Source organism: Bombina bombina, chromosome 3 (assembly GCF_027579735.1).
Source record: "Bombina bombina isolate aBomBom1 chromosome 3, aBomBom1.pri, whole genome shotgun sequence".
Classification (NCBI taxonomy): domain Eukaryota; kingdom Metazoa; phylum Chordata; class Amphibia; order Anura; family Bombinatoridae; genus Bombina; species Bombina bombina.
In genome coordinates, this window is record NC_069501.1 from 1,051,605,854 (window position 1) to 1,051,750,032 (window position 144,179).

The 144,179-nt window shown below is 38.0% G+C and overlaps 1 long non-coding RNA gene across 1 annotated transcript; it reads right to left on the reverse strand.

The window, feature by feature from the left end:
* Positions 1-52,844: 52,844 nt before the first annotated feature.
* Positions 52,845-117,202, reverse strand: LOC128654384 (uncharacterized). Its single transcript, XR_008401447.1, has 3 exons — positions 116,954-117,202; positions 61,034-61,231; positions 52,845-57,074 (listed from the first exon to the last, which is right to left on the reverse strand). It is a non-coding gene; the product is annotated as an uncharacterized LOC128654384 (long non-coding RNA).
* Between the last annotated feature and the right edge of the window lie 26,977 nt (positions 117,203-144,179).

The window sequence follows — 144,179 nt, forward strand, 5'->3', positions numbered from 1 at the left end:
TAGAACAGATTAAGAGGCCTAGGAGAGGTGGAGACAGGCAATCTATTCTCAAAAGCAGAGAGACATTTTGGATTTATACATTACAAACTCTTGCCCCTCTAGGAATGAATAAGGAAATAGATTGGCAAGTAACACTGTGAATATACTACATTAAGGTGTTATCTGGATATATTGTTATAAGTGTGGTAACTATGTACATATTTTGTTTTTGTAATATTTGCTTTTAGAGAAGTCAGAATATCTTAAATTGATATTTGTATAATATATATATATTTATATCTTGTCTTATAGGTCATTATAGAAGCTTAAAATGAAGTACCTCTATCCACTAGTGGGAGCTTGAGAACAATACTATGTTTGATGTATGAAAGTGTTAACTATATGGGTTCACACCCACACAGGTATCTGTGACCCCTCCCCATATAGCTATTTAAGTAGTGTGTTTAGTTACTTTTGTATACAACATGATTAAGGTCAGTTGATGACCGAAACGTCGTTGCTTTCCTGTATGTTTCATCATTAAAAGCAGTTAAAAGTTCATAAAGTGTGGTGCTGCTGCTCTTTTCTACAATTTGGAAAGGTGTCTAACACAGTGCCTGACGTTAAAAAACGTTCCCCAAGTTTATAAGTGTGAATAACAAGCATAAACATGTATAAAATGCCCAAATAAAGCAATCGATTTTGCCCATAAAAGTGTCTACCAGTTTTATAGCCCATATTAAGCCCTTTATTCTGTTTGAGACTAAGAAAATGGCTTACCGGTCCCCATGAGGGGAAATGACAGCCTTCCAGCATTACACAGTCTTGTTAGAAATATGTCTAGTCATACCTTAAGCAGAAAAGTCTGCTAACTGTTTCCCCGAACTGAAGTTACTTCATCTCAACAGTCCTATGTCGAAACAGCAAACGATTTTAGTTACTGTCTGCTAAAATCATCTTCCTCTCAAACAGAACTCTTCATCTTTTTCTGTTCAGAGTAAATAGTACATACCAGCACTATTTTAAAATAACAAACTCTTGATAGTAGAATAAAAAACTACAACTAAACACCACATACTCTTAACCATCTCAGTTTCCCCCAACTGAAGTTACTTCATCTCAACAGTCCTATGTGGAAACAGCAATCGATTTTAGTTACTGTCTGCTAAAATCATCTTCCTCTCACAAACAGAAATCTTCATCCTTTTCTGTTTCAGAGTAAATAGTACATACCAGCACTATTTTAAAATAACAAACACTTGATAGAAGAATAAAAACTACATTTAAACACCAAAAAACTCTTAACCATCTCCGTGGAGATGTTGCCTGTGCAACGGCAAAGAGAATGACTGGGGTGGGCGGAGCCTAGGAGGGACTATATGGCCAGCTTTGCTGGGACTCTTTGCCATTTCCTGTTGGGGAAGAGATATTCCCACAAGTAAGGATGACGCCGTGGACCGGACACACCAATGTTGGAGAAATAACAGTTAGTGTGTCACTCATAATCTGGCCCATAATTGGTTGTGGTTTCATAGAGAAAAATAAGGTGCTTTATTCAATATAGTTAATACCATGTAGAAGGTATAACAAGTAATTAGGAAAACATTCATGGAAATATTTAAGTACATGGATTAGAAAATAATAAAACCATGGATATTAGAACCTTTGCAGAAGGTGATGGAAATTAAAAAAAATATTTCAGTCTAATTTAGTGTTTATCATGCACATTTACTTTACAGCAATGAACATATATGTTCTCTAAAGTTTTAAGACACAGCCATGGCAAAGCAAGAACTCTATTAATACAATAAGGTAAAAATATATGGTGAATTTAGAGGCATATATGAGCAATATTTCACATTCTATGTCCCTAAAAATCTTTCCGCATTAAGAAGTAATGCTCACGGAAAGTTGTAATATATATTAGCAGTGCAGTATATGTGTGCCAAGTGTAATACAAAATAATTCATCCCCTCATAGGTTATCAGATGCTATTATCTCTAACACACTAAGCAGTTGGCCCGGCAGCTCAAGGTGTCCCAAAAGCTTGGATGAGAACCACTCGTCTAATTTACTCTTTTGCAAAGAGTTTATAATTATTCTGGACCTTTTTTAGATTATATGAATTGCACTTTATCTTTGGAATAAAAGTCTGAACCATTCTCTTAATTTACCCTCTTCCCCCTCTATATGTATTATGAACCTACATATTTAAAAAAAATAAAGGAACAGTACAGGGAGTGCAGAATTATTAGGCAAGTTGTATTTTTGAGGATTAATTTTATTATTGAACAACAACCATGTTCTCAATGAACCCAAAAAACTCATTAATATCAAAGCTGAATAGTTTTGGAAGTAGTTTTTAGTTTGTTTTTAGTTATAGCTATTTTAGGGGGATATCTGTGTGTGCAGGTGACTATTACTGTGCATAATTATTAGGCAACTTAACAAAAAACAAATATATACCCATTTCAATTATTTATTTTTTACCAGTGAAACCAATATAACATCTCAACATTCACAAATATACATTTCTGACATTCAAAAACAAAACAAAAACAAATCAGTGACCAATATAGCCACCTTTCTTTGCAAGGACACTTAAAAGCCTGCCATCCATGGATTCTGTCAGTGTTTTGATCTGTTCACCATCAACATTGCGTACAGCAGCAACCACAGCCTCCCAGACACTGTTCAGAGAGGTGTACTGTTTTCCCTCCTTGTAAATCTCACATTTGATGATGGACCACAGGTTCTCAATGGGGTTCAGATCAGGTGAACAAGGAGGCCATGTCATTAGATTTTCTTCTTTTATACCCTTTCTTGCCAGCCACGCTGTGGAGTACTTGGACGCGTGTGATGGAGCATTGTCCTGCATGAAAATCATGTTTTTCTTGAAGGATGCAGACTTCTTCCTGTACCACTGCTTGAAGAAGGTGTCTTCCAGAAACTGGCAGTAGGACTGGGAGTTGAGCTTGACTCCATCCTCAACCCGAAAAGGCCCCACAAGCTCATCTTTGATGATACCAGCCCAAACCAGTACTCCACCTCCACCTTGCTGGCGTCTGAGTCGGACTGGAGCTCTCTGCCCTTTACCAATCCAGCCACGGGCCCATCCATCTGGCCCATCAAGACTCTCTCTCATTTCATCAGTCCATAAAACCTTAGAAAAATCAGTCTTGAGATATTTCTTGGCCCAGTCTTGACGTTTCAGCTTGTGTGTTTTGTTCAGTGGTGGTCGTCTTTCAGCCTTTCTTACCTTGGCCATGTCTCTGAGTATTGCACACCTTGTGCTTTTGGGCACTCCAGTGATGTTGCAGCTCTGAAATATGGCCAAACTGGTGGCAACTGGCATTTTGGCAGCTGCACGCTTGACTTTTCTCAGTTCATGGGCAGTTATTTTGCGCCTTGGTTTTTCCACACGCTTCTTGCGACCCTGTTGACTATTTTGAATGAAACGCTTGATTGTTCGATGATCACGCTTCAGAAGCTTTGCAATTTTAAGAGTGCTGCATCCCTCTGCAAGATATCTCACTATTTTTTACTTTTCTGAGCCTGTCAAGTCCTTCTTTTGACCCATTTTGCCAAAGGAAAGGAAGTTGCCTAATAATTATGCACACCTGATATAGGGTGTTGATGTCATTAGACCACACCCCTTCTCATTACAGAGATGCACATCACCTAATATGCTTAATTGGTAGTAGGCCTATACAGCTTGGAGTAAGACAACATGCATAAAGAGGATGATGTGGTCAAAATACTCATTTGCCTAATAATTCTGCACTCCCTGTAAAGTCAAAATTAAACTTTCATTATTCAGATAGAGCATGCAATTTTAAACAACCTTCCACTTATTATAATTTTATTTAAAATTTTATTGGCATTCTTTGTTGAAGAATAAACCTAGGTAACATCGGGAGCAGCAATGCGCTACTGGGAGTTAGCTGAATACCTTAGGTGAGTCAATGACAAGATGCACATATTTGCAGCCATGAATCACCATCTCCCATTAGTACATTGCTGTTCCTGAGCCTACCTAAGTATGCTTTTCAAGAAATGATACCAGCAGAACAAAGCAAATTTGGAAAGTTCTTTGAAATTAAATGAGCAAACGCTTTTGTCCTACCAAATGCAGTGGTCTCTGATGACATGCATAAAACTGATCATGTTTGGAAAAATAATGTAGAGCCAAGATAGCTAGACACACTTATGTAATTAACATTTTGACCCAAAAGGATGTATATACAGTCATGGCCAAAATACTGGCACCCCTGCATTTCTGTCAAATAATGCACCACTTCGCTAAGAAAATTGTTAGAATTACAAATGTTTAGGCATTCTCGTGTTTATTTCTTTTGTTTGTATTGGTATGATGCAAAAATGTGGAGAAAAAAAAAGCCAAAATGAGCAGTTGACAACAGAAGAGTGGTTCTTAGATTCTTGCACCTGGGCCCTGTGGTTTCTAGTTACACGTCTGGATTTCAGTTATTCTTTCCAACCGGTTTGCTACCAAATATTAAATTGAGGGTGCCAATAATTTTGCCCAGTCCTTTTTTGGAGTTTTGCGTGAAATGTGTCAGGTTTGGGGGGGTTTTCTCCACCTTTTTTGTGTCATACCAATACAAACAAAAGAAATACACATGAGAATGCCTAAACATTTGTAATTGCGAAGTGGTGCATTATCTGACAGAAATGCAGGGGTGCCAATATTTTTGGCCATGACTGTATAGATGGAGGAAAGCAGGTGGGCCAGACAGCGGTGGAGGGAATGAGAGGAAGGGGTGGGACCCCACATGCAGAAAAATAATTGTGGATAGGAGAGGGAGGGAAGGAACTCTACACTACAGAAAAAAAAGATGAATTCTGGTGGAGGGACCTGCATTAGTGATTGGAGGGGGGTGGGTTGGACCGATACACTAGAGAAAAATATTTTAAAATAATTAATTAATACATTTAAAAAAACAAAATGTATCTATAAACCTAAGAGGGGGATGGTTAGAGAGCGGATTGGGAGGGAGGTGGGAGGGAGGGTAAAGGGGGATCCTACACAGCAGAAAAATAAATACATTAAAAAAAAAAAAAACGTATTTAAAAAAACAACAAGCAAACAGACCCAAAAACTTCATACTGTCAGACTGTCTACTAGTACTTAAAGGGACAGTCTAGCCCAAAATAAACTTTCATGATTCAGATAGCGCATGTAATTTTAAACAATTTTCCAATTTACTTTTATCACCAATTTTGCTTTGATCTCTTGGTATTCTTAGTTGAAAGCTTAACCTAGGAGGTTCATATGCTTATTTCTTAGACCTTGAAGGCCACCTCTTTTCAGAATGCATTTTAACAGTTTTTCACCACTAGAGGGTGTTAGTTCACGTATTTCATATAGATAACACTGTGCTCGTGCACGTGAAGTTATCTGGGAGCAGGCACTGATTGGCTAGACTGCAAGTCTGTCAAAAGAACTGAAATAAAGGGGCAGTTTGCAGAGGCTTAGATACAAGATAATCACAGAGGTAAAAAGTATATTATTATAACTGTGTTGGTTATGCAAAACTGGGGAATGGGTAATAAAGGGATTATCTATCTTTTAAAACAATAAAAATTCTGGTGTAGACTGTCCCTTTAAGATGGTAGTCAGGTGTGTAGAAGGGGGGAAAGAGCTGTTTGGGAGGGTTCAGGGAGGTGGGAAGTGTCTGGTGGGAGGGTAATCACTGTATTAAAACACTTTTCCCTTACCCCTTTACTGCCGGGAATTTCAAAAGTGTGGTGCACAGCTACAATTAGCTGACTTCTAATTTCTAAAAACTAATTGCAAAGTTGTGTGTAAATAATTAAATTGAAAAACCCAAAGTTTGTGAAAAAAGTACATTTTTTAAATTTGATCGCATTCGGCAGGGAAACATTGGCATGAAATATACCAAAATGGGCTTAGATCAATATCTTGGGTTGTCTACTAAAATAAAATATATAGTTTTGATAGGTAAATAAAAAACAAGGCTCTATTTCTGTTTTCTGTTTAGTCATAGCAAAAATGCTAAAAAACAAAATTTATGCTTACCTGATAAATTTATTTCTCTTGGGGTGTATCCAGTCCACGGGTTCATCCATTACTTGTGGGATATTCTCCTTCCCAACAGGAAGCTGCAAGAGGACACCCACAGCAGAGCTGTCTATATAGATCCTCCCCTAACTGCCACCCCCAGTCATTAGACCGAAGACAAGCAAGAAAAAAAGGAGAAACTATAGGGTTAAGTGGTGACTGTAGTTTAAAAATAAAAAACACCTGCCTTAAAATGACAGGGCGGGCCGTGGACTGGATACACCACAAGAGAATTACATTTATCAGGTAAGCATAAATTTTGTTTTCTCTTGTAAAGGTGTATCCAGTCCACGGGTTCATCCATTACTTGTGGAATACCAATACCAAAGCTTTAGGACACGGATGAAGGGAGGGATAAGGCAGGAAACTTAAACGGAAGGCACCACTGCCTGTAAGACCTTTCTCCCAAAAATAGCCTCCGAAGAAGCAAAAGTATCAAATTTGTAGAATTTAGAAAAGGTATGAAGTGAAGATCAAGTCGCCGCCTTACAAATCTGTTCAACAGAGGCCTCATGTTTAAAAGCCCATGTGGAAGCTACTGCTCTAGTAGAATGAGCTGTAATTCTTTCAAGAGGCTGCTGGCCAGCAGTCTCATAAGCTAAGCGAATTATGCTTCTTAGCCAAAAGGAAAGAGAAGTTGCCGAAGCCTTTTGGCCTCTCCTCTGTCCAGAGTAGACACAAACAAAGCAGATGTTTGACGAAAATCTTTCGTAGCTTGTAAATAAAACTTTAAAGCACGAACCACATCAAGATTGTGTAATAGACGTTCCTTCTTTGAAAAAGGATTAAGACATAGGGAAGGAACAACAATCTCCTGATTGAAATTCTTATTAGATACCACCTTAGGCAGAAACCCAGGTTTGGTACGTAACACTACCTTATCTGCATGGAAAATCAGATAAGGGGAATCACACTGTAAAGCAGGTAACTACGAAACTCTTTGAGTCGAGGAGATAGCTCTAAAAATAGAACTTTCCAAGATAAAAGCTTAATATCTATGGAATGCAAAGGTTCAAACGGAACCCCTTGAAGAACTTTAAGAACCAAATTTAAACTCCATGGCGGAGCAACAGGTTTAAACACAGGCTTTATTCGAACTAAAGCCTGACAAAACGCCTGAATGTCTGGAACCTCAGCCAGACATTTGTGCAAAAGAATAGACAGAGCAGAAATCTGTCCCTTTAAGGAACTAGCTGACAATCCCTTCTCCAATCCTTCTTGGAGAAAAGATAATATCCTAGGAATCCTGACCTTACTCCATGAGTAACCCTTGGATTCACACCAATGAAGATATTTACACCATATCTTATGATAGATTTTCCTGGTGACAGGATTTCGAGCCTGAATTAAGGTATCAATGACTGATTAGGAAAAACCACGCTTTGATATAATCAAGCGTTCAATCTCCAAGCAGTCAGACATAGAGAAATTAGATTTGGATGTTTGAAGGAACCTTGAAATAGAAGGTCCTGCCTTAGCGGCAGAGTCCATGGTGGAAAAGATGACATGTCCACCAGATCTGCATACCAAGTCCTGCGTGGCCACGCAGGGGCTATCAAGATCACCAAAGCTCTCTCCTGCTTAATCTTGGCAATCAGGCGAGGGAGCAGAGGAAACAGTGGAAACACATAAGCCAGGCTGAAGGACCAGGGCGCTGCTAGAGCATCTATCAGCGCTGCCTTGGGATCCCTGGACCTGGACCCGTAACAAGGAAGCTTGGCGTTCTGACGAGAGGCCATGAGATCCAGTTCTGGTTTGCCCCAAAGTTGAATCAACTGGGCAAATACCTCCGGATGGAGCTCCCACTCCCCCGGATGAAAAGTCTGCCGACTTAGAAAATCCGACTCCCAGTTTTCTACTCCTGGGATATGGATAGCTGAGAGATGGCAGGAGTGAACCTCTGCCCATAGAATTATCTTTGAAACCCCTGATGGTTCATATAGGCTACAGTCGTGATGTTGTCCGACTGAAATCTGATGAACCTGACTGCAGCTAGCTTAGGCCAAACCTGAAGAGCATTGAATATCGCTCTTAGTTCCAGAATGTTTATCGGAAGGAGGGCCTCCTCCTGAGTCCATGAACCCTGAGCCTTCAGGGAGTTCCAGACTGCACCCCAGCCCAGAAGGCTGGCATCTGTCGTTACTATAGTCCATTCTGGCCTGCGGAAACTCATTCCCTTGGACAGATGGACCCGAGATAGCCACCAGAGAAGAGAATCCCTGGTCTCTTGATCCAGATTTAGTAGAGGGGACAAATCTGTGTAATCCCCATTCCACTGATTGAGCATGCAAAGTTGCAGTGGTCTGAGATGTAGGGGGGCAAACGGAACTATGTCCATTGCCGCTACCATTAATCCGATTACCTCCATACACTGAGCCACTGACGGACAAGAAATAGAATAAAGAGCACGGCAGGAAGTTAGAAGTTTTGACAACCTGACCTCTGTCAGATAAATCTTCATTTCTACTGAATCTATCAGAGTTCCTAGGAAGGAAACTCTTGTGAGAGGTGAGAGAGAACTCTTTCCTTCGTTCACCTTCCACCCGTGAGACCTTAGGAATGCCAAAACAATGTCCGTATGGGACCTGGCGATATGAATAGTTGACGCCTGTATCAGGATGTCGTCTAGGTAAGGGGCTACTGCTATACCCCGCGGTCTTAGAACCGCCAGAAGGGACCCTAGAACCTTCATAAAGATTCTTTGCGCCATGGCTAACCCGAAGGGAAGAGCCACAAACTGGTAATGCCTGTCTAGGAAGGCGAACCTGAGAAACTGATGATGATCCCTGTGTATCGGAATATGTTAATAAGCATCCTTTAAATCCATGGTAGTCATATATTGACCCTCCTGGATCATAGGTAGGATGGTTCGAATAATCTCCATCTTGAAGGATAGGAGCCTGAGAAATTTGTTTAGGATCTTGAGATCCAAGATTGGTCTGAAAATTCCCTCTTTCTTGGGAACTATAAACAGATTTGAATAGAAGCCCTGCCCGTGTTCCTCCTTTGGAACTGGGTGGATCACTCCCATAACTAGTAGGTCTTGAACGCAATGTAAGAATGCCTCTCTCTTTATCTGGTTTGCAGATAATTGTGAGAGATGAAATCTCCCCTTTGGAGATGAAGCTTTGAAATCCATAAGATATCCCTGGGAAACAAATCTCCAGAGCCCAGAGATCCTGGACGTGTCTTGCCCAAGCCTGGGCGAAGAGAGAAAGTCTGTCCCCCACTAGATCCGGTCCCGGATCAGGGGCTACTCCTTCATGCTGTCTTAGAGGCAGCAGCAGGCTTTTTGGCCTGTTTCCCCTTGTTCCAAGCCTGGTTAGGTCTCCAGACTGGCTTGGACTGGGCAAAATTTCCCTCTTGTTTTGTAGAAGAAGAAGATGAAGCTGTGCCACTCTTGAAGTTTCGAAAGGAACGAAAATTAGTCTGTTTGGTCCTTACTTTTCCTCCAGTAATATCAGAAATGATCTCCTTCAGTCCAGGCCCAAATAGGGTCTGCCCTTTGAAGGGGATCTTGAGAAGTTTAGACTTTGAAGTGACATCAGCTGACCAGGATTTAAGCCATAGAGCCCTACGTGCCTGAATGGCAAAACCTGAATTTTTAGCCGTTAGCTTGGTTAAATGAAAAACGGCGTCAGAAATAAATGAATTGGCTAACTTAAGAGCTTTAAGCCTGTCAAGGATATCATCCAACGGGGTCTCTACCTGTAAAGCCTCCTCCAGAGACTCGAACCAGAAAGCCGCTGCAGCAGTGACTGGGGCAATGCATGCAAGAGGCTGGAGAATAAAACCTTATTGTATAAAGATTTTCTTAAGGAAACCCTCTAATTTCTTATCCATAGGATCTAGGAAAGCACAACTGTCCTTGACAGGAATAGTTGTACGCTTAGCTACGGTAGAGACTGCTCCCTCCACCAGGGGCCGTCTGCCACAAGTCCCGTGTAGCGGCATCTATAGGAAACATTTTCTTAAAAGCAGGAGGGGGAGAGAACGGCACACCTGGTCTATCCCATTCCTTAGTAATAATTTCTGAAAACCTCTTAGGGATTGGAAAAACATCAGTGTAAACAGGCACTGCAAAGTATTTGTCCATTTTACACAATTTCTCTGGGACTACAATGGTGTCCCAGTCATCCAGAGTCGCTAAAACCTCCCTGAGCAACACGCGGAGGTGTTCAAGCTTAAATTTAAATGCTGTCATTTCAGAGTCAGACTGAAGTAACGCCTTCCCTGAATCAGAGAAGTCACCCACAGATAGAAGCTCTCCTGCTTCAACTTCTGCACATTGTGAGGGTATATCAGACATAGCTACTAAAGTGTTAGAGAGCTCTGTATTTGTTCTAGCCATAGAGCTGTCCCGCTTTCCTTGTAACCCTGGCAGTTTGGACACTACCTCTGTGAGGGTATGATTCATAACTGCCGCCATGTCTTGTAAAGTAAACGCATTGGACGCGCTAGATGTACTTGGCGTCCCTTGAACGGGAGTTATAGGTTCTGACACATGGGGAGAGCTAGATGGCATAACCTCCCTTTTGTCAGTCTCAGAAACCTCAGGTGATAAATCTTTAAAAGCCATAATATGGTCTTTATAACTTATAGAAAGGTCAGTGCATTTGGTACACATTCTAAGAGGGGGTTCCACAATGGCTTCTAAACATAATGAACAAGGAGTTTCCTCTATGTCAGACATGTTTAACAGACTAGTAATGAGACCAGCAAGCTTGGAACACTTTAATAAATGTGAAAAAAGCAATAATAAAAACCGGTACTGTGCCTTTAAGAGAAAAAAACTACTACAAACTGCAAAACAGTGAAAAAAAGTAGTAAACTCTACAAAAGTTTTACAGTGTGTATAAGGGACTAAAGCAGCATTGCAACCACTTGCAAATGGATGATTAACCCCTCAGGCCCAAAAACGAATTAGAAAAACATCTGCTGTGCTGTGGCTCCTACCTGCCCTTAAAAACGATTTTTGCAGGAACAAAACCCTCTATAGAGGTCCTATAAGCCAGAGGACTCCTTCAGGGAAGCTGGATGTCTCAGACTGAAAACGAAAATAGGCCCCTCCCACCATGCACTCAAAGTCAGAGGGCCTTAAAAAAGTACTCCTAGGAGTAATCTAACTGTCGCGATCGCTCAGCTGCTGATCGCTTCTTTCTACTTCTGTCTCAGCGCGGTAGCGCTTTCATTGGTTGCCTAGCAGCCCTGTTCCTGTCGGCCCTTCCGATGACGTCAGGAGGCCTTCTTATTCCGGCGTCTCCTCTCATCGGTGCCTGTTTGTTTTACTCGTGGGCTTTTGTGAGTACAAATTTATTCCTGTGATATTCTGAATCTGTGCCTGTTTATTCTGAACCCTAAAACCCTACCTACCTGATATCGTTGCTGGACACTGCTTACCGGACTACTCTATTGGTTAACCCCTACCTGCCTGATAACACGTTGCTGGACACTGTTTACCTGACTACTCTATTGATTAACCCCTACCTGCCTGATAACACGTTGCTGGATACTGCTTACCTGACTACTCTATTGGTTAACCCCAACCTGCCTGATAACATGTTGCTGGACACTGTTTACCTGACTACTCTATTGGTTAACCCCAACCTGCCGGATAACACGTTGCTGGACACTGTTTACCTGACTACTCTATTGGTTAACCCCTACCTGCCTGATAACACGTTGCTGGACACTGCTTACCTGACTACTCTATTGGTTAACCCCTACCTGCCTGATAACACGTTGCTGGACACTGCTTACCTGACTACTCTATTGGTTAACCCCTACCTGCCTGATAACACGTTGCTGGACACTGCTTACCTGACTACTCTATTGGTTAACCCCTACCTGCCTGATAACACGTTGCTGGACACTGCTTACCTGACTACTCTATTGGTTAACCCCTATCTGCCTGATTACACGTTACTGGCTATTGCTTGCCTGACTATTCTATTGGTTAACCCTTACCTGCCTGATTACACGTTGCTGGACATTGCTTGCCTGATTACTCTATTGATTAACCCTTTCTATACAAAGTTTCTTCTCCTGACCCTGCTGTGTCATCTTCCAGTCTATTACTGTGAGTATATATTACACTACAGCTGTCGCAGGGTCAGGTCCTGGTATATACTCATTGTGCTAGGGTGTTATTAACCTCATTCTAGCATTTGGGTCTAACTCTGGACTTTACCTATCCTGACATTACAAACAGGCCATATAATGGACCCTGGTGAGTTATCCAGAGCTGTAGCTCTACAGGGACAGCTTCTTGGAACCCACTCTGCACACCTGCAATCCCTGGATTCTAAATTGGATCAAATAACTGCTCTTTTGCATAATCTTTCTCCTCCTTCTCAAGTCTCGGCAACACCTGTTGTTCCTGTGGCCAGCTCTAACCCTGCATTTAATCCGCCACAACCTGCAGAACAATTTATTCCTAGAATTCCACTACCGGATAAATATGACGGCAATCCTGAAGACTGTCGAGGATTTCTTAATCAGTGCCGCCTTCACTTCAGAAATAATCCTCAGATGTTTGGTTCCTCTTCCTCCAAGATCACCTTTTTAATTTCTCTTATGAAGGGTAAAGCCCTGGCTTGGGTTTCTCCACTGTTGGAAAAGGATGATCCTTTGCTCAAGGATATTGACACTTTTGTATCTATATTTTCTTCTGTGTTTGATAAACCTGGTAGATCAGCGGCGTCTGAAGCAGGAATTTTAGATTTAAGACAAGGATCTCTTTCTGTAGCACAATACGCTATAGAATTCCGGACTTTAGCTGCTGAAACTATGTGGAATCATGGGGCACTGCGTGCAGCATTTCGTAAAGGTCTTTGTGATCGTTTGAAAGACGAATTGGTTTATAGGGATCTTCCTGATTCTCTAGAAGATCTTATCAACCTATGTATCAAGCTTGATGCTCGTTACTCTGAGCGTCTCCATGAACGTGACCGTAACAGAAGATCCATTATCAGATCTTCCTTTCGTCCTATGCCTCATTCTACAAAACTTCCTACTCCAAATACTTCTATCTCTGAGTCAAGTGAACCCATGGAGGTTGGTGCTATTAAATTATCCGAAGCTGAACGTCTCAGAAGGCGTAATCTGGGACTATGTCTTTACTGCGGTGTTAAGGGGCATATGTTAAAAGATTGTCTAACTCGTCCAGTAAAAGCCAGGGCTTAACTCCAGGAAGAGGGGCTGAGTTAAGCCAAAGTTCTTTTTCTTCCCTCAATCCCAAGCTGTTTGTTCCGGTTACTGTCCGCTTTGGCAACACCAAATTTCAGGCTCAAGCACTCATCGACTCTGGAGCTGCAGGAATGTTTATGGATTCAGAGTTTGTCAATGCTTTTCGTATTCCTTTGCTTTCCAAGAGCCAAATAATTAAAGTCACTACTGTCAGTGGTCAACCTTTAGGTTCTGGTTTAATTCGATATTCTACCATTCCTCTTCTCATGTCTGTAGGAGTACTTCATTCCGAAACCATTTGCTTTGACATCATCTCTTCTCCACAGTTTCCCCTCATTTTGGGACTTCCTTGGCTTCAACTACATGATCCAGTTTTTTCCTGGTCCAAAGGAGAGCTTGTTGCTTGGGGATCTTCTTGTTTCACACAGTGTTTACGGAATGCTCCCAAAACTTCTAGTACTGTGGTGGCAGTTTTGGACGTTCCTGTTTCTTTGCCTGAACAATATCATTCTTTTTGTGATGTCTTTTCCAAAAAAGATGCTGAAATATTACCTCCTCACCGGACCTTTGATTGTCCCATAGACTTATTACCAGGAGCACCTCTACCTAAGGGTAAAACTTACCCACTTTCTCGTCAAGAAAATGTTTCACTTGAGGAATATATCAAGGATAATTTGGCCCGAGGTTTTATCCGCCCTTCTTCTTCTCCAGTAGGGGCAGGTTTTTTCTTTGTGGAAAAGAAAGATGGAGGTCTTCGTCCTTGCATTGATTATCGAGCTCTTAATCAAATTACAATCAAGAATTGTTATCAACTCCCTCTCATTCCCGAATTATTTGATCGTCTCCAGGGTGCTTCCATCTTTACCAAATTGGATCTTCGTGGGGCATATAATTTGGTCAGAATTCGTAAAGGGGACGAGTGGAAAACTGCCTTCAACACTAGGTTTGGACACTACGAATATTTAGTTATGCCTTTTGGGTTATGCAATGCCCCTGCAGTTTTCCAACATTTCATTAATGAAATTTTCAGAGACTATCTTAATCAATTTGTTATTATCTATCTTGATGTTATTCTGATTTATTCCCGGACTGTACAGGATCACATTCATCATGTTACATTAGTACTCCAGAGATTACATGAAAATTCTCTTTTTGCCAAGCTTGAAAAGTGTTCTTTTCATCAAGAATCTATTCCTTTCTTGGGTTACATTATTTCTCCGTCTGGATTCAAGATGGATTCTGACAAACTGTCGGCTATCCTAGACTGGCCTAGACCTACTTCCTTAAAATCTCTTCAAAGATTCCTGGAGTTTGCCAATTATTATCGTAAGTTCATAAAGGACTTTGCTAACATCTCAGCACCCCTTACTGCTCTTACTAAAAAGGGTCAGGATTGCAAGCATTGGTCTGATCTAGCCTTACAGGCATTTGAATCTCTAAAATCTGCATTTACTTCGGCTCCCATTATTTGCCATCCTGTTCCGACTCTTCAATTCATTCTTGAAGTGGATGCTTCTCTGATTGCTGCTGGGGCAGTACTATCTCAGCAAAATCCTGTTTCTAGCAAGATTCTTCCTGTGGGATTTTTCTCCAAGAAGTTCAATACCTCCGAACTGAATTATGACGTTGGAAACAAAGAACTGTTAGCTATTAAAATGGCTTTGGAAGAATGGAGACATCTGCTTGAAGGCACTGTTCAACCATTTCTTATACTCACAGACCATAAAAATCTTCTGTATCTTCATACTGCCAAACGCCTCAACTCACGTCAAGCCCGATGGGCTCTGTTCTTCTCCAGATTTAATTTTGTCCTCTCTTATATTCCTGGCTCTAAGAATACGAAAGCAGACGCTTTATCTAGACAATTTCTGGCTTCTGATTCTACATTTCTGGATTCTGAACCCATTCTTCGCCCTGCTAAAGTTCTGGCTCAGTTATCTACTTTCCCTCTACAAGCGTTACAGTCTGCTCAAGCTTCTGTTCCTTCATCTTATGACATACCTCCTGGGATCTTATTTGTACCTACTGAATTCCGCCTAAAACTTCTTCGTTGGGCTCATGATAATGTTCTGTCTGGACATCCAGGAGTACGTAATACTTTGTGGAGACTCAAACAACATGTCTGGTGGCCTTCCATGGGCAAAGATGTCAAAGATTATGTTGCAGCTTGTAATTCCTGTACCTTAAACAATCTTCATCATTACCTCTTGGTCTCTTACAACCTCTGCCTGTTCCGTACTATCCCTGGTCTCATGTTTCCATGGACTTTATTACAGATCTTCCTAATTCTGCCGGAAACAAGACCATATGGGTGGTGGTAGACAGGTTTTCCAAAGCAGCTCATTTTGTTCCATTAACTGGATTACCATCGGCCCAGAAACTCGCTGAATTGTTTATTCTCCATATCACCAGATTACATGGTTTTCCTTTGGACATAGTTTCTGATCGAGGAGTTCAATTAGTCTCAAGATTTTGGAAATCTCTGTGCAAACAGTTTGGAGTTACCATATCTCTTTCTACTGCGCATCATCCTCAGTCCAACGGGCAAACTGAGCGGGTAAATCAATCTCTTGAGTCCTATCTCAGGCACTATGTTAATCATCAACACTCCAATTGGTCTCAACTTCTTCCTTTAGCAGAACTTGCTTACAATTCCCGCTTCAACTCTTCTTTACAGACTTCTATCAAGGCAGCCTATGGATTCGAACCTAGAACTTTTCCTATGTCTTCGGGAGGTTCTGGAGTCCCTGGAGCAGATCGTACAGTGAGAAGTCTTTGTAAACACTGGAAAATCCTTCTTCTCTCTACTCAAAAGTATAAACGATTTGCTGATCGCAGATGCCGGAAGGCGCCCTCTTTTCGGACTGGAGACAAGGTTTGGATTTCCACCAGATTCATCCGACTCAAACAACCCTGTGCTAAATTGGGTCCCAAATACATCGGACCATTCAGGATTGTTTCCAAGGTATGTTCTACTGCCTACAGGGTGGCTTTACCAGACAACTTGAAGATTCACCCTGTCTTTCACGTATCTCTTCTTAAACCAGCAGTCTCTAACCGGTTTTCCACCAAATGTAGAGTTCCCTCTCCGTTCCTTGTGGATAGTACTTCAGAATTTGAGATCAGTCAAATTCTTGATTCCAGATTAAGGGGTAACCGTCTGTACTATTTGGTCCATTGGAAGGGATATCCCATCACTGAACGTTCTTGGGAACCTGCTTCTCATGTCCGTGCCTCTGCTTTGATCAAACGGTTCCATGCCCAGTATCCTTCGAAGCCTGTTCGTGTTTCCCGGAGGGGTCCTTGAGGTGGGGGCACTGTCGCGATCGCTCAGCTGCTGATCGCTTCTTTCTACTTCTGTCTCAGCGCGGTAGCGCTTTCATTGGTTGCCTAGCAACCCTGTTCCTGTCGGCCCTTCCGATGACGTCAGGAGGCCTTCTTATTCCGGCGTCTCCTCTCATCGGTGCCAGTTTGTTTTACTCGTGGGCTTTTGTGAGTACAAATTTATTCCTGTGATATTCTGAATCTGTGTCTGTTTATTCTGAACCCTAAAACCCTACCTACCTGATATCGTTGCTGGACACTGCTTACCGGACTACTCTATTGGTTAACCCCTACCTGCCTGATAACACGTTGCTGGACACTGTTTACCTGACTACTCTATTGATTAACCCCTACCTGCCTGATAACACGTTGCTGGACACTGCTTACCTGACTACTCTATTGGTTAACCCCAACCTGCCTGATAACACGTTGCTGGACACTGTTTACCTGACTACTCTATTGGTTAACCCCAACCTGCCGGATAACACGTTGCTGGACACTGTTTACCTGACTACTCTATTGGTTAACCCCTACCTGCCTGATAACACGTTGCTGGACACTGCTTACCTGACTACTCTATTGGTTAACCCCTACCTGCCTGATAACACGTTGCTGGACACTGCTTACCTGACTACTCTATTGGTTAACCCCTACCTGCTTGATAACACGTTGCTGGACACTGCTTACCTGACTACTCTATTGGTTAACCCCTACCTGCCTGATAACACGTTGCTGGACACTGCTTACCTGACTACTCTATTGGTTAACCCCTACCTGCCTGATAACACGTTGCTGGACACTGCTTACCTGACTACTCTATTGGTTAACCCCTATCTGCCTGATTACACGTTACTGGATATTGCTTGCCTGACTATTCTATTGGTTAACCCTTACCTGCCTGATTACACGTTGCTGGACATTGCTCGCCTGATTACTCTATTGATTAACCCTTTCTACACGAAGTTTCTTCTCCTGACCCTGCTGTGTCATCTTCCAGTCTATTACTGTGAGTATATATTACACTACAGCTGTCGCAGGGTCAGATCCTGGTATATACTCACTGTGCTAGGGTGTTATTAACCTCATTCTAGCATTTGGGTCTAACTCTGGACTTTACCTATCCTGACACTAACAAGCCATGTGGAAACTAGGCCCCAAATAAAGATTTATCACCCTCAGAGAAAAAATGTTTTTATTTATAAATCATGCAAACGTTTTTACACTAAGTAATATAGGTATTAACATGAATATTATCCCTTTTTGCAAGCATGATCCCAGTTGTTGTTAAATCACTGTATCAGGCTTACCTTAAATATACCAGGCACTGTCAGCATTTTCTAGACCTTATCATCTCTCTAGAAAAAAAATATACTGAACATACCTCAAAGCAGGCAATCTGCAGACCGTCCCCCCAACTGAAGTTTTCTTTCCATACTCTTCAGTTATGTGTGAGAACAGCAATGGACCTTAGTTACAAACCGCTAAGATCATCAAACCTCCAGGCAGAAGTCTTCTTCCAATTTCTGCCTGAGAGTAAAAACAGTACAACGCCGGTACCGTTTAAAAATAACAAACTTTTGATTGAAGGTAAAAACTACAGTAAGTCACCACATCTCTCTTGATACTTCCTTTCTTGTCAAGAGCTGCAAGAGAATGACTGGGGGTGGCAGTTAGGGGAGGAGCTATATAGACAGCTCTGCTGTGGGTGTCCTCTTGCAGCTTCCTGTTGGGAAGGAGAATATCCCACAAGTAATGGATGAACCCGTGGACTGGATACACCTTTACAAGAGAAATTCTTCTATATTTTTGGCAAGTTTTTCTCCTAAATTCCCGGTAGCGAAAGGGTTAAGCAAGTTTATTTTACTTTGCCAAATCAAACCTGCACATTATAATCCAAATAAAACTTTTTTACATTAAGGATACAGCGATGGAAGTGACGCATTAAAGGGACATAGAAATTTACAAAGAAAATGCTCTAATGTTTTTAAATCTGTTAAATACATAGTTAATGTCAGCTCCAGAGCAGCAATGCACTACTGGGAACTAGCGGAACACATCTGGTGAACCAATGGCAAGAGGCATAAATGCATAACCACCAATCACCAGCTAGCGCAGTAGTGCATTGCTGCTCCAGAGTCTATGTATGCTTTTCTACAAAGGATACAAAAAGAATGAAGTACATTTTATAATAAGTAAAGTAAATTGAAGTCTTTTAAAATATGCTCTATTTGAAACATGAAAGTATTATTCTGTCTTGTCTGTGCCTTTAATCTTAAAGCAACACTTCCGGAATTATATTTACAATAAATTGATATTGATAATATACTGTAAAGTTGATTGAATTAGAATTTGTAGTAAATGTGCATGATAATTTCAATTATGTTAAATACATGGAATTGATACAATATAGTTTATCAAAAAAAACATGGATAATGGGCACTATTATATGGTGGTTTTAGAGGAATGGGTATTGATTATTTTGAGGGATCTTTCTATTCTACTTATAAAAAAAAAAAAGAATCAATATAAAATAAAGAAAAACCTTTAAAAAAATGTAGATGTCTGTCTGCTAATAGTCTTTAAAAAAATATAAAGAAGATGATTCAATAAAAAATGAATAACCTGTTAGATTGTAGACCATTCACCTTCAAATCAATTAAAAAATAACTACTTCAATCACCTTTAGTAAATTAAATACGTTAATAACCACTCATTCATTTTCACATATTACTTTAATACAAATCTAAGAAGGCTCCAAAATAAATCACTGAATAGCTTATTTATTGGCTATGTATATCATGCAATCACTAAGTTTCTTCTGGTAGTTGTAGTTCTTGCTGCCACTTGACAGATATATTTTGTACTGATAGATACTAGACGAATAGATAAGCAATTTTCAAGCTAAAAGTTGTCTCCCGAAAATTCTTTGAGAGATCTCTCGGTACTGATGAGACTACTTAGATAATCCGCCTGAGCAGACAGCTTTATAGATATTTAGGCCTTTAGAGCCACGATAATGTTTCTGAATATAGATAAAATCAAAAATGTGTGGGCACTCCAATTCAGCTCAAAACACAAGTGTAAAGTCGTATATGTATTGGTGGCAGACGGGAGTGAAATAATTCTGAACACAAATAGTCTTGTAGAGCCTTTTTATCTCTTCGCTGCCAACGAAGAAAATATTGTCACACATAAGCCTGCCCTATTCAGGGCTCCTACCTTCAGCTTTGGGGTGTACTGTGTACTTGCCTAGATCAGTGTGCGGAGCAAGCTATGCACCCCAGTGTCCAGATAACCACCGGTCCCCAACTCCAGGCTACTCCCCCTATTTTGCCAGTACGGTAGTCTTTAAAGCTGTGTTGTTCCTCGTTATGGCAGCAAATTCAATGAACCGTGTCTGCTGTGGTGTATTGAGTGTTCAGACCGAAAACAACTCCCTCAGTGTTTGCCAGCTCACCTGACCGCTATGCACCTGTTTCCAAACGATTCCAGCCCAATTCAGCAAAAGAGGAAAGCGCCAGGTGTATAAGGATAGGTTGCAAACATAATCAAGGAATAAACCGGCTAGGATCCTCAATGCGGCCACTTGACCCACCTAGCTGACTATTTTAAATAGGTATAATAAAAGCTTAAAGGGACATGCCACCCACATTTTTTCTTTTATGATTTAGAAAGAGAATGCAATGTTAAACATCTTTCTAATTTACTTATATTATATAATTTTTTTTATTCTCTTGATATTCTTTGATGAAAAGCATATCTAGATATGCTCACTAGCTGCTGATTGGTTGCTGCACATAGAAGCATCATGTGATTGGCTCACCATGTGCATTGCTTTTTCTTCAAATAAGGATATTTAAAAAATGAAGCAAAATAAATTATGGAAGTATATTGGAATGTTGTTTAAATTTCTATTCTCTATCTGAATCATGAAAGAAAGATTTTGGGTTTAGTGGCCCTTTAATTTAACAAGCATTGAGGATCCTAGCCGGTTTATTCCTTGATTAAAGGGACAGTCAACACCAGAATTTTTATTGTTTTAAAAGATAGATAATCCCTTTATTACCCATTCCCCAGTTTTGCATAACCAACACAGTTATATTAATATACTTTTAACCTCTGTTATTATCTTGTATCTAAGCCTCTGCAAACTGCCCCTTTATTTCAGTTCTTTTGACAGATTTGCAGTTTAGCCAATCAGTGCCTGCTCCCAGATAACTTCACGTGCACGAGCACAGTGTTATTTATATGAGATACGTGAACTAACACCCTCTAGTGGTGAAAAACTCCTAAAATGCATTCTGAAAAGAGGTGGCCTTCAAGGTCTAAGAAATTAGCATATGAACCTCCTAGGTTAAGCTTTCAACTAAGAATACCAAGAGAACAAAGCAAAATTGGTGGTAAAAGTAAATTGGAAAATTGTTTAAAATTACATGCTCTATCTGAATGATGAAAGTTTATTTTGGCCTAGACTGTCCCTTTAAGTATATAGAATAATATATATACAAAATAATATGGTTTGAAATGTATATCTCTGGTAAACCATAATGATAAAAGAGCTAGATTTAAATAACAATAATATAATTATTATAAATAATAAGTACAATATTATAATTAATTTATGGAAAATCTCTCTCTCTCTCTATATATATATATATATATATATATATATATATATATATATATATATATATATATATATATATACACACACACACACACACACACAGGGTGTGTATTTATATATGTGTGTGTGTGTGTATATATAAATAAATATATATAAATATTTATATATACACATACACACATACACACACACACACATATTTACACAAACACACACAGACACACAGGTGCGGAACTACCATTGGTGCAGAAGGGGGGGCCCATAGTAGCCAGTCTATACATAGGTGTGCGCAGAATGTTTAAAATCCTAATTCAGGCAATCGTTTTATTTGTGCAGGTTGCAGGTGCATCCCTCGATCTAGCTAATCTATTTATCTATCTTTCTATCAATATCTATGCTCAAAATCATTATACAGAGCAGCATGTATATTATTACTATTACTTACAACTGAATTACCTTTGGGGGGGCCCCAAAACATTTTTTGTTCCAGGGCCCTCTGTTGAGTGAGTCCACTACTGCACACATATATATTACTTTGGCATTGGCATTTTTAATGGCTCTATATATGACTGTATGCCTCTGTTATATATGGTTCATGGACACCTCCTCTGACACACACACAAACTGGATCTTCAGATTCCTTTAGTCCCATTCCTTACACATGTATACAAATATTTTTAAGATTCATGCTACTTCATATGAACATACCTATGGGTCATGGATACATATATAATCTTCTTCATTATATTTTTTCATTGTATTGTTGTCAATTTGGGAATTTGATATTATTTTGGAATAAGTATACAAATCTAGTCTGGCTACAAAATTAGATACTAAAATGTTGGGAAATGCAATACATTACTATAAACAGAATGTTGTTATGTATTAAATACTCACAGCACTTAGCATATTATTATTATTATCATTATTACTATTTACTTCGTATAACGTTAAAAAATTCTGTAGCTCTGATTCGTTTATTTGATATGTATAGAATTTAATTGAATAGCAAAGGGTTCTAAGACCTTATTGGATTATTATGATAAAGTATATAAGGAGTCAAACTATAATATTAAAAAACAAAAACAAATAAAAAAATGGATCAATTACAAATCAGATGTGTCTGTACCAATTAAATTATACATAATCTGGCACAGTCTTGGAATAATACATTGAATTGAAGGAATTTGGATTTGTTTTTGTGAATCTGACATCAGCATCTGTAAATAAACTTGTGTTTGCATGAATTAAGGGGCTATAGGAATAGATATACAGATATAAAAAGAACATTGGAATCTTAAATATGCACTGTAAATATACTATAATATAATACTATAATTTTATAATACTATAAAAATATTGTAACTACAGAAAATAACATTAAAGGGACAGTACACTGTAAAATTGTTTTTCCATAAATGTATTTTAAATGGCTTGTTATACCAACTGCAAGGTATAAAATATTTGAGAAATTGCATTTTCGGGTTTATTTGTTTATCTGAAGTAGCTGGTTTTGTGCTTTGAAACCACAGCCTATTACAATGGGTTGAGCTTCAGTTAATATCAGATCTCATTATGTTATCACTTTTATGTACACAGACTTGCTTCCTTATCTTATATTTGTCTGGAACACCAAAGCTCAATACATAGAGAGAACAATGGAAAAGTATCATTTTATTACTTAACTATCCTGTATCCCACTGGGGCTGTAATCTCTTCTGCTGGCTGTGTTTACTTAGGCTTGTCAATAGCGTATACGCCAGTATCAAAACTTTCAGTATAGGTTGGGAAACCACAAGCTAAATCAGCTATTTCAAATGCTGAAATATGAGTAAAGGAGCTACTTGCAACAAATGTAATACACTCTAGCAGGTAAAAAGGATCGTTGGGAACAATTTAAAGGGGAGAAAGTTTTTGGGTGAACTGTCCCTTTAACCATGTAGAACAATAATCACCTACACTGCTTACACTGGATCGCTTTTTATAGAAGCTAGGCATATTTTCAAGCCATATTTACTTAGAGGGTTTTGAAAAGAAAAAAATTTGACGACTATTTTTTATACATGATCTCGAAAGTTGGTGTTTGTGAAGTTGATGCCAAAGAAGAGTAAACCAAAAAGAGATAGGCCTAGATTTAGAGTTGGGCGGTAGCCGTCAAAACCAGCGTTAGAGGCTCCTAACGCTGGTTTTTACCGCCCTCTGGTATTTGGAGCCAGTCATTAAAGGGTCTAACGCTCACTTTCCAGCCGCGACTTTTCCATACCGCAGATCCCCTTACGTCAATTGCGTATCCTATCTTTTCAATGGGATCTTTCTAACGCCGGTATTTAGAGTCGTGGCTGAAGTGAGCGTTAGAAATCTAACGACAAAACTCCAGCCGCAGAAAAAAGTCAGTAGTTAAGAGCTTTCTGGGCTAACGCCGGTTTATGAAGCTCTTAACTACTGTGCTCTAAAGTACACTAACACCCATAAACTACCTATGTACCCCTAAACCGAGGTCCCCCCACATTGCCGCCACTCTATTACATTTTTTAACCCCTAATCTGCCGCTCCGTACACCGCTGCCAGCTAAATTATCCCTATGTACCCCTAATCTGCTGCCCCTAACACCGCCGACCCCTATATTATATTTATTAACCCCTAATCTGCCCCCCTCAACGTCGCCTCCACTTATTAACCCCTAATCTGCCGACCGGACCGCGCCGCTATTATAATAAAGTTATTAACCCCTAATCCGCCTCACTCCCGCCTCAATAACCCTATAATAAATAGTATTAACCCCTAATCTGCCCTCCCTAACATCTCCGACACCTAACTTCAAACATTAACCCCTAATCTGCCGACTGGAGCTCACCACTATTCTAATAAATGTATTAACCCCTAAAGCTAAGTCTAACCCTAACACCCCCCTAAGTTAAATATAATTTTTATCTAACGAAATAAATGAACTCTTATTAAATAAATTATTCCTATTTAAAGCTAAATACTTACCTGTAAAATAAACCATAATATAGCTACAATATAAATTATAATTATATTATAGCTATTTTAGGATTAATATTTATTTTACAGGCAACTTTGTATTTATTTTAACCAGGTACAATAGCTATTAAATAGTTAAGAACTATTTAATAGCTAAAATAGTTAAAATAATTACAAAATTACCTGTAAAATAAATCCTAACCTAAGTTACAATTAAACCTAACACTACACTATCAATAAATTAATTAAATACAATACCTACAATTATCTACAATTTAACCTAACACTACACTATCAATAAATTAATTAAATACAATACCTACAAATAAATACAATTAAATAAACTAACTAAAGTACAAAAAATAAAAAAGAACTAAGTTACAAAAAATAAAAAAATATTTACAAACATTAGAAAAATATTACAACAATTTTAAACTAATTACACCTACTCTAAGCCCCCTAATAAAATAACAAAGACCCCCAAAATAAAAAAATGCCCTACCCTATTCTAAATTAAAAAAGTTCAAAGCTCTTTTACCTTACCAGCACTGAAAAGGGCCATTTGCGGGGCATGCCCCAAAGAATTCAGCTCTTTCGCCTGTAAAAAAAAAACATACAATACCCCCCCCCAACATTACAACCCACCACCCACATACCCCTAATCTAACCCAAACCCTCCTTAAATAAACCTAACACTAAGCCCCTGAAGATCTCCCTACCTTGTCTTTACCTCACCGGGTCCCGATCTGTCCAGAAGAGGGTCCAAAGTCTTGATCCAAGCCCAAGCGGGGGGCTGAATAGTGACGTCCATCCTCGGGCTGAAGTCTGGATCCAAGCGGCGGCTGAAGAAATCCATCATCGGGCTGAAGTCGGAAGTCCATCATCGGGATGAAGTCTTCTATCAAGCCGCATCTTCAATCTTCTTTGTTCCGGAGCGGAGCCATCTTCTTCCCAGCCAATGCGGATCCAACCTCTTCAAGCGACGCCTACTAGCCGAATGACGGTTCCTTTAAATGACGTCATCCAAGATGGCGTCCCTCGAATTCCGATTGGCTGATAGGATTCTATCAGCCAATCAGAATTAAGGTAGGAAAATTCTGATTGGCTGATGGAATCAGCCAATCAGAATCAAGTTCAATCCGATTGGCTGATCCAATCAGCCAATCAGATTGAGCTTGCATTCTATTGGCTGATCGGTTTTTTTTCAGCTCAAACTGCCCCATTGTTTTCTATGGGGATATCGTGGACAAGCACGTTTTTGAAGCTGGCCGCGTCCGTAAGCACCGCTAGTATCTAGAGTTGCAGTGGCGTTAAATTATGCTCTACGCTCCCTTTTTGGAGCCTAACGCACTGAAAACCCAGCCATTCTGTGAACTCTAAATACCAGCGGTATTTAAAAGGTGCGGGGGAAAAAAAGCACGCGTAGCTAACGCACCCCTTTGGCCGCCAAACTCTAAATCTAGCCGTTAGAAAATACAAACTATTTTTTGACTACACCTGGTTAAATAAAAGCCACAATAAAACAAACTTTTTTGCACTTTTAGTTTAGAGGCTTATTTAGAATTTTTGGACAAATTGTCAAACTAAAGTTATCTTCTGAAATTATATTGTCTACTTAAAAAAAACCCATAATGGGTTAAATTACAAGTGGCCCACTATCCTTTGCGTGCACATTATTAAATATAAAATATTGAAAAATATTAGAAATTAATGTAAATAATTATTATAGATGTACTAAGATATTAAAAAAATTCTATAGTATATATATTTATATTTTTACAGTAACTATAAATATTAATTATAAATATTTTTTTAATATTTCCATAAAGCACCTTAAGATAACTAATTCATTATGTGCGCTAATATAACATATAACAACCCAAAGCACGTTTACACATACAGGGAGTGCAGAATTATTAGGCAAGTTGTATTTTTGAGGATTAATTTTATTATTGAACAACAACCATGTTCTCAATGAACCCAAAAAACTCATTAATATCAAAGCTGAATAGTTTTGGAAGTAGTTTTTAGTTTGTTTTTAGTTTTAGCTATTTTAGGGGGATATCTGTGTGTGCAGGTGACTATTACTGTGCATAATTATTAGGCAACTTAACAAAAAACAAATATATACCCATTTCAATTATTTATTTTTACCAGTGAAACCAATATAACATCTCAACATTCACAAATATACATTTCTGACATTCAAAAACAAAACAAAAACAAATCAGTGACCAATATAGCTACCTTTCTTTGCAAGGACACTCAAAAGCCTGCCATCCATGGATTCTGTCAGTGTTTTGATCTGTTCACCATCAACATTGCGTGCAGCAGCAACCACAGCCTCCCAGACACTGTTCAGAGAGGTGTACTGTTTTCCCTCCTTGTAAATCTCACATTTGATGATGGACCACAGGTTCTCAATGGGGTTCAGATCAGGTGAACAAGGAGGCCATGTCATTAGATTTTCTTCTTTTATACCCTTTCTTGCCAGCCACGCTGTGGAGTACTTGGACGCGTGTGATGGAGCATTGTCCTGCATGAAAATCATGTTTTTCTTGAAGGATGCAGACTTCTTCCTGTACCACTGCTTGAAGAAGGTGTCTTCCAGAAACTGGCAGTAGGACTGGGAGTTGAGCTTGACTCCATCCTCAACCCGAAAAGGCCCCACAAGCTCATCTTTGATGATACCAGCCCAAACCAGTACTCCACCTCCACCTTGCTGGCGTCTGAGTCGGACTGGAGCTCTCTGCCCTTTACCAATCCAGCCATGGGCCCATCCATCTGGCCCATCAAGACTCTCTCTCATTTCATCAGTCCATAAAACCTTAGAAAAATCAGTCTTGAGATATTTCTTGGCCCAGTCTTGACGTTTCAGCTTGTGTGTCTTGTTCAGTGGTGGTCATCTTTCAGCCTTTCTTACCTTGGCCATGTCTCTGAGTATTGCACACCTTGTGCTTTTGGGCACTCCAGTGATGTTGCAGCTCTGAAATATGGCCAAACTGGTGGCAAGTGGCATCTTGGCAGCTGCACGCTTGACTTTTCTCAGTTCATGGGCAGTTATTTTGCGCCTGGGTTTTTCCACACGCTTCTTGCGACCCTGTTGACTATTTTGAATGAAACGCTTGATTGTTCGATGATCACGCTTCAGAAGCTTTGCAATTTTAAGAGTGCTGCATCCCTCTGCAAGATATCTCACTATTTTTGACTTTTCTGAGCCTGTCAAGTCCTTCTTTTGACCCATTTTGCCAAAGGAAAGGAAGTTGCCTAATAATTATGCACACCTGATATAGGGTGTTGATGTCATTAGACCACGCCCCTTCTCATTACAGAGATGCACATCACCTAATATGCTTAATTGGTAGTAGGCTTTCGAGCCTATACAGCTTGGAGTAAGACAACATGCATAAAGAGGATGATGTGGTCAAAATACTCATTTGCCTAATAATTCTGCACTCCCTGTATTTTACATATCCTATGTTCTTCACTTAGAAAAAAAAGTAGTTTTTATATATATATATATATATATATATATATATATATATATATATATATATATATATATATATATATATATATATATATATATATATATATATATATATATATACACACACACACACACACACATACATACAAAACACGGAAGGGAACTGCACTCTCATACCGGACAAGGTACACATCCCATGACCCTGCAACATGCTCAGCCCTGGGTGCCACTGGCACTCACAGGAAGCTGTGCTGTCCCCAGAGTCACAGGCAGTTAACCCCAGACAGGTCTGGGTGCAAGAACCATAGGGAAAATTACAAAACAAATTAATACAACACACAGAGAAAACCCAGCACTCACTTACAAGCTCTCAGCTAAGATTTAAAAGCAAAAATGGAAAGGTTAGTTACTGCATCTGGCCAAATGGGACAAGCCCAGGTACCTCATCAAGGTCCTTTCCAAGGTACCTGGGCTTGTCCCATTTGGCCAGATGCGGTAACTAACCTTTCCATTTTTGCTTTTAAATCTTAGATGAGAGCTTGTAAGTGAGTGCTGGGTTTTCTCTGTGTGTATGTATGTATGTATGTATGTATGTATGTATATATATATATATATATATATATATATATATATATATATATATATATATATATATATTTCTACATATCTATAAAAATAGATGTATAGGTATAAATCTATTTAAAATAAAAATAAAATTTTCCTGTGTATGAATATCATTGGAATGTTAAATATTAATAATTCCTGTCAGGTTAGCAAGCATGTGATAAGTGTTAGTTTATTATGCATTGGGGAGAATAAGTTAGCTTGTTGCGATATCCGTTGTCCTGAAGTTAGTGTGCATTGGGTTTCGCCTGTGAGGGAAAGTTTTACATTTAACTTGTAATGCACAAATCTTTACTTCTGGTGGTGAACGCTCAAGCGAAAGTGCTAAATAACGCACAACTTGTAATCTGGCATATTATGAGCAAGTAAATAACAGGGGGGGAAATAAAATTGATGTCTGAATTCAATTAGCATTAAAGGTTTAATTATACATGTAAAAAAAAACCTTCTCAATGCTCTTTCATATATTTATATTTTCATGTAATTTAAATCAGAAAATGGATTTGTTTTCACTTCCCCCAGAAAGGTTGTAGTGCATTGTGTGGATTTCAGAACCTTGACTCTCCTACATGCTACACAGTCGTTGCTTGATATGTTCAGGAGATTATTTATCTATCCCTAAATAGCAACGACAAAGGAGATGACACTCAAGTAGTGTGTCCCTGGACTGCAAAAAAGCAAACACTAAGAACCCTGCAGAGGGGTTAAACACATAGATTATGTCTCATTTGGGACCTGCATCATATTGCAACTCTAGAGTAGTACATGGACAGTAAGTCAATGATCAAGTGGTATGCAAATGTATCAGCCAATCACTCTCTGTGTTTAGACTTTATTGGAAGTGCAATGCCTAATAGATTGCAGACCTCTTTGGCAGCTAAGGAGTTAATGACAGCAACATGCCACAACAAGTATCAGAGAATATGTAGCCCCAGTAGCCATTTTAACCTCTTGACTGCTACAGCCTACTCCAGTCTATTGCAAACTAATGCATTTATCAGCTATCCTGCCTCTCCCTGTGTGACTTCAATCTCGTGGGTGAATAAAGATGGGGAAGGGAGGAGGAGAGATAAGAGTATGATAGGCTTGGCTGCTGTAAAGATTCAGATACAGGAAGAAGCTGTGCAAGTGTGAGCCGTGAAGCAGTATCCATTGCCCTCAATCTACTGCCTTACCACATATTGGGTCTACAAGCCAGCTAATTCCACTCATGGTCACTTGTGAGTATGCTCCTAGATATAAATTCCCTCCACAGGACAACTAAATTAATAAATAAAAGGAAAGGGTTATGAAAATATTGTTTTTGAACATGTATTAAACATTATGTACAAATAGAAAAGTGCATAGGTCTTTGACATTGGCATTTATTAGTGACCCCTCTACTATTGACTGTGTCCCCCCATATATGATCCCTAGTGACACCAGTGCTAAAATAGACAAAGAAAAATGTTCACTCACTTTTCATAAAAGTCGAAAACAAGTAACAGGTTTTGAAAATAAAAGTTTGAAACAAATTTAAGAAATACAACCTTGTAGTCTGATGATTTATTATTATTATTATTAATCAATATTTTTTTAATACTATTAATATTATTCAGAATTATATACTTTTATTTTAGTTTTTCTCTATTTAGCAATTTCATTTTTTGAAGGGACATTAAAGTGAATATTTTTAGACAGTGTGCAATGTCTTGCATCAGTACATTTTTTGAAAATATTTAAAACCTGTCAATTAATAAGGCATTGATTTGCTGTCACACAATCCTTTGAACAGTCTGTTAAATGTTGTTTATCTTACTACATACAGTATATTATGTGTAACTGGTGCTCTTTCATATGCACAGTAAACATTTTTAGAGTTTTCTGTTCCTTCAGTCCTCACTGCAAAAACACGGAATATGTTTTTAAGCTTTTAAACTAATCTACTAGCTTAAAATACTGTTCTATCCACAGCTGATGTCACGCCCCTAATATCTCTAGTAGCAGTTTGAATTGTGCTTATTTTTGCACAACAATGGGCCAGATTACAAGTGGAACAGTATTTAACGATCCGGCTTGCGCACTTACTCCGCTAGATGTAAGATTTTTGCGCAAGTTAGGTAGCGCGCATATTAAAAGTTTTTGCTCTCACGCATGCTAACTTGACGTGCATAAAAAGCAGAACATAGCTTATCGCGCGCATGTTAACGTATCCCCCATAGAAGTCAATGGAGCAAGAAAAGTGAAAAAAAAAAACCCGTAACCCGACATGAAAATATGAATATTTCACATTCCAATGTTCTTCACCTAAGAGAATATGTTCTATTTATTCATAAATACATATTTCTACACATATCTGATGGTATTTTGGTACTATATATATATATATATACATACATATATACACACACACACACATATATATATATATATATATATATATATATATAAATATTTAGAAATATATTATATTAAAACATATTCTGTTATGTGAATTGGAATGTGAAATATTTACAGTAAATAGACTGTGTTACACTTAGGGCTAGATTTATCAAGCCCTTGCGGCAGCAAGTTCTCACAAGAACATGCTCGCCGCGATTAACCAAGCAGCGGTCACCAGACCGCTGCTTCCCTAACATCTTAGCCACCTCTATTGTGGCGAAATGAAATCTCCTCGGTCGAGTCCGACCGAGGAGATTGACAGCTCCTGCCCACGCGTGATTGGCTATGCGCGGGCAGGGGGCGGGATTGCACGCGAGCGCAAAATTGCGCTTGTGTGCAATGTTAATTACCTGCGGGTAATTTCGCCCCGCCACAGGCGAGCTGAGGCGTACAGGGGCGCGTATACGCACCCCTGTACGCCTCAGCATTGATAAATCTAGCCCTTAGTATTGCATAAATATTATTTTCCATGTTTTCATCTTGACTGCAAACTTGCAAAGGCCTCTGATGCACTTCTTTATATATATATATACATATGTATTTATGTGTTTATATGTGTATATATGTCTGTAAATACATATCTACACATATACGTACATAAATACATGTGTAAATACAGAAACACACACATATATACATATATATACACATCTTAAGACATATATTTATGTATATCTATGTTAAAGTCCTTTGCCTGCCTTTTTTTTCTCTCTAACAGACCTCTTTGAGCCCTTATTACTTTTTTTGCAGCATTTTAATATTTTGTAAGAGATATTGTTATTATAAGTGTAACTGTACTTTGCAATGTATTTTTGATGTGTTTTGCGACTTTTTTGTTTTGCAGAGCTCCGAGGTTGCGCTATCCCGACACACATTAACTTCAATGGCGCTCAAGCAATCGCGTTTACTTTTAACTTGTAATATGACAGCTACATCCGATGCACGCAAACAGCAGCGATAAACCCCTTATCACTTGCGCATAACTGTTAGCACACCACTCATAATCTGTTGCAATGTAATTATAACATGGTAGCTCATTGCTACTCTCCACAAACATATCTTAAAGGGACATAAAAATATTCCTGTGCTGTTGATGTTTGGTTCTAGCATAAGGCAGATAAAAGCTTACATTTTCATATAACGGCATGTAATAGACACTACTATAAAGAAGAATATGCACAGATTCTGATCTAAAAATCCAGCATAAAACCTTTTAAAAACTTACTTAGAAGCTCACAGTTTAGCACTGTTGATGAGGTTAGGCTGGGACATCCAGTGAAAGAGGCTAGGAAAACAAGAAAACAGACACTCCCCTCTCCCACAATTCCCTGCATATGAAAAGACAGATAACATTAACAGGAGCCAGCCGGAGTCTGTATACTTGTGTATACATCTGACACTGTGGGGCTTGGTTAGGAGTCTGAAAACCATCACATTGTTATTAAAAAAATAGGCAAAACTATACATTGTTACAAAAACACTCCCAGACGGGCTATATAAATCGTAAATATACAAAACATTTATGCAAAGAAAAATCTAGTGTACGTCTCTTTAAACGGCCATTATAGAAAAAAAAAATACATACTCATTCTTTATAGCATGTCATTTTAAGACTAGCAACCCTTTAATGCTGTGTATTTAACCCTGCAAAAGGGGTTAAACACATAGTAGAAACACTGCTCTGTACCCACAGAGTCTAGAGCAGAAACTGCTGCTGATCTAATTAGCAGTGATAGCTAAACAGTTGAGCTGTGCAACTAGTGCTGCTGATTGGATCAGCTGCAAATTAATTCTGCTCAGGAACAGCAATGCTCTCTGGGTCCAAAGTGGTACATCGACTATGTTATAAAACCCTTGGGGGGGGGGGGGCTAAACACATATGGGCTAGATTTACCAAAGCCCTACGGCTGCAAGTTCTCACAAGAACTTGCTCGCCGTAATTTAACAAGCAGCGGTCACCAGACTGCCGCTTCCCTAACCTCTTTGCCACCTCTAAGGTGGCGAAATTCAATCTCTGCGGTCGAGTCCGACGGAGGAGATTGACAGCTCCTGCCCACGCGTGATTGGCTGTGCGTGGGCAGGGTGCGGGATTGCACACAAGCGCAAAATTGCGCTCGTGTGCAATGGTGATTACCTGCGGGTAATATCGCCCCGCCACAGGCAAGCTGAGGCATACAGGGGCGAGTATACGCGCCCCTGTCCGCCTCAGCTTTGATAAATCGAGCCCATATCATTAAAGTGTTGATAGTCTTAAAATGATATGCTCTAACAAATTTGACCATGTAATTGTTCGACTTCAATGGCCCTTTAATATAAATTGCTTTGGTAGGGGGAGTTCAGCCTCTCTGAATAAACGTTTTACTCTTAGATCAGCTCTTGATCCTGGGGCCAGTTTCAAAGGACACAGACAAACTGATTCATCTGTATCTGACTTCCACTCATTTAAGTGATCCAGTGTGTCTGTATGATCCAAGTTTGATTCTGAGGATGTGGACACCCCCCCCCCAACTGTTATTTGGTAGGGCAAATAAAAGAAAACAAACAGCATGCCTTTTATCTATTTGTCAACAGGTTCTTATTGACTGTACTAGGTAGGCAGCCAAGATCACAGAATCTAAAATAATGAACAAATGTACTGTAAAGTTTAAAATTTGGTCAGCCAGGAGTATGCACCTAGGCTGCCGCCTACATTACCAAATTGAAATCCCAGCCCTAACTCTATCCAGATACCCATCTTTTGTTTGTTCATCTTTTTAAAAATGTTATATTTGGTGCTACTATAAATGCAGTTTAATTTGCATCACCTATATTAAAATAACATCACATCCATCTTTTTAATAAGAGAAATTCAGATGAAGCAGTTTGTGGCTATTTTTGTATATTCTCATAATGTTCCACTTGTAATTAGATTTATATAGAGCAGTATACTACAAAACTGATGTTTGGTTGTTCTGTTTTAAACTGGGTAATAAATATAAAATGTTCAGTTCCCCCATTATTGATGCAACGAATCCATTGTGTTAACAGAAACTGCACTGTATCTATGAAAGCACTGTAGCTGCTCAGTTTTTGTGCTGAACTCGAGCATGAAAAGGAGATGAGCACAGGAACTGCCTCAGACATGTATGGTTTAACTCTGAGATCAAAGATAATACAAAGGTTTGCAACTTGTAATAGAAATTATGACGTTCTAGTTTCCCATTGGCTAAAAAGCCTAACACCAACACAAAAAAAAAATCAGCTTGTAGAAACAGAACTGTGTGTAAAATTTGTTTTCTTACATTTGTTTCCGGAAATATTTCTGACTTGTTAACCATTACATTTATTTAAGAGTAAATAAATACTAATACCTAAATAAATTCTACTAGTTTGCATTTTTGACTTAGACTATTTTTGAGTATGTATGAGGCACGGTTCTCCTGAATGTTTCAAATAGAGCACGTAACAGTTGTGATGAGTTGGCTGTTAGCAGCATTTATTTTCTGTTCCACTAGATGTCAGCAGAGCATCTTTGGCTTTTGGCTGTTAATTAGTAATGTTAACCCCATAATGACTAAATGGGCTCATTGACATTACAGATCAGCACATCTGCCTTGTTAAAACCAATGTGATAACGTGATACCCTCCATTCCTGCCCCAACACCTGCACATATGAAAAGAAAAGATAAAATGGGGAATAACAAAATCCGACGTGAGAGGGGGGATGGGAAAATGAGCACACAGCAAGAGAAACTAACTGCTCTGTAAGGCAGGTGAATAACTCGATAATGTAAAATTAAAACAACAGGTCAAGTGATTCAGTGGCTACAGATTATTAACTCATTTACTGCCATCCATATATTAAAAAAACAATACAATTAACAGTACAGAAAAACGTCTAATTCTGACACAAAGTTTTGGGATGTAGTAAGAAGACGGTTGCTTTTAAAGGGACATAACAATGCAAAACTAAAATGCTCTAATTTGTTAAAACAATTTATTATAGCACACACGCTACCAAGTAACACACCAGCCTCATTAAGGGAGACAGATGGTGAACAAGTCAGGTGTGGCATACACACATAGCGATTGGCAATGTCCAGGTGTTTGTTACCAGCAACAACAACAACAAAAGTGCAGTAATGAAATGTGCAAGTTTTTTTTTCTTGGTATGGTATTAGAATGTGCAAAAATGTGATGTGAGGTACGTAATGTTTCAGTAAAGCTTCAAACCAGAGTAAAATAGGCAACTAGAAAGCATAGCCAGATGAGAGAGAAAGAGACAGAATAGTAATGGGCTCCAGGGGAAGGTGTGTAGTTTTGCAGATGTTACAAGAATTTATGTTTTAGGAGGTGTGGATCAAAATTCAAAGCTGAATTATAGACTCAATGGCATTATAATGACTGTAATAAAAGTACTAGGAGGATGTGGAAATCATTATTTCAGCTAATCTGAAATGTGGCAAACAATGCAGAAGCACAGTAGATAAGATCAGTAGGATACTTGATTATATAGGAAGAGGTATTAGCCACATACATAGTAAGGTTCTTATCCCACTTTACAGATCAACGGTTAGGCCTCATTTTACATATTGTGTACCAGAAGGATATAACTAAACTAGAAGGGCTGCGAAAAAGACAAATTAAAGGGATAGGAAAGTCAAAATTAAACCTGCATGATTCAGATATAGAGCAAGTCATTTTAAGACTCTTTTAAATTTACTTCTATTTTCAAATGTGCATTGTTCTCTTAGCATCCCTTGTTAAAAAAGAATACACACATATCATGCATTAGTGGGAGCAAGCTGCGGATTGGTGCCTGCACACACTTGTCTCTTCTGATTGGCTAACTAGATGTGTTCAGCTTCCTGTCAGTAGTGCAATGCTGTCCCTTCAGCAAAGGATAACAAGAGAATGAAGCAAATTTGATAATAGAAATAAATTGGAAAGTTGTTTAAAATTGTATGTTCTATCTGAATCATAAAATAAAATTTTGGGGTTTACTATCCCTTTAAGGGAAAGCCTTAAAGGGACATGAAACCCAAAATGTTTTTTTCATGATACAACATACAATTAAAAAAAAACAAAAAAACTTTCCAATTTACTTCTATTATTTAATTTGCTTTATTCTCTTGGTATCCTTTTTTGAAAAAGCTGCAAAGTCCAACTGGGAGCTAGCTGAATACATTTTGTGATCCAATAACATAATTGAAAAAGCAAAGAGTGCCCCTCTCCAAGTGTAGCCTGAGATATACAAAAGTCAAAGTATCAGCAACAATTTGATGTCTCCCACAATGCCAGTACCAACCAAAAGGACAAAAGTTTCCTTTTGTCCATGCGTTGTGTTCCATGCCTTCAAGGAGAACATAAAGTGTATCACTTATCAATGTAACTAATAATTAAAGACTATTGAAGGATATAGAAAAAGTGTCAATAATTTAAAACATCTAGTATAGTCCCTTAAAGGGACAGTACACTGTAAAATTGTTTTTATATGAATGTATTTTCAATGACTTGTTATACCAGCTGCAGAGTATAAAATTTATGAGAAATTGCATTTTCAGGGGTATTTGTGTATATGAAGTAGCTGGTTTTGTGCTTTTAAACCACAGCCTATTACAATGGGTTGAGCTTCAGGTAATATCATATCTCATTATGTTATCACTTTTATGTACACAGACTTGCTTCCTTATCTTATATTTGTCTGGAACACCAAAGCTCAATACATAGAGAGAACAATGGAAAATTATCATTTTATTACTAAACTATCATGCCCCCTACTGAGAGTGTAATCTCTTCTGCTGGCTGTGTTTACTTGGGCTATTCAGAATATACTCCAGTATAGAAACTTTCAGTATAGGTTGGGATACCACAGGCTAAATCAGCTATTTCAAATGCCAAAATAGGGGTAAAGGAGCTACTTGTAAAGAATTTAAAACACCCCAGCAGGTAAAATGAATCATTGGGAACAATTTAAAGGGGATACATTTTTTGGGTGAACTGTCCCTTTAAGGAGTGTTATGCATGATACAGTTAGGTGGATTTATTGCTCTCTCCTTGTGTGAGGCACGCCCCCTTCCAATAAATTAGGAGTTGTATACTAGCACCCTACACATTTTGGTTATATCGATATTAAACAATGTATTCCTTGTGCATAATGTGATTACACAAATAGGGGTGTATCTCGACATATAAACCTGTATTTTTTCGAGCCTTGTAAAAAGACTGTGTATCCAACCGTGTACTAGTTCAGATTGATATTGATGTGGCAGCTTTCATGTGATTCTAGTGGCCATTTTGTATATTATTGCTTATGTCTGTATCACCTGTATCTTAATCATTGATCTAGTTATTTGTCCTCCAAAAACTATATGAGTACACACAAAACTATATGAGTACACACAAAACTATATGAGTACACACAAAACTATATGAGTACACACAAAACTATATGTGTACACACAAAACTATATGAGTACACACAAAACTATATGAGTACACACACTGGTAGAAGACTTTAGAGGAGGAGCCATCAAGTTTATTTTCAATTATTATTGGGTAATAAATTGGCGAGCACACAAGCAAGGTTTTTTTTTAGCCATAATCCCATATATCATGCATATTATATAGTAAGGTTTATACTTTATGTTTAGATTCCTTATAAGGTATAGATAGGGTCATAGGATATAGAGCTTTTGAGATTGGTATATCAACTATATGTTTAGGTTTGGTTTTAATGTCAGGATATGTTTTAGCTAATCAATCATTTTAGACATCTCCCGATAGTATAAATGTTGTATGCAACCTCTTCAATGAGGTGATTATATATAAAATTTAAGTAGGGGTGTATTACCTTTCGTATGTATCTATTTTTATATATTTTTAACTGAAGAACGCCTCCATTCTCTGTAGGAGAAAAAATTGAGTCTCAAAACAAGGTGAACTACTAGGTGTAAGTTAGTCATATGATTGGAGAGTGGAGACTAACCCACTAGCTGACAGTTTTTTCGCAAAAAGTTTTTTCTTAAAAAAATAAATGATGGGGTATGTAACCCTATATCCTATCTGAAACTAGAGCACATATTGGCCTATTTAGTTACGTTTTTCTACAAAGGGGAATCCGATATGTAAAAAGTATCTGAATTTAATTGCATTCTTTTAATATTGCAATGGTCTTGCGTAAGTTTTTCAATGAGCCGAGAATTTTTAGTGTTCAAGTAGGAGCTTACTACCATTGCATTTTTGATCACGTTTATGTTAACAGGTATCAAGTCAAGCGATATACACTGACTGAGGTAGGAGTGCCATAAGCACCTTGAAACGCGTTGCAGATTATATTCAAGTTTTAAATATACTTTTTTGTTCCAATAAAAAGTCCTCTATGCATAGAGGTTATTTTGGTTTTTATCCAAGACTTTGAGTGTGTTTTTTTAACTTTTATTCTAACTGTGGATCTGGTTCCTGTTTGCCTGAGTGAGCCAGCTGGTCTGACTTGCCCTGCATTATAGTGCGCCACTTTTGTGAGTATATTCTTTGGAGGGTTTTTAGGAATTTTCTCTATTTTGTAGTGATTTCATGCACTATTGGAGTACCCTTCCCTCTCTATATCTTACTTTGCAGCAACCTTTGGTATATCCACGAATTGGGGTGAGCCAGCTGGTGGGCTCTGATCTATCCAGCCTGCCTGACTTGCACTGCCACATAGTGTGCCACTTTTGTGAGTATCATTCTGTAGAGTGATTTATTGATACAATTTCAAACAATTGTTGTGATCTTCTGAACCATTGGAGCGCCTTTTTCTGTTTTTTCATATTTGCAAGTGATATACAGCCATTATATGTTTTATACGTTATGTTATTTCTTGTCAGTTTAGCAATTTGATACATGCTTTTATAATATATGCTTTTATGGTAAATGTTATTGTATTGCATTTCTGTTTTAGATATAATAACAAATGCATTTAAGATCTTTTGTAACCTATGAACTAACCAGACAGGCATTACACGCCCCTTTTGTGTCATAATGGGCGGAACTGTGCATAGACATTTAAACCCGAAAGGGCGCAACTTTTAAATTATTCGAATACCAAACCTCTTGATAAAGCCTGGCCGCTGACCGGGGGGAAACGCGACGAGGGTTTCACATTATTCAGACATTTGACGCCTCCTGTACATCCTGCTTCTAAAGCCTGCCATAGACAATCCGGATGCCTAGCAGAGTCTGCAGATAGCGTGCAAAATGTAATGGATCGTGTTTATGATCATCTCAGGAGTCATACCAGCACAACGTCTGTTTCATCGCTTGTTTTTAATCTGCATCTAGTAAGTGCAACAGTGTGTGTTGCGTGTGTATCTCTATAATTAAAAGCTTCACTTGAATCGTACTCTGTGTGCATTTTCTTCTCTTTTTGTTTTACATATTATCTATATACCGAGCCAAGGGAGGGATCACCTGGCTGGACAGAGGCAGCACCGAAGAGACGTTGATCCACATCAGGACACAGTGTCTGGAAATAAGATTCAGTTCATTAAACATATTGAGAAATATCCTTCGGTTTGAAAACCATCTAAGGTACTCTGTGTATCTGTTTTTTTGTGATATTTACAGAAAAGAAAGGATACAGTAATCTAAATAGACTGCACCATTATAAACTGTCGGCCAATAGAAAAGCATCCCCACCACCCAATTGGGACTCGGTACCTGTGTCTCATTTGCCACAGTACTAGATTGTGGTATCATAACATCTTCAGCTATTTGTGCTTTATTTTCTGTAACTTTACATCTAAGGTGGGTTTGTATTAATTTAGTTTTAACAAATCGTATTTGTTCTCTTGCTATTCTTTGGTCAAGAGAAAATCGAAGTATTCTCAGGAGCGGTATTGCACTACTGGGTACTTGCTTGTAATGGGTTTTGCACTTACATGACTTGTTATTTGCTAACGCAGTGTGCTCAGCTAGCTCTCAGTAGTGCCTTGCTGGTCTGGAGCTGAGTTCTTAATAAAGGACACCAGAAGAACAAAGCACATTTAATAGAAGTAAATTGGAAGTTGATTAAATTGATGGACAAATGGCAACATGTAACATTTTTTATTGCCAGATATGAGGAAAGGTTTTTCCTTCTGAAGATCTTAGTGGAGATAATAGTATAAAATAAGGACAATTTCAGTATTCTTATGTATCATTTTAAGTCATGAATAACGTCTTATTTAGAAATCTCTTTCATATCTTGACCTTCAGATACCTTTGCTAAATCTACAATTTCTGCTTGCGGATTACTATAAGTTTCTAATGCTGTATCTTTGAAATCGTGCTATAAATCCATTTGTTAAAAAGGAATGTAATTTGCAGATAGAAATCTTGGTTATTGATCCGATTTCCTTCATTTCAAAAGCTTTTTTTTAAGGGCCCTCATTATTCTTTGTGTCTCTTTGCTGTAACACATGTAATTGGTGACCTTATTGTGAAGCAACTGAAGAGTATATTAGGGCTTTATAAATAAAAGATAACTGGAGTAATGAAACTTGTACTGGTTTCTAATCTATATGTGATTATATCCGTGTAATCAGTGTGTAAACAGCATTGGTGCAAGATGGTTGAAGTAGTAGGAATGTTCTTTATCACTTGTACCAATAACAAGGTTTACAGTAGAGAATGGAAGGAACTATTTTTTTTTGGTCAGTGAATTCTGATTTTATTTGTAAATTTAGGCTTTTAACACTTTTTATAAAATATCAGGCTAGATTTAAAGGGATATCAAACCCAAAATGTTTATTTCATGACTCAGATAAAGCATACAATTATAAATATATTTCCAATATACTTCTATGATCTAATTTGCTATCGGCATCCTTTGTTGAAAAATCAGGAGCTAGCTGTTGATTGGTGGCTGCACATATATCCCCCTTGTCATTTGTTTATTGATGTGTTCAGCTAGCTCTCAGTAGTGCATTGCTGCTCCTTCAACAATGGATGTCAAGCGAATAAAGCCTACTTGATAATAAAAGTACATTTTAAAGTTGTTTTAGAATGTATGCACTATTTGAAAGGAAAAAAATGTGTAGTTTCATGCCCCTTTAATTAAAACTCTTGCAAAACAATCTCAGAAAAAAAAAACCTGGAACTTTGTCACCTGAAAATAGCAGAATTCATAAAATGTATATCTGCCCCTCATCACATCCAATATAATCAAGTAATCAAGAGTAGAATCTACCTTGTAACTGTTTACCTCTTGGCGTAAGGTCCATTGTGAAGGTATCACTAAAATACCTTATAAAACGAATTGATTAAAACAACAAAAAACAAAACAAATAAAAAAACTTTAAAAAACTGTCCACACTAACATGCACACAAAAGAAAACTTGAGAATGGTTAAAGAGAAATAAAAAGAGACAACCTTATCAACTTTGAAATAGCAAAATATGACATGAGACAAGATAGTTCACAGGGTCAATAGAATCTATGTGAATTTTGCATGCTGGATCTAAGGGGTGGATTTATGAAGCTGCATTCACCACTTTTGAGATTATGCAGGGCAGGATGGAGCTGCCACGTATTAAAGAACAGAAACTACTTCTTTTACCTCTTTGGCAGCTAAGTGGTGGCAAGATCAATCACCCCCAACTCTCGCTCGTTTGGGGTGATTGACCTGCCCTGCTCTTGCGCAATTGGTTACACAGGAGCAGGGTGCGGCATTGCACAAGAAACCTCTTCTGCAAGCTTAAATTTCATTATTATCGCAAGTGTTGATTGCAGGTGGACAGGTTCACTACTTGTGCCCAAAGTGTAGGTAAAAAATAATCACTATCACCCCTCTTAAATGCCCTAGAATGATGATGGCCAGCCCCTTGAGAATCCTTTTGCTCTAGCCAGCTAGACTATCTTACTGTACCAAAATCAAGATGCAAATATTTCACAACTGCAAATATTTACATAGTTCTGATGCTTAGTTCTGATGTGCTGTGGTTACAAATATTACATTTTGCATCGGTAGTGGTTTTATTTGACATACAAGATATCATGTACTGGCCACCTAATGCAGCTATAGATGTAGAACTGTAAAAAATATGGTTGAAGCGATCTTGTCTTTACAACAAGGCCCATTGACACCTCACGAGGGTCTATGAATCTAGGCGACTATACAAGGTATGGTTTGCCAAATAAACCACAGTTTAAGAACATTAAGCTAGAAATTAAATCCTCTGTAAAACAGTTAGTTCCATTAAATACAACAGAATTGCAACAAGTCTGAATATTAAATAAGTACTGGATATTTTCTGACAGATTTCAACATTTATTTCAATTTGCCGGTATCATGTGACAGCTATCAGCCAATTATACGTATACACTGAACTCTTGCATATTCTCTGTAGGAGCTGGTGCCACAGAAAGTGTGCATATAAAAAGATTATGCACAATTTGATAATGGAAGTAAATTGGAAAGTCTCTTAATTATCTGAATCATGAAAGTTTCATTTTAACCAGACTTTTCCTTTAAGTCAGCTTTGGCAATGCACTAATGGTCCAGAGATGAACATAGCTGCTGAGTCAATCTAGGGCGGCATATGGGCATAGCTTAAAGTCATGGCTGTGTTCAGCACAGTATCAGCAGTGCATCTGTTCAAGCAATTGTGCAATTATATATTGCTAGAGCACATTAGAAGGTTTTATTTTTGCTTCTTACATTTTTCATCTGGTTCCTAACATTTTCAAATAATTGAAATAGGTTGCTATATAAATTCCTTCTCTGGCTCCTAACAATTGTGTGGCTGGTTTCTCAATATTCTGACCCAGTCACAAGTTTAACATAAAGTTATTAACCCCTGATTTTAAGAGTTCTATACATAACTGTTTAGCTGACTAACAGCAGTCAGCAGAAGTTGCACAATGTTGGCTGCTGAGTTTAAAAAAAAAAAAAAAAGCCAGACTGCTAGAAAATGTGGTTTGATTTAGAATCTGTCGAGTTTAGGGGGCTTCTTCAAGGGATACTAAACCCAATTTTAGCTTTTTAATCTACTTCTATTATCAATTTTTCTTCGTTCTCTTGTTATCTTTATTTGAAAAAGCAGGAATAATAGCTTTGGAGCCGGCCCATTTTAGGTTGAGAACCTGGGTTGCGCTTGCTGATTGGATGGCTAAATGCAGGCACCAATCAGCAAGCCCTATCCAGGGTACTGAACAAAAAATAGTCCGGCTCCAAAGCTTTCATTACTGCCTTTTCAAATAAAGATAGCAAGAGAACAAAGAAAAAAATCATAATAGGAATAAATTAGAAAGCTGCTTAAAATTGCATGCTCTATCTGAATCCTAAAAGAAAAATGTGGGTTCAGTGTCCCTTTAAGCAGGTTATTTACAATCGAGTATGACAACATGACAAAACTTAATAATTCATATAGAGCAAACAATTTTAAACAACTTTCCAAATTACTTCTGTTATCTAAATTGTGTCATTCACTTTTTATCCTTTGTAGAAGGAGCAGCAATCCATACTGTGAGCTAGCTGAACACAGACGATAAGAGGCATATATGTGCAACCTCCAATCAGCAGCTAGTTCCCAGTAGTGCATGACTGCTCCTGAGCCTACCTTATTATGCTTTTCAACAAAGGATATGAAAAGAATGAAGCAAGTTAGATACATTTGACATTTGTTTAACATTGCGTGATCTACATTGCTGGTATAACAAGTCATTGTCAACAAATAATAATAATGTCCTCTCAGGCCTCCCTAACTGAACACATTTTGAGGATATCTGAACTGGAGCACAGGTAAATATGTTATTGTACTTGCTCTCATCCAAGGTAATTCTGAAAACCTGGCCTGTTGGGGAGGCTTGAGGACAGGTTTTAAAACCAGTGCTCTATCTGAACCATGACCCTTTAATTTTGACTTTCGTGCCCCTTTAGGTTTGCTGCAGTCTGCTGAGATGTTTAGACTAGTGCACAAATTAATTTATAACTGGCCAAAGAAAATGAGAGACCAGGTAAACTTACTCAACAGTATTTTCAAGGGGTGTGTCCCGGAACTGCTCAAGATTAGCTAAAATAACTAACATTTTACAGCATGTATTTTCTTAGCAAATCTTTTGTAATGTAGAGCAATATATTATGCACTTTTAAACAAGTGATTGTAATGTCTGTTTATTTGTTTACTTCAGTACATGGGAACTTTTAATTTCAAGATACCTCTATGGTTTGCTAAGCTGGAACAAGCATCTATACTTCAATGTGCACTAAACTATTTACCAGATTACATTTATCATTTTACAGCTAACAACATGCAATATGCAAAGATCACTATATTTTCCACTTTCACAGGGTGAGAATTTTTGAACAGATCTACAATTCTTTGCAACAGTTTTGGTAAATAAAACACTCATAAATACATTGCTGATTACTGTTGACAGTGATATCAATCTACATGTAATGCAAACATATATTTCAAATGTTAAAAGCAAAGCAAAAATAGGATGTTTCATAATAAGTACATTACAGGTAAAACTATTTAACCAACCAATCTTTTTTTCTCATTGAATTCTATGTGCTTTTGGTAATAAATGAAGTCATTTATCAATACTTTAGTTTCTAGAAAGCCTGAAGTGCTCTGCACACGCATGTCCAATGATCATGTCACAAATAGTACCAAGTATGCAGAAAATGCTGGACTCTAAAGTGCTAACCTCATTTACATTTTGGCTGCTTTCCCTTCATACATAACATTCTAAAACGAGGTGCCACTTTTAATGATTAGTTGTCTAGCTTGTTTATGAAACAAAAGTAAATCTTTGTTAAGCAATTCCTTTCTTTAATGTATGTTGGCATTTATTTTATTTTTTTGTAAATAGTTTTGCTACTGTGCTATGAACATGTAACAAAATAAGGGATTTATATCTTAAAGTGCCACTATCAATGTACAGAATATCTATTAAGATTGAAAATGTAAATATTATGCTGTTTTTGATCAAGTGATACATAATATGGGGAAAATAACAATCTGCTTGCCTGTAAGATGTTTTTATTTAACATGTATCTCTCTGCTATTTCCCAGTGCTAATATGCTGATGAAATGCTTGACCACATAGCGCTCTAACGATATGCTTGATTTGTACAATTCTATCTGATTAAACATCATTATATGTAGGCCTTTTAAGTTGCATTAGTGTCATAAAGCACATATAGAAATTTAGAACCCTGTTGCATTTCACAGTTTCACATTTGCCAACTCATTTTATAAGAACAAATTTCTTGCAATGTGTGGATACATCAGAATAACAAGGTGCTCCCTTCTTCAAAACTTGTAAGCAATACCTCTCATTTGATAATCCTATTGATTGTAAACTGCTGTACCATTGATTGCAAGAAGCCCTATCATTGCTCTTTCTGAATGATGGCATTATCAAACACGCCAGCAAGTGCAGGAACAGTGCCGTGCCACTTCTGTCTGCTGGGAAAGAAGAATGTTTGTTGGTGTTCAATGAGATGGGGGCTGGGGCATGGTATAACCTACTGTAATTCAACAATTCTCTGGTATATATAAGTGGCAAAACTGAAAATAACCATGCATCAACATGCCGTAATTGAAGACAATTAAAAAAAAAATAATAAAAAAAATATATATATATATATGTAATAATGATATCTGTCACGGCTGTCTTATTTCTTTAAAGAGGCATAAACGGCAGTAGTAGGCCTGCCTTTTGGACAGGGAAAGAGGGGTATTTGCCCAGGGCTCCGTGCTTTGTGGGGGGCCTGCAATGTCAGGGGTAAGGGTATGAGAAGTGTTTATGGTGTCAGGAGGTGTAATATAGTGTTATTCTTTATATATGTAACACTTACTAATTAGACAGGGATGGGGCATTTAGGGGCAGGGTGTTGGGCTGAGGGGCCCCAAACATTTTTCTTGCCAGGGCCCCGTAAATACTAAGGGGGGCTCTGGTCAGTAGTGTGTATATTGGGCCCCGGGTACAAAAAAGCGGACGGACAAGGCTCCTCACTTAAGAACCCGTCTGCCCCTCTTCCTGGTGAATGGGCATTGTACATTTGCTGCCCACGTGTGCTGTTGTACAAAGACTTCCTTGAGCAACATTCCTCTCTGCTATTTTGCAGTCAATCAGACGAGAGCAGGGGCTGTCAATCACCCTGAAAAAACATGTTTGGGGTGTTACATCTCTACCACCTTAGAGTTGACGGAGAGGGTTAGAAGCAGCGGATGAGTTCAAGATTGCAGAAATCAGGTTTGCTCATGGAAGGGCTTAAGAGCAGCATTTGCTGCTTCGTACATTATGCCAATTGTCAAATGTGTATCGGTTATTTCCATTACATAATTATCAGTGGTTGCTACTAGTTTAGATTGGTGCTTGTATTACCACATATAAGTGTAAGATCACTTTAGAGATGAAGACATCAAAAAGATAAACAGCCTCCTAAACGTTTTAGACAGCTTTTTGTGGCATAAAACAGGTTAGTTTGCAAATATAGGGGCTTTAATTTAATACAGAGGCCTAGATCATAATTAGCTGTAAGTTTAACTTCTTCAGACTTTGAAGTATTGGCTACGACTACAGAAGCATGGTTACTACTTACCATGCTATTGTTTTACCTGTTCCTGCTGCTCTCTTCAAAGATATTCTACATATACTTCAAAAGTCCTGGTTAGTGAAGTTCTGCATCTTCACACTGGGAGCTGCCACAAAAGTGGTGCACATCCACAAACCAGTGATGTTGCTGTCTTCTTGACAGGCCATATCATGCACTTCAATTTAGCTGCACAATACAAAGTGAGATCTTTAGTTTTTTTTCAGTGGCTGCATTTCTCTGTATTTGTCAGACTTCAATCTGAATCTGCTTAATAAAATGACCAAATGTGCAGATTAGTATATGTTATGTTTCATGCTTGAAGTAAATTATAAGTTAAATGTTCCTAGATGAATCATTGTAGCTAAATATCTGTTTAGTCATATGATTCACCATAGGATTTAATATACCACCATGTAGTTATATGTTGTTTTCCTTTAACAAACACATAACTACTGAGTGATGTTTTAGACAATTCTAAATAGTAAGAAAAAACAAAGATATTAGGTGTTGTATGGTATGCTTTTAAAGGTAATGAATTTAGGCAACTTAACACCATGAAAGTATACTCTTAGATGTGATAGAAACTTTCCTAATACTCTTAAGTGTGATAGAAACTTCCCTGTAGATAATATTATCTGAAGTGATTGCTCTGCAGCAGCTAGCATAAGATAAAGGATCACTTGTCAGCTTGGAAAATGTTCCGGTATTAGTAAAGGCATAAATTCCTTGGTAGAGGTAGTGCAGTGTGCACAAAACCTTTAGCTAAAGTATAATTAGGCAGTTTAAAGTTGTGAGTTCGCTTATCCTATGCGGTAAGTACTTACACGCAGAGTTGAGGAGGTGAGGAGGTTCAGGCAGCGGTAGCGGCTCAGAGAGTGTTTGAGCGCGAAGTCCGTTCTGAGAGGAAGGCGGAGCAGAGGCGGAGCAATCCTGAGACAGCGTAAGCTGTCAGAATTCAGTGACGGGTAGATTCCGTAGGTGCAGGCTTGGGAGAATCAATTGGTAGGTGAATACACAATTACAAGCAATGATGGTGGGACTTAGCCACCTTAAATAGGGAAGTGAGGAACCATAATTAAAGTTATAAACAAAAGAACAAAAGAGAAGGTCATAATATGACAGTATTATTCATAAAGACTTGCTATGTAAATTTTTAACTTTTTAAAACAGTAACTTCTGCTTTCTATTGTGTGAGCTAATCTACAGTGCAAGATGCGGCTGTCTAAAAGTGTCAGTTTTTTCAAGTGCACTGCTTCTGTGACAAAATGCAACAATACATGTGTCCCAAAATGGCAGCGCCCAGTATAAAGGGGATGCAGAGCTTTACCAACTAGCTTCTGTAATGGGCTAAAATAAGAGAACTGCTTTAAAGAGAGCTGCAGATATACATGGAAAAACTGTAGCACAGTGAGTAGTAGCAGGCCTTTGCTTTGAGCAGGGGGAGAGGGGCACCCGCCCAGGCCCCCACAATGTTAGGGGTAAGGTTAAGAGAAGATGCAATGCACATCCTTTATTTAGTTTATGAAGAAGTGCTTATGGTATTAGGAGGTGTAATATTTAGTATTATTTTTTACATAGGTAACACTAGGGCCAGATTACGAGTGGAGCGCAAATTAACGCTCCCGCTTGAGCGTTAATTGCGCTAGAAGAAAGATTTTTGCACCTGTCGGATTAAGTTTAACATGTTTCCGCTCTAGTGGTAACCTGACAAGCACAAAAATCCAAAGTTAGAATATCGCGTTCACGTATTCCCCCATAAAAGGTCAATGGAGAAAAAAATTTTTGGACTTGATGTATTGACTTATCTCTTGGACTATATTTACAGTATTACACTATGGATTGTCTTGTTTTTCCTTTTCAGGTTATTTAAATCAGACATTACCTCCATGTTCCTCAACCAGTACCCAAGAGACTGAGTATCTTTCTTCTAATTTTATTTAACAGCACAGTGTTACACTTTATCACTTAGGATTTCCTTTTAGTAGATGATATATCCATTCAATCAGGTATTTAAAGGGCCATTAAATACAGCAGAATTGCATAATCAACAAATGCATAATAGAAAAGACAATGCAATAACATTTAGGGCTTGATGATCTAAAGTTCTATGCTCTGGTGAGATAATCTAAGATGGTAAATGTTATCTTAAAGGGACAGTTCACCCAAAAAATGTCTCCCCTTTAAATTATTCCCAATGATCCTTTTAACCTGCTAGAGCCTGGTTTCTCAACAGCCGGGCCATTGCCCAGTACCGGGCAATGATAGCCCTGCTGGTGGGCCCTGACCTGTCATGCCCCCACTGCACACTCTTACCCCACTCACACAAGGGGCAGACTGAGACCAATCAAGGCCCCAGGAAAAAACTGTCTCACACTGACCCAAATGTATTCAAATTTATGCAAATGAACATGGTAGCCTCCCTGCCCTAACCCCAACAGGCCCATCAACCTCCAGAGCCAGGACCCCCAACATTAAGGGCTAAAGAAAGGGCCCCCAACCTTCAGGGACAGACCTCACACTCCATGTCCCTCACAGCGACAGATCCTCGGCAGGACCCCCACATTGAACTGCTTAGTTACTGATAGGGCAAATCCCTGCTGCTTACTATATATATATATATAAATAAAACTACCGGGCCCTGGACATGTCCAGCTAAAATTTACCGGGCCTTGAGGTCACTTTGGTTGAGAACCACTGTGCTAGAGTGTATTAAATTGGTTACAAGTAGCTCCTTTACTCCTATTTCAGCATTTGAAATAGCTGATTTAGCCTGTGGTATCGCCACCTATACTGAACAAATTAATACTGGAGTATAGGCTAATGAATAGCCTAAGTATACACAGCCAGCAGAAGAGATTACACTCTAAGTGGGATGCAGGATAGTTAAGTAATAAAATGATCATTTTCCATTGTTCTCTCTATGTATTGAGCTTTGGTGTTCCAGCCAAATAAAAGATAAGGAAGCAAGTATGTTTACACAAACTTAACATAATGAGATCTGATATCACCTTTAAGTTCAACCCATTGTAATAGGCTGTAGTTTCAAAGCACAAAATCAGCTACTTCATATACACAAATAAACATGAAAATGGAATTTCTCAAATATTTTATACTCTGCCGTTGGTATAACAAGTAATTTCAAATACATTAATGGAAAAACACTTTTACAGTGTACTGTCCCTTTAACAGCTGTTGATCTCACTATGCAGGGTTCTGGGTTGGAAGGAGAGACACATACATTGCAATAGAATGCTCAGTAAAAGCCTCCACATATTTTGCGGGACATCACTATGCTGAAGAGGATTTGATCATCAGGCCCTTAGTCCTTAATTTCAAATGAGTAGTAGATTTAGTTTTTTCTGACATATCGAATTTCCCTTCATTTTCCCTTCCCCATTTATCCAATCACAAAACACATATGTATATAATGTGAACTCTTGCACATGCTCAGTAAGAGCTGGTGCTTCAGAAAGTGTGCAAATAAAAAAAAGATTCTGCACAATAGAAGTCAATTGCAAAGTTTTTTTTTAAAATTGCATACTCTAGTTCAATCATGACATTTTTTAGTTTGACTTTAGTGTCCCTTTAAATGTAAGAAGGTTCTTACAAGAAAAGAAAAACTATACATAAATATTTTTTTACTGAACCAGCTCTATATTTCCTTTCATACAAATGGTGACTCCACGATCCAATTACTTCTCCTTACCACTTGGAGGAGGCAAAGATTTCCAAACCACAGAAACTCTATAAAACCACTGGAGGTGGTCGAAGAGTGAAGATGTGCATTTGATTCTTCAGAGAGAGGGTTTCTCAGATCCCTCAGAGTACAAATAGTTTGCTGGAAGGATGTATTTGGAGTATTGGAAGTGACATATTTCACCAGTGGGGATTTAGTTGCTAGTTTTTTCGTACTCGTACATTTTTTGACGCATGTCGGCCTTCGGGTCTGCGTGTGTTGGCGTAATAGTGTGCATAGTTTTTGCCGCCCTTTTCTATAATATATGAAAAAAATGTGACACACACCATGGTGCTGTCTGGATGTACTTGTCTTGTATTAGTTCTGGAGACTTGTAATTCTTTCCCTAAATCTTCCTTTAAAGCTGGGTCATTTGAACATTTTACTAAAAGTATTAAATGTTTATATTGTTATATGCTAAGGTATTTCCTTTAGCAATCTTATGCAATAAATGTATTACTGTTTTAATGCATGATGGCCATTACTATTACTAATTTTGCTTCCAAAGGTATTATTGCGTCTTCTGTTTTTTTCCTTACAGGAAGAATATACTACTTTTTATACTGGAATTATGAACTTAATGTGCAAAACAGTGCTCAAATGATGGTGACCATGCCTCTTTCAACTTAGAGTAAAAGGTAAATTCAGAATTTTCCTTATTGTAGTTCTTAGCCTGTTAAGGTTAATATTTCCAGTTATAAGGCTTCTTTGCCTCAGAGGGGGTGGTTTTTCTTTCTTGATCAAGAGTCTTCCTCTGATCTTTTTACTGAAATAATTTTATTTAATTTTATGTTAAGCATATTCATTCTCATTTAAGGGGATTTTTGCTTTCTTTCTTACATTAGAGGTTATATGAGACTAAAGAAGATGGGGATATAACAGTTAACCCCTTAACGACTGAGAACGTGCAGGGTACGTCCTCAGAAAAAAGGCAGTTAATGCCTGAGAACGTACCCTGCACGTCCTCAGTGTGGAAAGCAGCTGGAAGCGATCCTGCTCGCTTCCAGCTGCTTTCCGGTTATTGCAGTGATGCCTCGATATGGAGGCACCCTGCAATAACCTTTTTAAGTAATCCGGTGCAGAGAGAGCCACTCTGTGGCCCTCTCTGCACCGGAGATCGGTTGCTCCCTGTGTTGGTGGGTGGGAGCCGGACCGGGAGGCGGGTGGCGGCCATCGATGGCCCTGTGGATGTGAAGGGGGGCGGGATCGTGGGCGGGGGTGGCTGGGGGCGCGCATGGGCGCGCACGCGTGCACGGGAGGGTGGGGGCGGGCGCGTGCACGGGGAGGGAGCGGGTGGGAACCGCTACACTGCAGAAAATGTGGAAATAAAAAAGATAAAAAAATTGAAAATTAAAACAGCAAGGTGGTGGGGGTTTGTCTGTGGGGGGTGGGGGGGGGGAAGCTACACTACAGAAAAAAAAAAACAAACAAAAAAAAAGCACTTTTTATTGTAAACTGGGTACTGGCAGACAGCTGCCAGTACCCAAGATGGCCCCCAATAAGGCAGAGGGGAGGGTTAGAGAGCGGTTTTGGGGGGGGATCAGGGAGGTGGGGGGCTAAGGGGGGGATCCTACACAGTAGCATATGTAAATATGCTAAAAAAAAATTCATTTTTTTTTTAAAACCCTTTTATTTTAGTACTGGCAGACTTTCTGCCAGTACTTAAGATGGCGGGGACAATTGTGGGGTGGGGGAGGGAAGGGAGCTGTTTGGGAGGGATCAGGGGGTGGGATGTGTCAGATGGGAGGCTGATCTCTACACTAAAGCTAAAATTAACCCTGCAAGCTCACTACAAACTCCCTAATTAACCCTTTCACTGCTAGCCATAATACACGTGTGAGGCGCAACAGGATTTAGTGGCCTTCTAATTACCAGAAAGCAACGCCAAAGTCATATATGTCTGCTATTTCTGAACAAAGGGGATCCCAGACAAGCATTTACAACCATTTGTGCCATAATTGCACAAGCTGTTTGTAAATGATTTTAGTGAGAAACCTAAAATTGTGAAAAATTTTACGTTTTTTTTAATTTGATCGCATTTGGCGGTGAAATGGTGGCATGAAATATACCAAAATGTGCCTAGATCAATACTTGGGGTTGTCTACTACACTACACTAAAGCTAAAATTAACCCTACAAGCTCCCTAAAAGCTCCCTAATTAACCCCTTAACTGCTGGGCATGATACACTTGTGGTGCGCAGTGGCATTTAGCGGCCTTCTAATTACCAAAAAGCAACGCCAAAGCCATATATGTGTGCTATTTCTGAACAAAGGGGATCCCAGAGAAGAATTTACAACCATTTATGCCATAATTGCACAAGTTGTTTGTAAATAATTTCAGTGAGAAACCTAAAGTTTGTGAAAAAATTTGTGAAAAAGTGAACAATTTTTTGTATTTGATCGCATTTGGCGGTGAAATGGTGGTATGAAATATACCAAAATTGGCCTAGATCAATACTTTGGGATGTCTACTAAAAAAAAATATATAAATGTCAAGGGATATTCAGGTATTCCTGAAAGATATCAGTGTTCTAATGTAACTAGCGCTAATTTTGGAAAAAAATGGTTTGGAAATAGCAAAGTGCTACTTGTATTTATGGCCCTATAACTTGCAAAAAAAGCAAAGAACATGTAAACATTGGGTATTTCTAAACTCAGGACAAAATTTAGAAACTATTTAGCATGGGTGTTTTTTGGTGGTTTTAGATATGTAACAGATTTTGGGGGTCAAAGTTAGAAAAAGTGTGTTTTTTTCCATTTTTCCTCATATTTTATCATTTTTTTTATAGTAAATTATAAGATATGATGAAAATAATGGTATCTTTAGAAAGTCCATTTAATGGCGAGAAAAACGGTATATAATATGTGTGGGTACAGTAAATGAGTAAGAAGAAAATTACAGCTAAACACAAACACCGCAAAAATGTAAAAATAGCCTTGGTCCCAAACGGACAGAAAATGGAAAAGTGCTCTGGTCACTAAGGGGTTAAATATTATACTGTTTAATCCCTTGGTGTGTTTCTTGTCCCTGTTGCAGTTTCTGAGATTATATCCAGAAATTGGACAAAGTCAGGTATTCCTTTTATTTCATTTTAATGCTTCTATTATTGAGCTTTTTGAAGCTAATCACAAAATGGTTGGGGTAATTTTTAATATGGCTATATGTTCTAGCATTCCTTTCGAAGACAGGTTTTCCTTTGTAGTCCCTTTAATTAGGAAGTTTATTTCCTTCCTTAGGAGGGCTTATTTGCCAGCAAGTTATATTTTCCATCCAGTGATATCTATTGCTGATGTGGCTGTTTAATCTTTGTCTTTCTGTGCAGTTTTCTTTTGATTCTGCCAGTGAGAGTTTTTAAACCTCTTCTGTTATTTAAAGGGTCTACTCCAGAATTGTTATTGTTCAAAAAGATAGATAATCCCTTTATTACCCATTCCCCAGTTTTGCATAAACAACAGTTATATTAATAAACGATTTACCTCTATGATTACCTTTTACCTAAGCCTATGCAGACTGCCCCTTTACTTTAGTTCTTTTAACATACATGCATTTTAGTCAATCAGTGCTGACTCCTAGGTATCTCCACATGTGTGAGCACAATGTTATCTATAAGGCACACATAAACTAATGCCCTCAAGCTGTGAAAAACTGTCAAAATGCCCTGAGATAAGAGGCAGCATTCAAGGGCTTAGAAATTAGCATATGAGCCTAACTAGGTTTAGTTTTCAGCAAATACAATTTGATGATAAAAGTATATTCGAAAGTTGTTTAAATTTGCATGCTCTATCTGAATCATGAAAGTTTAATTTTGACTAGACTGTCCCTTCAAATGTGCAAAAGCTTTCTTTTGCCGTCACTCATTAATGCTAGAATGTGTTTTTAGCTATTCTTTTTAGAAGCTCATAATTAAAATCTTGTCTGCTTACATTATTCCAGACATTTATCGCTTTCTTTACAGAGAAAGATTTTATTTGGTTCTGGTTTGGATTTCCATTATTTGTACAGTTTATGGGTCTATGGAGCTTTTCTTCCTCAGGACTAGTAGTCCAAGGGTATATTTTAAGGTCAGATTGCTGTTTTGTCCCTTTCAGCAGAACAGGGCTCAGAGATCTTTTTTCCACCTAGTATCAGAGTTTTTCTGGTTCCGACTGGAAATAATAGAATGGTATTTGCTAAATGTTTTAGTGTCTTTTACTAGATTTGAGCACTATAGCATCTACTTGCAAGGCTGCAAAGTTAGATACAAGGACAGGCCAATGTATTTGCTCTGGAGAATGCTGACATGGTCAGTGCCCATTAGTTTAAGTGAAACAGGCGTAAGCAGTCTAATTTTTTTCCTCCTGTGAATTCTTATTATAGTCTCAAGGATATTGAATAGGTTTTTGTTCTATGTTCCTAGGAACTCAGGCTCAGGTAGATAGGAACTCCAACCTATTTATTGTTCCATACGTAGGAAGGAACTCTCAGACCTATTATGATTTAGAAACGTTGAAAATGTTTCTCAAGTTCCTACTTTCAGAATGAAAACTATTTAGACTTTTCTGTGAGGTCAATCTATGTCACAATATATTTTAAGGATCCCTACCTTTATGTTCTTATATTTAGGAACAACATCAGTTTCTGAGATTTTCTTTTTTGGACAAGCCTTTTCAGTTTGTTGCTCTTATTCTCTAAGATGTTGGATACCCTCTTATCTGTAATCGGTTTCAACTTTTCATTCCGAAATATTTCTCTCCTGCAGACTGTTGTTTCTTCAACAACATGGTTTGAAAGTAATTTTTCCAAACTGTTACTGGTTCCTCAGATAAAGGTTGCTGGGGGTTTTATAGATTCAGTTTCTTTGAGACTTTCTTTGGCAGAGCAAAGACAGTTGAAGCTCGGGTTTGCATGTTAGAACGTTCAGTCTCTGTTTTTTTCCTTCAATTGCTCTTTGCATGGATATGTCAGGTCTCATGTTTTGGCCATGGTTGCTTTTCCATTTGCTCGCTTCCATACGAGTTCTCTTCAGCTTTGTATCTTTTTCCAATAACACAGGGACCTTTCTTGGTTGTCTTTGAGCCGTAGGGTTGCCACCTCAGCCATGTTTTCCTGGACATTTATGAGTTATACATGCTGCAGGGTGTGCAGGTAGGAACATGAATTCCAACCTGGGACAGCACACAAATAGTGACAATGAACAGCACTATTCATATTCCTCTCTGTACACCCTGCAGCATGTAGAACTCATAAGTGTCCAGGAAAACATGGATGAGGTAGCAACCCTACTCTGAGGACTCATCTAGATTCCAAAACAAATCTGTTTCAGTCTTGGTAGATAAGCTATTAGCTCTTTATGCAGGGGCTTCTTTTGTCTGTAATCTCTACAAATGCACTTTTTTTTAGGATTTTTCTCTTTCAGATTAGACAATGTCACATCTGTATCTTGTGTCAATCATCAGGGGAAATTACAGTTCCCTAGTTATGAGGATAAGATCTCTATTTCTTTCCTGGGCAGATTGCTTATTGCTGTTCATGTGCCAGGACTGGTTAACTGGAAAGCAGTTTGTTTATTCAGTTTTTCCAATTGGAAGAGTGGTCTCTTCATCTGGTTATGTTCTATTAGATAATAGATTGTTGGGATTGCTCAGAAATAATTCTGATGGCTTCACGGTTGAATCTCAATTTTCCCAGGTACTGTGTAAGATCTAGGGATCTTTAAACTGGGGTTGTGGCTGCTCTGGTAGTCCAGTTGTCTTTCTGGCTAGCCTATACTTGACAAATAGCCAAGATTTGGCAGGAAGAGCTTTGGTTATCTGTTATCCAGTTCTTTTGCATCCAGACCTATTTTAATGTCCTTTTTTTCTATCTGGATTCTAAATCTCTTGACTTGATGGCATGGATATAGAATTAGAAATACTTTGGACTATATGTTCAGTTATTGAGTTTCTTATACAGACTTGTAAGTCTGTGACTAGGGGAATTGTTATTTAAATATCTAGAAGGCCTTTAGTTCTTGGTGTTCGAATCAGGTTTTTTCTTGGCATTCTTTTTGAATTCCCAAATGTATTGCCATTTTTACAAGATGGTTTGGATAAGGGTCTTAAAATGTTAACTTTTAGTTTTTTCCTTTTTTGGTTCTAGGAAGTTCAGAAAATGTCTGCTTTTTCTTTTGTTGGACGCAGGTCAGCCTCCACCTAGATGGCTTTCTACAAATCAGTTGCCTCTTCTTGATTTTAGAATGGTTTATCAGTGAACCATTTTTTTGCTAATCAGATATTTGGTCTCCTTTGCAAAAAATGTTTAATGTTCTTGCTTCTTCTGAGGCAGCCTTTGGTAGGGAGTCCTTCAGGCAGTTGTCTCAGGTTGATATATTTCTGCCTGTTGGATTGTGGATTTAGTTTCTCATTGAAAAAAGGATGTTTTTTAGATCTCACCCTTTTTTATTATTACTTGTGGACTCCACAGCTTTGGTATTAGTTCCCAGGAGTAATGGATTGTGGACTCTCACCACCTGTATGAAAGAAAACAATGTATGTTTACCTGATAGCTGCACCTATTACAGGACGAAAAGAAAAAATCTACAACTGACTCTGAATATATAATTTAGGAAGTCAGATGTTACCAAAACACATTGACTAGGTGGCACCAAATTATATTATACATCATCTGAAAATAATGGTCATCACAGACAGGTTCTAATGAAGGTTGATGACAGAACAGTTCATGTCTAGGGCTCAAAGGTCATAGAAGGGCTGTGCTGAAGGTGTCACTGATACCACTTGGGGATGAGACTGGAGGGGTATCTGATTTATCAGATACAGATTATTCTTCTCCATGTGACAGCCCTACACTTTCCCTTTCTCGCCTCTTCTGCTTCATTCTTCGGTTTTGGAACCAGATCTTGATCTGGGGTTCACTGATATGCAGAGCAGAGGCTACCTCCATCCGGCGAGCTCTGCTTAGGTATGGCGTAAAATGGAATTCTTTTTCCAGCTCAGTTATCTGCTTGGTTGTATAATTGGTCCTTGAAGTAGAGCTGTGATCCTTCATGCCAGCACGTCCCTCTGGCCTTACTGCAAATGGAACACATGGAAAAATCAATACGGCATGCATATATAATCAATCTAATCAATGGTCTGTTTGCTTGGAATATTTGAGCTTGCTTTTGTTGCCAGACTGTACTAAAGTGAGGAATATGGGGAAATTGCACATCTATTATTTTTAAATAGTCAGAATACAGAGACACATATTTTGCTTATCTTTCTTTAACTGATTAAATGGCAGACCTTAAAAGCATAAAAATATATTAGAAATATTGTGAACATAGTAACTCAGAAAGAAAAGAAATACAAAATAAGGAGGGGAAAAAATGAAAATAAGCATCTCATAGAAGACAGTTTACAATTAGCATACTTGCAATGTTCATATAGTGACCAATAGTCCTCTTTGTTTCCTAAATCATGTGCTGCTCTCACAGAGTTAAAGGGACAGTATACAGTAAAATACTTTTTTCCTTAATGTGTTTACAATTGCTTTTTTTTACCAACTGCAGAGTAAAACATGTATGAAAATTAGTTTTAAGGTTTATTTGTGTATATTAAAGCTCTGATTTTGTGTTTTGAAGCCACAGCCTAATAAAATAGGTTGAGCTTGTAGGTATAATCAGATCTCATTACTGTATCACATTGTGTACATATACCTGCTTCTTTATCTTATATCTGTCCATAAAACAATCACCAGTACTTTTAGAGAACAATGGAAAATCAACATTGTATTACCTTATCTCTGATATAGCCCACTGGGAGTATAATTTCTTCTAATGGCTGTGTTTACAAAGCTTATCTATAGCTTGGACCTGCGGCCACAAACTTTCATAATAGGTGGGGATACCACATGCTAAATCAACTATTTAAAATGCCAATATAAGGGTAAAGGAGCTACTTGTAAACAATTTAATACACTCCAGCAGGTAAAGTGGATCATTGGGAACAAATTAAAGGGGAGAAAATTTTTGAGTAAACTGTCCCTTTAAGTATGCTGGCTGAGTGCCAAACTATGTTCAATTGCTTTTAATCAATATATATTTTATGTTAATAATTTCACTTATAATTATTCTTCATATATATTTTATTTCCCCCTTTTATTCACAATTCTTTTTTAATTTTAGTTTCTTTCACCTTTAAAAGTTTTTTTTTTCATTAGTACACTCTTTGCCACCCTCACATTTATTTTTGTTGCAGTTTGTGGTTCTGCAATGTGCATTAACCTTTGTGCTAATTGTCCTGTTTTCCCCCCATTCTAAACCATTTTCACCTGTTTAATAGCTGCCAACTGTCCTGTTTTTCCTGGGACAGCACTGTTGCCTGGCTTCTTGTCCCTGTCTTTTAAGCTTGTCCCTTGTGCAGTTTAGTCTGTATATATTTTAGGAATATGTGTGCAGTGCAGTACTCCCACCACAGAGGTTGCTGTGGCATTAGTCCCATTGCTTACAGTATGTTTTTCTGTGGCCTTGTGTTACACTGATGTTTAGCAGTGTGAGGTCAGGTAATAGAAAGCCATGACATGTGATATATAATACCAGGGGTGATGAAGTCAGGCAGCTCAATAGTGTTGCACAATTTCTAACATATGTAATTTCCCCCATTTATACACTCAGACTTTGCATAGCAGGGGCATAAAACACCAGGCTCTTCATGTGCTGGGACTGGAATTCACAGAACATACAAAAAAAAAATCCAGATTTACTGGGGCATTTCTGGGTTTATTAACCTATTCCTCACAATCACTGCAGCAGCATCAACACATGAATATTTACCTCATAAAATGCATAAATCTACATTTTAAACACAAATCTTTCTTTCATGATTCAGATAGAAAATATAATTTTCTTTTGTTATCTAATTTACTTCATTCTCTTGATATCCTTTTTTGAATGAGCAACAATACACTACTGTGAGCTAGCTGAATGCAATGGGTGAGCCAATAACGAGTCATATATGTGCAGCCACCAATCAGCAGCTTCTGGGCCTACCTATAGGTATCCCTTTTCAACAAAATATACCAATAGAACAAAACAAATTAGATAATAGAGGTAAAATTGAAAGTTGTTTAAAATTGCATGATCCATCTGAATCATGAAAGAAAAAATTTGGGTTTCATGTCTCTTTATTAAAATATCTGCATATAATGTTTTCAGCAGCCCCAAGACAGCAGTTAGCAGGTTAAACATATTATATTATATATTAATTTTAGGCTGTGTAATATCTATTTAAACTAGGGTGTTTTGTGGTTTCCTGCTATAAAGATGCTGAAGGGTTAATTTAATACTTGCTTGATTATTTTGGTACTTGCTATAAAGGTATTCTTCCTATGCCAATTATGTGCTTGAGAGTAATGGAGGTGATGGGGAGCTTGATGCTTTAAACTGCATTAAAGGGCTATAACAGTGCATAAAGAATATGTTGGAGAATTTTTCTTATTGCACTATTAATTGCATATAGCCATCTTTTTAACCTCTGCAAAGTAATTAAACACATAATTAAAGGGAGCTGGAGTTGCGGAGATTAATGAGAAATGTTAATCTGCTGTTTTAGGTTAGATGGAACTTTGTTTACAGTTTTATTTTAATTTAATTATATGATATTGTATTTGTCCTTTTCCTTAAAAAAAAAGAAAAGAAAAATTATGCCTATGTTGCACTAAATAACGAGACCTCTTTGATATGGAAAAACAAGCTAAACCCCAAATGGAAAAGCAGCAGAGGACATATATAGACCATGCACATGGTCATTCCGAACCCCCCCCCCCGATATAATGGGACCAATCATTATCGTTCTTTACAGAACTCTGGACACACTACTGGACTATAATACCATAGCTTGTTGTCTTGTAACGAAGATCTGATTTATACCATATACAATGTTTTTCAATTCAATGCTTATAAAATGAGGCAACTCTGCAATAAAAAGATTATGTGTTTTTTGTTTTTCATTTAATTTAAGTCAGTTAGAGAGCAGAAACACACTGCTGGGAATTATCTGAACACATCTGGTGAGCCAATGACAAAAGTCAAATGTGAGTAGCCACCAATCAGCAGCTAGCTCCCAGTAGTGCATTGCTGCTGTTGAGAATATTTACATCGCTTTTTTAACAAAAGGTACCCAAGTATAAGTGAATTTAAAATCTACATGATCTGTGTGAATCATAAAAGTTAAATTTAATCTTTCCTTTCCCTTTAAATATTCAGTATACCTAAATTATACTACTAGAATTTGATGTGCTTGTTTTGGGGGTCAATCTAAATGGGCGGAGCTATGTAAACCTTAAATGGGCGTGGCTCTGCTGCAAAGTGTCCCTTGAATTTTTTTTTTTATGTTGGCAACTATGCTGTTTCTTATCAGAAGTGTTTTGCAAACTATGTATAATGTACAATGTTAACACTGCATTCCCTCAGTATCTAGTGTTACTCTTTAACAAAGCATACCAGGAGAACTAAGCAAAATTGATAATGGGAGTACACTGGAAAGCTGTTTATAATTTCATGCTCTATCCAATCTATTTGTTTAATAATGAGTTTGGAACAATTATTTAAAGGGCCATTATACATCAAATTTTTCTTTGCATATTTTGTAGATGATCCCTTTATATAGCCCATCTGGGAGTGTTTTTGTAACAATGTATAGTTTTGTTTATTTTTTAATAACATTGTGATGATTTTCAGACTCCTAACCAAGCCCCTCAGTGTCAGAAGTAGACGCGCTATTCCAGTCTTCTGCTGGCTTCTGTTTGCATAATCTGTCTTTTCATATGCAGGGGAGGGGGGGAATGTCTGCAATTTAGCCACTTTCCCTGGGTGTTTCTGCTTATCTAATTAACAGTGCTAAACTAAGTACGTTTTTAAAAGGTTTTATACTGAATTTTTAGATCATTATCTGTGCATATTATTCTTTATAGTAATGTCTATTACATGCAGTTATATGAATTGGTGCATACTGTCCCTTTAAGCAATATTTTCCTTACCCTCATTTCTTACCATCATTTAAAAATGGAAGACATTCTTCTCCTCCAAGATTGCCTTGTAGATAGAGATTGGCTTCTTCTACTAGAACTAATAGATGCTTATTTGACCCATGATCACCCGGGATCACAAAACATTCCTTAGTTTTAGCTGAAAGAGCCAGCTATGACAATTCACTTGCCTTCTTTTTGGACTCTCTTCTGTTCCTTGGAGCTTAAAAAAATAAAAATTGGAGCATGGTTACAATTTAGATGGATTCATATTATAATCTACCTAAACAATAGTCTCATTAATTATCAACAACACTCTTTTATAGTATTACATTTTTTTGCCATAGCATTGGCCGAATTGTTTCCCCATAGATACAACAAACTACATCTATACTTAGTCTTTCTTCAGACAAAATAAAAAATAAAATACATCTATATCTTCCACAATAGAGGAATTGACTATTACTTTGACAAATCTGTCTTAAATTTTTCTGTGGTGACTCATATAGGGCTGGAATTAAAGAGCTATTTTTGGCTTTGTTCCAGGTCTTATCAAATCCAACGTAAGCCATTAGGTATAGGGGGTGAGATTCACCACTTCTCTTGCAGGAGGGCAAAGGATCTGATGGATAAAAGATTCCATATAATTTTTCTTGACATTCTAGCTACAAGTGAGAAGCTTTGTGAAATTGAACAATTCAGTCTCTATCATCCTCTTTATGGACAATATTTTAACTGTCCAGTACCTGAATTGTCTGGGTGATCCCAAATCTAAGGACTTTGTCCAACCTCACTTATAACTAGACAGAAACCTTTCCATCATGCCCTGATACCTTCAAGGTCTTCAAATACATTCACTGATTGCGGTTGATATAATTTGAAGGATGTGAGCAACTAGAGTTTAACCAGATATTTGTTTTGAATCCTGGTGCAATTTACCACTAGCTGTGATCAATGCAATCTAACAAACCTGATTTCTTCAAGTTCCCATTTTGTTTTTTCTTAATACCTAAAGAGAATAACTTGTGATGTCATAAATAAAATGATACATACTAAGGACATGAAACACACATTTATTTTTAACACTTTCAGTTTACTTCTATTATCAAATTTGCGTCATAGCCCTGCTATCCTTTGATGAAGAAGCAGCAATGCTCAACAGAGAGCAAGTTTTATTCATTGGGTGAACCAATGTCAAGAGGTTTATATGTGCAGCCAGCTCCTAGTTGTGAATTGCTGTTCCTGAGGCTACTGCTTGATGTCTCAATTGTCCAGGATTATTGGATTTGAATTTTAGACTAAAACAATTGGTAACTGTATGGGGCAGTAAGAGGTTAAAGTGATATTGTATTGTAAAATGTTCTTCTATTTAAAGGGCAGTGAAGTCAAAATGAAACTTAAATGGCTTGGATAGAACATGGCATTTTAAACAACTTTCCAATTTACTTATATTATCAATTTTGCTTAGTTCTAATGGTAGCTTTTGTGAGGTCAGGAGCGTGCACGTGTCTTAAGTAATCTGGCAGCAGTGTTTGCAACATTGTTTATAGCAATGCTTATACATAGTTATAAACACTGCTGCTAAAGACTGCTATAGACACGTGCATGCTTCTAAGTTTCAATCAACCTACTTAGGTTTAGTCTTCAACAAAGGATACCAAGAGAACAGAGAGATAGAAGTAAATTGGAAAGTTACTTAAAATTGCTCTATCGGAATCATTAAAGTTGAATTTTGGCTTTACTGTACTTTTAACATGTTCCCAACTATCCATTTTACCTGCTGGAGTGTATTTAATGGTTTAAAAATAGTTTCTTTACCTTTATTTTGACATTGAAAAAGGGTGACTTTGCCTGCTGAATCCACTAATTTCAATAGCTAAAGGACCAGTCAACACTGTTGAATTTGTGCTGAAACATTTATAAAAAATTACCACACTTATTTATATACACACCTCGTTAAAATCTGCTGCATATTCTTTCTTCTCTATCGTTTTGAAATTTATAATAAATTCCCTGTCCTCTGCGGTCAATCCTTGAAGGGAAATCCTCCTCTGGACATGGGCGGTTGGCGTGCGGTGGTGAAATTGAGTAAGCATGATTTTTAAAGTAAGTTTTCTGAAAACTTTACATTCTTCTCTTTACATTTTATAATGCAGGTAGATTGAATTTCGTGTTATCCATGCACTAGTACTTTTTTTTTAAACTTTCATTTCAGCATGTATTGAGTGGTCCTTTAAGTGTTAGTTATAGAAAAGCTATGTAAGAAAGATCCAGCAGAACAAATTACATTCTCAGGGGGAATGAGAGTGACATACTAAAATGTTCTTTTTCAATTGCTCTCACTAAATAATGTGCTTTAGTATACAGACAGAGATAAGATAAGGAAGCATTTCTGTATGTAAACAGTGATAAAATAAGGAGGTCTGATCACCCTACAAGTTCAGCCCATTTAATAGGTTGTAGGTTCAAAGAGCAAATGCAGGTGTTTCAGATACAGAAATAAACAAATGAAAAAGCCTATACATTTTATACTTTGCAACTGGGTTAACAAATCATCAGATACAAATGAAAGAAAAAACAGTTTTACAGTTCTCTCTCCCTTTAAAGGGATAGTGTAATGCCTCCCCTTTCATGTGCTCTCGATGATCCATTTTACTTGCTGGATTGTATTAAATAGTTTAAAAAAGTTACTTTACCTTTATTTTGCCTGTTGAAACAGCTACCTATACTCACAATTTAAATAGTTAAATATTGACTATAAACAAGTCCCAGCAGAAGAAATTGCACTCCCTTTGGGGGTGGGAGAAATATATACAACATTTTTTTTTTTTATTTAAATGTTGGGCTTTGACATACAGACAGAGATTAGCTAAGGATACATCTCTGTATGTAAAATGTGATACGATGAGGAGGTCTGGTCTTCCTACAAGTTCAGCCCATTTTAATGGGTTGTTGATTAAGAGAGTAAAACTACTATTTCATATACAAGAATAAAATCTATAGAAAATGTATACATTTAATACTTTGGAACTTGAATAACAAGTAATGGGAAACACATTAAGGGGGAACAATATTACAGTACACTGTGCCTTAAACATGATTCTCTTGCATTAGTTACAAGAGGATGAGGCTGGGTACTTTATATTCTAAAGTCAGCAAAAATGAAATTAAAACACATTCCTTGTCAGTTTAATTTTAGAAGCAAAAGCTAAGCTTTATTATTTAACTGCGAGCTTATGGACTATAGCAGGAGAAAAAAAGGTCATGTATACTTGTCTGTGTAACTGTTCATAAAAGACAGGGCATTCTAAAGGAAGACAATGGAGAGCTGCTGTCGCCATGTATGGGGTTCTGTATTTCACTGGGTTTCTCATCCTCAGAATACACTTAGGGCCAGATTACGAATGGAGCGCTATAATTTGCGCACAAGCAATATATTGGGTATTCACGTTAGTTTGTGTGCAAGTTAAATTGTGCGCTTGTATTACAAGTTGAAAGTAAACGTGATTGATTGAGCGCAGTTGAAGTTAACGCTCGTCTGGTTAGCGTGTCCTCAGAGCTCTGGTTAAAAGGACCCCTAAATACAGTAGAATTGCATAAACAACAAATGCATTATACAAAGACAATGCAATAAAACTTACTCTGAATTTCACAAAAGCAATAGAATTTTTTTTTCTGGAAAATGTTTTTTCTCCTATCCATAGTAACCTGTGAGCTTGTGCACATAATCAGTAGGTGTTGGTGCCTCAAACAGTGTGCATATAAAAAGACTGCAATGTTCATGAACACCCTCTGAAGAAGGAAAAATACACCTTTGAAACGCGTAAGGGACTACTTATTGCTCCATTTGGAGTGTTTTTATACTATTTATATATCGTGGACTGTGCAAAATATTTGCATATTTGAAATACTCATTTGGTTTGTATACAAGAGAAATATTTGCATATTTGAAATACTCATTTGGTTTGTATTTTATCACGGAACTATCATCTGCTTATGGGAGGAACTGTTCTCTTTTGATCGAGACATAGCATCTCCGGTTTCCTGCATACACAGTCCGTGAATCACAGGCTATTGCTAAGTGTGCTTTACATGCCTCATATGTTTGAGGACTTTTAATGTGAGTGGCCAATTGTCTGTTTTTATATCTTTTCATTTAAAATAAACAGTTTTACACTATGTATTTCTCTTCTGCTCTTTATTCTGCATAAACCTGCTGGATCTTTGGAGAAAAACCTACAACCAGTCTTCAATCTGGATCCCAACTCCATACTCTGAGAGGAGAAGAATAAACACAAGGCCAAGTTTCCTTTGCCACTGCTGATCTTCAGAAGTTTCCCACTTACAGAGGCGGCAACTTACCTCATACGATTGAGGTTTGTTCTAGTAAGTGCAATACCTACCGGATATCGAGTGTGATAAACTAATTATCTATTAATATATACTTGGAATGGACTTTTAAACATTGTAGCTTTTTTTAATTTTAATCTACATGACTAGTATACTATTGTATGTGGTCTTAATACTAACCTGTACCACAGATCCCTTTTATCATTATTAATATTATTAAGGGGCTCTGTAAGCTAACTGGATATACACACAATAATACATCTATTAGTATATTTGAGATCTGATCCTTGTTTAGTGTTTCTCTCAATCATTTTCTCATATATATATATATATATATATATATATATATATATATATATATATATATATTATATATTATAGTCATTGAGAAAGTTATTATGTTACAAACAAAACGCGTTTGACCACGTCAGCTGCCTGTTCTACTAACAGTGTGCCTCTGTTGTGACTGCATTGCCACGGCACTGCTTTGAAGAAATAAAGCTTTGTTTTTATCAGCCTTCTTGTTCTTCGCTGTTTCCTGTGGGATGGGTGCGTTTTCTGTTGGATGTTTATGTTCTATGTTGAGGCCGTGGTGGATCGCTTCTTTACTGCACCAGTCCAATACTTACAGCGTTACACGCGTCATCGTGACATCAGAGGTGGTGTGTATCTTGCGTGAAGATCACTGTAGGTAAGCTGTTACAGCCACACTGAATGCGAATGTTGGAGCACTTCCCTGGAGTTTGTTTGCACCTAAGTGAATTGTCAAACTCCTATTTAACCATAAAAACCAGGAACACCAAGTCGTACAGCATGTTGTGACCTGGGGAAGAAACAATGAAAATGTCTGGACTTACTGAGCCCGGTCAACTAACCCTCCTCAAGCCATTGACACATAAAGCTAACATCTTTGCGGGAGCTGCAAACTGATTGCCAGCCACCAGGACGGGGAAGTTTCTGATCCCAAAGAGAAGCGGTTTTCACTAGACATGTGTACTCAGGTAGGTCATTAGTAGATGTGCAGCTGATGGTTTTGGGAGTCTCCGAATGTGGAAGAAGGTGGCTGCTCGCGGCATTTGGCTCTTTTCGGAGGCAGATTTCTTCTGAAAGTTTAACACACTAAGATTTGTGCAAATCCAGATCTTAGTGTGTTGCACTTTCACAAAGATAAATCCAGCTCCGAAAAGAGACGAATGTCGCAAGCAGCTGCTTTTTGTGCACTCGGAGGAATCCTAAACCTCCGAATGCATGTCTAATAGACTTTAGTTAGTATACAAATGTGGAAGAAGGCGGCCACTAGTGGCATTCGGCTCCTTTCGGAGCAGCATGACTTTTTGTGAAAGTGCAACACACTAAGATCTTTGCAAATCCAGTGCTCAGTGCTTTAATTTTTATGCTACACAATTGATCCTCTCTAATCTATAGTCTATTTAGTCAGGTGATCACAGTAAAAGCAGGTAATTTTCAATATTATTTACTAAAATCTAAGCAAAAATGACACTTTTTTGCCACAGCTATTACACATGCAATGAAATATAAATAGACTTGCTGAAACCCCCCTAATCTGTGTGGGACCCTAACTGAATTTACCATCATGATAAATTTTGCTTGTTTTTTAACAGTAACACAAATCTGAAAATTGCAGATTTTCTACTTCACCCCAACAAGGCTGGAATGCATTCTGTGAAATGCATAACCCTTACTCTCCTACATGCTGCATAGTGATTGGTTTATATATGCGGCACCTCATTTATGTCCCTAATTGGCCACGGCAAAGAAGAGAAGATAAACAACACTCAAGAATCTTTTCAAGGGGTGTGTCCTTAGACATCCAAACAATTCAACTTGCACTAACAAAATGACAATTTTAAATGCTTCTAAAACATGTATATACTGACTGAACTTTTGAAATGCAATGATTAAATTCTGATGAAAATATAAAAAAATATATATAATTTAATGTCCTTTTAAAATTGAAAATCATCTTGTGCAAACAACAGACACTACGAAATAAAGTTGCAATACTTTGGCCTTTATCTTTATTCGCATGAGTATTTGGGGAGTTTGCTAATGAAACTGTACGTGGCATACAAAAGTAGTGACTTCCTGTAATTTTCACTCTAGTGCACAATGCACAAGTTAGCTGATTCCCCAGACATGCTCACTGCACTGCAAGCAGAATCTTACCAGCCACAATGTAAAACTGAACTCATTATTCAATTGAAGGCAAATACATAAGCTATAGAATTGTATTTATAGAAAATTAACTAGTGCTCTGAATATTACATAACTACAAGATGTTGTAACAAAGTGGTATTATGTTTGATACTGAGGTATATACATTGAGTAATAAATATTTAAAAAACAAAAAAAACCTCATTGTCTAATTTGCCTTATTCTCTTTCTTTGTTGAAACTTAACACCTTTCCATAACAGCATACTGCTGTAGGCTCAAGTAGGAGCGTGCATGTGTGTTTTAGGCACTGTACGGCAGTTGTCTCTAGCATATAAAATATCTTCGAATTTACTTCTATTATCTCTCCCTCTTGCTATATGTTGTTGAAACTTAGCTCCTTCACAGGAGACCTTACTGAGGTTGGTTTAGGAACATGAATTTGTCTTGAGGACTATATGTATAACATTGTTGTAAGCACATCTACATTATAGTGCTCTAGAGACGTGCATGTTCCTGAGCATATCTAAATCCACTCTCATGAAAAGGAGAAATGTTTAAACAAAAGGATACCAAGAGTAAGGTTTAATCATGCTTTCTTTGTCCCTTTAACATGTTAATCGTAAACACAAACTTCATGTAGATTTCAAACAAAACTTGGTAAAAGGTAAAAAAGAATTTCCATTTCACAGCAAAATACATAAAAATAAAAAAGTGTAAAAATATGCAATTTAAGTTTTGATACTGTAAAGCCACTTCTATCTCGCACCACATTTTTGAAAACATTACAAACCAAACAAATAAAAATAGAAAAAAAAACCACTCCTCTAGATAAAACAGCCCCATCTAATAAATGCACAAAAGAAAAAGTTCAAGAAAAATAAAATAAAAAACTTAAAACAAGACAACCTCATCAGCTTTGACAGAGACAGGACCCTGAGCCGAAATACTTCACACAGGCAATTATGTCTTTCTAAATCCAGCAGTGGTGGTTCAGATGGAAAACCCAACTATGCTTCTAAAATGCCAATGGTCAACCCCTTTTCCTAGTCTGCAAGATAGTTAAAGTATATTCCGCTCTATCTAGCAACATTATTTTAACATAGCAAGACAGTCACAATATCTACCTTTGAAACTAATGAGCTGCTTCTTTTGCACAAAACTGTATCTCACTGTACCAACCGCGTTTCTGAAAACTGTAATTCACTGTACCAACCGCGTTTCTGAAAACTGTATCTCACTGTACCAACTGCGTTTCTGAAAACTGTAATTCACTGTACCAACCGCGTTTCTGAAAACTGTATCTCACTGTACCAACCGCGTTTCTGAAAACTGTAATTCACTGTACCAACCGCGTTTCTGAAAACTGTAATTCACTGTACCAACCGCGTTTCTGAAAACTGTATCTCCCTGTACCAACCGCGTTTCTGAAAACTGTATCTCCCTGTACCAACCCGCGTTTCTGAAAACTGTATCTCACTGTAACAACCCGCGTTTCTGAAAACTATCTCACTGTACCAACCGCGTTTCTGAAAACTGTATCTCACTGTACCAACCGCGTTTCTGAAAACTGTATCTCACTGTACCAACCGCGTTTCTGAAAACTGTATATCACTGTACCAACCGCGTTTCTGAAAACTGTCACTGTACCAACCGCGTTTCTGAAAACTGTCACTGTACCAACCGCGTTTCTGAAAACTGTATCTCACTAACAACCGCATTCCTGAAAACTGTAATTCACTGTACCAACCGCGTTTCTGAAAACTGTATCTCACTGTACCAACCGTGTTTTTGAAAACTGTATCTCACTGTAACAACCGCATTCCTGAAAACTGTAATTCACTGTACCAACCGCGTTTCTGAAAACTGTATCTCACTATAACAACTGAATTTCTGAAAACTGTAATTCACTGTACCAACCGTGTTTCTGAAAACTGTATCTCACTGTAACAACCGCATTCCTGAAAACTGTAATTGACTGTACCAACCGCGTTTCTGAAAACTGTATCTCACTGTACCAACCGTGTTTTTGAAAACTGTATTTCACTGTAACAACCGCATTCCTGAAAACTGTAATTCACTGTACCAACCGCGTTTCTGAAAACTGTATCTCACTATAACAACTGAATTTCTGAAAACTGTAATTCACTGTACCAACCGTGTTTCTGAAAACTGTATCTCACTGTAACAACCGCATTTCTGAAAACTGTAATTGACTGTACCAACCGCGTTTCTGAAAACTGTATCTCACTGTACCAACCGCGTTTTTGAAAACTGTATTTCACTGTAACAACTGAATTTCTGAAAACTGTAATTCACTGTACCAACCGCGTTTCTGAAAACTGTATCTCACTGTATCAACCGCGTTTTTGAAAACTGTATCTCACTGTAACAACCGCATTCCTGAAAACTGTAATTGACTGTACCAACCGCGTTTTTGAAAACTGTATCTCACTGTAACAACCGCATTTCTGAAAACTGTAATTGACTGTACCAACCGCGTTTCTGAAAACTGTATCACACACTACCAACCTCGTTTTTGCAATCCGGGTTGGGAGATACAGTGAGATAGTTTTGCAGGTTTTATAGTTGCATGAGCAGTTACAATGACTTTACCAGAACATTTCACTTTGGTTAATAATTTCAGTGTTAATGTGATTAACCATGGACTTGTAATACAAGCGTGCGTTTCCACTTTACCCTCGTCATTGAAAGTATAGGTAGCATTAGTTACTGTGAGTTCACACAAGTGAGGTTGCAATATATTTTATAAAAAAGATAGCAAGAGAATGAAGACAAATTGATAATAGGAGTAAATGAGAACGTTGCTTAAAATTGCATGCTCTATCCGAATCATAAAAGAAAAAAATTGGGGTTTAATATCCCTTTAAGTAAAAGCTGTTTAAATTTAAAGGGATACTAAACACTAAATACATTTCATGCACCTCCCTCTAATCATGTGTGCTGCCATTATGTAACCTAGGTTACACCGCAGGTATAAGAAGGAGCGTAGCTGAACATATGCAAATAAGTCAGCACTTGATTGCAGTGAAAGTCAGATTATCGATATGGCGGCACCCATGTCTGGAGGCAGTGGAGGAATAACCACAATACTATCCATATAAAATGTATTTAGTGTTTAATGTGCCTTTAAGTTGACACTGAGAGGAAGTGCATGATTGTGTACAACCGAGTCTTGGGACTGTTGCACACCAGCTGATAAACTCCCACATAAAAAGCTGGTTTATTCAGCAAAGGAAAATCCACATATTTTGGCATATTATCTTTTAGATGGAACACTGAAAGTTGTTGGAGTATCATGTCCTTTTAAGAATCCCTCCTTCCTTTTATACAAAATTTGATTTAATTATGCATAAATTTAAAAAAACTTTGTAATGCACATATATTATTTATTTTGCCTGATTATTATGCAATTTAACTCTGGGGGAAATGCAGAACCCTGACACTCCAACATGCAATACAGCAATTGGATAATCATGACAGGAGGTCATTTATATTTTTCCCTGATTGGCCACAATAAAGGTAGTAAGATTAACAACAACCAAGAGGCTCTTTTCAAGAGGTGTGTCCTGGGACTGCAAAACAGTGCATATTATTCTAAAAACACAAGTTGCGTATGCAAAGCTGTTGCAATCCAGTGAATACTTTCTTCTAATTAATAAAGAAATAAATATAACTTTAATGTCCCTTTATGATAGTAACCTATATGAATGCAAAACAGTAACTTTTGAAAGAAATACATGTTAAATATCAAAATTCCCTTAAATTAATATTTGCTTCAACTGCAAATATTTTAGGATTTTTTTTTTACATTTCCCACATGTATTTTCTGACCTGACTTGCCACAGCAGACTAAATAAATTCAGTGGGTCTGACAAGCCAAGTGACTATTTAGCTACAAACACCCCACATGAATTATAATTCTGTCTTGCCAAGACTATATAGTGAATTGTTTCCAAGCAAGATTCCCTGTACCAAATACAAAGACACTTATCACTTGCTTACAACTCACATACTTTTAGATCTTTATAACAATTTTGCCAGGGTTTAGCAAAGCTGTTCAATTACGTGTAAAAACAATTGTATGATACTGTTTACAACATTTGTCATAGTTTGGGTACTTTTTATTGCACAGAAAAATATATTGGGCTAGATTCAAAGAAGCTTGTGAGACTGTCAAGGAGAGATCATGAAATGAGAACTTATTGTTAAGCAGTTAACAATTACAGCCAAGTGTCTTTACAATGTTATTGCGGCTGTGAGTGGAGAATATTATATAGAGTATCTGTTTTATTATAGAGAAGTTATTTTGCTGAATAAAACAAGTCATCACAGAAACCTCACAGATAGAGCATTGGGCTGATTTTTTGCTTAAACCTCAACCAAGCATACAGAATAAAGGCTTTATTGTCCCTATGACGTTTCTCATGTCTTGCTATTTCCCTTTTTTTCTTTCTTTTGGGCACATATTAAAGTGTACTGTTTTATAGAGGGTATAGTAAAAATATAAAATACAGAGCACAAAAGTTATTCAATTGCCAATTATCTACAAGTACCAATTATCTAACAATAATAAAGAATGTAAAAAGTTATAGAAATGAGAGACAATGCTGTTATTATATTGTGCAGCAGAGCCAAAAAATGGTGCAGACCCTCAGTACTAGAAATAAGTAAAAAAGAAAAGAGAAACATCGGGATATAAGCCTCATCCTGATACAGAGAGGGAATTCAGCACGTTGTTATAAAAAATATACTCTTTATTAGCCAAATGTATTACAAGAAATACTAATGTATCAGGCAAAAACACCCCTCCGAAACCTAAACCCTAATAAAAACAATACACTGCTGACCAGCAAGCGCACCTACAACTATTTTATAGACATAGAACATATATAGTAGCAAAAAAGGAAATGTACTCCCGCTCAAGGTAGATATGAATAAAACATAGCTTTTATTTGGCACTCCCAAACGATGCCACTTTAAAAATTCACAAAGCAAGGAAAATAGCAGCAATACATGGAGGTGTCCCACGCTATACAACTGGCTTACGTGTTTCGGCTTAACGCCATAATCATAGCCTGCTGTTGTAGTGCTCCTACAAATAATTATACTCAGTAAAACAATGCTATTGGATAAAAAGTAGGCGCGTGGACACCTCCCACATCTATGTTAACAGCTGTTTAAACTAATCCAGACAGAGTGTGATCAATGAAAACTTAAATGTTTATACACATTATATTCTAAAATCTATGTAATCTGTAACAAATTAGTGTAAACACATTGTGGATGTTGACATCTTTGAGGATTTATTATTTATATTACCTACGTGTCCTGATGGAAACTGTTCTACTAAGGACTTGAAATGAAATAAAACAAATAGGTGTAGCTTACATGCTACTATGAAAATATTCAAAAATATTTGAATAAACAAAAGTACAAACGCCTATATAGGGGAGGTATACTGTCCTATAAAAGAGGCGGCCCCTGTAGAAAAAGGGAGACAGTCCATCGCATGATATACTAAATGTTAATATCAAGACAGTATTTATTATTCATTGTTAGTTATAAACCTATTGAGTTGACATTGGTCAATTAAGTGCCCTATACACAATATACATTTGAAAACACCAGACGTGTATAGGCACAAAATGACTCGTAAGTTGGAATAACACCATAAAGTGTATAGATGTGTAAAAAAAGCAAAGAAAGAAAAGTCATTAATAATTCAGTCTATATCCTTATAAAGTAATATATGAGGAATAGCTATACTTGATGTAGACCCTGATAAAGTAGAATTTTTAATGTCATTGCACACCTAATCATTTAAAATATTAAATTACCCACTAAAGATTGAAAATTAACATCACCTGACCAGAACTGGGGTTTAAAGGTGAAAGACATTTACGTATGTTCATGTAAGGATGTTATGAGGAAGATTGATCACCATGGTGCCAGAGCCCCCCCCTCCCCCACCACACACATTCTGGGAGATTCTCCTCCCAGAAATAGATCAAATCATAGCGGGAGTTGAGACCCTCAGGCACCCTGGTCCTCAATTTAAACATCCAAAAGGCCTCTCTCTTTGCCAAATGCCTCTCTATGTCCCCTCCTCTTTTTGGTTTCAGTACTCTCTCAATTGCACACCACTTCAATGTGTTCAATTCTCCACTGTGTCTTTCCACAAAGTGGCGTACAAGGGTAGTAGACAATCTACCTTGTCCAATGGTAGAAAAATGTTCCCTTATTCTAGTTTTTATATCCCTGGATGTAAGTCCTATGTATTGAACATGGCATTGTTCACATTTGATCATATATATGATCTGGGTAGTCATGCAATTCATGCAAGATTGTATATTAAAAGTTTCCCCCGTTGCATATGATGTAAAGGTTTTTGTTTTATCAATATGTTCACAAGGCTTGCATTTTTTTGTGTCCACACCCATACATCCCTATGCTAGTAAGCCAAGAACTGGTTAGGTTTTTTTTTTGCTGTTTTAATTGAGTGGGTGAAAGTATGAAAGCTAACATGGAATTCTTTCTAGCACTGCATCTAATTCCTTCCTGAACGATGCCTTTTAGGCGGTCATCTGCAGCTAGAATGTTTTCTCACTATGGATACTATCTGGGGAAACTGTGCACTATAACTCGTGACAAAATTAATTTCTTTAAAACATAGAACATATATGCCAGAGATCCCACAAAAAAAAGCCTTATAGTAATTTCACTGCTCATAGAATCACAAGTGGCTCATATAGTGTAAGGAAGTACCTGATTGAGACGAGCACACACAAAAAAAATCTTATATGCTTAGTCCACGCCTCTCAAAAGTGATCCAGTGCCGACAATGTTCCACTTTGGGGGGGCTAGATCCTTTTACGTCAGAGACACAAGTGTGATTTGTCTCTCTTTTCCTTTTGACTTAATAATAAAGAATGCCTTAATTAAAATAATTCATACACCCTTAAAAAGGATACTAAACTCTTTTTTAGAAAGTTGCTTAAAATTGCATGCTCTATCTGAACCATGACAGAAAAAATTTGGGTTTAGTATCCCTTTAACTGAAACCACACATATAAATAGTCAGTGTTCTTTTTTGTCCATAATTGCTTGTAAATCAATATCTACATCACAGGGCATTTTCTGTATTGTCAGGAATTAAAGGGACATGAAACCCAAAAATTTTCTTTCATGATTCAGATAGAATATACATTTTTAAACAACATTTCAATTTACTTCTGTTATTAATTTTGCTTCATTATCTTGCTATCTTTTATTGAAGAAGCAACAATGCACTCCTGGGTGCTAGCTGAGCACATTTGTAAGCCAATGAAATTGGCATACTTCAGCTACCAATCAGGGGCTAGCTCTTTCAACCAAGAGGATGAAGCAAATTATATAATAGAAGTAAATTGGAAAATTATTTAAAATGGTATGCTCTATCTGAATCTTATAAGAAAAAAAATTGGGTTTCATGTCCCTTTATATGTTGATAAGGATTTTCTTACTTTAAGAGAAAAAAAAAATGTGAACAATTTCTTTTAAAAAGGTGATTCTTTAGCTTGTAAACATTGTTGTAAGGTGGATTTTTTAGAGCAAACAGAGTACAAAGGCTGCTTTGATAATGACCTTAAGATTCCAAAATGTTTGTGTTCTATTTTAAAGTAAAAGCTTTACTTCATACTATTCATTTTCTTTCACTAGGCCTAGTTTTATCATATGCCATATTTGCTAGACTACCTGGTCCACTGAAAATACTGTAATATTTATCTTTACTTTAGCCCAAATGTCAAACATGACCTGTGACTATTAACAAAAGATTACCAGCTATTTGCTGTGCCAGATAAAGTCTCTTTAATGTAATGATGAAAACAAATACATAGATATTATTCTTTGAGTAATCTGATTTTACTGTTTAGATGCCTAATAAAAGAGTTTCTGAAACAATTATAATGAATAACCCGTTTAAATAATCATTTACCTTTTTTTTTTTTTTAAAAAAAAAAACATTGCTTTAGTGGTTTGTGTCCAACATGCTAGAAACAGGGGTGATATAACCACCCATTCATCTGTATCTGAGCAAACTAGGTTAAAGTATATTAAAATAATTTTTATATGCATAGTACACATAAGTAACTAGACACTAAGGGATCCATTTATCAACCCGTCAATCTGTCCCAATGCATCCGTTTTCAAGCCTCGCCGGAAAAAGGAGTTAAGAAGCAGCGGTCATAAGACCGCTGGCTCCTTAACTCATCTGCCACCTCTGAGGCGAAGGACAGCAATTAGCCCGATCGGATACGATCAGGTTGATTGACACCCCTTGCTAGCGGCCGATTGCCGGGAATGTGTAGGGGGCGACATTGCACAAGCAGTTCACAAGAAATGCTTGTACAGCGGATCATGTCCGCCCACACAATAATATAATCGGCCGCTCTGTTTAAAAAGATAAAACATACAAAATAAATATTTTCTAAAGCTGAAAAACTTGAAAACACCTGTAATCATATCTAGCTTGATTGTGGGCAATTAAGGCGAGCTGTAAATTATTTTATATGCTGCTCTAAGCAATCATTGTGTGGTATGTAGCCAGGTCAGGTAATCTGCTGTACGTTTAGGTTACAAAATTTGAGCTTAAAGAGGTCGATTTATTCATTTATTTAATGTCCGCCCCACATCTATAAATGCCGGCAGCATACGCTGTCGGCATTTATCATTTCACAAGCATTTCTAGTGAAATGCTTGTGCAATGCCGCCCCCTGCACATTCGCGGCCAATCGGCTGCTAGCAGGGGGTGTCAATCATCCTGATCGTGATGATTGCTGTCCGCCGCCTCAGAGGTGGGTTGATGAGTTAAGGAGCAGCAGTCTTAAGACCGCTGCTTCTTATAACTTTCTGGCGGAAGGCTTCTCAGCGGAAACAGCAGCATACGCTGCTTCTTAAATCAGCCCCTTAGTCTCTCTATGGATTATGGAACAAACATTTTCAGAAGGGATTTTGCATACAAAACTATTAAAAATAATGAATATAAATAGATGGCTGTATTATTTCCATTCATTACATAAATTAATTTATAGTAGATTTAATTTTGAGTTTAATGCTCTATAATTATTTAAAAGGATAGTAAAGTCCAAATTAAACTGTCATGATTTAGATAGGGCAATGTAATTTTTTTATATTTTTTTTTAATTTATTTTATAAACCCAAACAATTTACATAAATCAGATATCATACATTTACTATTTTGTACAAAAAACAAGAGTAAAGAATAAGATATAAGGCCATTGAAACATATTATATCCATTAGGGTATACAAAGGGAAAAAACAAAATTAGATTTGATTTTTACATAACCTGTAAATTTAAAACTATATCAATTGTACTTCATATTTCTTATATATTTATCCTTAGAAGTATCTAGAACCAAAATATAATTAATGCAAATCAGAAATAATACACTTATTGTTCATCTAGATCACAGAGAGAAATAGGAACAGAAAATACAAAGACTATGAAGTCATAGAGTAGAGCAGTGAGCCCTTGTATTAGTTATGTCTAATTCTATTTAGTCTTAGGAAGGTAAATTAATTGCCATTCATAATATTGTTATATCTTATGTAATTATCTATGAGAGGTGTCTTGGGGTTTATTTATTTTTTCCAATCCCACCCCTTTCTCTCCCCCCCCCCACGTGTGATAAAAGGAAAGAAGAGAAAAAAAAAAAAAGAAAAAAAAAAAAAGAAATTGTTTACTCTTATGAAGAAATTCTTATCTACAGTTCCCTAAGAGGACTATTTCCGTGTTTTGAAAAGGAAAATTATGTGATTTATTTCTGTGGGAGAGAATATTTTTAAAAAGATTGCCCAGTTGTTGAAAAATCTTTTAACATCTTGTTCATTATCAATATTTGTGTCCCTTTGTTCTAAAATACACTGTTTTTTTAAACAGTTTTTACTTCAGAAAGGAAGGGGATTGACCGGGTCCTTCCATTTTTTACAGATTAAATATCTTGTGGCCAGAATGGTAGAAATTACAACCTTTTCATTGTTTTGTTTGCCGGGTTCTTCCCTTAGGCCAAATATAATCTGAAATAATGTCAGAGAGAGAGGGGTTATTTTTAATACATTTTTCAACCAATATTCTATTTTGAGCCATAGAATCCTGACTTTTGAACAATGCCATATCATATGCAAAAAATTAGCTGCAGAATGTGAGCATTTGGGACATTTATTGAAGCTTAAGTTGGCGCACTTGTAGCCTATCTCGGGGGTAAAATATGCCCTATGAAGGGAATTTACATGGGCTTCTCTCCATGTAGCCGAAAGTGTATTTTGGGTGATCTTTTTGAGTGAAAGTTGGATGGTTTTTGCTTCTATATGCTCGAAGCAGTTAGTATATTCCACTTTGCAGTCAGTTTGCATTAGGACAGATAGACCTTTATTTATGACTAAGAAAATAGTAGCATGGTGTGATGGACATATGTCCATTTCTAGTTAATATTAACCAATCTTCAAGTTTGCCCATATTCCAGTTCCAGCTTTTTCCTTAACTAGTTCAAGCGCAAAGTGCCTAAGTTGTAGGTATGCATAAAAGTCTTTATTAGTAGGCCAAATTCTATATTTAATTCTTGAAATGATTTAATACACTGTCTTTCTTTGTCTATTATTTGATAAACATTGGTCAAACCAGAGTAGTACCATCTCTTAAAGACACCAGAAAGGGATGCCTGCCTGAAATTTGGGATTCCCTAATATCGGCAAATATGGGGAAGCTTTGCTATTTATTGCTAGAAGCTTTGCTATTTTTTTGCCAAGCTTTGAGCGGATTATATATTGTTTAAGTTTTTTTATTTCTCGTCGGGGTTTCTTTTATTTCAAGATGAATCAATGCAGATAAACAGTATGGAAACAGACGTTGGATTCTAGTTCGTTATTTAGAATGTAGTTGTTAGAAGAGATCCAGTCTGTAACTATACGTGCAAGAAAAGAAAGGTTATATAGCCATATTGTCGGGGCATGGCCAGTCCCCCGGCCTCCCTTGGTACTGAGAGTTTCCTCAGAGATATTTTGCTCTTTTCCCTTGCCATAGAAATTCTGTAAGTGGCGGTGTTAAGTGAACGAATATCTTTCCCTAGCAGTAAATATAGATGTATTTTGAAGGATATAGAGTAACTTCGGGAGAAGGGCCATTTTTAAATAGAGCTATTCGGACCAGATAATGATATTGGCAGATTATACCAGTTCTTAAGTTTTTCTTTAATTACTTTCAAGACTGGGGGAATATTGAGTTTGTATAGGGTCCTCGATATTAAGCGGATGTGAATTCCTAATATTTAAAAGAGTCTGTGACTTGTCGTAGTGGTATATTTGTTACCGAGTTCTTAGTCTTTCTAAGCGAATATTTCAGATTTTGTATAGTTAACTTTGTATCCTGAAAAGGAACCGAAATAGGTCCATTATACAGAAAAGTTTAGGGATATTTAATTTGGTATTTGTCATATAGACAAGCAAATCGTCTGAATATGAGCCCAATTTTGATTTCGTGCTTACGAATTCTAATCCCGTCAGAGATTGTCTTATTTTGATTGCCAGGGGTTCAATTGCAATGTTAAAGAGAAGCGGGGAGAGAGGGCAGCCCTGACGCGTCCCTCTGCCTATGGAAATAGGTGGGGAAAGATTATTGTTATTATCAAATCTCTGTGGCAGGGCAAAGCATATAGATTCATTATAACTCCGTAAATTTACCCTTGATACCAAAGTGTTCAAGATGAAGAATATATATGCTCATGAATAATTGAATCAAATGCTTTCTCTGCATCAACAGAGACAATAGCAAGGTCCTGTATGCCCTCTCCCCCGCCACTCACATCCGACATTGCCTTGTAATATTCTGTCACAACTAATACCTCTCTAATTTTTGCGGCAGAATTTCTGTTATTTAGAAACCTGACTGATTCTGGATGGATAATTTCTGCAAGGGCCCCTTGTAATCTAGCCGCCAATACTGCTGTTAAAATTTTATAATCCACATTGAGAAGGGGCTATGGGTCTGTATCGATTCCTTGCAGACTGGGTCTTTATCGCCTTTCAGTATTAATGTTGTATAAGACTGTGAAAAAGATAGGGGAGTAGGTTACCCTCAGTAAAGAAGCTGTTGAAAAGAGTACGAATATGTGGGGTGATTTCACTGAGCAGTATTTTATAGAATTCGCTGGGGAGGCCGTCAGGACCGGGTGCTTTATTTGATGACAGCTTAGATATTACTTTCTCAATCTCTTCCGCCGATATAGGGGCGTTGAAGATTATTAAATGGCATCTGGGGCCAATAAGGATGTTCAATTTCACTCCAGAACTCAGCGGATTTATTTGCCTCAGTAGTTTTAGGGGTATACAATTCTTTAAAATATTCATAAATATCGTCAGAATATCATCTGGTTTAGTAACATGTTTCCCTTTCTGTAGCAATTTATCTATATTTAACTGTTTTTTTTTCATTTTTAATTATTTAGCCAATATTCTGCCTGACTTGTTTGCCATACCTGTACATTCTAGTTTGAAATTTTCAATTCTTTTTGTGTTTCTTGGGATTAATACAAAGGCATCTCTCTCTTTTTTCGCTCGTAGATAATTTGCCCAGTTAGCAGGGGTTCTATCAGAGAGATATTGATTATAGGAATTCATCAAAAATTTATAGATTCTTTTTCCCTAAGCATGGTTTTTTTTTAATAGCATAGCACCATAGGGCGATAATTTCCCCTCTCATTACAGGCTTTCGCCGTTTCCCCAAAATATTTCGGGACTGTTAAGATGTTCTCTATTAAAATGTACATACTCTTTATATTTGTTTGATAGCCAGTTTTTAAACTTTAGGTCTGATGTTAGGTAATAGGGGAAAAAGAAGCGTGAGGAAGACGAATGTACATCTGCTAAATGTATTTCAAGAGAGTAGGTGCATGGTCTATAATAGTATCGGCATAATTGTCGCTTTGGCCCTTGACACTGGAATGCGCTCGTCAATTAGGAAGATGTCTATTCTAGACATAGTTTTATGGGCCTTCGAAAGGCAGGTGTAGCTATGAGTAGTTGGATTTTGGTTTCTCCATATGTCAAATATGGCTAAGTTATGCATGATTTTTTTATATAGCTTGGTTTCTAAGTTGTCTCTTTTTGTTTCAAGTGTTTAGTGTCTTGTCTTAATCTGTCTATTGGATATTGAGGTGCCATGGTTAAAATCGCCGCCAATGATTAGAGAGCCTTCTGTGTAGGATAAGAGTTTCGACTGAAGAGCACTCCAGTATCCAGGGTCAAATACATTTGGACCGTATGTGTTGCAGAGTGTGTATAGCCTCTTAGCAATCTTATTTTTAACAGGACATATCTCCCCCCTGGGCGGGCCACACAGTGAACAACTTCTACTTGGTTTTTTTACTATTAGTATTGCTACCCCCCCTCTTTCTCTTAACACCAGCCGCAAAATATACTTCTTTAACCCAGGAAGTTTTTAATTTTAAGGTTTCCTCTGCTGACAAATGTGTTTCTTGAAGGAAACCAATATCAGTTTGAAATTTGGCATAGTTGTGTAATGATCGCCTTACGTTTGATAGGGTGTAGAAATTCCCCCTACATTCCAGGACACTATCATACATTTTCCTATTTTTTCCCATTTGGGAGAGATATATAGTTGGGAAAAGAGGGGAAACCCAGCCACTACATCAACGGGGGTTCGAAAAGAAGACATATAATAGAGGGAAAAGAAAAAGAAAAAAAAAAAAAAAAAAAAAAGAAAGGGGAAAGAAGGATTTTCTATTACATTCGGCACACACGTGAGGGGAGGGAGTCCCATGACCCCTTGTCTATCCATAGACCGGGGTCTTCCCTACATAAAGCCTGCATTTCAAAAAAAAAAAAAAGGGTTATTTTTTTTATTTGTTGATTTTTTTAAAATTTCTTACACTCCTGTGTTTTATTGTTAGTTTAGAGAGTCGAGTGTTTTGTAAAAATTTTCAGCCGCGCTAGATTCTTCAAACCATTGTGGTTTCTTCCTGTGCTATAACCTTAAGTTGATGGGGATATATATCATTGCTCGACAACCTTTTTGGATTAAATTTAGAGCAGATGGGGGCGAGTTCCCGTCTCTTTGCTGCTGTATCAGCAGAGAAGTCTTGAAACATTAAAATTGTAGCCCCATTGAATGTAATCGGTTGTTGTCTGCGTAGTGTTGAAGTAGGGTAATTTTATCCTGATAATTTAAGAGTTCGCTATAATCGGCCTACGGTCTATTTCTACCTTTACTATCTGTATGTGAAAACCTATCCTGTGTACTCTCTCAACCATTATGGGTTGATGGGTGGAAGATATTTTAAGAATTTTAGGTAATAGTTCTGAGATAAAAGATATAAGATTCTCATTTTGGTTGTTCCTCTGGAAGGCCAATGATTCTTATGTTGTTCCTTCTGGAAACAATATCTAGGTCTTCTAATTTGTTTTGGATTTTTTGTATATTAGTAATTTGCTGATTCCAATTTAGAGCTATGTAAATTTGTGAGGTCTTCCAGATCCGATACCCTTTGTTCTACTTCTTGTTGTCTGCAGAAAACTGCATGACTTCCTGTGTTAATAAAAGAATATCTTGTTTTAATTCGCTTTAAGAGCATCGAATTTAGGGGTAAGGGCATCTGAGATACTGGTACCAAGTTTTGGATATTGGTTACTTCTGTGTATCCCTGCTGTATTGGCCATTATTGGTTGTATGTCAGTGACATCTCTTGTCGTGGTCTTCATTTTCCTATCCCTCTGTCTAGCTGCCATGGCTGGAGAGGGGGTTCTTGTGGGGGACGTGAAGAAATTTATCCATGTGCCGAAGAAAAAGCTTGAAAAAGTGAGTTTTAATATCGTGACGCCGAAAAAGTGGAGAGTGGAGTGCTCTGAAAACCCAATGAGACCAAGGGTAGGTAGTGGGAGGTTAAGGGAGGGTTTAAGCCTCAAAAAAAAATGGAAAGTGAGGGGAATGGGGGTGATATAGTGTAGGAGAAGTGGGGAATAGGAAGGGGAGAGGAGAAAAAAAAAAAAAAAAAAAAAAAAAAAAAAAAAGAAAAGGAGAAAGAAAGGGGAAGGGGTGGCTAGGTGTCTATTTAAGGGTGAGTAAAATTGGTTGTGTTATAAGTCCTAAGGGGCCCCGTGGGAGTAAGAGAGGGGGGAATGTTAAAATGATTAGATAGAGTTTGTCACTGAAAAGGGGGCGTAGTTTTTAAAGCGGTTAAAGTGGAATTTAATGAGGGATAAACTGTGTATTAGTTCTTTTAATACTTATGTATCTGGTTAGACAAGGCAGTGGGGTACTAACAGGTTATTTAGTTAGCATCTATGATCAGGAAGTGATTTAATATTTAGCAATAATACTTAGGAAAAAAATTCTTAGAACAGACATACATTAAACCAGGTTATACTCTGTTTTGGTTCTCCAAAGCCTGTGTGGAAATGCTACAAACAGAATATATACATTATAAGCACAAATGGAAAAAACAGTCAAATACTGAACTAACTAACCTAAGGGAAAACTGAGAGCAAGGATAAATGAATTTAGAAGCACATTGCTATTGGCTAATTTATAAAGATACAGTAATCATGTAGTAAGGCCTTCTATCAAGGTTAGCTACAGGAAGTAGCCCATTATTTCTTGAAAGAGGTTAGAAATAGAGTAAAGTGTAGTTTTAGTAGGATATAGTCTGTATGTTAATACCTCTAGATTAGGTATATACAGTTAATCTGTGCAATATTTTACAAATAGTGTATCGGCATGTTAGTTTACCAATGTTAGTAAATTACAGAAACAAATCAGTTTAGCCTTCAAGAGAGTATAGATATTTGATTGCGGCTAGTCAGTAAAAAAAAGCAAGGAAAATATCAGAAAAAAGAAAAAAAGAAAAACAGAAAGCAACCATATTTTGATTCCCAGGAGGTTAAGCAGAAATATATACTATGTTTTAGTTTCCTTAAAACTTATTGGTTTCTATTGAAAATTAAGCAATTCTGTTGCATAGGAATACAGCAGTATGTTAGTTTACTGGTCTGCAAACAAAACAAACAGCAATGTCCATACGGATTTTAGAAGCACAGTTCTTTTTGCAAGAAAGCAGCCAGAGGTTAATATAGCAGCCGGGAGACAGAGCAGGCAAAAGTGTCCAGGAAGCTTAATGTTACGTTCAATTATTAAGAAGCATAGAGTTCTTTCCTAATCCAGCTGATTTCTTTGGAGATAGGTACAGGGACTGGTATGGAAGTAACATAACCTCTGCTGCTCGTTCTCTTATACTACTGTTCTGTGAGAGCCACTCAGTGTTTGTTTCAATCAGTATTATGACGGCTATGCCGCAATATTCCCCAGGGTCTGGACAAGTGTGCCTTTATAGCGAAAGAGTACCTTATACCATGCAGCACGGTGCACTGGTTATATCGAAGTTGCCTGTGTATTCGTAAATCCTATCGTCTTCGTGGGGCCAGAGTTTCGGGTAGACTTTTGAATAGTTCTCACAGCGCAGGATATCCCGGAGATTTGTGCCTCTGGTATACGCCAGGCTTCCGCTAGCAGCATCGGTGTGCGGAGAGCTATGGCCGGGCAGCTATTCTCCTCCTACGTCAGCAGTCATCGCGGCCCCGACAATCGGCGTCACTGGTCAGCGACCGGGCTGTTTCCTCACACAGCGCGGCTTGTACAGGAGGGCACCATCCAGCTCCACACTCCCTCGCTCCGAGAATAGGGCCCAATCGGACCAGAAGAACTCAAGGTAAGATAGGGCGGCACATAAAACTTGTGCCACTCTGGGAGTTAAAGTTGGATCTGAGTAGCTGTTGTCAATCTTTGTCAGCGAGTCCCTTGTGTGCAGAGAAGAGTGTCCTCACTAGGCAGCGTCTCATCCACCTCCTCAAGCAGCATCGGTGGGAGGGGCGGGCAGGACAGCAGAACCTAGTGTTTCACTTCTTTGGTAATATTTTAATAAGGTTGGAGAAATCAAGGCTTTTTGCGGTGTGTTGTAGTTACAACCGCCGTGGAACCGGGAAATAGTTGTTTCTAGATGGTTAGCCGCCCAGGACAGAGGGTTTGGCGCGAGTTACCGCCAATGGCTAGTATGGGAGTTGAGAGAGAGCGTGCTCACAGCATGTCCTACACCCAGTCTCCTCCCCCCAGGGCATGTAATTTTAAACAACTTTCTAATTTACTTTTATCATCAAATTTGCTTTGTTCTCTTGATATTCTTAGTTGAAAGCTAAACCTAGGAAGGCTCATATTCTAATTTCTAAGCTCTCTTATCTGAATGCATTTGACAGTTTTTCACAGCTAGAGGGCGTTAGTTCATATGTTTCATATAAATAACATTGTGCTCATGCACATGAAGTTATTTTAGAGTCAGCACTAATTGCCTGAAGTGCAAGTCTGTCAAAAGATCTGAAATAAGGAGGCAATCTGCAGAAGCTTAGATACAAGGTAATTACAGAGGTAAAAAGTATATTTCTATAACATTGTTGGTTATGCAAAATTGGGTAATGGTAAATAAACCACCTTAGAAGGCACGATGAGAAAATACAAATGGAGAGAATTAGGTTGGAAGGAGAGATTAGATGTGTGGAGTGGAGAAAGAATGGTAAAGGCATTGAAATGGAAATGAAGAGAGATATCAAGAGATTGAAGGCAATAAGTAAGGCAAAAAACAGATATGAACCACAAAACCTGTTTAATTCCTATAAAAGATTCTACTCATAACCACATAAGCAGGGTTAGGCTTGAGAAGTCTGGCGTCTAGACTTCCATTTTTTAGAAATCAAAAAGGGGACAAACCATATAGGCTTAACCTCCTACTAATTATTGAGTTGAGATGTTTCATCCACACCCATTACTAACAGGTGCATACAATCCAGCATACAGCCATGAAATCTCCATGGACAGTGGGTCATAGTGGAGAGCTAAGTGACTTTAAAGTTCCACTTTCATAGAATGCTACCTTTGCCACAAGTCAGCTTGTGCCTTACTAGATCTGCTCTGGAAAAACTTTGTGTTATTATTGTGAAGTGGAGGTGTTTAGAACAAACTATGCAACTGTAGGGCTGCTACTGTAGAGTTTGATGGAGGAGGGATAATGGTTTATAGCAGTTTTTTCAGGTTTTGGGCTAGGACCCTTAGTTCCAGTGAAGGGTCATCTTAATGCTACAGGGCACAAATACATTTTAGACAATTGTGAGCTTCCGACGTTGTGGCAACAGTTTTGGGAAGGACCTTTACTCTTCCAGCATGACTTTGCCCATGTGCACAAGGCAAGGTCCATAAAGACATTGTTTGGTGAGTTTGGTGTGGAGGAACTTGAGTGCCCTGCACACAGCCTTACCTTCAAACCTCTTAAATCCCTTTGGGATGAATTGAAATGCAGATAATGAGATAGAAGTTTACATCTAATATCTATGCCTGACCTAACAAATGCTCTTTTGGCTGAATGAGCACAAATTCCCAAAGACACACTCCAAAATATTGTGGAAAACCTTCCTAACTGCAAAGGGGGTGGATAACAACATATTAATGTCCATGCTTTTGGAATGGGATGTCATATTGTGATGGTCAGGTGTCCACATCCACAAAGTGCAGGGGTCGACAAATCTGTGTCAAATTTAGGAGTCTGTAAGAATATTTAAGAGCCAGACATACTCTTAGGAGCCAGACAGTAGTATTTATATATAGATATATGTAAAATAACACAAAAAGTTAGGAGTCGGAGTCAAATTCTAGAAACCAGTGTAATATTTTTTTTTTTTTTTTTTTATTAATTCATTTTGTATTTAATAAAATTGACTTTCTATTTTTGCAAATTGAGTGTGGGGATTATCTTATATTTTATTGTCTATTGGAATCAGCCTTACCTGAGGCATTTATAGTCCCAAGCATTCCTTATTAGTATATTCTCTTGCAATTCAAATCATTTTTTTGATTGTCCATTTTTGCATATTCCGTGCCACCATTTTGCCACCAAATGCAAACATATTAAAACAAAAAAAAAATCTATATGACACACATGAACTAACATCCACTAGTGGTGAAAAACTGTCAAAATGCATTCAGACAAGAGGCAGCCTTCAAGGTTTAAAAAATTAGCATATGAACCTCCTAGGTTTAGCTTTCAACTAAGAATACCAAGAGTACAAAGCAAAATTGGTTATAAAAGTAAATTGGAAAGTTGTTTAAAAATGACATGCCCTATCTGAATCGTTAAAGTTTATTTTGGACTAGACTGTCCCTTTAACTTTTTCACAAACTTTGGGCTTCTCACTGAAATTTACATACTGCTTGTGCAGTCATAACACCAACAGTTTTAAAAGTTTCTCTTGGATCCCCTTTGTTCACAAATAGCAGACATGCATGGCATTGCTTTTTGGTAATTAGAAGGTCGCTAATTGCAGCTGTGCACCACACTTCTAGTATTCCTGGTAGTGAAGGGGTTAATTAGCTACCAAAGGTAATATTATTGTAGTACAGGTATTACCCTCTCATCTGACACCTCTCACTAAACCGATCCCCATATGATCCCTCCCAAATAGCTCTCTTCCCTTCGCTGCTTTAATGGTCACCACCATCTTAAGTACTGGCAGACAGTCTGCCAGTATGCAGTTGTAGGGCTTTTTTAATATATATTTTTTTTTCACTGTTGGAATACCTCCCCACTCTCACTTTTAGCAGACATATTAGGTACTAGCAGCTGTCTGTTAGTATCCAGTTTATAGAAATATTTTTTTACATTTATTAATATTAAAAAAATGGTTTTCTCTATTGTAGGCATACCCCTTCCACCTACCCCCTCTAAGCATCAATAACCCTTTTCTATAGCTTAGGGGCCCATCCCTCACCAAATATTTTTTTTCTGTATCATAGGGAAACTTTCCCTTTCTTCCCCTCCCTACCCCCTCCTGAAATGCACCGCCCACCCGCCTCCCTCTTACCCTCTCACACCACCCATGGCAACACCGCAAACCAATACTGATAGTGACACAGAGTGTCAATGTCTGTATCAGCAATCTGCCTTCATATGGTAAAGGGAGAATAAGCAGTTCTTTCTTATGATTTGAAGGAAGATGCCTTCGGCCCCTGGCTGCATTCTCCGCTGTCAAACCTGAGAGCAGGGACTGCAGCATGTGCCCGAGTGTTGGACGTAGGTACTACGTCAACACAGTATGCTGGGCAATGTACAGTGTGACATAATACCTACATCCAAATGGCTTAAATGACATTAAACACTAAATACATTTCATGCAGCTCTGTCTAATTATGATTGATGCCATTTTGAAACCTAGGATACACTGCAGCTATCTGAAGGAGTGTTTCTGCACTTGTGCAAACACAGGTCAGCGCTGGAATGCAGTGAAATCTAGATTTCAACATGAGTAGAAGGAGGCGGTAAACAACCTCAATACTATTGTTGTACAATGTATTAGTAAAGACAGTTTATAACAAAATTCAAACATACTGGCTCAGAAAGGGATAGGAAAAATGGAGAACCCAACAAGAAGGACAAAGTAGTTCAACAGAAAGGATAAAGTTCATGCAGAAGAGAAAATAGCAGTCAGTAAAAAATGGTGGCAAAACCTATGTTCTGCGTAGTCATTGGTAACACATTCTAGTGACTCATTCATTTTCTTCCATTTCCATCTTCCATTCCATCACACAATAGTGTATCATTTAACACTAAATAGAAACATAGAATTTGATGGTAGATAAGAATCAAAAGGTCCATCAAGTCTACACATATTACTTACGCAGTGTAAACTTATTTCTTAGGAAAGCCTTATGTGTGTCACAGGCATGTTTGAATTCTTGTACAGTCCGAGTTTATTCCATCATTCAGGAGCAGGTACAAAAAAGCAGACTTACGATTCGGGTTACATACCGTTAGTTAGGTGACATGACTAAGGGTATGTAACCCGAAACTTAGTCTGCTTTGTTGTACCTGCTCCTGAATGATGGAATAAACAGTTTATCTACAGTGTTTGGTGGTGCTGCCTATTTTTGGACTTTCTATGAATGTTTCAGGTTTGCAGTGACCTGTTGGCATGCACACCCACAAACCACTTTGGTCCTGGATAGAATTTGGATTTCTGAGTCTTTTCGGGCATATTTATCAAGCTCCGTATGGAGTCGATGCCCCATGTTTCCGGCGAGCCTAAAGACCGCTGCGATCTTATTGACACCCCCTGCTAGCAGCCGATTGGCCGTGAATCTGCAGGGGGCGGCATTGCACCAACAGTTCACAAGAACTGCTGGTGCAATGATAAATGGCGACAGCGTATGCTGTCTGCATTTATCGATGTACAGCGGACGTGATCTGCTATATCGGATCATGTACGATCGCACCATAATAAATAGGACTCTTTGAGTTTACCACCTCTATTGGAAGTTTATTCCATGAATCTACCACCCTTTCTGTAAAAACTGCTTCTTTGTCCTGAACCCACTACCATCTAACTTAAGAATGACACCCCTTGTTTTGGTATTTCTTTTTTTGTGGTAAATGCTTTCACCTTCCTCTTTATTATGTCCCTTCTTATAATTGAAGGTTTCTATCATGTCTCCTCTTTCCCATCTCTCCTCTAAATTATTCATATTTATTTCATAGAGTCTTTCTTTGTACATTTTAGACCATGTACCGCTTTAGTACCCTCCTTTGGATGGTTTCTAGTTTACTTATATCCTTCTGGAATATATACACGATATTCAAGATAAGGCCTAACTAGTGATCTGTAAAGTGGCACAAGAATATTGCTATTTCTGCTGCTAATACCTCTCCCAATGCAACCAGGTATTCTACTGCTGCATTTTCTACAAAATTTGAAATCTGCATTTTAACAGGAAATCCCACAAATTTTAGAGATAAATTACAGGAAAAAGAAACAAAATGCAAGATGGAAGTATATTAAAGGTTGTTTTAAAAATATATATATATTTTTATAGCATAGTTTCAATATGTTTAATGCCCTTTTTAATAAAAATGAATTTCAAATGGGGAGGGGAATATAAACTAATAGAGGGAAGAGATACCGAACGGTTTTGTTCAGAAAGGTTTTAGATTTTGTCCCGGTGTAATCCATACCTTAAAAATCTGGTGTCTATAACCTGACAGTTTTGTTGTAATATTTAGAAGTTTAGTTGAAAACGTTTGTCTTTCTCTTGCACTAATTCATAGAAAATCACAATTTATTGGTCATATCTCTACTTGTATTCTATATACAGAAATATATTTTTGATTATCTAAAAATTCCTTGGGAATGGCTGGTAATTCATAACCCATCAGGGCCTATTGTTAAGAAACAAGGCTTTTACAATACTACACTACCATACAAATAGAATCTGACCAACAGTATCTGCAGACCAATTCTTTAGTAATGTTTCCTTACCTGGGAGATATAATAATAATACAATTTTTTTTATATGTCAGCACTCGGTCTATCATATTTCTCATTATTTTCTCTGCTTGTCTGTTTTACTTTCATTCTTCTGACAACTCTTACAACTTCCCAGTCTTCATTCTTATTCCAATTGAGTGATGGGAAGTTATTATTATGCAAGAATGACATTTCTAAGTGGTTATGCACTACTGACCGTGGAACTTGTGTTTAACCCCCGGAAATGGTTTAAACACATAGGTAAATTCACACTTGGGAAATGCAGAGAATTGCTGCACTCAAGTAGAACACAGCTACAGTCAATCAGCAGTGGCAATCACACAACTCTGCCAATCACCAGCTATGTTCTGCTGGGGGCTGAAAGGGTTTGAGGTCAGTATTGCACAGACTGGCAGTAGACCACAGACTGGCTATTGAGAAACCTTGAAATACACTGCAAAATACATATTCACAAGATTAACATGGGATCTTTATTGAGATGCATGCTGCTATTTGTGAATTATTTAGCAGGAATGTGATTGAAACCTCTGTAACTTCAGATTAGAGAAGCACACAGAATGCACTAAATACGGCCTCTCTGTAACTAGTCCATTTCTGATGTGCAGATCACATTTATATATTTTGGACTGCACACGTTAGTTTGTTATTTGCTAAAGAATTGCTGAACTGCAGTTTGTTTATATGGTGTTCCGATTATTTTATGCTGAACAAAGGTATGGCTAATGAAAATATTAAACTAAATAAAGGGTTCTGTATTATATACATATAGCTATATATCTTATAGGTATCAAATAAGAAGTGATGTCCTTATAGCTCTTTAGATAAAACAGCGTAACACTTGTTAGCTGCTCTATCAGATAAGAGACAGCAGTGAATACATTATTATACACTTGCCAAACTTAAAGGGACAGTATACACTCATTTTCATATAACTGCATGCAATAGACACTACTATAAAGAATAAGATGCACAGATATTGATATAAAAATTCAGTATAAAACTGTTTAAAAAAACTTACTTAGAAGCTCTCAGTTTAGCTCTGTTGAAAAGGTAGCTGGAAAGCCCACTGCAAGTGGGAAATAAGACACTCCCCCCCCCCCCATCCTTTACACAAACAGAAGCAAGCTGGAGAAGGTAGCTGACGGTATTCTCATAAAACTTTGGGGCTTGGTTAGGAGTCGGAAATTTAGAGTAAAGTTATTAAAAAAATAAGCAAAACTATACACTTAAAAAAACTTTATGGGCTATATAAATAGATCAGTTACAAAACATGTATGCAAAGAAAAGAATGGAGTGTATAATGTCCCTTTAAGAGGGTATTGAGCATCAGCAAAATACCCAGTAAATTTTCTTGTTTAGTGAATTCTCTGCAACAAAAACAAATGTCATTACTTACGAAACCTGCCAAAGAAATAGGAAACAGATGTATATTTAAGAAGGTATGGGCAGACAAGTTCTCAGACAGGGAACCTATGTGCCTGCAATAGCCACCAGAAACTCAGCATTTAATGGCCAAATTTAAGAGCTATCTTTTGCAATCTCGACTCCACCTCTCACACAACTAACCACACAAGAACAAGGGTTGTCAATAACCCATGAATGATCAGTTCAGGGAGATTTTAATCTTTCACCTCTGAGGTGGCAGAAAGGTTAGAAAGCAGCTTTATAAATGGGAGTCCCTTACAGGAACCTGCAGAAAAATCCCCAATTTAGTGCCCATAAAACCCAGTAGATACTTGCTTTTAAATTTTATTAAATGGTGGTTATGGAGGCAGACTATGTTAATTCGAGACCGGCTTCCTGTGGGAGGAGCAAGCACACCTGTGTGTGTACAGCTGGGTGGCATTCTCCCACAGCACGACGATTACCCCAGGAACCGTCGACTTGCCTGCTTCCTTGGCCTAGATCCTATTCCCTGGCCCGGAAATACTGAAGTCCCGCATGGTGGGACCTGGCAAGAGGAAGCCCACACTCAGGCTAATTGCCGACGAGCCGCGGCGCTACACATCCAGACGTCTCTCTTGATCTCCTTACACGCACAGGAGCATGGATACAGCCCCCGCCTGCAGATCGTAAGAGTAACGTGCAGCCGGCTGCCTTAAAGCAGGTAACGGGGTAAAAACCCGTAGAAGAATTTCTCCTGGCACAGACGGTGCAAAGTGCATCGCCCCCGAGGGCAGTGATATCCATACCGGGGTGTATAGCTCGGTGTGAAGGGCTGAGCTGCTTCTGCTGATACAAGGCCCGAGGGTGCACAGGGTGAAGAAATTTGCCGGTGTGTGCAAGTCCCCGTCGCACTCAGAGGGAGGAAGACCGCCGGAGTAAGTCCCTGAATATCAAGGGTGAAGGTAAGGCGGGAATATATGCATACAGAGCCGATGGAGGGCTCCTTATTCTGAACTCTTTCAAGCAGCGGGGTTGGGAAAAAACGGGAGGAAAAGGAGACTGTTGTTTTCTGAAATGCTCATTGGCTAACGTATCATATAAGGGCCATAATTTTTCTGTATATCTAAGTAGTGAGCTCTATGCTAAAGTTACTCCGGGGGATATAGAAGAAAGACCATATCTCTTCCTGATGGCAAAACCCCCAGAGTACCTTGCCATCTAGCCAGCTACATAAGGGACATAAAAAGTTACATATAGTGACATATTACATTCTGAGACACTGTTTCTTTTTTTCTTTGGCTGCTTTCTGTATATAAAATATTTTGGTTCCCTTGTCACTAGAAATCAGAAAAATAACTGTTTAAAGGATCAAAAGGGAAAACTGAAAAGGCTGGATATTCTAGATAAAACTATAAAGGATACAAACTGGGACAAACTGGGACTACATTGGATAAATAACGCTGTTTATAAAAAAGCCTTGATAATGTTATATGTAAAGGCTGGTGTGTCAGTACCATTTAATAACACGCAGAATAAATATAGTACTGTTTAAATGTGAAATTTTCTGTGTTCTTTAATAGCTGCAGAAAATAAGCCCACAATAGTAATAGTCAAAGCTTATATTATAGTGGGCCTAGTAGGTATAAGGTAAATGGAGAGGCCTTAATACATGTATAGGTCTTTATAAACAGCCATAGTAACGGCATAGGTAAAGTCTGGTAGGCTGGAATTCCTAAAAACTTGTACAAATAAGTATAATATCGCTGAAGCATGAATATTTTTAGTTTCTTTAATGGCTGAAGAAAATAATAACGCAAAGAAGTGATAGCCAAAGTGTACAACAGAATGTAAGAGTCTGCATAAATGTATATTGAGAGCTTCTAATACGAATACAGGCCTCCATAAAAAGCCTTAGTAATATTATACGTGTAGCAGAGATTTAAAAAGATGCACAAAAAGTATAATATGCAATACTGTTGAAGGATGAATTTTGTTGTGCTTCTAATGGTCTTAGAAAACAATCCTGCAAGAACTGATAATTAAAGTATATTATAGAGTATAAGAATTGGTATAATGCAAATTGGGAATTTTTACGTATAGAGTGTTTGATAAACAGAGGTCTGCACAGAAAAGTACCAGTAATGATGAATATAAAACTTGATACATTAGAGGACTAGAAGTTTTTCTCAATAGGTTTTGAAAGCTGAATTGTTATTGTGCTCTTTAATGGTTGTAGAAAAATAACTTTGAAAGAATTAACTGTGAAATTTTTATGACAGACTATAACAGTCTGTATATAAGAATGTACGTGTACAGACATATATTATATATATATATATATATATATATATATATATATATATATATATATATATATATATATATATATATATATATATATATATATATAATATATGAGTCTAGGTATTAGTATATAGACTGTGTACAGGATCTTATAAATAATCAGTGCTGTGTGTTGAATGATGTACAGAGGTCAATAGACTAAGTCTAAAGTAGACATAACCACTTTAAGTATAAAATGAGAAGGGGAAAAGGGAAATATATATATATATATATATATATATATTATATATATATATATACCTAGCTGTTCAGAACCGGTTACTAAGGTTTATGGGAACAGAGAGAAGTACATAGCTAAAATTACTTGTCACACTGTAGTAAATTGCGGCATAGCCACAAAGATTTCTTTCACTTCACTAGCACACCTTTTTTTTTTTTTGAGTCTCTTTTTTTCTTATTTTTCCCCTCCACCCTCATTGGGTATGTGAGGCCTCTAATGCACCTTTCTGACCTGGATAGGTCTTTCACTAATAGTCTTCTTTAATGGATACATTTTTGACACTCCCCTCAAATAAAGCACAAGCTATGCCACCTAAATCTAAAGACAGAAAAGGACCTAGGACTAGTGATATAAATCCAAGCTCCCAGGAGGAAATTTCCCCTATTTCTGGAGAACATAAACAATTATTAAAACAAATGTCTGAGCTATTTACACCGCAATTCGAAGGTATTAAATCTGAATTAGCTAGCCTTATGACAGAAGTTAGACATTTTGAAAATCGACTTGATGAAGCGGAGTGTAGAATTTCTAGCGTAGAGGACCACGTAAATAACCAAGAGGTAAAGATGAATACGCATGATAGGCAAATTGCTACTTTACAGGCTAGGATTGAGGACCTAGAGGATAGGTCCAGATGGAACAATGTCAAAGTAATTGGCCTCCCTGAAACTATAGAGTACAAGGATCTCCTATTTTTTGCATCTGTCCTGCTTCCGCAGTGTGTGGGTCTATTAAACCAACCTCCTAGCTATCCCAATAGAAAGGGCACACAGAATAGGACCAATTAAAGAAAATAATAAATAAATATTCAGGATTTCTCAGCAGAAACTGCAGCCAAGAGGAGAATAATGGCACCATTTTGCACTAAACCTATTAATGCTAAATACAATGCGAGGCTAGTTTACCCAGCTAAAATTATAATTAACATAAATGGTGTAACACAAATAATTACCAAAGCTGATGCTGCACAAACCCTATGTAAAGAACTTAAACTAAGTGAATAGGAATAGAAGGGTCCCTTTTTTCTTTGTTCTCTTAATAGGATACTGATAGAATTAGAGATGATGACTGTATAAATAAGGATGTATGTTGTGTGTGGATGGTGAGTTCGTGCGTATGTGTGGTTCCCCCCCCCCGTCCCCCGTCTGGTCCCTCCTCCCTCCTCCATCCTCAGTTCTTTTCCCTCTTATAAAATAAGATGAATAGAATTAATGTTCTATCCTGATGTAGGGGGGATAACATCCCCTATTAAAAGGAAGTCTATACTGAACTATTTAAATCTCTCAACGCACAAATTGCCTTACTTGCAAGAGACGCATCTAAAACCTGAAGAGGCTTTAAAACTAAAATCTAAATGGGTGGGCAATGGTGGTATATTCACCCTATTGTGGGGAGAAAAAGGAGGAGTTGCGATTCTGTTCAATAAGAGCTTGCTATGTGATATCTTATCGCAAACTATAGATCCGCATGGAGATACCTTAATGATAGAAATAGTAATTCAAGGAGTAAAGTTGGTTCTATGTACGTATACGGTCCTAATAAACACCGATAAAGGATTTTGGCATAGTTTAAAGGCTAAATTGCTATACTATAATAATCAGAGAATTATCATAGGTGGAGATTTTAACATAGCCCCCAGGTCCTCTGGCTGGATAGGTTTAAGTGTTTAAACAAATGTGAGCAAGGAAGAAATAGGATGCTTTCAAATTTTATGACGGATTTAAAATTAACTGATATTTGGCGTACGCAATTTCCAGATGTCAAAGCTTACACGTGCGAATCCAAGTCATTTAACACATTGTCTCGTATAGATTTTTTCTTGGTCTCGGAATACGCAATAAATCAAGTTATGACTGCAGATATAAAAGATAATGTTATATCAGATCACGCGGTGATCTCACTCCAGATTAAGATTGGCTTAGATTGTGGCTCTAACTTTACTAGGCTTTCCTTCCCTTCTTACTTAATAAATAACTTACACTTCACTAACTGGATGGTCGAGAAGTGGAACGAATATAAGTCTAACAATAGTACAAAACCGGAGATCTTTTGGGAAGCCTTTAAGGCATTCATTAGAGGTGAGATAAGAGCATATTTATGTAAATGGAAAAAAAATAAGGCTAGAGAATTACAGCTAACTAACCAGGTTAGAAATACGTATGAAGCATATATTAACAATCCAGTTAAAACAGCCTCGGATAAATATATAGAGAAAAAAAAAGGAAAGGGACTTATTTCTTAAGCAAAAGACCATACAAGAGGACTTAAAAATGAGTGCGAAATACTGCGGAAATTATGGAAAATCGGCTAGATATCTTTCAACTTTGATTAAAAATAGACAGAGTAGTAAAATAATTAATAAACTCAGATTTGAGGGTAGGGCTATTATCAATACAAAATAAATAAAGGAAGCCTTTTATAACTATTATAAGAGGATTTATAAGAGGGAAGAAATAAATGTGCAGAATAAACAGGACTTCTGGGATAATTTTAGAATCCCTAAAATTGCGGAACAAGATCTAGAAGTATTAAATCAGCCAATTACAGTGGCAGAAGTAATAGCGCAGATTAAATCAGCAAAAACTAACAAAGTTCCTGGACCAGACCAACTTCCTGCTGAACTATATAAAATTCTGAAAGATTATATCCCAAATACGTTAGCGAGTCTTTTTAACTCATACTATATAGAGAATAAAATTCCCTCAAAGTATTTCTCTGCTTCTACCATTACCCTGATATATAAAAAAAATAAAGATCCAGAAAATATGTCAGCATATAGACCAATATCTTTACTAAATGGCGACTATAAAATCTTTATGTCCATTATAGCAAATAGATTAAAAATTTATATGGGGAAGCTAATTCATACAGACCAAGTTGGGTTTATGCCAGGCAGAAATGTATCTAAAATTATACGTAGGGTCCTAACAGTCCTGGAGTATTTCCGGTATGAAAATAAGAGTAAAGAAACTTTGAACAGATCAAACTTGGCATTGTTGGCGATTGATGCTGAAAAAGCTTTTGATCTCATTAACTGGGATCACTTATTCACTTCACTCTTGCATTTTGGTTTTAAGGGGAATTTCTTAAATTTAATATATGCAGTTTATCAAAATCAGACTTCTAATTTACTAATTAATTCTGAACTTACTCACGATATTATTCTAGAAAAAGGTACTCATTAGGGGTGTCCTCTTTAACCTCTTTTGTTTAATCTAGCTCTAGAACCGTTCGCGATTAAATTGCGGCAAGAATTATCTGGGATAATGGTTGGATCAGTTAAAACAGTCCTTACTCTATATGCAGATGACCTACTCTTATTTTTGAATGATTCAGACCATTCAATACAGCATTTTCTAGCCCTAGCAATACAGTTCGGATCCTTTTCCGGCTATAAAATTAATCTTGAAAAGTCAGAGATTTTCTGGATTACTCAAAAAAACCCCATTAAACTCTGACTGTCCATTCAAGTCAGTAGAGTCAGTAGAATTTCTACACATAATCTTAGCTTACATACGTACACAGGAGGACTAGCGCTTCCAAATCTTAGATACTATAATTTAACTACACTTAGTAAATATATACTAGATTGGATTACAGAAACAGAATACTCAACAAACTTACACCTAGAGTCAGGTATTGTAACGCCATATTGTTTGAAAGCTCTTATGCACCTATCCAAGACAGAATTACCTAAACGTATTGCTCGGATGGGGATATTTACAAATCCGATTTTGGCATGGCATAAATTGTGTGATGAACTGGATACTTGCTGGAAGTCTTCCAAATATTTACCAATACGTGGAAACCCAAAATTCCCTAGTGGGATTTTCTCCAGAACCTTTAAGGAATGGTCAAATAAAGGCCTACAAAATGTGATTCAAATTAGGAACGAGTCACTCAATATTGTTAAATCTTTTACGGACTTACAGAATGAGTATACAATTCATAAACACAGTTTCTTTGCCTATCTACAATTGAGACATTTCTATGGGGAATTATGGGAGGATAATATGTCAGATTGGAAGCTAGGAGATATTAATATATATATATATATATATATATATATATATATATATATATATATATATATATAGACAAGGCAACGTATCGATCTCTTTTATGTATAATATGCTACTTAACAAAGCCGATCAGATACGTCTAAATGAGTTATTGATAAAATGGAAAATAAACTTTCCTTCCATTACTAATATGGAGATTGAGGAGAGTTTCAGATTGGTACAAAAAGCAACTACTATAACCTCTTGGAGAGAATCTCATTGCAAGCTCTTAAATATGGTTTATGTAACACCTGCGCAACTTAAAAAGTGGTATCAAGCCAACCATAATATCTGTTTGAAATGTAGTAACCCGAATGCTGATCTTAGGCATTGCTTCTGGAATTGTCCTAAAGTCAAACAATTTTGGTATAAGGTTAATTTTTGGTTATCTTTAAGTAAGTATCACAAGATATAATTTTTTTGTGTAACTATCATAAAAATAAACAATATAAGACAATTAATACTTTGATCTTGGCAGGACGTAATTTTATTTTGTTGAATTGGAGGTCTAATAGTTTGCCTTCTTTCCAAATTTTTAAATCTATGATAGCTAAGATAATTATATCTTAACAATATTATAGTGATATCTATCTTGATGGCAAAATGGAGAAATATCTCCAAAAATGGCTTGTACTAATGAGAATTTTTCCCATTATTACAACAACAGTTTATAACTATCATTAGAAAAACAAATCTTTTTGATACTTTGATACAAACGGGTAAAATACCTAGTGAATGGGCTTAGGTTTATTTTATTATTTTGGCATGATGGCAATGATAAAGGCGTGTACATTGTATTTAATTGAGAGAGTGAGAATGGTTGCATATATAATAAAAGAGCTGGAGAGGGAGCCGGTGGGACGGTCCCCGTTTTTTTTCCTCTCTCTCTCCTCTTGTTATTTTTTTCATACTGGATACTAGACTGTGTGTCTCTTGCCTGAGTGTTTAGATTTTGTGAGAAAAAACCCCCCAAAAAACTTACCAACAATATAAAAATTTAAATTGAAGTTGAGTAGAGGTTAATTTACTTTGATCATCAGATTGGTGATAACATTATTTTGGGTCTAATCTTCATATGACTGGAAATGTATCAAGTGTTAATCTATGTATCTTATATTAATTACCTTGCATGGTGAAACGAATATGTGACTTTAACATAATTTTTCTTTTGCTGTTAACCTTTTATTGTGATTATGTTGTTGGTCTATAAATAAAGACTATAAAATAAATTAAAAAAAATGGTGGTTATACTTAAAGGAACACTGAACCCAATTTTTTTCTTTCATGATTCAGATAGAGCATGTAAATTTAAGCAACTTTCTAATTTACTCCTATTATCAATTTTTCTTTGTTCTCTTGCTTTCTTTATTTGAAAAAGACATCTAAGCTATTTTTTTTGGTTCAGGACCATGGAAATCACTTTTTTATTGGTGGGTGAATTTATCCACCAATCAGCAAGAACAACGTAGTGTGTTCACTAAAAATGGGCCGGCATCTAAACTTACATTCTTGCATTTCAAATAAAGATACCAAGAGAATGAAGAAAATTTGATAATAGGAGTAAATTAGAAAGTTGCATGCTCTTGAGGCCCTGATGCTCTAGATTCTGGCTAGACAGGTGTTTCCGGAGGAGGAGCTTAGCACAGGTGGCTGAGTACGCTCCAGTCCTACAGCTCTTGGTGGTGATTCATGCACCTGGCCCTGACGACTTGGGATTGCTGTTTGGACTAGCAAGATTTAACGCACCGGTGCACAGAACAGTGGAACTCCATCCCACTGCAACGAGCTCTTTTAATCCTGAAGAAGACCTTCATCCCATTCGCAAACAAATACCTAAACTAAGAAAGGTATATACCTATAAAGACTTTACCTGACAACCCTCCTCTCCCCTCCTCTGCGACTTTCTGAGAGAAGAACCAAAGAAACGAAGGTGTGTAAAGGTGCGCTGCACCAAACTGAGAAAGCTTGTCACCTCTCTTCCTACCTTCTGCTGTTTCTTTATCCTCTCCCCCGGAACCCAGTAAAGATCTCACTCACCCTCCTTGCTGCTGTAAGGAGCAACACTACCCATTCGGTTTGAAGCGGAACTCCGTTTGCCTGCTCTTGTTTTCCCGGTGACACGGAGTGGGGCTGCGTGACTGGTTCCTCCTCCCCCACCGGTGCTGCGTGGGAGGAGGCGCGCTCAGCAAGGAGCTGAATTCTGAGTCGGATCGGGCTAACGGGCCCCGGTATTGCAGCCGGAAGTCTTGAGTGGTTAGCCAACGGCCCCTGTCCTTCTCCCCCACCGGTGCTGCGAGGGAGGAGGCAGGCCTGTTGAAGGCTGCGACACAGGTCTACAGAGCACCTGGAAATCGTCATATCCAAGGGGGTGAGTGATATAAAGAGGCGCTTCTGGGGGGTCTAACTCAGGTCTTACTCTTACTTAAATGAAATGCCAAATTGAACTTGGTGGCGGATCTATGAAAGGAGGGGAGGAGAAGAAAGAATAAATCTTAGCTGGTAATAAAAAGCGTTAAACTGTTGCAATTTATTGGGACTGATAAATAACACCTTGCGGATGATAAATTGGGACAGAGCACCATACTTTGGCTCCTAACTACATGTGCTATTTGAATCAGAACTGCTTGTTTCCTTTGCTACTTTTTCTCTCACTTTGTAAAAGACTCTAAGAAATTGAAAAGACTTTTGTTGGTGTCTACATTGCTTAAACTAACACAGAGAAGCTTTTCTTTTTTTTCTTTTTACTAATAGCTGATGTTGTGCCTTCCTTAATACTTTTGAATGATTTACATGGTTGCTGCTGTCTGCTCATAAAAGCTCACCTAAAAAACGGCTGCATTTTTAGGAGTATGAAATCTCAAAGTTGAGAACTGGCACATGAATACTTTGTATACACTCTGTGGAGAACAGGGGGATCAGAGGAAAATATTATACTCCCATCTAATTGCATGAGTCATGAATCTCCTTTTGAAAAAGTTATCTGCCATGCTTTTTTCCTTTGGGTGTGCTAAAAATACTAAAGAACCAGCTGGACATCACCTCTGTTCTACTTGAAAAATGAATATATGCTTGTTCTCTCAGTATAGCAACGTTGTGCCCTGAAATAAGAATATACAGGCCCTAAGTGAACTGGCACATAGAACACAGGATTGTTAACCCCTTAGTAACTAAGGAAAAATTCCTTTCTCCCTCTTTGCTATCTGTTTTTTCCCAATCAGTTAATCTTGTGTATTCATATTGGCAAATTAGTTAACTTGTTGTTGTTTTACATGTAAGATATTGCCTTGACTGCACAGACATACAGGTGTTAGAGCTGGGTTTGCACTCTGCCAAAATGTGTCCTAAAATTATTCTCAAGAATTAGGCAATATTATGCTCTGCTTGTTACTGGTATCACTAATTATTCTCTTGTTTTCTGACACGTGTAAAAAAGCCAAGAAAAGGACTATATCTATAGTCTATTGGCAAAGATTCTTGCTTGGCTCCTTTTTTTCTTTCTGTCATTCAGTTTAGTGAGAAGGACTGAAGCATCTAAAAAACGATTTCTTTCTTTAAAAGGTAAAAAAAAAATTTTTCTCTGTATCAACTTCTCATACAGGCTTACGCCTAGAGTTATTTTAATTAACTCTTAAGTACACAAAATATCTTATCTTTAGGCCCTTTGCATTGGTTAACTGAATATTGACAAGCAAAGCTTGTAGACTGGCTGCTAGGATCAGAGCAGAAAGATCAGTGCCTTAATTTGATAAGAGCAAAGCTTATAATAGATTTATTGTAGGCTTGCCTATCCAACATTAGGCAGAATCTCAGTAATACATATACATACATCTTGATACAAGCCTGGCTGACTGACCCCCTTACTTCCCTACTCAAGAGAATAGAATTTAAGTCATAATATAGAAATTGAGAATTAAGCTCTTCTCTTTACATCCCTGCTCCATAGCTTGTGTCTAACAGACCAAATTATAGCATAAAGTTCTCTGGGTTTCATCCTAGTCCAATACTCTAATTTAAACTAAGGGTTGCTCTGAATTTTCTCTTCCCTTTAACGCCATTGCTGTTTCATCGGGGTGAGTGAGCCCTATTCACCTAGCTTAGGCCTTCTTTTTCCCTTCTTTCCCCTTTTTTTTTTTTTTTTTTTCACCCACTAGTGAACAATTGTCACACCCCCTGCCTCCCTGCACTATCCCTGCACTTTCCCTCCCTCCCTCCCTCCCTCCCTCACTTTTCCTTCCCTATTACCAATATTTTTGGATAGTCACTGGGCGGATTCTCCCCTTTGCTTAAGTCATTTTTATCCCTTTCTCACTACTGCACATGGATAAATTTCTTCACACTCACTCTAGGACTCCCTCACCAATGATGCCAGTAAGGCAAAGAGATAGAAGAGCAAAAAAACGCTACAGACACCCTCCCCGATGCTTAGGTAACCTCTGTTACTTTACCTTCCGTAACTGACACTGTAAATATGCAAGTTTTGGTCACAAAAATTTCACAGGCCTTGGCACCCAACTTCGACACACTTAAAACCGAGATTAAACAAGATCTCACACTATTGTCGCAAGAGGTTAGACAATTTGCCAACAGAATTAATGAAGTTGAACAGAGGGTGTCAGACCTTGAAGATCTCACCACAATGCATACAGCTAACATAGAAACAGCTAACTCAGCTATAACTACTATGCAGGCCAAATTAGAAGACCTCGAGAATCGTTCTCGCAGGAATAATATACGAATAATAGGAGTGCCTGAGGATGGGACCCATGAGAACTTAAACATTTTTGTCTCAGAGACATTACCTCAACTTCTTAAAATGCCACCCAATCACTCTCAAATTACAGTAGAAAGAGCACATAGGCTAGGCAAGCCCTGGACAGATAACAAAGGGAATCACAGGCCTAGGCCTGTGATTGCAAAGCTTTTAAACTTCCAAGATAAAGTTACATTGTTACAATTTTTTCGTAAAAATCAGCCTATCCTGCTAGGGGAATTTAAAATTCTCCTTTTCCAGGACTTTTCAGTGGAGACAACATCCAAGAGAAGAGCACTAGCCCCAATTTGTTCAAAACTAATCCAGCAAGGACACCAAGCTACTATCATTTATCCAGCAAAACTGAAAATTACAGATGGTAAAAATACTAGGGTCTTTAACTCTTTACCAGAGGTAGAGCAATTCCTAAAAGATTCTAACATTTTAGTTGGATAATTGACAGGCCAAAACAGGCCACTAATATCTTTCTTTTCTTGTTTTTTTACTTTTTTTTTTATCATGTGTTTTGGATTATGGTACATGTAGGCCTAGGCGCTTTGAATGGGCGGGTCTTCTTTGTCTGTTTTCTTTCTCTTCCCCCTTTTTTTTTTCCCCTCCCCCCCTCTTTCACTCCCCTCTCCCACTTTTTATGGACAGCGGGCCCCTCTCTGGCTAGATCGCTAACCTTAAAAATAGTTTCCTGGAACGTGGGGGGGATCTCCACCCCCATTAAAAGAAAATCCATCCTTACACACCTGAGGAAACTCGGCACCAACATAGCATTCATACAAGAGACTCACCTGACCGCAGAAGTCTTTAAAACTTAGATCCACATGGGTGAAATAATTTTTTTTTTCCCCAGGCGTGGGGAGGAAGAGAGGGGTGGCCACCTTGATAGGGAAAAAAAGCAATTTAGAGGTCATCCACAGTGAAGTAGACTCCGAGGGCAGATTTGTGCTGATAAAAATAAAAATATCTAAAGAGATTTTTACCTTGTGTAACATTTACGCTCCCAACAGGTTGGACCCAGCCTTTTGGTCCATGATACAGGCCAAGATCCTTTCGATACAGGAGGGTCACCTGGTTCTTGGGGGAGATTTTAATATGTCTCCCCCACTGCCCACTGGACAGACTTAGACAGTCAACAAAATTGCCCAACAAAAAGGGACAACTTAGAAGCAAAATTAATTAAATCAATTATGCAGAATCTCGCAATTAAGGACGTGTGGAGACTCCAGAACCGGACGTCAGGGATTTTACCTGCCTATCTAGGGCCCATAAAACCCTGTCTAGAATTGATCTATTTCTTATAAACAATAACCTATCTAGGTCAGAAGTAAAGGCAGGTATTCTTCCCATTTTTTTGTCAGACCATGGCCCAATCTATCTGGAGTTTCAGTCGAATCATTTTAAAAATAGATCAATACGCTTTATTTTCCCCTCATTTCTTGCCTCCGACTTGAAATTTAAAAACTGGCTGAAACTTAAGTTTGCCGAGTATGTCCAACATAATCAATCATATATAGACTCTCCTCTGGTTTTCTGGGAGGCCGCAAAGGCAGTGCTCAGAGGCGAAATAATAGCTTATAGTGCCCTGAGACTCAGGAAAATAAGGTTAAGAGAAAAAGAAATCACCAACTCAGTAATTAATTCTTACAACTCTTTTCTTTTGGAAAAATCACCTAGTAATTGGGCAAAATATATCAGAGCTAAGAATGCTAGAGACACTTTTGCGGTTTATCAGGAAACCCAGAGAGACTTAAAACTTCAAGCCAGACTTTATAGATTTGGGAACAAATCCGGCAAACTTCTGGCCAATTTGGTCAAAAAGGAGAAAAACTCATCCTTTATAGAGATCGTCCAACAGGACGGTGCTTCCCTTAAGAAACCTGAAGAGATAGCAGAAGCATTTGTTAAATATTATCAGGACTTGTACTCTCATAGGACCTCGAATCTCCCTCAAGCGATGCAATTCTGGAGTGAAATTTCTTACCCTAAAATCCCAGCTGATATGATTGATACGCTTAATGCCCCAATACTGGAAACGGAAATCGTAAAGGTCATCACAGACCTCTCCCTGAATAAAACACCAGGCCCAGATTGTTTACCGAATGAGTTTTATAAAATAATGACAAGTGAGATTGCCCCCTATCTTAACAATCTATACAACAGCATTTATGCCAAGGGAGAATCAGTAGCTACCTCTTTTTCTGCCTCCAACACTATCTTAATTTTGAAGGGTGGGAAGGATCCTTCTCTTAAGGAATCCTATAGACCGATTGCCCTCTTAAATGTAGATTACAAAATTCTATGCTCCATAATTGCTAGGCGGCTACAATTATCCTTGGCTCATATAATCCACCCAGACCAAGCTGGTTTTCTATATAAAAGAAACTCTTCGTCAAAAATCAGAGAAGCTTTGATTATAACCGAATATTTCAGGACTGCTGGGACGTTGGGGAGCCGGCGGGAGGAGGGCGCCCCTGATTTAGCCATTGTCTCAATAGATGCAGAAAAAGCATTCGATTCAATTCATTTTGACCATCTTTTTACCTCTCTAACTAACTTTGGCTTCAAGGGACAGTTCCTGAGATTCATCACTAATTTATACAAAGAACCATACACAAGACTCATTGTGAACAACATTGTTTCCTCACAGATAACTCTTGGAAGGGGAACTCGACAGGGGTGCCCTCTCTCCCTCCTGCTCTTTGACGTCTCAATTAAACCTTTGGCAATCATGGTCAGACATCATTTACCTGGAATTAAAATAGATAACCAGACCATAAAAAATCGCTCTTTATGCAGACGATGTATTATTATACCTCTCTGATATTCAAACTAGTATACCAAAATTTCTGGACATAGCTGCCCGGTTTGGATCTTTTTCAGGCTACAAGATCAATGAAGCAAAATCAGAGCTGCTACGGCTTAGGAAAAATAATAACTCTCCTTCCAATATTCCCTTTAGTTCGGTGAAAGACTCTCTTAAATACCTAGGAATCTTCATTCCCTATACACCAGGGGACCTATATGACCTTAACATCACTCCAATTTTAACAACTATAAGGGAGAAATTGAAAAGTTGGCAGTCCCTACCAATATCTATCTCTGGTCGGATAGCCCTATTTAAAATGGTCTTACTGCCAAAGCTCCTATATATACTTCAGAATACCCCTTTAATTCTTATGGAAAAGGATGTTTGATTGCTCAACAGCATATTGAGTAAATTCATATGGCAGGGAAAAAAACCAAGGATATCCTTAAATAAATTATCCCTTCCGAAAGAGAGGGGCGGTCTTGCACTTACTAATATCCGTTTCTACAATTATGCCTTCCTGGTGCGAGTAGTCGCTGATTGGATTTTCCACAGTGACTACGTAACAAACAACCTACTAGAGGAAACTATATGTCACCCTTATCTTCCCTTAGCATTAATTCACTGTCCATCCAAAGAATTACCAAGACAAATTAAACTACTCAAAACATTCTCCAATCCACTGAAGGCCTGGTGGAAAGTGGGAGAACTTCTGTCTCTAAACTGTAAAGTTTCGCAACATTTACCGCTACTGGGCAACCCGAAATTTCCTGCCGGCCTGACCTCTACACTATTTAAAAGCTGGCATAATCAGGGCCTGAACAGGTTGCCACACTTTATCGATACAGAGAGAAAATGTGTTAAATCCTTTGAGGAATTAAAAATAGAATATAAAATTAACAACAAGGATTTTTATGCATATCTGCAAAGCAGACATTTCCTTACAGAGCTTATGAAAGATACAGGCTGGTCTTGGTCCCTGGGCAACTGGAAAATTAGTTAATACTATTTAAAATGGACATAGATCTATTTCCCCATGTTACCAACTGATTAATGCCAGTAAAGGCGAATTGGAGCTAGAGAAAATTACTTTACTATGGAGCCAGATGATACCTCACTCCTGTATCGACACTGAACTTGTCCAATTATCAATTCAGAAAGTGGCTCAAGCCACTTTGTCAGCGACTTGGCGGGAGATGCATGTTAGACTCATACATAATTCATATTTTACCCCCAAAAAGGGTAGCAAAATTTGTAATCTTGGCTTTAAAAAGTGTCCAAAATGTCTGTTTCCGGCAGCTGGTTTAATGCATATGATCTGGGAATGTCCTAAAATTAGGCATCTTTGGTGGAAGCTAGAGTTCTGGCTCAGTAAAACCCTCAAAATTTCTTTTGAGGGACTTACACAGCTACAAATTATATTTGGTCTGATACATCATTCAAACGAAAAAGTGATTCTTCTGTCCATATTGGCAACTAGATACATCATTCTTAAGAAATGGAAGTTGAGAGCAACACTATCTATTCCAGAGATTAAAAATTGTCTAAAAAAACAATGTTTATTGGAACAAAGAGATACCAATTTAGACAACGACTCAGACATCAGACAATTTTTTGGCAAATGGTCAGTATTTATCAGGTCACTGCCGGACATAGAGATAACTGACCTAATTTTTCCGTTTAGAAATTCTGAATTGATACTCTTGGGTGTCTGGTAACAAATAAGTAGGTGAGAACTGATTCATTATGTTGCCTTGGGTGTATTTCATGAGACCCCACCAATCAGGGCTCTGAGGTGTGCGGAGGGAGTGAATGGGAGGGGGTCTTTTTGTTCCCTCCTTCCCTCCCTTTTTTCTTCTTTTTTCTTTTTTTTTCCGTTTTGGTTTCTTTTTTCTTCTTTCTTTTCTCTTCTCTCTTTTTTTCCTTCCTTCTCCCAGTTGGGGCTGGGGGCTCCTTATAGAGAAAAAAATTCAGCTGAATGTAATCTCACATTGATTGATCGACTATGAATTGTTTTTACTAAATTAACTGTTTTATGATTTTTTTTTTATAGAAACAAATAAATTGGAAAGGTAAATTTAGTACTGTAAAAAAGACACTTAGGTCCATACATGATGAATATTGAACTTGGCATAGCTAGGGCTCAATCCATGTTAATATTAATAGTGTAGTATCAATTGTTAATTCAGTTAAGATTAATATAGGTTATATCATTAAGATAGTCAAGTCCTGACTTAATTTTCTGTTGATGTTAATATGGGCCTTGCATGGCGCAAACAAAAATGTTGGAATTTATTTCGCTGAATAATAAAAAATTAAACAATTAAAATTGCATGCTCTTTCTGAATCACAAAAGAAAACATTTGGGTTCAGTGTCCCTTTAATCTCACTCTTACTGCCACAAAGTAAACATGTGCGCACACAAGAGTAACATCAAAGGGAAAAGACAAAACTTCTTAAACCCGTGGTCATTGTCACAGATACCAGACCCCCAAGGCTATAACCCCCACCCCTTTACTACCTCACCCATGTTTCTCAGCAGTTTTGGGCTCCTCAGAGCAACAGCGGTCTCTGGAAGCTTTTGGTTGCTTGTTTTGTCACCAGTACTTTGTCAGAGAAGAGCTGGCCTCTGACCGGAAAAAACCTCCTAGGCTGGCCGGGCTCCTGGAACTCCCGGTCGGCCGCCTCACAACGGACACCAGCCTAATCCCTCTCAGACCGGCCGTGCTCCTGGAACTCCCGGTTGGCCACAGAACAGCAGGACACCAGCTACCTTTAACCCTGGTCGCTCCAGCGGCCCTTTGCCCCAGAGCTCCGCTCTTTTGGGGATTGCTAGCTCCTAGGGAGGACAAGAGGTGGGGGGATTACCGGAGGGGAGCTCCTTTGGGAACCGGGGTTTTTGGACACCCCTACTCCCATAACTTCAACGGGCTGTATCTCCGTGCCCAGTAACAAATCACGCTGTTTTTTGGACTGTAGCATCTGGGGACCGAGAGCTTTCAAATGACTCCTGGGATCACCTCGAAACCATCACATCTGGGTTCTGGGATTCTGTGGGACTATGGCTGCTATGGAGGCGCCGGTCTGTCTGGAGGGGCGGGAATGGCGGGGAAATTGTGGGACTGTCCATTGTCTTATCAAGATGAGCTTTGTGTTCAAAAGGAGTGTATGTTTTACAAAAAAAGCAGTTCCTGTTTCAACTGAATGATAGTATGTCTAGTTATTTGGGTGGGCTCCAGCTAAAATCACTTTCCTGGGCTACATAGCAGCCTGTTCCAGGCAGAGGAAGGACCCTCTGGGTCTAGTCTGAATATTCTGAGTCTGCCACAGGGTGGGACCCTAAATACTGGTGCTGACGGGCATCAGGGGTGGCTACAGGCTGTGGTCACTTGCCAGCTACATAGCTGCAGTCAGCAGGGAGGAAGCAGGACCCATTTGGCAGGAGCTACCCAGTCGGGGTATCTGTCACATTGGCTGGCAGTGGTGGGATCTGCTTCTTTTTACACGATTCCTGCTGACAGAGGAGGAGAAGGGCCACAGTAGCCGGTAACTATGGAAGTTGAATTTCTAAGGAGAGTACAGGAGGCACTTGCCCAGCTGAACAGTCCTATTTACCTAGAGGACGTGCTGGAACAGAGGGACCTGATCCGCTGGGACCTCTGGTGGGAGGCTCTTTAACAGGAGCGAGACAATGGAAAGGTCCTCCCCACGAATGACTCAAGGTTCCGTGTTCGGCGGACCGTGAGAGTGCCTTTCCTGGGAAACCAGCCAAAGAAGGAATGGCTATATGTTCTACATAGACTGGTCCAGCAAGAGATGTGGGTGAAGGACGGCTATCGGGCCCTCCAATGGCTCGATATGCAAGCGCAGCCATGGCTGGAGGATTGCTCACCCACAGAGGGCTTTGGCGGCCCTGGATTGCTATTTACAAAAAGGACAGAGGACAGACAGTTTGGGAGTGAGATGGACCAGGTTCTGGAGGATATCTCTGGGCTCCAAGAGGAACTGCTGGATCTCTTGGAGGAACCCTGGCTACTAGACGATCTGGATTTTATAAGTGACCAGGAAGAGGCACTGGTCGAGGAATACAAGAGGCTGCTAGATTTCATTAAGCAGTGTGCCAAGGCTATACAGATCTCGGGTGCAGCCCTCTGGGATTTATGGAGCTCAACAGTGGAGGAGTGGCAACAAAGAAAAAGGGAACCAGGGCTGCTGGATCCCGATCAGCAGTCTAGCTCTGAGCTTATGGTCTTGGACCAGGGGGCCAACCTAGCAGAAGCGCTGGCAACAGGGCAGAGAGCCGCCGGCCTCTGCAACAGCTCCAGGAAACCAGGTAGAGGAGGTAGGCGTCCTCCCTCCCTTACACAGAACCCATTCCCGGGAGAGGAGACAATCAGTCTCTCTCCCCATCCGCAGAGCCAGGAGACAATTGGTCTCTCTTCCCAGCAGCAGAGCCATCCCCTGGGAGCGGAGGTAGTCGTTCTCCATCCCCGTAAGCAGAACCCCTTCCTTGGAGAGGAGACAGTCGGTCTCTCTCCCCAGCGGCAGAGCCAGGAGCCAGGAGAGGAGACAGTTGGTCTCTCTCCCCAGCGGCAGAGCCATCCCCTGGGAGCGGAGGTAGTCGTCCTCCCTCCCCGTAAGCAGAACAATAAAATTGTAACGAATCACGCTGCTTTTTGGACTGTGGCATCTGGGGACCGAAAGCTTTCAAATGACACCCTGGAAGTGCTGCTGCTCCCCCGAGATCACCCCAAAACCATCACATCTGGGTCCTGGGAATCTGTGGGACTATGGCTGCTATGGAGGCGCCAGTCTCTCTGGAGGGGCAGGAATGGCGGGAATATTGTGGGATTGTCCATTGTCTTATAAAGGTGAGCTTTTTGTATAAAAGGAGTGTATGTTTTACAATAAAATCAGTTCCTGTTTCACCTGAATGCTAGTATGTCTAGTTATTTGGGTGGGCTCCAGCTAAAATCACTTTCCTGGGCTACATAGCAGCCTGTTCCAGGCAGAGGAAGGACCCTCTGGCAGAGCTACCTAGTCTGGGTAGCCGGAGTCTGCCACAGGGTGGGACCCTAAATACTGGTGCTGATGGGCATCAGGGGTGGCTCCAGGCTGTGGTCACTTGCCAACTACATAGCTGCAGTTGGCAGGGAGGAAGCAGGATCCGTTTGGCGGAGCTACCCAGTCGGGGTAGCCGGGGTATCCATCACAGTCATATTACTAATATGAATAATAAGTGGGAATGGCAAAAAGTAAAGCATTGTTTGTTCCAGAACTGTACCTCTCTACCAAAAACAAATATATACGCATTCTGATGAGATTATCATCTTTCAAATGAAGGATCACAAGACCCTATAGACATCAAGTGGTCAACGGGACAATGTCAGTTACTGTTGCAATAAGATGCTTTACATAATGCAATGAAATCTGGTGGTGTGTTCTTAGGCTGTAGTCCACGTGCACACTGGGCTGACGTTGGGTGGATTACAGCATGTTGCAAGCTGGTGATGTATGTTGCTAGTCAGCACTAGCATGGTGGCTTGGTGAAGATTGCATCTTTATGCCCTCCATGACTTGGCATGACCTATTCATTCACAATCTGAGCCCTACCAAGTGAAGGTGCCTCTAGACAGCTGCTTACAAATCAATTGAGAAGCCTGGCACAGACATTAAATGGATATAAAAGTCTGTTTTATTGTTGTAATAAAAAAAAAAAACACTAAGAAGTGGGTTATCCTTAATAGAAATCATTGCACTATGTATCTTCATAATTTTAAAATAATTGTATTGTTTATATATTCTTAACTTTAATTGTACAATGTCCATTACTTCCTGTCACTGGGTTCTCTAAAGCAGTGTTTTTCAACCAGTGTGCCGTGGCACACTAGTGTGCCGTGAGAGATCCTCAGGTGTGCCACGGCAGACTGACAACAGTGTGAAATATTTTTTAAACTTTGCTTGTTTTTTTTACTCCCAGTGCAGGGGTAGTTTGTAGGAGGCATGGCATAACAGCACAATACATACAGTATGTGTGTGTTTGTGTGTATATATATATATGATGCATTAGGCTACAATGTGTGATATTTTTTAAATTTTGGGATGGTGGTGTGCCACAGGATTTTTTAATGCAAAAAAATGTGCCACGGCAAAAAAAGGTTAAAAATCACTGCTCTAAAGGAAGGCTTATCTAGCTTAAATCATAAATCTTCTAGAGTAACTTGAGCTGGTATACTAGTATGATAATGCTAGAGAGAGAGTAGGTCTGTTTTACTAATGCTCAGAAGAGGCAAAATGCAACTTAAATTTAAAAGATGTCTCCCCTCTTTTGTCCCTGAAAGCAGTCGCTACAATGAGAAATTCTAAGTTCTCATTTTGCAAAAAAAACAAGTAATTTATTTGCTGTTTTTTTTTTTAATTTTTTTTTACACAATCTGTTTCTTTTAATGTTTACTTTGATATAACATATTTGTTTTTTACTAAAGGGGCACCATTTTTAACCCTTTTAAGTTAAAGGGACACTGTATAGAAAATTATATCAATACTAGCAGTTACATTTGTCAAAATACATATATTTTTGCCTGAAAAAAATTAATAAATAAAATAAATAAAAAAGGGACATAAAACCCAAAGCTAGTAAAATATGCATTGATTTGCAGGTCTGGGACATGCCCCTTGAAAAGCCCTTTGAGTCTTATTAATTTGATTTCCTTTACTGTGGCCAGTTAGTGAAATGAGCTGCTGCATATATCTACCAATCACTGTACAGCATGTAGGTATGTTCAGGTTCTTAATTTCACAGGATGCAGTTCAGCCTCTCTGTGGGAATGGAAACACTACCAATTTCAGAGTAAAATTACAGGAAAAGCAGGCAAAATTAATTTTAAAGTACAGTGCAAATTATTTTGTATTTGTTATATTAATGCATTATTAAACACGTTATGAAGAATTATATTTTATTTTATTATCCCTTTATTTATTGCACACCCATTTTTAATACAATACAAATGTTAATTAAATCAAAATATAACATTCATTGAGCTTAACCCATTATGTTATTGCTAGACGGTTATCTACAATTTATGATATAATATATTAGTTGTGCTAGGCATTTTTTCCTGACAGCTAATATCCTATTAATAATCAAGCACTATCCCACTATTCTTCAAGGCCCTGATTCTCTAAATCGGGTTTCTTCAAACTTTTTTCCTTATACCCAGTGCAATGATACCACATACCTTTCTGAAGTAATATTCAAGATATCTGCAATTTTGGCAGTGACTAAAATGTATGCATTCTTTATTCCTGATTGTAGTCAAACTTGAAAGTGTTCTAAAAGCTAATGACACACCCACACAATCTCATACAAAACACACATACACAGCACACACTCTTATAAAACACACACACACACACTCTCATACAACACACACACACACACACTCTCATACAACACACACACACACACACTCTCATACAAGACACACCACACACTCTCATACAAGACACACCACACACTCTCATACAAGACACACCACACACTCTCATACAACACACACCACACACTCTCATACAACCAGTTGTGACCCAGTACACATGGTGTTGGAATCTGGTATTGGTTCCCGACCTGTGATTTGGAGAACCCTGCTCTAAATGGTGCTGTTTCCTCAAAAGTTTATTTGTTTCGTTTGTTGAATTTGCTGTTTGAAATCTATGTGTTATTTGCAAGTGATAGAGAGTACAGTTTTGCAACAAAAGTACGTATTTATTTTCTTGGATTGTATCAGTTAATGTTTTGGTTAATAATATACATTGTATTAATATTATTTACATATACATAGAGTTATTTTCATTATATTCACAAAATGTTTGCACACACATTATTGGAAATTTCATAAAAAATCCAGAATAAATAACATGATTCAAATACTCTGGTGCAATACATTCAAAGGTTGAAAAAGTGGGTGTATCTGTTTTTATAATAAGGAAGAATCACAAGTATATTCATATTCTCAATAAGTTATAATACCAAATTTGTACATATTCACACAAATTTGACTCGCCACTCATTCCTTAGATAAGGCTTTCTATTAAAATAAACTAGTAGATAATACATTTAAAGTCAAAATACTATTTCCATTAAAACATTTTCAGATTACAAATACTCTCATTAAATTGTAAAACAGAAATATGCAGGCTAGCTGTGTGCTGACTTCCGCCATCAAATGAGATTATGTCTGTATTCTCCAAGCTTCTCAAACCAACGGAAGGCACTTTGTATATTGCATTTACAATGAGTGAGATCTACATGTGACAGATATGTTAAAGTCATGCCACACAAAGAAAACTTGATAAGTCGGCTTTTTGTACCTGATCAAAAATATCCTGCCATAGAAACTGGAGGTTTCAACATAAAAAAAAAAAAAAAAAAAGGGAATGCCTGAACTGATGTAAACATGCTTATTAGAAGTTAATTTCCCTAAATCAAAAGCTAATCTTTTTTATGATAAGGATAAAATAGGAATCAATTTTATTACTAACAGATAACAATGAGTAAAGATCACTAATACCACAGCCATAATTTTAAGTAGTATGATATCACTCTGACCTGTTTCTGAAAGGGAGGGCTCTTGATTTTCAATTGATATCTTGATTAAAGTGAAGGTCAGTTTAGATGAATCGGTGCCCGGGTTTTAATAATCCTATTAAAAACAAGGGCACTTTAATTCTTCAAAATTGACATTTCACTTGTTTTCTTTAAAAATGTATCTTTTAATCCTGACAGCTGCTCCAGGGATTCTGCCGGCCGTCGGAAGCCTCTTCATACGTCAGAAATGACAAATCCAGCTACCTCCAATCACGGCTTTCCCCCCGGGGGAATCATGGCCTGAGGCAACGCGGTGATTGGAGGAAGCCGGATTAGTCATTTTGGACTGGGCTTGCGACAGGCGGAGGAAGCGATGCAGCAGCTGACAGGATTAAAAGGTACGTTTTTGAAGAAAACGAGTGAAATGTCAATTTTGATAAATTAAAGTGCCCTTGTTTTTAATAGGATTATTAAAAACTGGGCACCAATTCATCTAAATTGACCTTCACTTTAAGATGTTATTAATAGAAATTCTTGTAAAATATAAAGTGATTGCAGTTTTGTCTAGATGACCTTGGCATTTTAAGTTTGTGAAGTTAATGTTGAAGAGACTGTAATCACCTTGCGATTGTATTATAAAATGTTTAGTTATGCATAATGAAACAGCTTTGCAGTATACTCTCATCATTAAACAGACACTTTTCATAAAATTTAGCTCTGAAAAAGGTGGATATTCAAATTCCTTGTAATGCATCTTGCAGTCTTCTCGAGGCTAACCCTGCTACATATCTGCATCTAATTGCTTTAGCATATAACAGCTGTAAAACAATACACTCTATTCTACCATAATGTTTGTGGGTAGCCTTGGGGTCTGCAGACTAAAGCCTGGATTCTGTAATATGTTTAAAAAGATAACTCCATTAAGGAAATAACACCTGTAACTGTGTTTATTTGCATAGCATTCAAGGGGTTAAAGGACCAGTCAACACAGTAGATTTGCATAATCAACAAATGCAAGATAACAAGACAATGCAATATCACTTAGTTTGAACTCCAAATGAATAGTAGATTTTTATTCTGACAATTTTAAAAGTTGTCTATTTCCACCCCCTGTACCATGTGACCGCCATCAGCCAATCACAAATGCATTCATGTACCATGTGACAGACAATCACAAATGCAAATATGCTTATTCTGTGAATTCTTGGACATACTCAGTAGGAGCTGGTGACTCAAAAAGTTTAAATATAAAAAGACTGTGCAATTTGTTTTAATGGAAGTAAATTGGAAAGTTGTTTAAAATTGCTGCTCTATCTGAATAATGAAAGTTTAATTTTGACTTGAGTGTCCCTTTAAAGTAAGGTAAATAAATAACAGCTCACAAATCACATTATAATATGGTGCACTTGTCTTTACTATTTACACAAACAGTCCCAGGACAGTGATATAAATAAACTTTTACTTATCAGCACTTTACTTGCACCATGTAAAACCAAATGAACCATTAGCAATGTTACATAATTCTTACCACTTACATAATGGCAGCAGGTTAATCCTTTATCTGACCTGACTTCCTTCCAGCTACAATTCCCTGATGGGCTTTGCCCTCTAACAATATAAAGTAACTAATATACATACATTAATAGCAGTGATTTTGTAACCAAACGATGCACATTGTATGGGTATATATGCAAAACACACATATATACATATACATTGTATACTTTGAACAGGAATTATACATACAGTGTAATAGTTTTTGTTTCTAAAGAGTAGAACTTTTCAATTATCTTACAATATAAAGCTAAGGCGCATCAATGCAAGTGTGAGGGCTGATGGTCAGACTATCGCATTATTCTGTAAAATCACGTGACACGTGAGTTTAACATTTTTATTCCTATATATACATAAAAAAAAAAAAAAACATGTTTTATATGTACTTTATACTATGTCCGGTTAGTCAATTGTGCCAATGTTACAATGTGTACCTTTATGGAAAAGCTATGCACATCATACACTTATAGTATATTTGTAAATATAAAATAAATACAAAGTAGTGACAAGTGACAAAGGACGTGTGAGAGTCCTGCTGTGTAAAGCTCCCGGCTAAACATTAGCAAGTACCATGATTACAGCTTTATGTACAAGGGGAGATCATCTTGTACTGCAAGGGATTAAATCAATCCTATTGTGATGACTCGTGCCTATAGGTAGATTACCAGTTCAACTGTCTAATTGTGTGTAATCCTTGGGTTCAACAAACATTCTAAAGACTTGAAAGGAAGGATCTTTACAAATGGAGATCTAATTGTTCCTGATTAGCAGGACATCTCTAGAGAGGATTACAAACTAGCAGGAGGCTCACAAACTTTCTCTTGTTATTAGTGAGAGAATCCAAAGAAACCAATTATTTACTCAACTACTTAGTACAGATTGTTATGCTTTTTAATACCAAGCAAATAAAGGATGCACACACTGCAATATATCCCATTATTGAAGAAGGATCCTAAAACCATTGTGTTATTCCCTAATTGCAATATATTATATTGTGTCACTGTTGCATTATATTATAAAGAGTTGTATGAATAGTGCAATTAGGTTATCTGTTGTTAATTTAGTCCTTCAATTCCACGTGCATTTTATTTGACCAAAATATTAAAAAAAGAATAACAAGTCCCGTGATTATGGTTTTACATTGCATAAATGACTTTATAAATGTTATTATATAACAATCTTGAAATGTAATATAAAACCACAGAGATTTAAAACAAACAATCATTATTTACCTGTTTTGGGTGGATTCCTCCTGACTTTCATCCAGTTAAACGATTTAATGGCAATAAGTTCATTTACAGAAGATTTTCTCTGTATATTTGGACGGATCAGGCCGTGCACAGCTTCCTCTTTACCTGCCTGGAAACGCTGCGCTCCAGTTAGATAGGTGGGACTAGGACAAGTATGCGCGTTCCCACGGTAAAAAGGTAAAGCTGGAGTCTGACGAAGTCTGCAAGTTTAGCAGTGCCCGAGGCTGTCGTTGGGAGCGCTGTGCGCGGTTTGGCTGGGAGAGCAGACAGAGAGAAGTGCTGATAAAGTTCTTGTCTCCTCACCGCGACAGCCCTGATGGCTGATCTGTCCTGCAGAGCGTGAGGTGAGTGCAGACTGCCCAGGGCACACACAGGTTGCTGGGAAGTAGCCATAGAGTGTTGCAGGGTGTTCTGTCAGCTACTACAGGCTGCCCATTCTAACCTGTTTATTACGCCACATTGGGACATTGCTAATCAGCAGTAGCGCTCAGATGAAAACATAGCTGCTCGTGGCAGAGGGTCATGTGAACAGCTCCCAGCCAATGGCCAAGAGATTCTTGTGAGACGATAATGACAGTCATTTGTAACTTGGTGTCCCTGATATAAAACTAGTGGGTGCCAACACTTTCCGCTTCTTACCATTTATTATGCTGGAGACTATTTCCTGCGAATACAACAGTAAAAAATCAGCACTCAGTTTTAGGATTCATTTAAAGTGAATTTTGGACACGTGTAAAAAAACCCCGGTGTTATGCTGCTTTTTCGTTATAATCTATACTATGATTGGGTTTGTAACGTCTGTCGCCGTCGCCAAGTGCGCATGCATCCACAAAGGAATGTTGGCAGAGGCAGCCAAAAGAATTCTCCTGGATGCAGCAAAGGCAAACTGAGCATAAAAAAAAACAAAAACTAACCGCCCGCAATAAGTATAACAAAAAAAACCCTAACCGCCCGCAATAAGTATTCCAAAAAAAACCTAACCGCCCGCAATAAGTATTCCAAAAAAAAACCTAACCGCCCGCAATAAGTATTCCAAAAAAAAACCTAACCGCCCGCAATAAGTATTCCAAAAAAAAACCTAACCGCCCGCAATAAGTATTCCAAAAAAAACCTAACCGCCCGCAATAAGTATTCCAAAAAAAAACTAACCGCCTGCAATAAGTATTCCAAAAAAAACCTAACCGCCTGCAATAAGTATTCCAAAAAAACCTAACCGCCCGCAATAAGTATTCCAAAAAAAACCTAACCGCCCGCAATAAGTATTCAAAAAAAAAACTAACCGCCTGCAATAAGTATTCCAAAAAAAACCCCTAAACGCCCCCAATAAGTATTCCAAAAAAAAACCTAACCGCCTGCAATAAGTATTAAAAAAAAAACCTTACTGCCGCAATAAGTATTAAGAAAAAAACCTAACCGCCCGCAATAAGTATTACAAAAAAAACCCTTACCGCCTGCAATAAGTATTACAAAAAAAACCTAACCGCCCGCAATAAGTATTACAAAAAAAAAACCTAACCGCCCGCAATAAGTATTACAAAAAAAACCTAACTGCCCGCAATAAGTATTACAAAAAAACCCTAACCGCCCGCAATAAGTATTCCAAAAAAAAACCTAACCGCCCGCAATAAGTATTACAGAAAAAACCTAACCGCCCGCAATAAGTATTCCAAAAAAAAACCTAACCGCCCGCAATAAGTATTCCAAAAAAAAACCTAACCGCCCACAATAAGTATTACAAAAAAAACCTAACCAACTACCTAATAAAATTATTAACCCCCTAAATCCGCCAACCCCAACATTGCAAACTACCAAATACATCTATTAACCCCTAAACCGCTATTAAAGGGGCAGTAAACTTACATACTAATCTTATATAATTCTGTACATAGTGCAGAATTATATAACATTAGCTTACCGGCACATTTATACTTTCAATTATTTCAGAGAAATTGTATGAAAAAACCTCATTTTACCAGAACGCTGCTCCTTACTCTATTAAAATGAATGTAGCTTGCACCCGCTCTGGTCTAGTAGCGGGAGCGAGCTACATTCATTTTAATGGCGCGACCAAGCACACAGTGTTGCCGCAATGCGCTGTGTAAAAACCAGACCCGCTCAGTAGACCAAGGGATGGCGTTCTGGTAAAATGAGGTTTTTACATACAATTTCTCTGAAATAATTGAAAGTATAAATGTGCCGGTAAGCTAATTATATATAATTCTGTACTATGTGTTGGTCTGTGCCTAGGGAGACCATCACATTGTAAGAGTTAGTTCTGATGCCATCCCACTGATGTGCTTTGGGGAAGGAGCAGCAGTGCTGTACAGGGAGCATATCTAGGGAGTCAACGACAAAAGACAAATGTGTGCAGCCACCAATCACCAGCTAGTTTCCACTAGTGTATGATATGTTAATATTCTTAGTCAACAAAGGATACAAAGTGAACAATGTCAATTTGAAAAATTAAGTGAATTTAAAAGTGTCTTAACATTATATGCTTTCTATAAATCATGCAAGTTTAATTTTGTATAATAAAGTTTTACAGTTTATAAAATAATGAACACCACCAAATTGTAACCTATGTTTCCTTTTCTGCTGAGGCAAATTAGAAATGATTTATTATAACTAAGATTTGTTCTCTGAATCTTATAAATACATTGATGACTGATGCATATGAAGATGTGCACGTAAGCTTGTATTTGGAAATATAGAATAAAGGATAATTACATGTGAAATTGTTTAGTTTAATATAATATAAACAAAATTGTAAAAAAGAATGTAAACTTCACAATTTTACAATAATTCTATATATTTTTATTTATTTTTCACCAGTTACTTTTACAGTTGAAATACTTTGCCCTGTGCATATCTTGATAATGTTATAAAGACTATAATTTATAATTCTGTGGTTTAGCCTGCTTCATTCACACTGCAATTAGTTTTCACCTTGTCATAACTAGATCTATTACAAAGCTCCTGGAAGGTGACACGGCAACTTCTAATTATGAATTTTGTTCTAGCATTTCACATTTACAGAGGGTCACCTCGATTTCCAGGACATCAAATTTTGTTTTACAGTATTAAGCTAAAAAAAACAACCCTATTTTTTGACAAACTCATTTACTTTGTATCTGTTCTTACTTTATTGCATAACCTGGAACAGTTAAAAGGACAATCAAGTCCAGAAAAAACTTTCATGATTTAAATAGGGAATGTAATTTTAAACAACTTTCCAATTTACTTTAATCACCAATTTTGCTTTGTTCTCTTGGTATTCTTAGTTGAAATGTAATTCTAGGAGGTTCATATGCTAATTTCTTAGACCTTGAAGACTGCCTCTAATCTGAATGCATTTTGACCACTAGAGGGCGTTGGTTCATGTGTTTCATATAGATAACATTAAGCTCATGCACGTGAAATTACCCTGGAGTGAGCACTGATTGGCTAAAAAGCAAGTCTGTCAAAAGAACTAAAATAAAGGGGCAGTTTGCAGAGGCTTAGATACAAGGTAATCACAGAGGTAAAAAGTGTATTTATATAACTGTGTTGGTTATGCAAAACTGGGGAATGGGTAATAAAGGGATTATCTTTCTTTTTAAACAACAAAAAGTCTGGTGTTGACTGTCCCTTTAAAGGGACAGTACACTGTAAAATAGTTTTTCCATAAATGTATTTTAAATGACTTGTTATACCAACTGCAGAGTATAAAATATTTGAGAAATTGCATTTTCGGGTTTATTTGTGTATCTGAAGTAGCTGGTTTTGTGCTTTGAAACCACAGCCTATTACAATGGGTTGAGCTTCAGGTAATATCAGATCTCATTATGTTATCACTTTGTGTACACACACTTGCTTCCTTATCTTATATTTGTCTGGAACACCAAAGCCCAATACATAGAGAGAACAATGGAAAATTATCATTTTATTACTTAACTATCATGCCCCCCCACTGAGGGTGTAATCTCTTCTGCTGGCTGTGTTTACTTAGGCTTGTCAATAGCATATACGCCAGTATCAAAACTTTCAGTATAGGTTGGGAAACCACAAGCTAAATCAGCTATTTCAAATGCTGAAATATGAGTAAAGGAGCTACTTGCAACCAATTTAATACACTCTAGCAGGTAAAAAGGATCATTGGGAATAATTTAAAGGGGAGAGAGTTTTTGGGTGAACTGTCCCTTTAAGTATTTTTTATTTTTTGTTTAGGAGCCTAAGTTACATTTTATAATGTCTTAGATTCCCCTGAATTATGACAATATTTTCATCCATATGAATTCTTGCTTTTTGTTTGTAGCTGCTGGTCCTCATTTTCCTCTTATGTAACTGACTCTATAACCCTAAGTGTTTTGACCCGGAACTAACCAATCTCTTCTTTATAAGGGCTTGATTATCCAACTCTCTCTGCAAAATTAAGTAAAGAAGTCTTGTCAGTACTGCAAGGTGGCTCAAGGAATTTTAGAAAGGCTTTAGTAAGCTTTTTGCGTGCGTCTGGTTGCATTCGTATTATGAGTTGAAAATAAACTGTTTTTGCTCACATGCTAGCCCCACAAACGAAAAAATCTGAAGTTAGAATATTGCGTGCGTGATAACACATTCACACATAGAAGTAACTGGAGCAGAAAAAGTGGGGGAAAATCTAACACCCAACTCGCGCTCAAACACGATCCCTTATTCTCAAGGGCGCTAACCGACATGAAAATATGAATATTTCACATTCCAATGTTCTTCACATAGCAGAATATCTTATATTTATTCATAAATACATATTTCTATATACTGTACATCTGATGTTATTATTGTAATATATATATATATATATATATATATATATATATATATATATATATATATCTACATATATATATATATATATATCTACATAGAATATATTCTGCTATGTGCAGTACATAGTACAGCAAATACAAAGTTAAAACTTTTATTAAAACATAATATTGCATTTATACGTTTTTACTTGCTTTCATCTACTTCATTGGCTCCAGTGTACTTCTATATGTCTTTATATGTGTACATATATATTTATGTGTGTATATGTGTATACTGTATATGTCTTTAAATACATATATACACATATAAATACTTATGAACACACACACACACACACATATATATATATATATATATATATATATATATATATATATATATATATATATATATATATATATATATATATATATATAATATATACACACACAAGCACATACATATGCATCTTTAGAGATGTATATGTATGTATCTCTATGTTAAAGATCGTTGCCTTATAATTTCGAACTGGGTTATGTGAGCACCTGTTTATGCAGATAAAGTCAAAGTCAGTAAGTGAATACAAAGCCTCCGTGTTTAACTAGACATTGCAATCAGAGTAGAATAGGGGCTTCCCCATCCACTCACCTTGCCTCCGTAGCTCTGGTCACTGGGTATATCCCTTCGCTGAAAGATTGGTGGCCTGTCCATAGGGAACAAAAAAACGGCTTCTTTTAAAACTTGGGTCTATGCTGTGCAGGTAGATTAGACCTCCAGTCTGCTTCGTTCCCCTCTTAGGTCCACTCTGCGATGGCGTGTGACGTCATCCGGGATCTCTGGCTATTTTCTCCGTCTCTGCCGATATGGATGCTTGTGATGTAGGTGAGTGGAAGTAACTCATGCAAGGGTATTATCCCGACAGCTGCTGTGCATTCCTCCGTTTCAGGAGACTCATACGGGTAGTGAAGATGAGGAGCACCAGCAGGCAGGATGCACTTAAACACTTTTATTGAGAGTTTGATTGAAAATCAATCAAACTCTCAATAAGTTTTTTTTAAGTGCATCCTGCCTGCTGGTGCTCCTTATCTTCACTAACCGTAAAGATCTTTGCCTGCCTATTTTATTCACCTCATATCTTTCAGCCCTTATAACCTTTTTGTACAATATTTTTTTGGTATAATTTTTATTAGATGGTGTTCATATGAGTATAACTGTACTTTGTAATGCATTTTTTTTATGTGTTTGTGATACCTTTTTGTTTTGCGAAACAGTTAAACAGAGCTCTAAGGAAGCAGTAATCGTAGCGTAAATCGCGATTGCACTCAAGCAATTGTATTTATTTATAACTTGTAATACAAGTGGAAAACCAGATACGTGCAAACACCTGCGATTTACCCCTTATCACTCCACTCGTAATCTGGCCCAATATGTTTAAAAAATCCCCTAAAGATTTTGTGTGATTTTTTTTTTTCTCCATGTCACCCTATATTAGATATAGAACAGAGTACTCAATGCTTTTAGTAGACGTTTCACATTCACAAGCACCCTAACAATCACATAGTAGACAGGTGATCACAAATTAAAGGGACAGTCAAGTCCAAAATAAACTTTCATGATTTAAATAGGGAATGTAATTTTAAACAACTTTCCAATTTACTTTTATCACCAATTTTGCTTTGTTCTTTTGGTATTCTTAGTTGAAAGCTAATTCTAGGAGGTTCATATGCTAATTTCTTAGGCCTTCAAGACTGCCTCTAATCTGAATGCATTTTGACCACTAGAGGGCATTAGTTAATGTGTTTCATATAGATAACATTAAGCTCATGCACGTGAAATTACCCTGGAGTGAGCACTGATTGGCTAAAAAGCAAGTCTGTCAAAAGAACTGAAATAAAGGGGCAGTTTGCAGAGGCTTAGATACAAGGTAATTACAGAGGTAAAAAGTGTATTTATATAACTGTGTTAGTTATGCAAAACTGGGGAATGGGTAATAAAGGGATTATCTTTCTTTTTAAACAACAAAAAATCTGGTGTTGACTGTCCTTTTAATTTACACTCCTAATTGGAAAGTGCATAATTCCCTCTTTTACATGAAGGGCGTTGTGTATGTTTTCTGCTCTTTTTTCAAATGGGTACCTTTTTAGAGCCACTATCAATCATACAGGTGCATTAGGTAAGTGACTGGCAGTTTTAGGGCAATCACCTAATAATGACCAGGGCATGAGATGTATCATTGGAAACAAGGGAGTCCCTTCCTTTCAATATGAGTTCCCATACCCCCCTGTGTTTAACCAGGTAGAGATAGAGGTTAGTAAGTTAAGCGATGAGCCTAGTTGGAGCCGGTGATCACCTTAAAACGAGAGCGTTATGTAGATGGCCAACAATGTGACAACAGGGAGGGGTAGCATTGTAATTGAGGAGCGACCTTCAATCCCTCCTCATCCTCTCAACCTATGTGATATATTATATTCAATGCTGTGTGTGCAAGGACGACCGTAGGTTAAATCAGATTGCCAGCCTCTCAATTTACGTGAGCAACTGCATTGGCTCTGCTGATATGTAGGTTGCTCACACAAAATACATCAGATGTAATATATTTTTCTGTAAAGGATTTTTTAATTTATGTTTTAATAATATGTTTATTGTGTTTTTGGAAATGTCATATTTTTTGTCCTGCCTATTGCAGAATGTTCCTCTTTTTCTCTTTTTAAAGGTTATGTGGATGACCTTGAGCAACTATAATTTAAAACTGGCCGCATACTGTAGCTTCTATTTTACAGTGGTTATTTAGTTACATTGCACTGCTTGTGTCATTTAACTGGGGTTCTTTAATAGTGGATACCACCTGGATAAGGATTTGATAGACATTGTGCATATGGAGTTGCTGCTTGTCACAAAATAAGTGGTTTTGTTATTTACAGGTGAAAATTATTCAAATACAGTGCACTGAAGGTTAGAACTAATTATATTTACTGCATGTAACATTTTAATTATCTCCCCCAAAGAAAAACAGAGATACCTTTTAAAGTATGATCTGTTTGCTGCATTTCTGGACCTTTATAGGGACATCTCAAACAAACGGTGTAGTTTCACTTTGGGAAAGGTACTGAAGAACATTAATTACAGTGATCTTTAAAGGGACAGTTCACCCAAAAACTTTCTCCCCTTTAAATTATTCCCAATTATCCTTTTTACCTGCTAGAGTGTATTAAATTGGTTGCAAGTAGCTCCTTTACTCATATTTCAGCATTTAAAATAGCTGATTTAGCTTGTGGTTTCCCAACCTATAATGAAAGTTTTGATACTGGCGTATACGCTATTGACAAGCCTAAGTAAACACAGCCAGCAGAAGAGATTACACCCTCAGTGGGGGCATGATAGTTAAGTAATAAAATGATAATTTTCCATTGTTCTCTCTAAGTATTGAGCTTTGGTGTTCCAGACAAATATAAGATAAGGAAGCAAGTCTGTGTACATAAAAGTGATAACATAATGAGATCTGATATTACCTGAAGCTCAACCCAATAGGCTGTGGTTTCAAAGCACAAAACCAGCTACTTCAGATACACAAATAAACCCAAAAATGCAATTTCTCAAATATTTTTTACCCTGCAGTTGGTATAACAAGTCATTTAAAATACATTTATGGAAAAACAATTTTACAGTGTACTGTCCCTTTAACAAGCACCTAGTATGCAACATGTATAACCATTGTTTTAAATAAAAAATGGTAGCTTTAAAAGTGTTGTCATATTCTTTCCATGTTATTTAAGTCAAGGAATGGAGCTTAAAGAGACAGTCTAGTCCAAAATAAACTTTCATGATTCAGATAGGGCATGTAATTTTAAACAACATTCCAATTTACTTTTATCACCATTTTTGCTTTGTTCTCTTAGTTGAAAACTAAACCTAGAAGGTTAATTTCTTAGATCTTGAAGGCTGTCTCTTATATGAATACATATTGACCACTAGAGGGTGTTAGTTCATGTGTGTCATATAGTTGACACTGTGCTCAGCACTGGAGTTACCTAGGAGTCAGCACTGATTGGCTAAAATGCAAGTCTGTCAAAAGAACTGAAATAAGGGGGCAGTCTGCAGAGGCTTAGATACAAGGTAATCACAGAGGTAAAAAGTTAAAAAGTGTATTAATATAACAGTGCTGGTTATTCAAACTAGGGAATGAGTAATAAAGGGATTATCTATCTTTTAAAACAATAGAAATTCTGGTGTAGACTGTCCCTTTAATAATATTTTTCATAATAATCCTGCTCAACCACTCTGCAGAAATTAACACTGTAGAGTTTGTTATTTTAATTAACAACCAGGAATAATCTTGAGTACCGGATGGTATTTTTTTTTTTTTTTTTTTTAGCTGGGTAAAATATTTCTCATCTGACAGATCCCATACAATATCCTCAGGAGTAATTTGCTCTGCACCTGCTCCCTTGACATGTGGGGTCCCACAGGGTTCTTATTTGTTTCTTTGCTGTGTGCATGCTTATGACTGAAGATATTATAAGGCAATAAGGTCTGTTGTATAATTTTTACACCGCTGACAATTAAAGTTATATTAGTCGAGTCAAGCTCAAATTATCCAGCAGTAATGATCAAAAACTAACTTGCTGTTCTCTTGGGGTGGACGTGTACCAGCTGTCTGATGTGGAATACTGCTAAAAGAGAGGCTCTCGTGGTGGACTGTCGTGAACTACAACAAAAGGATATGAAACCCAAAAAGTTGTTTTGTGATTCAGATAGAGCATGCAATTTTAAACCACTTTCTATTTTACTTCCATTATCATTTTTTCTTTGTTCTCTTGTTATCTTTTGTTGAAAAGCAGGGGCGTATGCTTAGGAGCCAGTGTTCTATCGAGATCTCTTTTCCCGTTGAAATGTCCTACCTCGCTTTGCGCATGTGCAAAATGACGTCACCGCCAGGGATAGGCACAGACAAAGGCTGTGGCGGACATTTTCCAAAGTACAGACCTTAGTGAAGGACACCAAGGTACATTTGAAATTAAAAACATTATTTTATAGTGCTTGGTGTTTTTATACTGATGCAGATACCACTGATCCTATAACCAGCCCTCCTCTGGCTATACCCATGTGCCAGTGTCACTACTGTGACATTATATAGTGCTTGGTGTTATTATACTGATGCAGATACCACTGATCCTATAACCAGCCCTCCTCTGGCTATACCTATGTGCCAGTGTCACTACTGTGACATTATATAGTGCTGGGTGTTATTATACTGATGCAGATACCACTGATCCTATAACCAGCCCTCCTCTGGCTATACTTATGTGCCAGTGTCACTACTGTGTCTTTGTATAGTGCTTGGTGTTATTATACTGATGCAGACACCACTGACCCTATAACCAGCTCTCCTCTGGCTATACTTATGTGCCAGTGTCACTACTGTGTCATTATATAGTGCTGGGTGTTATTATACTGATGCAGATACCACTGACCCTATAACCAGCTCTCCTCTGGCTATACCCATGTGCCAGTGTCACTACTGTGACATTATATAGTGCTGGGTGTTATTATACTGATGCAGATACCACTGATCCTATAACCAGCCCTCCTCTGAGTATACCCATGTACCAGTGTCACTACTGTGTTATTATACTGATGCAGATACCACTGATCCTTTAACCACCCCTCCTTTGGCTATACCCATGAGCCAGTGTCACTACTGTGTCATTATATAGTGCTGGGTGTTATACTGATGCAGATACCACTGATCCTATAACCAGCCCTCCTCTGGCTATACCCATGTGCCAGTGTCACTACTGTGTCATTATATAGTGCTGGGTGTTATACTGATGCAGATACCACTGACCCTATAACCAGCCCTCCTCTGGCTAGACCCATGTGCCAGTGTCACTACTGTGTCATTATATAGTGCTGGGTGTTATACTGATGCAGATACCAGTGACCCTATAACCAGCCCTTGTCTGGCTATACCCATGTGCCAGTGTCACTACTGTGTCATTATATAGCGCTGGATGTTATTATACTGATGCAGATACCACTGATTTTATAACCAGCCCTCCTCTGGCTATACCCATGAGCCAGTGTCACTACTGTGTCATTATATTGTGCTGGGTGTTATACTGATGCAGATACCACTGACCCTATAACGAGCCCTTGTCTGGCTATACGCATGTGCCAGTGTCACTACTGTGTCTTTGTATACAGCTGGATGTTATACTGATGCAGATACCACTGACCCTATAACCAGCCGTTGTCTGGCTATACTCATGTGCCAGTGTCACTGCTGTGTCTTTGTATAGAGCTGGGTGTTATTATATAGATGCAGATACCACTGACCCTATAACCAGCCCTCCTCTGGCTATACGCATGTGCCAGTGTCACTACTGTGTCATTATATAGTGCTGGGTGTTATTATACTGATGCAGATACCACTGACCCTATAACCAGCCCTTGTCTGGCTAAACGCATGTGCCAGTGTCACTACTGTGTCTTTGTATAGAGCTGGGTGTTATTATACTGATGCAGATACACATCCAGTATTTCACTCAGGCTTTATTTATTCCATAACTTATCACCCAATATTGCTAACAGTCTCTTGACAAGCCACTAACTTTATTCACGCTACATTTTTTTTTATTTCTATTATTTAATCAGAAAGAAAAGATATACTAAGGTTGTGACGGACATTGCAAGGGCTAGTCACGGACACATTGCCTATCCCTGGTCACCGCATTCCACGTATGATCCTAAAGCATGTGCAAAATGCGCTGATGTCTATTTGCTCATGCGCACATCGCTTGGTAGGAAATTTCAACAGTTATGAAAAATTTACTCCCACATTCCTCATGAACGTGGTGACGTAGCTGAGCGCATGCACAATCCGGTAGCACATTTTGGCGGAGGAGAAACTGTCTCAGGGCATTTGCACAAGCTGACTGCGCATGCACTGCACCTCACCTCGGACATCACACTTACAAAGCAGGAGAGTCTGTACAGTCACACTACAATACAGAATAATGGAAACTTTAGGATATCCTTTTCTTTTTAATGACACGATGAGTCCACGGATCATCTTAATTACTATTGGGTATACCACTCCTGCCCTGCAGGAGGCAGCAAAGAGCACCACAGCAAAGCTGTTAAATATCATCTCCCTTCCCTCCCAACCCAGTCATTCTCTTTGCCTACGTTAAGTGCAAGGAGGTGATAAATTAGGTGTTAGAAAAGATTCTTCAATCAAAAGTTTTTTTATTTTTAAGTAGTACAGGATTGTGCTGCTTTGTCTGGGGTGTAGTCATAGTCCATATCAGTCTCTTCATTGGAGCAGTGGTGGCCTTAGAGCGATGGGAACTTGTGGGACATAATTCTCACTGCGCCTCCCATACATTGATGCTGCCCTACCCCTGGAAAACCTGAGAGATATACTCACAGCTTTCTTTTTGTTCACAGGTCCATGTGAGGGAGAGGACCTCTCAAACCTGGAACTGCCTTGCTGTCAGGCAGCAGATGAGGTAAGTGCTGACTGTCTTTCTGGGGGATAGGAATGGACAAAGAAATAAATACCTAGATTACGAGTTTTCTGGTAAGCTTAAAAAGCAGCGTTAGCCGGTCCTAACGCTGCTTTTTAATGCCCGCTGGTATTACGAGCAGGGCCGTCTTTAATATTGACTGGACCCTGGGCAAAAATTTTCTTGGGCCCCCCCATGCAATTTCGCTCTCCATCCCAAAAAACAACTAAATTATTATTATTTTTTTAATTATTAGCCCAGCAGTGGATAATCATTTAAAAAAAATGAAATAAATTGCAATATGTGAAACTGGACCTAAGCAGAACTGATAAGTAAATAAATATATAAATTCCTCCACTGTGGATTCATTTAATATTCTTTTGAATGTGATTCTGGTGTGAGGTTAGCTGGTTAAAGAGATTTAGGGCAGCCAACAGGAGCAAAGCAAGGTAAAGACTGAGGAGGAAGCATGGAGGTGCAGACAAAAATAAGTTTACTGACGGGAACAGCAGAACTACTATGGGAAGCTGTAAAATCTGAGACAGAGAGAAAACAAAAACTATAAAAATAAACCTTACATTATTGTGTGAAGTATCAGCATGACACTATATATCAGCCACAGCAGCACATGTCACTTCTTTGCTAGGAACAAGTTCCCTCTCATCCTGCACTAGACAATGCTGTATGGGGAGTGGTGTGTGTGCACTCACTTATTCTTCCCACTGACACCTTTCTACAAAGCACTGTTCCCCTAACAAACTTCAGTTAGTTGATCTTAGGGCCACAGCAGAAAGAGCAGGGCTAAGGGGACCAGCAGATAGGATGCTGTCTGTCCAAGGCTGCATGGATACAGTGTGGGATGAGTCACACAGCCTCAAGACTGAAGAGAGAGCAGTGTATGCAGCTGCACAGATGCTCAAATCCTCACGTCCTTGCCGCTCCAGCTTTCTGCTGCATGCGCCTACAGTCAGCCCTATCCAGAAACAATCCCCACCACCAGAGCAGTAACCTGGTAACCCCAGTAGGACCTTTTCTGATGCAGTAGGAATGGCTGGATACCAAGTTAGGGCTTTGCATTCAGTGCTGCACAGTGCACATCTAAAACAGCACATGGCAATAGCTTGGCATGTCACAGGACACTGGCACAGTTTAAAAAAAAAAAAAAATATATATATATATATATATATATATATAAACAGAGTACTTTTGACTGTGACAGTATTAGGATTGAATGTATGTGTTCCCCATGTCACATCAGCAGTCTGGTATGAACCATAAATTTTTTTATTTTTTTTTTAGGACGCTTGGGCCCCTCAACAGAAACTGGGCCCTGGGCAGCTGCCCCTTTTGCCCTGTGCTAAAGACGGCCGTGATTACGAGTCTTGCAGGTACAGGTGTACCGCTCACTTTTTTGACCTGACTTGGCAATACTGCAAATCCACTTACGTAAATTGCGTATCCTCTTTTTTTTCAATGGGACTTGCATAGCGCCGGTATTACGAGTGCCAAAAAGTGTAGACCCTTTCCTGTCAAGACTGGTACCGCATTTTAAAGTCAGTAGTTAAGAGTTTTACACTACAACGCCGTAGCATAAAACTCTTAACTAAAGTGCTAAAAAGTACACAAACACCCATAAACTACCTATTAATCCCTAAACCGAGGCCCTCCCACATCGCAAACACTAAAATAATTTTTTTAACCCCTAATCTGATGAACCGGACATCGCCGCCACTATAATAAATATATTAACCCCTAAACTGCCGCACTACTGCCTCGCAAACACTAGTTAAATATTATTTAACCCTAATTTGCCATCCCTAACATCGCCGCCACCTACCTACATTTATTAACCCCTAATTTGCTGCCCCCAACGTCTCCGCCAATATATTAAAGTTATTAACCCTTAAATCTAAGTCTAACCCTAACACCCCCTAACTTAAATATAATTAAAAGCAATCTAACTAAAAATTCCTATCATTAACTAAATAATTCCTATTTAAAACTAAATACTTACCTGTAAGATAAACGCTAAGCTAGCTACAATATAACTAATAGTTACATTGTAGCTAGCTTAGGTTTTATTTTTATTTTACATGCAAGTTTGTATTTATTTTAACTAGGTAGAATAGTTATTAAATAGCTATTAACTATTTAATAACTACCTAGCTAAAATAAATACAAAAGTACCTGTAAAATAAAACCTAACCTAAGTTACATTTACACCTAACACTACACTATAATTAAATAAATTAACTAAATTGAATACAATTAAATAAATTACATACAATTAGCTAAATTCAATTAAATTAGCTAAAGTACAACCCCCCACTAAATTACAGAAAATAATAAACAAATTACAGATATTTAAACTAATTACACCTAATCTAATAGCCCTATTAAAATAAAAAAGCCCCCCCAAAATAAAAAAAACCTTGCTTAAACTAAACTACCAATAGTCCTTAAAAGGGCCTTTTGCGGGGCATTGCCTCAAAGTAATCGGCTCTTTTACCTGTAAAAAATAAATAAAAACAACAGTAAAACCCACAACCCACACAACCAACCCCCAAATAAAACCCTAACTAAAAAAACCTAAGCTCCCCATTGCCCTGAAAAGGGCATTTGGATGGGCATTGCCCTTAAAATGGCAGTTAGCTGTTTTGCCGCCCAAAGTCCCTAACCTAAAAATAAAACCCACCCAATACACCCTTAAAAAAAAAAATAACACTAACCCCCTGAAGATCGACTTACCGGGAGACGTCTTCATCCAAGCCGGGCGATGTGGTCCTCCAGACCACTAATTTAGCTAATTGTATGTCATTTATTTAATTTAATTTATTTAATTGTATTTAATTTAGTTAATTTATTTAATTATAGTGTAGTGTTAGGTGTAATTGTAACTTAGGTTAGGTTTTATTTTACAGGTACTTTTGTATTTATTTTAGCTAGGCAGTTATTAAATAGTTAATAACTATTCTACCTAGTTAAAATAAATACAAACTTGCCTGTAAAATAAAAATAAACCCTTAGCTACCTACAATGTAACTATTAGTTATATTGTAGCTAGCTTAGGGTTTATTTTATAGGTATTTAGTTTTAAATAGGAATTATTTAGGTAATTATAGTAATTTTATTTAGATTTATTTTAATTATATTTAAGTTAGTAGGTGTTAGGTTTTGGGTTAGACTTAGGTTAAGGGGTTAATAACTTTAATATAGTGGCGGCGATGTTGGGGGCGGCAGATTAGGGGTTAATAAGTGTAGGTAGGTGGCGGCGACATTGGAGGCGGTAGATTAGGGGCTAATAAATTATAATGTAGGTGACGGCGATGTTGGAGGCAGCAGATTAGGGGTTCATAAGTATAATGTAGGTGGCGGCGGTGTCCGGAGCGGCAGATTAGGGGTTAATAATGTAGGTGTCGGCGATTTTTGGGTACGGCAGATTAGAGGTTAATAAGTGTAAGATTAGGGGTGTTTAGACTCGGGGTTCGTGTTAGGTGTAAACATACATTTTATTTCCCCATAGGAATCAATGGGGCTGCGTTAAGGAGTTTTACGCTGCTTTTTTGCAGGTGTTAGACTTTTGTTCAGCCGGCTCTCCCCTTTGATTCCTATGGGGAAATCATGCACGAGCACGTTACACCAGCTCACCGCTGACTTAAGCAGCGCTGGTATTGGAGTGAGATTTGGAGCAAAATTTTGTTCAACGCTCACTTCTTGTCTTTTAACGACGGGTTTCTGAAAACTCATAATACCAGCGCTGTATGTAAGTGAGCGGTGAGGGAAAACTGCTCGTTAGCACCGCATAGCCTCTAACGCAAAACTCGTAATCTAGGCGAATGGTTGGGTACTTTATTCAGTGAATGGGACACACCTCATGCTTAATATTACAGATTCCCCTTAGAGCATAGGGGACATTTGGGCAGCGTAGCAGCAGACACTGGGGCTGATTTTTTATACTTTTACTTCGGTGGTTCCACATCTCCCTGCAGTTTTGTAACTTCATTAACCGACCGGGAGATTCCTTTGGTCACACCCATAATGGGAGGTTCTCCTGGAAGCGGCTCCTAATGCGCGCCCTTTTTCCTGTTACTACGCTCCATGGTAGAAAAGCTCTACGCATATCTACATCGTAGCTGTGTGTAAACACTTGACACTGACATTTCTGTGCCGGAGACTGACAGTGCGTCTGAAAGCCTAGTTGCGGGACGATACGGCTCCTACTCAGAGGAGGTAGGCACCTCTGCAAAGTATTGCTGAGGTGTAGAGGTGTTTGCTAGTTTATTTTAGGGTTTTAAGCCTATCTATACTATATTTGCTCAAACGAAATAAAAAAAGTTACAGTTTATTATTTAAAGGGACAGTAAAGTTTTTTTAGTTTTTTGCATTTTACTAATAAAATTCAATTCTTTTATACCAAATTGTTTAATTGTGTGTTGCAATGGACCAAGAGGCTTTACAAAGTGTGACTTGCTCTCTACGTTTTGATGCCAATGTGGAACCACCAATCCCTTTCTGTTCCTCATGTATTGAGAGAACTTTAAGCTACAGGGATAAACTTTTTTTCTGAGCCAACATTTTCAAAAGAGGATGCTGTTCAGGAATCTAATGACAATGTTCAATATATGCCGCAGCTTTCTCCTCAAACGTCCCAAATTTTACCGCCCTCACATGCAGTGCCCTGCGCTTCCTCTCTAGCTCCCGCTGGAGTTACTTTAAAGACATCCCTTCTCATGTCTTCTGCAGTTTCAGATGCGTTGTCTGCTTTCCCAATGTTACAGGGGAAGCGTAAGAGGAAAATCAGACATTCAGTAAGCGAGGTTTCTGACGCAGTTATTGCTATTTTGGATGTTCCCTCACAGAAGCCTGAGGAGGAGGACAACGTGGTAGCTTCTGAAGGTGAAATTTCAGACTCGGACAGTGTAATGCCCCTTGCTGATACTGAAGTTGTATCCTTCAGGTTTAAGCTAGAACACCTCCGTCTGTTACTTAAGGAGGTTTTAGCTACATTGGACGATGGTAACTCCATGGTCGTTGTTAATCCCAAGAAATCCAGTAAGCTGAACAAATATTTTGAGGTACCTTCCTCAATAGACTTTTTTCCGGTACCAGACCGGGCTTTTGAGATCATTGCTAAGGAATGGGAGAGACTGGGTATACCTTTTTCCCCATCTCCTATATTCAAAAAGATGTTTCCCATAGCCGACTCTGTTAAGAAGGGTTGGCAAACAGTCCCCAAGGTGGAAGGAGCTGTTTCCACCTTAGCCAAGAGGACTACTATTCCCATAGAGGATAGTTGTGCTTTCAAAGATCCTATGGACAACAAATTAGAGGGGTTGCTCAAAAAGATGTATGTACACCAGGGCTTGCAATGGCAGCCAGCTGCGGCGGCATATTGGTTTGATGCGTTGTCTGATGCTCTCAGGACAGAAACTTCCCTGGATGAAATCCAGGATAGGATAAAAGCTCTTAAATTGGCTAATTCCTTTATTATGGATGCTTCCCTTCAAGTTATCAAACTGGGAGCAAAGATTTCTGGTTTCTCTGTTCTTGCTCGCATAGCCTTATGGTTAAAACCTTGGTCTGCGGATGTATCCTCTAAGTCTAAGCTTTTAACGATTCCTTACAAGGGGAAGACCTTGTTTGGACCTGGCTTGACGGAAATTATCTCTGATATTACGGGAGGTAAGGATCATCTTCTCCCTCAGGATAAGAGAAACAAACAAAGGGGACGACAGAGTAATTTTGTTCCTCTCGAAATTTCAAGGGAAATTCTTCCACTTCCACCTCCAAGCAGGAACAGTCTAAACCTGCATGGAGACCCAATCAGTCTTGGAATAAGGGAAAACAATTCAAGAAGCCTGCTATTGAATCTAAGACAGCATGAAGGGCCTGCCCCCAATCTGGGACCGGATCTTGTAGGGGGCAGACTTTCCTTCTTCGCTTAGGCTTGGGTTTGAGATGTTCAGGATCCCTGGGCAGTAGAAATAGTGTCCCAGGGATACAAACTAGAGTTCAAAAGTTTTCCTCCCAGAGGCAGGTTTCTGCTTTCGAGATTATCTGTAGACCAGACAAAAAGAGAGGCGTTTTTACTATGTGTAAGAGACCTCTCCGACTTGGGAGTGATAGTTCCTGTTCCGATACAGGAACAGGGTCTGGGATTTTATTCCAATCTGTTCATGGTGCCCAAAAAAGAGGGAACCTTCAGGCCAATTTTAGATCTCAAGAGTCTAAACAAATTTCTCAGAGTACCGTCCTTCAAGATGGAAACTATTCATTTCATTCTTCCTTTGATCCAAGAGGGTCAGTTTATGACAACTGTGGATTTAAAGAACGCGTACCTGCATGTTCCCATTTACAGGGATCATCACACGTTCCTAAGGTTTGCCTTTCTAGATAAACACTTCCAATTCGTGGCTCTTCCCTTCGGTCTGGCCACATTTCCTAGAATTTTCTCAAAGGTTCTGGGATCGCTGTTGGCGGTGCTTCGGTTACGGGGCATTGCAGTGGCGCCCTATCTGGACGACATCCTAGTCCAGGCGCCATCCTTTCAACAAGCAAGATCCCACACGAAAATGTTATTATCCTTCCTGCAATCTCACGGATGGAAAGTAAATTTGGAAAAGATTTCCTTCATCTCAAAGACAAGGGTAACTTTCTTGGGAACCATAATAGATTCCCTATCAATGAAGATTTTTCTGACAGAAGTCAGGAAATCAAAGATTTTCGATACTTGTCTAGCCCTTCAGTCCACTCCTCGGCCATCAGTGGCTTAGTGCATGGAGGTAATCGGGCTGATGGTAGCGACAATGAACATCATCCCGTTTGCTCGGTTCCATCTCAGACCTCTGCAGTTAAACATGCTTAGGCAATGGAACGGAGACTATGCCGACTTGTCCCCTTGAATACTTCTGGAGCAGGAGACAAGGGAATCTCTTCAATGGTGGTTGTCTCGGGATCATCTCTACCAGGGAACCTGCTTTCGCAGACCATCTTGGGTGATTGTGACAACAGACGCCAGTCTTCTAGGATGGTGAGCAGTCTGGGGCTCCCTAAAGGCTCAGGGAGTTTGGACTCAGTCAGAGTCTACTCTTCCTATAAACATTCTGGAACTGAGGGCGGTTTTCAATGCTCTTCTGGCCTGGCCCTAGTTAGCCTCGGTCCAGTTTATCAGGTTCCAGTCGGACAACTTAACTTCAGTGGCTTACATCAATCATCAGGGAGGAATGAGGAGTTCCTTAGCGATGACAGAGGTAAGCAAAATAATCCAGTGGGCGGAAGCCCACTCCTGCTGTCTGTCTGCGATCCACATCCCAGGGGTGGACAACTGGGAGGCGGACTTCCTGAGCAGACAGGCCTTTCATCCGGGGGAGTGGGAACTCCAACCAGAAGTGTTTTCCAGTCTGATTCTCAAATGGGGTCAGCCGGAATTGGATCTCATGGCATCTCAGCAGAATGAAAAGCTTCTGAGGTATGGTTCGAGGTCCAGGGACCCTCAGGCGGTACTGGTAGACACCTTGGTGGTACCTTGGACCTTTGGTCTAGCATACCTTTTTCCTCCGTTTGCTCTTCTTCCTCGGGTGATTGCCCGAATCATGCAGGAGAGGGCCTTGGTGATCCTCATTGCACCGGATTGGCCTCGCAGGATTTGGTATGCAGATCTGGTGGACATGTCATCTCTGCCATCTTGGAGACTTCAGTTGAGGAAGGACCTTCTAATTCAAGGGCCCTTCCTTCACCCAAATCTAGTTTCTCTGAAGCTGACTACTTGGAGATTGAATGCTTAATATTATCCAAGCGGGGCTTTTCAGAATCAGTCATAGAGACCATGATTCAGGCTCGTAAACCTGTAACTAGAAATATTTACCATAAGATTTGGCGTAAATATCTATTGGTGTGAATCCAAGGGCTACTCCTGGAGTAGAGTTAGGATTCCTAGAATTTTGTCTTTTCTCCAAGAGGGTTTGGAGAAAGGATTATCGACAAGTTCCCTAAAGGGTCAAATTTCTGCCCTATCTATTTTGTTACACAGACGTCTGGCAGATGTTCCAGATGTGCAATCTTTTTGTCAGGCCTTGGTCAGGATCAGGCCTGTGTTCAAACCAGTTACTCCTCCATGGAGTCTTAATTAGGTTCTCAAAGTTCTTCAAGGGGCTCCGTTTGAGCCTATGCATTCCTTAGATATTAAGTTGTTATCTTGGAAAGTTTTATTTCTTGTTGCTATTTTTTCTGCAGGGTATCAGAGCTCTCAGCATTGCAGTATGAGTTCCCTTACCTTATTTTTCATTTGGATAAGGTTGTTTTGCGTACCAAATTAGGATTTCTTCCTAAGATTGTTTCTGATCGGAACGTTAATCAGGAGATTGTTGTTCCTTCCTTGTGTCCTAATCCTACCTCTCAGAAGGAATGGCTTCTGCATAATTTGGACGTGGTTCGTGCCTTAAAGTTTTACCTGCAGGTGACTAAGGATTTTCATCAGTCTTCTGCTTTGTTTGTGGTTTTCTCAGGAAAACGTAAGGGGCAGAAAGCTACGGCTACTTCTCTTTCTTTTTGGCTGAAGAGTATTATTCGTTTTGCATATGAGACTGCTGGACAGCAACCTCCAGAGAGAGTTACGTCTCATTCCACGAGGGCTGTTGCTTCCTCATGGGCATTCAAGAATGAAGCTTCTGTGGAACAGATTTGCAAGGCTGCAACCTGGTCCTCTCTTCACACTTTTTTTTAAATTTCTATAAATTTGACACATTTGCCTCGGCTGAGGCAGCTTTTGGGAGAAAGGTTCTTCAAGCAGTGGTGCCTTCCGTTTAGGTTCCCTGTCTTGTCCCTCCCGTATCATCTGTGTACTTTAGCTTGGGTATTGATTCCCAATAGTAATTAAGATGATCCGTGGGCTCGTCGTGTCATTAAAAATAAAATAAAATTTATGCTTACCTGATAAATGTATTTCTTTTTTGACACGATGAGTCCACGGCCCGCCCTGTTTTTGAAAGACAGGTTGTTGGTTATTATAAACTTCAGACACCTCTGCACCTTGTTACTTCCTTTCTCTCCTTTACTTTGGTCGAATGACTGGGTTGGGAGGGAAGGGAGGTGATATTTAACAGCTTTGCTGTGGTGCTATTTGCCTCCGCCTGGGGCAGGAGTGGTATTCCCAATAGTAATTAAGATGATCCGTGGACTCATTGTGTCAAAAAAGAAATAAATTTATTAGGTAAGCATAAATTTTCTTTTTTTAGTAAAATTGAATTAGACACTTTTGTTTTCCATACGCTATTCCCTATTATTATAGTCTGACTGTGTGACTGTACAGGCTCTCCTGCTTTGTAAGCGCGATGTCTGAGGGGTAGAAAATCTCGACAGAACACTGGCCCATTTCTGGAGAACTGTATGGCAGCAGTTTTGCAAGAATGCTATCCATTTGCACTAGATGTCAGCACTATTTCATGTCATGCAGTGCTCCAGATATCATGTAGTGCTCCTAGGTATCCCTTTAACACAGAATATCATGGGAGCAAAGCAAATTTGATAATAGAAGTAAATTGGAAAGTTTTTTTTTAAATATTATGCTCTGTCCGAATAACAAAAGAACATTTTTGGGTTTCATATTTAAAGGGACAGTATACTGTAAAATAGTTTTTCCCTTAATGTGTTTACAATTGCTTTTTTTACCAACTGCAGAGTAAAAAATGTATGAAAATTAGCTTTTTAAGGTTTATTTATGTATATTAAAGCTCTGATTTTGTGTTTTGAAGCCACAGCCTAATAAAATAGGTTGAGCTTGTAGATATAATCAGATCTCATTACTGTATCACATTGTGCACATATACCTGCTTCTTTATCTTATATCTGTCCTTAAAACAATCACCAATACTTTGAGAGAACAATGGAAAATCAACATTGTATTACCTTATCTCTGCTATAGCCCACTGGGAGTATAATTTCTTCTGCTGGCTGTGTTTACAAAGCTTATCTATAGCTGGGACCTGCGGCCACAAACTTTCAGAATAGGTGGGGATACCACATGCTAAATTAACAATTTCAAATGCCAATATAAGGGTAAAGGAGCTACTTGTAAACAATTTAATACACTCCAGCAGGTAAAGTGGATCATTGGGAACAAATTAAAGGGGAGAAAATTTTTGAGTAAACTGTCCCTTTAAGCACTTTGACCTGGAAATGTAAAATTCTAAAGAACTTACCAGGAATCTAGGTAGTTCAAGAGGTAGAGTACGTCACTGTGATGTTGAAGCTCACAGGTTCAAATCACATTCACATTTCTGCATAGATTAAATGTATCTATGTGTATGTGACTTATATGAAGAAAATTCTTCATTTAAAGTGTCAGTAAACCTAAAAATAATGTTATATAATTCTACACATAGTGCAGAATTATATAACATTATTTTAGTGCTATAGTTATAAAAGCCTTTTTTCCCTTTTAATATTTTAAAAATATGGCGCTTTTACAGACCTGCTCTCCAGGGCCGCCACTAGAAATTTTGGGGCCCCTGACTTAACCATTGATCAGGGCCCCCCCCCCCTCCTTTGACGTGCAATTTTTGACCAAGTGACTAAAACGTATATGGACTTTATTCTTAAGTGTCTATTTAAACTTGGAAATGTTGTAAAGGTAGTAACATACACACACACAGGCACACTCATACACTGAAACACACACACACACTCACACATAAAGAGACACAGACACCCAAACAGACACTTAGCACTTGTTTACATTGACCTGACAAGTATTGAGGTAAACTACAGTTTTGTAAAAAAAGGAGATTTAGAAAACAAAATATGGAGTTCTGATTATCTTTTTTGTAAAGAAAGATGCCAACTAAATGATGACAACAGCATGCAGTGGCTGAAAGGAAGGGCCCTGAATGGCCTAAACAATAATTTAAAGGTTAAATGGTAGATTGGTGACTTCCGGAAAGGTCTCATTGGTCTCAAAGTCTGTAGAGAGATGTGAATAATCAGTAGTAAGGTCAAAATGTCCTAAAAAGGAACAGACAATGGACTCACACACACACACAAACTTGCACATACACCCAGAAAATACACACCCTCACAGAGACATCCACAGAAAACACAGACATACCTACACACACACACACACACACCCTCACAGAGACATCCACAGAAAACACAGACATACACACCCACCCTCACAGAGGCATCCAGAGAAAATACACAAAGACAAACACACGCCCACCCTCACAGAGACACCCATAGAAAAAGCTCAAAGACATATGCATACACCCTTACAGACATCCACAGAAAATGCACAAAGACATACACACCCACGTGCACAGAGATACCAACAGAAAAAAAAATACATACACACTCATAGACACACAAACCAAAGCACAAAGACATAAACACAGACACCCACAGAAACACTCACAGGAGGAAACATTTATGCACCTTGCATCCCCTAAATCAACAGTGTGTGACATGCATGATAAAAAAAAATGCAGAAATTAAGAGATTACTTTTTAAAGAATCATATTTGTAAATGTGCAAACAAAAATAATTCTGTGAATTCAAAATTTTACATTAATGATCTGGGTAGATGACTAGATGAAGAAAAGTACTTTTAAAAGGTTGACATATGTTTGTTTGATATTTTCCCCAACCAAGAGCACCATTTCAAATATAGTCTACAATTGTTCCCATCTGACAGCTGTATTTGTGGATTTTGAAAATGCTGTACTCTATATGGTCTTGGTGGAACCATAAGCTGCGGTACTCATACCATTAGATCTGGTTAAATGCAGGATTTAAGCTTGTTGGTATGCATTTCAAAATTAAGTCTGCTATAGAGTAAACTGAACAGTTTTAAGTTAACCTGTCTCATTTCCAACACTGAGCAATCTTAGTCTGAGAGTATATCATGTTATGCAGATGTAAAAATCATAGATAAAATGCCTCCTTGTATCTGGAAAGTCCTTGCATAAAGGGGCAGTAAATTGGAATGTAATATATATATCATTTGTGTATTGAAGAGGAAACATTTCTGCATGGTTTTAAATATAGAATTTCTACAGCATTGTCAAATAATCATAAATACACTGCTGCTAAAAAAATGTGTTTTTATGGACCCCTGGCCCCACCATACAACTACTACCACACTGAAGTTACAATCTTAAATTGCACAAAGAAATAAAAAAACATTTGCTAAGTAATTCCTACCTCCTCTGCAAATTAAAGTGATCAGCCGTCTGACTCAAGCACACACTCTACAAACAAAGTGCCAAGTCTGTCTCACACTGTGCATAGTGGTTTAGTGCACACTCAGAAATCTTCTAAAATGCTAATACTTTACTCCTTGTAATAACATTTCCCATGCTCAATTAGCACTCTGCTGTAGTACCCACTGGTGGCTGCCAAAATTTTAAAAAAAAAAAAATTTTTTTTTTTTTTAGTTCTTGCCTCATGGGGCCCCCCTAGCCCATTGGGCCCCTGACAGGAGTCACCCCTGTCACCCCCTGATGGCGGCCCTGCTGCTCTCTGCTGAGCGGGTCTGTTTTTTTACTCAGCGCATCGGGCCAGCTGTATAGTCACAGCCCGGCCCGACCGCGCCATAAGACTAAGTGCAGCTCGCTCCTGCTGTCTGTAAAAGCGCCATATTTTTAAAATATTAAAAGGGAAAAAAGGCTTTTATAACTATAGCACTAAAATAATGTTATATAATTCTGCACTATGTGCAGAATTATATAACATTATTTTTTAGGTTTACTGTCCCTTTAAATAATGTAAATCTCTTGTAAGAAAAGAAAACTTACATTAATACCAGAATTTAATTGAAATCTGAAACATAAATACTGCCATCCCTAAAAAAAATGTCAATCTTGTTGTTAAAGAGACATTGCGGTGATCTTTTCCAGGGTTACATTTCAAAATGTATTTATTTTTTATTTTATTTTAAAAAATTTTTTTGTTCCTGAATAAATGTTTTTCATTGCTATGCTTGCATAGGTGCATATTTCTCTATCAGTAAAAAGCAGAAGTAGTTGTTCGGCCAACGAGGAGTTGTAGGAAGACAAAATCAATACAGCAGTATAAGTTTAACTTTTTAAATGGCTTTTGATTAGGATTTTTTTTTTTCACCTGCTTGAGAACATTTTTATTTTATTTTTTGAGTACTGTGTATCTTTAAATCAGGGGTGCCCACACTTTTTTGTGTTGGGATCTACTTTTCAAATGACCAGCTCAATGAGATCTACCCACTAAAATGGGCCGGCTCCTAAGCTTACATTCCTGCTTTTTCAAATAAAGATACCAAGAGAATGAAGAAAAATTGATAATAGGAGTAAATTAGAAAGTTGTTTAAAATTGCATGTTCTATATCTGAATCATGAAAAAAAATGTGTGTTTTATATCCATTTAAGGTTGCATGATTTAGCAACACATGGATGTGCAAAAGCATAAAGATACAACAGATTAACCCTGACGACAAAAGTTGCACTGACTTTAATTCGGGTTATCAGGAGCAACCCCTTGTGCCATGTTACAAAACACTACATTCAAATTACTGCCACTGGCCCCCTTTACTTTGCGCCACGGGCTCGGCCTGATATGACCCAGTGAGGCTTACACAAATAAATTTCAATAGCGCGCCATACAGACCTTTTCTTACTAGGTCAACACGTTCATTTGCCAGATGTCAATAAGACTTGTTCCTTTAGCGTAGCACAGCAACCTCCGCATTTACTTTTTCTATCTATTGACACTTACCCTCCTAAATATACTATACCGCCATATTCATTGGGAGAATACTCACTTGTCCGACCATGGCCCCTTCACACACGTAGATAAAGCAACCATACTCTACTCACGCCCCAGTGTTGAGATTGCGTAACTTGACCACATAATTTTGATCACATCAGCTGCGATCTACCAGCAGTGCCTTCAGGATCTACTGGTAGATCCCGAGCTACCTATTGGGCACCCCTGCTTTAAATGAAGAATTCTTGCATAAAGCTGTGCTGTCATTTCTCTAGTTATATTTGCTTGCTGTGCATTGGGTAAGTGCAGCACTAAAGTTAAAAAATTCTGTTAGGAGCTTTTCAGAACTAGTCATTTTTCTGATTTTTCCTCCTCATTCTTCCTTTCCTTTTTATCTTATATTTAATTGCTTTTCTTGCTTGCTACAGGACTGCATTTTGCTTTATATGTGTGATTTCAAATCTGATTTTTATTACATCAGACAAACTATGCAGTCTGGCATAAAGCCAGATGATGAACAGCAGTAGATATGACTCATGATGTACACAGTATATCTAATATTATGATGTTCTACAAGACTCCTAATCACATAACATTTACAAAATAAGTTTAAAAAAAAGCTTCTACTAAGGTCATAGCAAAATTTCCCTATAGCCCATCCCTGATAACAGGATATATCACACAGTGTCATTGCAATGGGAGATTTGTGGGTGATAAAAAAAGCAAGTTGCTTTAAAGTGACATTAAAGTCATAATTTAATTAGCAATGCATAAGTGGCAGTAAGTGTGGGAAATAAAAATGTGTATGTGTATTCTGCTTTGATGGCATATTTTGAAACTTATTTTACAGTATATCTATTAAAAAAGTGTTTTTTTTAATTGCTCATGCCACCCTAAATTCAATTTTGCAAGTAGAGGTACAGCCCCTCAGAAGGCTGCCGCCTGCACATTTTCCCTGCCTGTTCTGCATACTCACAGGCTAATGCTGTCTGTCTGGCATCCCCCAGCAGAATATACTGCCAGCGCCTTAAAAAAAAGAAAAAAAAAGTGAAAACTCCCGTAAAAATCTAACCCGCCTCCCAAAAATAAACCCGACATGTAAAACCCCTATATCTGCCATCAAACCCACATCGGAACAAATAATAAAAGTATTAACCCCAAAACTGACAACATCCCACAACACAATAAGCCTAATTAAACTATTA